Here is a 144,179-nt window from a genome sequence, read left to right on the forward strand (position 1 = left end):
GAATTTGTGAAGTTTGCTAGAGAAGAAAGGATTGTTGGAGAATCTACAAAGGTCGAACTCGAAGGCAAAAGGGCGGTTACGTAACGTTTAATTCAAAGGTTTTTCTTATCAAATAAAGCAGCCCATAATTATTTTTGAGTATTAAATTTCTAATTATTTATGGCTAGACTCTAGTTTAGCCATTTATCCCTACACCCCCCCTAAACGACGCCGTACCACTACCCCCACACATCCCAGTAACTTCCCTCTAAAACTGCCAGTAACTTCCCACAACCCCACCCATATATATATATATATAATTAAAAAAAAAAAAACTTTTCAAATAATCACATTTACTCTGCATTTTCTTTCTCATCCTCTTTCTCCAATTTCTCACTCAACCTCCATTTTCTCTCTCTACTCCATTTTCGTACATGCAATTAGCAAGTAAAATTGTCTAAAATGTCCGACATAAGAGACGAAATTGCACAATCTTGACAAATTTCAACAACAACAAACCAAAAATCTAATGAGTAAGTATGTTTTACATGTTTAGTGTAAAATTAATTGAAAATTGCGAAACAAAACCCTAATTTTTTGGTATTTTTTCTTTTTGATGATGCTTCAGGAAAAAAATTGAAAATACTGGAGTTCCAGAACAATCAAAGTAAGTATTACTATTTTTTTTGGAATTATAAGCATAAATTTATTTAAATTTGCTCATATTTAAACAAGTTACTGTTTAAATTCAAAATAAACATAATTTTCCTCTATTTCTGAGACGATAATAAAAATTTAAACAAGTTACTGTTAATATTGGAATGTATGCATAATTTTGATTAAATGATCAACCAAAAAAAATATTAAGTATAGTATTGTGAAATATAATGAACAAATACAAAACAGTATATGTTCAAATTGGATTGTGTGCATATATGTGTGCATATATATGTATACATATGTTCAAATTTGTATGTTATGTGTACAACATGCAATTTATGTTTGTTTCTAAATTGTTCATTTCTAAATTTATGTGTATACATTTACTGACATATTAATTGTTCATTTCTAAATTCCATTTTGTACAAATAGAAAACATATACCTTATTCATCTGTGTAGTAAAATGAACATTTAGAAAACACTATATTGTCAAAATTCATATTATGTTATATATATCCATATATGTGTATACAAATGTTCATTGCTACAACTATATTGATCATTTATATGAACTATTCTGTACATTTGTCTAACATAGAAACATCATGTCAATTTTTATGATTTACAATATTAATTTACATTGTAGTGATGTACCATTTAAAGTGATACACTTGATGCAATTTGACAATGGAATGTTCAATCCTTATCCTATAATTCATGAGAGAAATAAATGTTCTGAAATAGACAACAAATTGGATAGAAATGAAGTTATAAAAAAGTGGGAACCCTATTTATTAGGAGACAACCTACATCCCAAGTAAGTTGATATACTTACAAATATTCATATATGTAATATTTAATGTACAATCATTTACTTCAATACTTAATCTCATAATTGAAATAATTTGTAAAATTTTAGTGAACCAAAAAAGTTGAAAGTGAAATTTATAATGTCAAGATCAAGGCCAGAGAAAAATCAATCAATAAGGTATAAATACTTAATAAAAATTCAATAATTAATTTTTATACAGTTACATAATCATACTTTTATGTATTAACATTCGAAAAATTTCAGTGAACAAGAGAAGGAAACTTCAAAAATAGATGATGCATCAACAAATCAAGGGTATATTCTACCTCAATGTGTTTAATGTTCATTTATTTCTTAGTTGTCATACATAATCTAATGATTTGCATTCTCAGAAAAAAAAAACAACTGAAGAGGAAGCAAAAACTGATCACCTACAACAAGAAAAGGCTGGATCAGAATTAGTGAATACAGGGTATTTGATTCCCATAATGTTCATTTTCATATTACTTAATAAACATTTTTAATTATTTGAAATTAATTGATTTTCAGAAATCAATCACCTAAGAAAGACACAAGAGAGGTTGAACAACTACAACTAAAAAAGGATGCAGCAGGGTATTTTTAGAAATCAACTAATGTTCATTTTCATATTAGTTGATAAACATTTTTAATCATTTTCAATTTTTAATTTTCAGAAATGAATCAACTGAAGATGAGCCTCCAAAAGAGGCTACAGCAAAGGATCAGCCTACACAACAAGTGAAGGCTATAGCAGAGGATGAGCCTCCAGCAGAGGAAGAGCCTCCAAAAGAGGATGAGCCTCCAGCAGCAGTTGAAGAAACACATTCATACATAATGCAAAAGTATGAACATATATAACTTATTAAATGTTTCTATTCCACATTTACAATATTATTGATCATAAATTATCTGTTGCCAGGAAAAAAATAAAAGTGTCAACTTAAGGAATACTAAAAAAACTGACAAAAAACTGGAAAACTGCTCCTGTTAGCAAGGTCATTGCTGCTAAAAAGGCCCCTGCTACAACTGTGGATACTGCTGAAAAAGCCACTGCTGCTGAAATGGCCCCAACTACAACTACTGAAAAGTCCTCTGCTGCAGAAAAATCCCATGCAGCAAGTTCTGCCAATGCACAACAGAAGGCCCCTGCTGAAATTAAAAAAATCCTATTAGGTAATGTACATAATTGTTAAATTAAATATTAAATTTTTTTAATCAATAACACTTATACTGAAAATGTTCATTTACCAATTTGTAAATGATCTAAATGTATAGGTGGTGAAGAAATTGAGATTGAGGATGAAACAAAAGAAGAATTGGAAAGACAAAGACAAGAAGAATTGCAAAGGGATGAGGAGTTGACAAGAATATTGAGAGGTATAAAACCTGTTGAAGAGTTAAATTTGTCTCAAAAGAGTGAAGAATCTTCAAAAAATTCAAAGCAACCAAGAAGGAAAATGGTTGCAAGGAAAAATCAAAAGAAAAAAGAATTGGAAGAAAATCAGAAAAAACAGGAAGATGAACAATCACCAGCAGAAGAACAAGAAGTAAATCACGAGGTAAGTAAAATGTACAATTTCTAATATAAAAATGATCATATTAAATAAAATATTACAACTATATTAATATTTATATAACAATGTTTATTTGCAGATGTTAAGTTGCCTGGCATATCAGCTATAGCAACAGCTGCTGCAGCAATTGCTGAAAACTTACCAGCAGCAACAACACCCAAAAAACCTGGGCGTCCAAGGGCTGCAACTGCAGTTGCAGAGAAACCTGCTGAGAAAACAGGGCGTACAAGGGCTGCAGTTATTGGGAAAGCAGGACAAAAAGGTAAAAGAACATATCTAAAACAATAAATGTTCAATTACAATCTTACACTTTTAAAATGTTTATTTTACTTAATGTAATTGATCAAATAATTAGGTGGTCAGAAAAGACCTGCTGCATCAGCCAAAGGTCCTGCAAAAAAAAAAAAAAGTCATAGATCAAGTGCCTTATGATGAACCATCAGAGGATGAAGAACAAGAAGAAGTCCCTGCAACAAGTTCTGCTCCTGCAGAAAAGAAAATTCTTAAAAAAGTAGAACAAAAAGGTAATGTACATATTAATAAAGTTAAATGTTCAAATACAAACTAGCAATTTACACTTTCATATATATATGTTCATTTTACATATTATAATTGATCAAATGTTTAGGTGGCCAAAAGAGGCCTTCTGCATCAGCTAAAGGCCCTTTGAAGAAAACAAAAATCATTGAAGAACAATCAAAGGAGGAAAATGAAGAAGATGATAAAAGTAATACTGATAGTGGATCAGACAGTGAGGATCCAGCTTTTGATGCTGAAAAAGAAGAAGATGAAGAAAGTGAGGAGGTGGAAGTAGTTCAAGAAAAGAAAACAACATTGAAAAAACCAAAAGCTGAAGAAAAAAGAATGGTTCTGTATGAGAGGGAACCAATAAAAAAGATTGTGAAGAGGAAAACTGAATTTTCAGTGGCTAAAAAAAAGAAGAGGAGGAAGAAAAGAATGAAGAGGAAGTTGGAAGTTTGACAAGAGGAGGCCATGTCAAATTCATGCATTGGGTTAAGAAAATGAGTGATACACAGAAGAAATTAGTGCATGAAATAGGACTGGGGCCGTTGTTGGATATAGAACTTCCTCAGCTTGACAAACAATTCAGCCATTGGGTTTTAGATAGCTTTGAAGTCAGTAGTTGTAGTTTTGAGCTGCCTAAAGGTGAGAAAATTGAAATTGAGGTGGAGGATGTGAGAATTGTATATGGTTTGCCAATGGGAGACATTCCTATTGTTGAAGCCAAATCAGACAGAGCAAGTGAAGATTTTGGTGTATTTATAAAATATTGGAGGTCAAAATGGCAAGGCAAAACACCATCTGTAAACCAAATTATTGCTCAATATACAAGTGATAAATTCAAAAACCAAAGGCCAACAGAAGAAGATTTTCTCACCAACTTTTTGGTAGTTGCTGTGAATTGTTTGATGAAGTGTATTTCAAACAACCAATGCCATTTCAAGTTTCTGTTTTCTATGATGGACAAAGAAAAAATAAAAAACTTGAATTGGTGTCAGTACGTGTTTGACTCTCTCATCAGTTGCCATGTGACATGGAGAAAGAGTGGAGGAAAAGGATTCTACAATGGACCACTGCAATTTCTGATGGTAAGTTTACAACACACAATAGTAAATTATAAAATGTTCATTTTAGTAACAATGAATGTTCATTAACAAAATGTTAAATATCGATTTCGTCTAAAATTTTAATCTTTTATATTAATTGTTCATTTGTATTATATTATATGTTCATTTATAGTAATGGGTTTTGGTGCAGCTGTTCTACTTTGACAGAGTTCAAAGATTGAACAAAAAACAACCAAGAACAATTCCAATAATTTCTTGTTGGAAAAGGGATATGTCACTTGAAAGGATAAAAACAGAAAATGATTTGAACTATGGATATGGAAAAGTCCTTCCAAGAATAGAAGAAAAGCCTGAAGACAATCCTAAGGTACAAAATGATCATTTATAAATTATGAAATGTTCTATATCAAAACACATAATGTCTTATATGATTTTTTTTATATGTTCTATAAATGACAGGTCTTTATGAATGAATTTGCATCAATGGTACAAGAAGTTGGTGCATCTTTGGCAAGACTTTCTACCAAATTGGTTAAGGCAAAAGAGCTCTTCCCTGGGAATCAGTTGGTCAAGAAGGTAGATGAAGTGTTGGGAAAGATGGCAAGAGAACCATCAATTCTCAGCCAAGATGAAGAAATATTTGGATCAGAGGATTTTTTGAATGCCATAGCACAAATTGAGAAGGAACTGATGGAGGCAAGTGAAGTAGAAAAAAAAGAAAATAGGAAATGAGAAGGAATATGATATAAGGAAGGCATTCAGTTTGGGTTGCAACTTAACTCCCCCAACTCCAACAACTGGTAAATATGCTTAATTAAAAACTGTCATTAATTTGAATATCCTTACTTAAAGAGTATAATATAATTAAAGAATTAAAATTTAATTTATTTGAACACAGAAGCACATATTAATGTTGCAGCCACAACTTCAACAACAACTGATGCAAATGTTTCTTCTAAGCCAGAAGAGGGTAAAGCTTTAATATCTATGTACAATTATGAAAAGTATAATGTTCATTTATAAAATAATAAGTTTGTTTAGTCTAAATATTCAAAAAAGTATATATTCAGAATAACAAATGTTCATTTACATTAACAATTTCATATATTTTAAATCAACAGAAAGAGTTGGAGGTTCAAATTCTGAAGAACCACAAGATGGAGGAAATTCAAAAAAAGGTAAAAAGTTCACTTATATAGTATTAAATGAACATTTGTGATTGTAAAATATTCTTCTTTAATGATACTAAGTCTATATATGTGTGAATGCAAATTAATACAAAAATCATTAAACAAAGGTGAAGGTTCAAAATCTGAAGCATTAGAAGAAAATGTTGAAGGAAATTCAAAGAGTGGTACAATGTTCACATATTACAAATAAATGATCAAATTATTAAGTATAATGTTCATTTCTAGTTATATAAAATTACTTTCATGTATTTTGTTTGCAGCATCTGATTCAAAAGTTGGTGATCCCAAGACACCAACTGAAAATAGGGAAGCTGCTGGAGATATTTCTACAATCTTGAAATCTCCAGCATGTTCAAGTATGGAAGATATCCTTGATAAATCAAACAAGAAAGGAGGAAGCATGGGGTAAACATGGAAGACCTATCTTGTTAGAAAATATATAATTTTGAATGGACATGTAGAATAAATTTGGTTATAAAGAGTAATTATTTTGGACAGTTTTTGTTTATGAAGTTAGTAATGGATATGTATTATAAAATCAGAAGGGAATATTTTGCTTTAGGGTAGGAATGCACAATTTAAGATATGTAAATTATGTATTTTAATTTAAATGTCTTAGTAATATTTTAAGTGTTTATTGTTCAAAAAAGGAGAATAATGTTTTTTTTATAATAATTACTCTTCATTACTAACCATGATTAATATTTCAGAGAAGACAAGAAGAAACAGATATATGCTTCAAATGTGAAGGAAAGGTAAATGATTATTCCACATATACATGTTCTTTTTCATTAAACTGAATAATCATTTATACTATATTTATATTCAGTGAGACAAAAAAGGATTCAAAAGAAATTGAAACAAAGAAGATTCAAATTTCCAAAAACACAACAGGACAAAGGTAAATGGTCTTTACATGTGTATAGATTTATAATGTTCATTATCAATATACTAAATGATCATTCATAATTCAATATTTATTCAGTGACAGAGAGAAGACTTTGGAAAGAAAAAAATCAAGATAAGCTGAGAAGGCAAAAACTGAGATTGCAAAGGAAAAAGAGATAAGGTATTACTATTTGTTCTTTATATAAATTATTTGTTCATTATTAAAAAAAATTCATATTTGTATTAATATATGGTCACATTAACTAGGCCACAAAGGGAAATCCCAAATGCTCCTCTTGCTTTCCGATCTCCATACATGGTCAAGTACAAGGATTTGTTCAAAGATGAAGACACAATGAACAAACTTGTAACAGACTATGCTTATAGTGGAAAAGATCAAAGGTATACATCACTTACTTCATTAAAACTTTAACATTGTGTTTGTTGTAAACTCATAAAATTTAAAAAATTGATATTTTGTAGTGAGCTACTATACTATGATGGAGTGAATTCGATCAATAGGGCAGAGATGAAAACTCTTGAAGGGGATACATTAGTAGTTAACAATGTGATCGATTCATGGGCAGTACTTCTGAATCAAAAAAGGTCAAAGAACAAGTTATACTTTTCAACATTTCCACATGTAAGTCTTTATTGAAATTACACATGTATACATTGGTGTACTAAAATGATCAATTCACTTATACTAGATGATCATTATGAATATTAAAATGATCCTTGTGCATTATTTGCAGCAAATTATGTATGCAAATACAGTGTGTCCTGAAGGATCATCAATGGAGCTTAGAATTGCATACTTCAAAGAAAGAATAACAAATGAATTGAGGTTATACAAAATCAAGAGTGCAGTTGGATATCAACAGGTATTAATGAACAATATGGAATTATAATATGTTCATTTACATTAATGTGTATATATAATAATATTGTGTACTATGTACAGATTTTTTTCCAATGGCCATATATGCACATTTCTATCTTCTATGCATTGATCATATCAATGAGACAATGCATATAATTGACAACAGGAAACTGCCAAATTATCAAACAATTGCAACAAAGTATGAAAACCAACCCCAATTGGTGGTAAGTATATTGTTTAATAGATATATAAATAATCAATTTGTTTATACAAAATGATCAATATTGAAAATTAAAATGATCAATATTAATATGATCCTTTGAATTTTTTTTCTGTATATGTTGCAGTTAAAAGGATATGCAGAATATTTGAAAGGGTTGGGGTATGAAGATGCAGATTCTATTGAGAAATATAAGGTGGTTTTGCAAAAAATGAAGTGGAGGAGCAACGAAGATTACACCAACTGTGGAGTTTACATTATGAAACATATGGAAACTTTCACTGCTGATCCCAATGAAGAATGGGTTTGTGACCTAAAACCAAACAATGTAAGTAAATTTCAATAAAACAAAAAAATATACTTCATGATCACTTTATAATACATAATGATCATTTATATCCCATTAATGTTCATGTTTATAATAAATTATTTTCTTGGAACAGGTGAACCAAATCAGAAAGCTCAGAGTACAATACACTGCTGAACTAATGCTGAATGAAGGAAACAGGCAGTCACAGAACAATAGAAGAGCAGCAAGAAGATTTGCACAAGCTTAATACAATATGTTCATATATAGACATATATATGATCATACTTGCTTTCATTATTTGTATGGACATAAGTTTTTGTTGTTGTTCAAGTAAAGACAAAATTTATTATCTTTTTAATATTTACAAATAGTAAAGTGTTACATTATAATTGCCAGTTTTAAATCATCTAATATAATTATTCCAATTTAATAATGGTTCTTACTATTTAAAATAGTATATGATCACTTCCAAAAGCAAAAATAATCATTTATAGAACATTTAAGAATAGTTTGAAAAAAAAAGATTCAAATTACTTAATAAATCAAAATATAAAAAACTTAAAGCACTTGAATCTCTATAAAGTTGAGACAACTAAAAATGTTGATAGTTAAACACCAAAACATAATTGCATATTGATTTACTCTCTTATTTACCATTTGTAGCCAATCTCTTAGCCACACTAGTATCAAAAAACGCTAAAAACCTATCATATTTGGTTGAAATCTGTGGAGAACCTCCTTGAGTACTTCTTGAAACAGTAGGAGATCCTTGAACATTCATTGAAACACTAGGAGAAAGTAGAACATTCCTTGAAACACTAGGAGAAACTTGCACATTCCTTGAATTTCCTTGAGTACTTCTTGGAACATTAGGAACATCATGCACATTTCTTGATACTAGAATCAACTTGAACATTCCGAGAACAGCCTTGAGTACTTCTTGGAACATTAGAAGGAGCTTGAACTTTCTTCGGAACACTAGAACGAACTTGAACATTTCTTGGAGCTTTTGGAGGATTTTGAACAATGCTAGAAACTTTAGAAGGAGCTTGAGCATTGATTTGAGCATGCACAACTGTGGGAAATTGTACATTTCTTGGTTTCTTTGGTGGCAATTGAGAACTTGTTGGAAAATTATCAACATCATGAGCAATTGCAGCTGTTTTACCCTAATGATCAAAATTAAAATAATTAATGATCAAATTCAAAATTCATAATGACCTTATACAAAATTAAAAGGTAGATGATTAATATTTCACCTTAACAATAGAAGATATGTCTGGATCAACAGTAACGTTTGATTGCATAGAGCTATATCCATATTCCTATAATAAAATGAAAATTATAAAAACATTATAATCACAACTTAAACTACTAAAATGAACAACTACAATTACATACATAATCATTTACATAATACCTGTTCAAAGTCATTTGAAACACTATCATCTGAAGGGATATCTTCTACAATGGAAGTCTTTTTATTACAAACCTTGAAAAAAAATTAAAAGTAAAAATGTTTCATATTCTAAAGAATTTGATAAAAACAGATAAAAAAAAAAGAAAATAAGTTTTTACCTGAGCACTTGGATCTTCAATCACAATTAACTCATTAGGATCAGCCAAATAATTAGCATAAGATATAGGACACCCATTCTCGTCCAATTCCTAAGTCAAAACAAAAATGTTCAATTCTTGAACATAAATGATCAATAACAAAAACATAAATGTGCATTATTACCTGAACTACTGCTTGACCTTTAGATCTTTTATAAGGAGTGTATACTGACTTTTTCTTCAACCACTGACCCCTGGCTTTGTTATAAGCCTTCTCTAAATTACTCTTAGGCCTATAATTCCTCTCTCCAATAGGTCTTGATTTTGCCGGATTCTTAACTTCATGATCAACAATTTCAATACCTTCAACCGGTTCATTAAAATAAATAGTACCGGTAACACTCTCAATCTTTTCTTTTAAAAGATTGAAATAACATTCAACCTCTGCTCTAGCATTCAAAGAGTGTTGACAACTTGTTACCAACTTAACAAATTTCCTTAGTGTTTGTGTCCTCCAAACACTTGTAGATACTACATTGGTTTTCATTGTAGGTTCATCAAGGCCATGACTACACATAGCAGCCTTAGTCCACCTCTTACATATATATAGTCATCTAGAATCTTATGAACACAATTCATATGATAAATTCGAAGAGCATGACAACAAAGCAAACCCATTTCACTAAACAACATGCATGTACAACATATTGCATGTGTTTCTTTATTAAAAACAACCTCGTGCTTGATCATATCTTTCCCAGGTCTCCACAAATGATAATAATATTCAGGAAAATTCACACCAGCATCCTTATGATCACAAGCAGTACCCTTAATGAACTCTTCCTCAAAAAGCACATAAGCTTGAATAGTATACAATGATCTAGCATGAACAAGAATCCCAATGTATGCAAAGGCCAAATGACGATTACCTCTGATTGTATTATAATCTCTCCCTTTTTCTTTGCTTCTCCACTCTTGAACCACATCGAGAAACACTTGATAGAAATCACATAGACCTTGTGTCTTGTTAAGCCTTTGAGAAACTGATTTGTTAGTTGTCTCACTACGTTGAGATGAAAGCACACCTCCTGACCAAAATTTCTTTGAAAAAGCTGGACACCACATCTCTTTGATTTTATACAAATCATTCAACCAATCAACATTTGCACAGTCATATTTCAACAACATTCTGTAAATGAAACATGATCATTAAGCATAACAGTTATGATCATTATAAATAAACATTTATAAAAAACTAAATGTTCATTTCTGTAAAAATTATTTAAGAAGCTAAACAAGTATAAAGCAGAAGTACCTTTTCCAATAATGCTCAAATTCTGGTGGAGTTTCACAATACTTCAGTAAATAACCAAATAAATCAGTGAAACCATCCAAAGCTCTCAACGCCCCAATGTGTTTCTTAGAATTTTGTTCAATATGCCACACACATAATCTATGATGAACACCTTTGGGGAAAATATTTCTTATCCCAGCTGCAATTGCTTGAGCTTGATCAGTCATAATAGTAATAGGACTTCTCCTTCCCATAGAAGTTAGAAAAGTATCAAATAACCACTTAAATGATTCTGTTCTTTCATTAAGTATAAATCCCATGCCAAACATCACATTATTTGCATGATGATTCATACCCACAAATGGAGCACAAATCATACCATATTTGTTAGTCCTATAAGTAGTATCAAAAACTAACAAATCACCAAAGTAATGATAATCTCTCATCATCCTTCCATCTCTCCAAAAGAAATTAACCAATGCACCATTTTCATCTTGTTCAAAATCATAATAGAAATCTGCTTCATCAATTTGTCTCTTAGCAAAAAATTTGATTAGTTGATTGTTGTCACCTCCCCCAAGTTTAGCTCTCTTTTCAACAGAAATAGCATTATAAGCATCAGGAGCTGTAAAACAAAGGTTAGGAGACCCTCCAACCTCCTTCTTTAACGCTCTCAAAGAATCAGAAACTTTAACTCCACTCAATCTAAGTGTAGAAATGAAATTAATATGTTCCTTAGAAATATCCCTTTGAGACCTTATTAAATGTCTCTTGTCAACAGGAATCATTTCATGATTATGAACCATCTCATGTCTTGTACATGTATATACACCTGAACGGTCAATACTAAGCTGCACAAAAGCTAAGCAACCAGTCCTTATGTTAAGTCTCTCATACAGCCTATTATTCCTGCACTTATCATCTTTAAAACCCTCATTTGTACAAACAAATCTTTTCATATAGAATGAATCATCTCTTCGCCTCTTACTTTTTCCAATTCTAATTCCAAAGCCCTTTCTAAATGCATATTCATTAAACATTTCATAAGCCACATCTTCAGAAGGAAATTGTTTCCCATAAAATTCAGAACTAGCTGCTTCCTCAAATAAAATAGCATTCTTTTTTTCCATTGCAATATTAAAATGTAACAAATGAACACAAATAATAGCAATAATGTACAATAACCACATGTAAACTGTTAATGATCATTTATCATTACATAAATGAACATATATCAAAATGATAATAAAACATATAAATGAACATTTATGATTACATAGATAAATGTAAATTACAGTAATTACACCTATGTTAACGTAAATGTACATATAATCTAACATACATGAGCATTAATTGAATGTCAACTTTTATAAAACTATAGACAATCATTAAAATGCAGAAAACTGGAAAAAACATCAATCGAATAACAACATTACAAAGAAAAACAATAAAATCACAACAATACATCACAAACTATAAATTAAAATAATCATAAATAAAAATTAAATCAAATATTATAATCGACCATAATTTTTATTTTAATTCATACAATAAGCAAAACTACAAAACCAAAAATTATAATTGAGCATTATATAAACTATAGTTCATACAATTATCAAATTATGAAATCAAAATCGAACTATTACATGCAAAAACAGAGCATAATCAAAATCGAATGATTGAGGGAAAAATTACTCACATTGTTGCGAAAACGAGTCGACTAAACCAACTCCAACAGGAAAAATAGAATCACAATCACGATCTAAAGCAATTAAGCTAGAATCACAGTCACGATCAAACACAATTGAGCTAGAAATTTCCATGGAAGAAGAGAGAGAAAAATTGGGGGAAAAATAAAAAATGCAGGAGAGAGAAAATGAAATAAGTAAAAAAAGAGAGAAATAAAATAGAAATTAGGTTAAAAAAATCATTATATAGTTGCTTGAATAGAGAGTTAACAAAAATGAAAAAAGATGAAGAAAAAAAAAACAAAATAGCAGAATGATTATTTATGGCTTGAATATAAAACGATGTAGTAGCATGGGGGTGTAGGAGAAGCTAGCTACCCTAGAGTCTAGGCAAAAATTTGTATTAAATTTCGGGTTTGGTCCGGTCTGGGTTTTTTTCGGGTTTAGAACGGACCGAACCGAAACCCAAAAAGTTAACTTTTGAAACCCAAAGACCGAACCGATCACCATCACATGTTGAGAGTAATGTCTATATAGTCAAATGCAAAGCCTCACGTGTTGAGAATAGCGTTGAATATTTAAAGACAGAGACTCTATGATTAACTATCCAGACCCTATTCTAAGGTCATGTTTGAGCCAAGTCGTGTTCAGTTTCCATTTGAGAAATATAATAATAAAATAAAATTAACTTTTTCAAAGCCTCAAAACTACACTTTCTCTCATCTTCAATTTCCCTAACTTTCCAAGCTCCTTTTGTTTCCGCCACGTCATATATAATACCAATTATGAACAACACTTTGAGACAAGAGATAACATGGTTGTTGAGTGTTTATTATTGTTGTGGCCGATTTTAGTTTTATTTTGTTGGATGGGTTATTTGGCAGATTTTTCCGGCCCAAAATTAGGTTGGGTTTGGCCCAATTTTTAATTTTTTTTGGATGAGCTAAGAATGTGATTTATGCAATTTTAGTTGTTTTTTTTGCTCGGCCCAAAAAGCCCGTATGGCCCGGCTGGTTGGGCAGCTTTGGACACATAACGAAACTACCCTATCTTATCCAAACAACCATATGTTAATGAAACCATCCTATGTTATTGTATCCACCCTACATAATGGAATCCACCTTTTCTTATCCAAACCACCCTATCTTATCTAAACACCATATTTTAATGAAACCACCCTACTCTCAATCAATTAGACCCTACTTTCAATGCGACCCTACCGTCAATCAATTCAATCATTGAGACACTACCCTCAATCATAGAAACCCTGCTCTTATTGCTGAACCACCCTAGGTAATCTAAAGCACCCTAGAATACAAAAATCACTTTAGGTTAGCAAAACCACCTTAGGTTATCTTCACCACCCTAGGTTATATGATCCACCCTAGGTTAGAATTCGCAATATGTCCTAATATAAATACGGTTTAACCTAATACAATTACACAATCCTTACACTTGGATAATTAGCTAAAGGGGGATTAAAATTCCACCTTAGATACAAAGGAAATCCATAAATGAAATCAATGTATAAGTCATAAAAACATAAATGAAATCAAGGTGTAAACTTATCAAGGTTTATACCTATCTATTAGTTTATGCTGCCTTTCAGATTTATTTGATGTTTAGTACACTGGTTCGTTCTTCTTTTAGCTTCTGCCCCCATTGATGCCTCCTCTGCTTGTTTTTGCTTTTTTTTCCCACCTTTGCCTCCCCAACTTCTTGTCTCCCCAACTGCTTGTATCCGTTAGGAATCAGGCCAAACGTAACTCTAGCCGAACCTCGCACAAGTGTGTGTATACCTCAAAAAGGTCTTTTTAAGGGTTGTAACGTGGTTAGGCTAAAGGTGAAAGAAGAAGGGGATAAAGGATCAAGACCCTAGATAAGCCCCCAAGGTGTGCAACATTGCTTTTGTATTTTCATGCTCGAGTTTTTCTCATTTTTGAGCTCTCTTTCTTTTTTTTTTTTTGCTCTCTGTTTTTTTTGCTTTTGATTTTTTTTTTTTTGAATCTTTTTTGTAAGTGTGGGCAATCTCGATCATGCGGTCTATCACTCACTTGGCATTTATGTTTCTCAGGCGCGGTACCGAGCACTCGATAAGAGACGCAATCTGAGACGTGTTCTTATCAAAGATATTTTCATATCAAAGACATTGGAACACTTGCCCTTTTGTACACTTTTATAAATTTTCTTATTTTTATTTTATTCTTTTGAGATTACTCAAGCTTTCATATTTGGAACTTGCATAAGTTACACACCATCCCATCCCAAGGTTAGGTAGATGTGTGTTGAAGAAAGAAAGGTTTATCATTAGACGAGGCTCAAAGTGGTTCATCAAGAAAGGGATTATATGTTTAAAGGGTGAAGATGGTATGATATGGCTACAAGGGGTGCCTCTAATCATGGGTATACCTTGTGCTTAGTTCGACCTTAATTTATTTTTTATTTTTTATTTTTTTGCAATGCAATGATCATATGCAAGAAATTAAAATGCTCATTTTATTAAAAGGAAAAAAGAAAAAATATGGACCTAAGACATGTAGATGAAGAAATATGGAAGAATTAGGAATAGAATGGACCCCCAACTCAAATGACGGAAAGACGACTCATGCATGAACCTAAGACATGGTCATGATGACACATACAAAGTGTGGGCTAAGACTAGTGGATTTAGGTGACATGTTAAGAGTTGTTTCATGACCACGTGGCTAGACTATGTGACTAGACTCAAGCAAAGACTAAGTTAAGACTTCACGTATGTGCATAAAACTGGACAGGCTATGGTATGTTAGTCATAACTTTTGATCTGTGACACTGATTGGGATGAAAACAACGCCAAATTAAAGATAAAACTCGGGGCTACAGATCCATAGGCTATACGACTCGTGGTTCTTCCTAGAACTCCGGCTATGACCAAAACAAGTTGACGCATGTGCAGTATACGGAATAAAAATCCGGGTTGACTAAAAGGAATTATGACTTGATTTTAGGCTTATTTATTAGTTTAAATTAATTAATTAATTAATTAAACAAAGTCTTTTAGTCATTGGTTAGTTTATTAAAATTTATTTACAAACACAAGTCAAACAAAACGGTTAGTTTAGTTACATATATTAGCTATGCACAAGTAAAAGATGCACAAGTAGTCAAGTAGTCACAATATGATGCAATGAGTTTGCAACCTAACCATGACTCTAGTTCTCTAAAGTTCAAGGATATGGGTTAGTAAAAGAGGGTCCATGGTTATGAGTCCGGATGCATCGCGCTGAAGCCTAACCTTGAAGGGTTGGCGCGTATGGATGGGACCCCGCAAGTTAAAAAACTTGCTTCCATGGTTTGGTGGATTAACTAACTTGCATGTACCCGTCGTTGCCAGGAGCGTTCGATTGGGTAGATGAAGCGTGAACCCCCAGAGGGTTATGGCCATATGTAGAACCCATATGGGTTTCAGAAAAGTGAGAAAAACTCAATCAGGAAGTAGAATCGAGCCAACAGTACTAGAAATGGTCAAAACAAGAAGGCAGAGTTCTTTCTCGGTATTGGAAGAACTTGGCGCCAAACTATAGGAACTTTCGCCGCAAAAGAACCTTTGTCGCCAAGCGACATAAGCTCTTTACAGGCGATGGTCTCTGTTTTCTAGACGCTAGTTCCTACATGCCTCAGCAGGTATCTGTGTTCTTAGAATTTTCCAGATTTCGCAGTATTATTTCGATTCTAGTTGTGAAAGATATTTCTCAAATTTCCTACGTGTAAAATCCTATGTTTTTTACTCATTTCGGATGGTCTATCCAATGAGGACCTTTTTTATGCATATGACAATAATGTTAATCAAAATTACGCACATGAAATACTTAGAATTTTTCGAGTCTCATCCGCTCATTCTAAATCATTGCCAAAATAAATTTCAGGAATTAAATAGAAATCCTCCCCAGTGGAGTCACCAAAAAACTGTAGGGAATATTTCAAGCACTATGATCCCAAGCTCGAACCCCACTGTGATCATACATTAAAGTATGGTGGCTTTCCAAAGGGAATGAAAAGAGAGCAAAAGAGTTGCCAACAAGTTTTAGGAACTTGTAAACCCAAAACGATCCAGGAAATCGTCAACTCCATAAGGTCAGGAACCAAATAGGGTTCGGGGATGAGGGTACGAATCCAATCTATAAAAGAAAGGAACCGCCCTATAAAATAGGCCTCTACTTTGTTCTGCTCGTATTCATGTGCGCTTTCTGACTAACATGCAAACATTAGATTAACCATAAACCTGTTTATCTATGTTGGTTGAATATTAATGCACAAATAAATCTATTATTGGCGATCACTTGAATTAAAATCACATTAGCCTAAACCAAATTATTAATTATCTTATTAAGCGTAATTTCAAATACAAATTCCCTTTAAACATGCATAAAAGGCGTGATCAAGCAATAAATAATAATATAATATCAAGCAACATAATAATAATCATGATAATCATAGCATAATTATAATAAGGCATAATAGAGCTTAATAACAATAGCAAGATCCTAGGCATGATACTAACAAGATTAATAACAAATCCTAGCATGTCACTAAGCAATAAAGATCAAAGCTTTAAACCTAACATGGTACTAACATGATAACATGATATTAGAAATAATAAAAGGCACCCTAAACATGATTCTAGAAAGCATAAATAACATCCTAACATGATACTAGGAATTAATCAAATCTAAACATGTTTTCTATATTCGCGGAGTAAGCTAATCTACTTACTTTGAAGCCTTGTACCTCTTTCTAATAACAAAATACACAAGTTAGTAAACTTCAATGAAAATAATAAAGATTAAAGAATTAAATTAAATAATTGAAAGAAAGAGTTAAAAAGTTTAGACTGGATTTGGGACCAAACCCTCAGAAATTATCAACCTTGCACGTCTAGGGTGAAGACAACTTCGAATTTGGATAGATGTTTCAAGATCTTGTGTATGCGGAATTGTGTTTGATAAATAGCTAGTTAAGAAAGAGAGAGAGAATTAAGCTATATTGCTTGAAGAGAGTTGAATAGAGAGAATTGGGTGATTGTTGATGAGAGTTGGTCGATTGTTGATGAGAGTTGGTTGATTGAAAAAAGGGGAGATATGACCTCTATTTATAGGAAAAAAGAGGGTCAAAGAATTAAGAAAAGAATCCGAATTCGAATCGAAATAAAACTCGTAGACAGCAGTTTTTACAAATTTTGTTTTTATCATATCTTTTGATCCAGAAATCCAAATTAGGCATATAATATGTCGTTGAAAAGATCTTGAAGTACACTTCCCAACCCAATTAGAATCAGATTAAAATATTTTGTAGATAAAAAGATATAGCCGAAATAGTAGGACGGTGTCAGTTTTGGATAGAGTTTCGTATTCCTTTCATATCTTTTTCGTTATAGCTCGGAATTATTATTATAATATATCATTGGAAAGTTAATTTCAAAATCTATCCAACCATATAAAATTTGGATAAAAATATGAGGCACAAAAATAATATCTGACTGTCTTTGAACATGCTTAAATTCGAATAGAATTAGGACTTTAAAAAAGGAAAGTTTATATTTAAATCAAATTCCTTAATCTTATCTTTTCAAAAAAGGATAATTAAGATCTTTTAGAAATTTATAGAAGATTCTAATCAATCCTAATTAGTTTAGGAATAGGATAAAACCTTTGGACCCTCCTCATAATCATTGGGTCGTAGGTAAAATCCGGTTTGGGCCCAGTTTAGTATTTTGGCCATAACTTCCCCATTATTCATCGGAATTGGGCTTATAATATATCGTTGAAAAGGTCTTTTCAAACCCCATCCAACTACACCATTATTGGACCCTTATCATGGACCAAACTAAACTGGAATGGACATTTTCATAAAATAGAGTGGGTTTTCGAAAACAGAAAGAAATGATTTTTTAATAAAAACTAATCGCAACACTAGACTTTTCACACTTTCACTTCATTCGATGTTTAGTACACTGGTTCGTTCTTCTTTTAGCTTCTGCCCCCATTGATGCCTCCTCTGCTGGTTTCTGCTTTATTACCCCCTTTACCTTATCTTTCTTGTCTTCAGCTTTTTCAGCTTCTGCCTCCATTGTTGCCTTCTCCTCTTTCTTAGAACCATGCTTTTTTACCCCATCGTTCTTCTCTTCAGCTTTTACAGCATCTGCCTCCATTGTTACCTTCTCCGCTTTCTCATAACTTTTATTTTCACCAGCAGTAACAGGTGTAGTAACAACAGAACTAGAAGAATCATCGTTTTCATCAAGATTGACAGCGTGATGAAGAGAAACATTAACAACTTCAGTACCACACAATTTTTCAAGGAGATTCCAGATTGACCATCTACATATTATCCGCCTTCAAATCGGTTACTAAGAAATCAATGATCTTTTGAGCGAGGGTCGGGACCTATAAAGCACCCAAGTTCTACATGCTGAATTGCATGTAGAACTGACATTTGAAGGAGGGCATCTCTATGATTTAACACTAATAATAGTTAGGATGTTTTGTGTGTTTAATATTGCATATGCAACAAATTTGGACACACTACTTATTAATGAATAGTTTATCAATTATACTAGTTAGAGCACTGGCGGATCTACAGAGGAACAAGGGAAAAAGAAAAAGAAAAAAAAAACTCCTCAAAACTACAGTATTAAAATTATTTTTTGGCTACTTGATCAATATAGTCAACGTTGCTTTGTTGGTTCGTAATGTGTGAAGAAGTAGCCAACTATTTCAGGGGTCAAGGTTCGATTCCTCATCTAAACAATTTTTTTTCTCTATTCTATTTTTTTGGGCTTGAACTTTAAGAATGCCTAATGTAAGCTTTTCTAGCTCTTTAGTTTCATTCATTTACAATTTTACACACTTAAACTAGCTTTAATTTTGAAGTACTCCCTCTATTAACAAACATTATTATTTGAAATACTTTCTATTTTAATTGAAAAGCTTCCCAATATTTTATTTAATTTTTTTGAAATAGAAAATCTTCCATTATGAAGTAATATGTTTTCTAATGCTCAACTATGACAATTATTTAGTTTTATATAAGTAAACAAAATTTATTCAACATTAAAATGTACTATATAAAAATTCCTATGTGATAATCTTTTTTTCTTATATACAACACAAAATTTGATTGCATTATTTTGATGTATAGAATATAAATTATTTTTAAGAAATAAAATTCCATAATAATAATAATTATTTAAAATTTAATGATTAATAATCTCCGGCCTACTCAATATGATTGACACATATGCCAACATAAATTTTGACTAAGCTAATAATGTCAATAATGTAAACGTTGATAGATGAAAATCAAACTATACGTTGAGACAATTATACAAGCTAAATATCCGTATTTATATATTTAATCGTACTAGTAAAACACCAATATTAGTCAAAGTGATGCATGTGAGTAGTAAAAAAGTCAAAAACGCATTATATAAAAACCTAACTTAGTTTGTTCGACTAACTGTTCTTTTATTTTGGATCCAGTGCTACCCCTGATTTGAAATCCTGGATCCGCCACTAAGTTAGAGCATTTTGGTATTTCAGAATAGGAAGAAGTCCGTCTTTGCTATTTCTTAATTCGGGCCTCAAAATTTCGAAATTTTCAACTGAATTGCCTGCAGCACATCAATAGTGTGAGGACAAAAAAATAAAACAGTTGCACACAAAAACTACCAAGGGTTGTTTCACTTCAGATATATAACTCATGTAGATACCTACAAGCTTTCAATTTGTGAACACCAAAATCACACACACTCAACCCTTATCATCACCTCCTTAATTAACCATTCAAATACATTCACATTATAAGGGTAGGGAGGACAGAGATCACTCAAATCAGCATAAACAGATGGATCATTGAACTTATGCAATTTTCTCTATGTTGAGCCTTAACCAAATATAAAACATGTTAGGAGCTTAGAACAATTAAATTTATAGTTCGGAATGTAGATTTCAAGATGTATAAAACTAAGGCCCTATTAGCTTTTGTAGACTTTGTAGTAGTTGAGTTATTAGATGTTTATGAAATCAAACCATCCTATGTTATCGAAACCACTCTATCAAATCCAATTAACCCTATGTTAATGAAACCACACTATGTCATGTTAACCATCCTAAGTTATCAAATCCAACCTATGTTATCCAATTCGCCCTATATTAAAGAAACCACACTATCTTATCAAACTACCCTCAGTTCATGAAACCACCCTATGTTATAATATCCACCCTATATAATGATATAAACCCTATCCAAACCACCCTATCTAATCTAATTCATCCCATGTCAATGAAACCACACTTGCTATCAAACTATCCTCTGTTCATGAAACTACCCTATGTTATCATATCCAGCTTAACTTATCCAATTCATCATATGTTAATGAAACCATGCACACTATGTTATGTTAAACATCCTAAGTTATCAAATCCAACCTTGTTATCTAATTCGCCCTATATTAAAGAACCCACACTATGAAATCAAACTACCTTCTATCCATGAAACCACCCTATGTTATCATATCCACCCTATGTAATGATATACACCCTATCCAAACCACCCTATCCTATCTAATTCACCCTATGTCAATGAAACCGCACTAAGTTATCACATTACCCTCTGTTCATGAAACCACCCTATGTTATCATATCCAGCTTAACTTATCCAATTCACCCCATGTTAATGAAACCACATTATGTTATGAAACCATTCTATGAAATTCTACTTTTTAGATAATTATAAAGTAAAAGAAAATACACTCATTCTATGAAATTCTATGTTATAAAGTAACACACTATGTTACTACTTAGATATCGGTACTCCTATATTCACAAAACAAGAGCTGGGAGGACATAATTTTAATTTCAGTTCAAATATAAAATTGCTAAGAATTTTAATTTCAGATCCGATAGACCTTATGCTTTGAAAAATACCCTTAAAGATAGTGATAAAGCAAGTTTATAAACATAATTGATGATAACAACTAAGTGGCATCCAACACATTATTAAAACACATTAAGAATTCAATCGCAGCAATCATGAAAAATCTTCTTAGAGTGCAAAGGTAGGTAATTTGTATACCTCCAAAATAGGTGAACAACCTATAAAGCAAAAGTTGGTGGCGGTGACTTTCTTGGCTCATTTATGAATGTTGTTCAATATAGCTTAAGCCTAATTAGTTTTTTCGAAGTTTTGACCATACTTGTAGCCATAACTGTTTTCATTTTATTTTTACTTTAATACAACATTTAACCCTACTTCGTATGATATTTCATGTTCCATTTTAATAAATATTATAAATAAAAGAAAATAAATAGGAAAACACAATGATTTAATGCACACGAAGTTGAAACATGTGTGCAATCTCTACAAAGCCAAATTCCGATTTGTTATACATACAATTATTGCAATATAAGGATGATACATTTTTTACAATACTAATCGATCTTTTCTAACACTTAAAATTCTAAATACAGCTTAAACTATTATATTATTTAGCTTTTATTCTTTGTTTCTCTCTTTGTATTAAAACATATGCCCATAATATTGTCTTTTTAAAGTGATTTTTACATTATTTTTTATATCCTGTTTCATGTAATTTGTTAATTTTTGTTTTCATGTAAATTTTAAAGTGACTTGGGCAAGGTTAAGGGTTATTGTTATAAATTTTAGTGTAGGTTTGGGCAAGGTTAGAGGTTATTGTTGTAAATTTTAAAGTGGGATTGAGCAAACTTAGGGGTCAAGTTTCGATTCGGAGATCTCCTGCATCAACACAAGATTGAAGCCCATTCTGAAAATCCGAATCAAAACGTACCGCAAAATCATTGTGAGATTTTTACTTCCTATTTTTTTGTTCAAATTAGGGTTTATATATGATTAGGACTTCCTGTAAATTAGAGTTTATGATTAGGATTTACATTCAATTAGGCTTTATGATTTATGATTAGGGTTTATAGTAAATTAGAGTTTAGCAGTTAAGATTTATAGAAGATCAATATATGTGATAATTATGCTCAGATTTGAGACTTGCTGCATGAATATGATCATTTGTGATGAATTTGAATATGATTTAAGGTTTGTTTCCTTAATCATATTATAATTACTAGGTTAGACTCCCGTGTAATGCACGAATATTAAATAATTATAAAAACAATATAATTATGTAGTATACAAAAATATTAAATCAATCACTAGACACTAACTATTAATAAACATGAAATATATTAAAACATGTGAAAGAAAAAATTAAAATATGTTATAGTTATATATAATGTGCAAGTTGATATTTTAGCAAGTTTACTCTAAATCAATCAATTAACCTATACTAAAAGCGAACCTAAAGTGACACTTGTCACGATGTCATTAAAAATTTTCCCGCCTTTTTTTCTTTCTTTTTTTGTTTTTTTCTTTTCCAAATTTGAATGACTTTTATTTTATAACCCACACTAATACTTATTTTTATTGTGACAACACATTTACTCTAATTAAACTCAATTAATTTTTTTATTACTTTTTTATCATATATTTTATATACTAGGAATATAGTTACAAATATTCTAATATAGATTAAAATTAAGGTATTGAAATATATCATTATCCAAGATTATTATAATATTATCAATTTTTTTTTCGTCCAACTTAAAATTTATTTTAATTAAAAATAGATAAAAATTATTTTGGTAACATACTTTGTATAAATCTTAAAATTATACATAATGTTTATAGAACAACTTAACAAAATTATTTTATTATATTATACTCCTCCGTTTCTTATAAGTTATAGTTTGATTTGCACATTTGTCGAGACACAACTTTAACCATCAATATCTTTAATTAGAGACTATTATTTTGTTACAAATATTTTTTTTGGTTAAATTATTGTTGAATTAACACCATTCTTTATAATTATTGCTGTAAAGTTTAATTATGAACGTACATGACACGGGACTTAACCTAATTTTGTATAAAATAAAAGTCAAAAATTAGATTCAAACTTCATTGGTGGGAAATTTTTTGATAATATAGCGCCAAGTGTCCTTTTAGATTTGGTTTTAGTAATATGTAATAGAAGATTATGATTATTTGAGTTGAATGAAACCCCTTTAAAGAGATGTGTTGGGTTTCCTCTCAATTCAGTAATGTAGAGGTAGAGGACTTGTAAGGTTGTCAAATGTTGGAGTAATTGAATATGAGTGATTTTGGGATTGACGAGCTCTAGTGGCCGGGTTGAGGAATGCGCCTTTTTCAGCCAAATTTATGAGTATACCATAGTAATTGAATTGGAATAGCCTCTTTCATGGGCTGTGTACGTCCAATCCTTGTTCTACTATTCCTATCCAGTATTCCGTCCTTAATTAGTTTGATCATCTTTAGAGGTGCTTGATAGATGTTGCTGATTGATTTTAATGGAATTGTTTGGATGCAGATGTAATTAAAATTTTTGGAGTATGAGCTAGTTTAGTATTTTTGGTTTCGTGAACTTTTGACCTGAGTTTCTTTATCATTTTGTTATGTTTTGGACCATCAACTCTAGCACTAGGCCACTGATGATATGAATTTATAGTTGTTCACATGCTTAAGAAAATCATAATTGATCAAATGCCTATTTTAATCAGATTTGAGACTTGCTTAATATGAATATGTCTTGTTATGAGATGTACTCAAATTTGAGACTTGCTGCCTATTTCAATTGCCATCATCACCCTCTACCACTCAGATAGATCAGATGTTCTACGCTACAACTCTACCTCATTTAATTTGAAACTAAAATTGAAATCGAAACTTAAGAAATTCAAATCGAAAAATCAGTTTGATTTTCTAAAAAACGTACTCCGTATAAAATACAATATTACACATATATTGAAAAACCTAACAATAACAAGCTAAAATACAACAATATGAATAAATCAATTTAACTACAAAGTTCACTGATTAGAAGCTAAAAATAAAATTACTCAAATATAGCAAAATTAAGAACGAATAACTCACTTGAAATCTATTTGTTAATTGAAATTTTATTTAATTTGAATTCTGTTTCTTAATTAAATTTGTATTTGTATTTTGAAATCAAACTGTTATTTGAATTTGTCTTCGATTTGAATTCTGTTTGCTGATTGAATTTTTATTTGTTAAGTTGAAATCAATCTGATTTATGAATTTGAATTGTGATTTACGATGAATCTGTTTATTGAATATGTATATGTGATTCAATATGACTTAGTTTTTTGAATTTATGTTTTATGATAATACAATCTTTCCGATATGTGAAGGACTACCTCCAAAATCTTTGCTATCTTTTTTTTTTAACTACTTATGAATCCTTGCAACAAAAGAATTCGTTATCTCTCTAATAATACCTTTTGTTGCAACTAATAAGGACTACCAACAAATCGCCCCTGATTTTTTAAGCAATTAATTTTTTTAATTGATTGTAAATAATTGTATTATTTTCCCTTTTGAAGGCAATGGAAAACATGGCAAATTGGAGTGAAATTATTAGGAAAATCGCAATGGAGCATCTTGATAGTTTAGAAGATTTTGATGCTTTTGGGTTGGTCTGTTCAAGTTGGAGAAATTCAATAAAGGATGTCAACAACTTCTGTCCATGTAAAAATACCCAACTTCCTTGGTTGATGTTAGCGGACCCTCCCAATAATTCACACCGCAGACTTTACAGTCTCTCCACACGTTCCGTAATATCAATCTGTCTGAGCCTCATGATGACCGATGGATGTTTTTTGCTTCGAATGGGTGGCTTATTTCTACTAGTCTCAGTAATCATAACATCACCCTTTTTGATCCTTCCTCCAGTAAAGTGATCAAGCCACCGAGTATTCTTCCAAAGCTATTGGATTTTTATGAAGATGAATTATTGGATGAGGTTACATCTTTATTTGTCTTGGCCGTCTTGTAGTGATGATTTTGTTGTTGCAATGTTGTTCGACAAAACCCAAAGGTTGGCCTTTTGGAGACCTGGGCAGCACGAGTGGAGTATACCTGATGTGCAATTTAAGGTTCATCAAGTGTCCGATGTCTACTACTTTAAGGGAGAATTCTATGCCGTAGATATATGTGGACAGGTAATGGCATTTGGATGTGAGGTAATGAAACGACGTTCAAGAATTGTTGCCAACCTCGATGTTCCTAAACTTCCTGAACTTGGTGCTGAAGTCTTTCCATATTTGGTAGAGGTAGAAAACACTTTGTTGGTAATATTTAGGATAGTGTTCATGTATGGTTATGGACATGTGAATGAAGACAAGTATTGGACTGAATCATTTGAGATATTCGAGTTGAATGTGGATGATGGAAAATTCAAACAAGTCCAGGGTGTGGGTGAACATGCTATCTTCTTGGGCTCAAACTCTACTTTCTCCGTGCATGCATCATCGTATAAGCATGGTTGTAAAGCTAATTGCATATATTTTACCGACGTCTATAGAGAAGCATTTCTTACTGGGGATGTATACAAAGGAGGAAGTGATATGGGCATTTACAGCATGAAAGAAAGGAAAACCATTGAACGATTATATGAAGGTCCTTCCCAATTCTGTGATATTACTCCACCTATGTTGGTAGAGCGCCCTCATTTTTAAAAATTGCAACTTGTTAAGGTTACTCCCAGTATATTACTATAAGTTTATTGCGCCCACTTACTTGATTGTTCCTTATGACGAATTATGTTAGCCAACTCCAAATCATTTTGGGACTAAGTTTTTTTTGTTGTTAAATTGAATTACTTTTATAATTAAGATATCATTTCATTGAAGATTTGTAGTGTATGAAGTATATAATTTTCTTTTAAACATCAATCAACTCAAAGAAGCCTAAAGTCATAATTTTCTTTTGGTTATGACTTGATTTCTTCTGACTGATAGGATGACAAATCTTTTTCGTAATGAGTTGTTTTATATATATGCTTCCAGTTTCCTGATGATCGAAATGTTTGTGTGTTGCGTTTGGCAGGACTTTATACAAGTGTAGAGGTAAATTGGCTAGTGTAGCTTATTCTGGTAGCTTTTGAGTTAGCTTTAAGAGAATTTTGTCTGTTGAATTAGATCCCAAATTTGGGATGCAAAGCAAAAAAATTTATAGATCAATAGAATTTTGAATCTGTAGAGGAAGTGAAAGTCATACATACGATTGAAACCTAACTGTCAGTTATACATGCAGGACTTTTTTTTTTGTAGCTTAGAGTCATAGACTGATTTAGTTCTTTATTTTATTTTTTTTTAGGGAAAGTATAGACTGATTTAGTTGAACCAAGCTTAAATCTTCATCTTTATCCCTTGTTGGGTTCGCAGGATTACCTAAATGATTCTCTCTCCGGTGATTTGCAGAATTGTAAAGTTTTCGATTTCTTTCAGCGAAAAATTGAATCTGGGAGTGAAATATCGAGTGAGAAATAAGAAATGAGAGGGAAAAGGGGGAAGGTAGTATGTCAGGAAATGTGATGTTACTGATATAAATGCGATCAAGAGTTGGTGTACACAGATTTTTAAGGGGTTAGACCATTGTCACATACATGATCTCAAGATCCTTCATCGCAATCTTAACTGTTGTTTCGGGTGAAAACAATGGGATCTTGCCGAAGGTCCGCTGAAACGGAGAAGACTGGATTCGGTCCAAGTTATGTTGGGCCGAAGGTTTCCTGCACAGTAAACACACGTAAACTAGCCTCGGGGGTGTTGCCGAGGAAGGCCCCTCCGATGCTAAAGTCAGTACAATGTGTAGAAAGAGAACACTATGCAAGAGAGTTAGTTGCTTGAGGCTTTGCTTGAATATATGAGAATATATGAATCTATGAATGAATGAACCTGAATGTATGAATATTGATGGCTTTTATACCTCTTCATACATGGAGAGGTTGGGCCTTAGCCCAATTGGCTTGCTTTGAGGGCTGACCTTTGACTTTAGCACAATTGGAGAGTTGAACCTTGACCTTGGGCTTTTAATTGGATCATTTAATGCCTAGGCCCAATTGGACTAAATTGGACCCAAACAACTTGCCCCCCAGACCCGATTTGGAAGGATGACGGGTCGGGTTTGATTTAATTCAGAAAAGGAGGGAAGTAAATGATTTAATTAATCCAAAAATTTGAATTTAAACCGTAATTAATGAGATAACAACGGTTAAGGCGGATGATTGTGGAAGTTGGACGGATAATGGGTAGTTTAATCACAAGATCGTGTGTTTAACGGTTACTTAAGTGGGGTATTTAAGAGAAATTGAAACGCGGACTCCTCGTATCCCATTCCTGGAGATATAAACAGAGGCGCGTCATCTCTCCTCACTTATTCACCAACACAAACCCAGAATTCTCGAGAGAAACCAAGAACCCGCATCAAAACTTCGCAAATTCCCCGAGCATTAAGCTTAGAAACTGGGACTTGCCACTACGAACTCGTAAATCGGCAACTTTCGCTTCAGATTAAGGTAAATTCCTTTGATTTCAGTTTATTTTTCTTCGAATTCGAACTCCTTCCCTTTTTTTTTCGACTTTTTTCTACGAAATAATCAATGGCAAGAGGAGTTAGAGGTAGAGCCCGTGCTCCAAGAAGAGCAAGGCCAATTCCCGATCCTAGGAACAGGATTGGGACCTGGAATGGACAAAGGCCAGAGTCTGACCCTGCTGAAGGGATTAGGGCGACTCCAATTTCCTCGGCTCCTCCTCAGAGAACGGAGGGGCCGAGCGCTTCTGGACGGGACGATGAAGTTCCCGCTGTCCTTTGGGATATCCTCCCCGGGTTTTCAGAGTGGGAGAATGCCGAAGTAGCTTCGGCCATGATAAAGAACCGCCCCTACTCATGGTGGGTGGAGAATGCCGAACAATATCGGTTTGCCGAGCAAATTGAGTTGCATTACGGCATTTTTGAAGCCGATGGGTATTGGTGCCGAATGCCCGCGGCATCCGATAGAATCCATCGTCCACCCCCGGGGTATGTGGGGGTGTATACAAGACAGCTTCAGTACGGGCTGAGGTTCCCTTTGGACGTATTCGTCCGAGACTTGCTGATCCATTACAATATCTCCCTATGTCAGTTAACTCCCACCAGCATCTGAAGGGTGATGACATAATTATGGGTCTGCAAGTTCTTCAAGTATGTGCCGAACCTGCACTGCTTCAAAAAGCTTCATCGGCTAGTGCCAAATATTCAAAGTGGGCACGGAAGCCATGGTTCTGGGTGGTACCGGATTGAGTCTCGGCCCCAATACCTAACCATGTGGCTGAACGACTCTTCATACAAGGACTGGAGAGGTCAATGGATTTGGGTTAGGGCACCCACAGATCCGGGCCACCCTTGTGTCTTCAGCGCTCCCCGGTACCTTGCTGAGCCTGATCCCGACATGGGAAGTCTAGGTCCCCCCGCAGATAACGGGCCGGATCCGAACCTTGATCAACAACATATCTTCGGCAAGCTGCCGAACCGGGGGGGCAGCGGCCGAATGCAGCATATCCCGGAGACTTGGCTCCCCGATACGCATTATGTTTTCCAAGAGAACATGCTAGCAGCTGTTGGCCTCAGCCGAAAGTTTAAGGATGGTAAGCTTCTTCGGCTGGGGCCGAGGCTTTTTAATTATCTTTCTCTCGCTTCACTTTTTTATGCTGTGCCAACCTATCTGAACTGATCTTTCCCCTTTTCTTTTTCAGAGCGGGACGAGACCAACGTTGGCATTAACTACGCTCGTCTTGGTGTCAACCGAGAACGAGTTGTAACTGAACGGGCCCCGTCTATCACTGAACCGAGGCATAGGGAAGTTCATCTAGACTCTTCCCACTTCCAAATTGAGGTTGTTGCTCTGTATCAGAGGCAGAAGCCTTGGTGGAAGAAGAGAGACCCCTGGTTTCAGCTGCTGGACGAAGAAGCTGAAGCTGCCCGTACAGCCGAAGAGGTTGCACGGGTTCTCCAAGCTTGCGAAGGAGGAGAAGGGTCCTCCAGAGCTGCTGAAGAAGAAGCTGCAGCTAGGGCAGCTGAAGAAGACGAGGCTTTGCTGAAGACCTCGGTGAGCTTTCAGACTTAACTTTGTCTTTCTTCTTTTTTCTTCTTCTTTTTTTTTTTTACTCACATTCTTCCTCCCCCCTGTCTGTTACAGTCTGAAGAGAGTAACAGACACAGAGAAGGGAAAGCCCCTGTTCGTCCCGAAGACCAAATACAAGAAGAGTCTTCAGACTCAGATATGGACGAGCAGCCCCTTCAGAAAAGGCGCCGAAGGATGGCCATCATCGGGCCGCATGACTTTCAGCGGAGGCCGATGACCATCGGCGTTGAAATAAGGGAACCCGAGGAAGGCAATGGATCGCCGAGGGTTCCCCGGCCACAACCTCAATCACCTCTAAAGACCCCTCCGCCACCTTCTGAGATGGAGGTGGATCAAAAGACTCCCGAATCAAAGGGAGGGGTCCAAGAAGAAATTCAGGAGAGTGCTGCTGAGCACAAGAATAAGGATGCCGTGATGCCCAGTGCTGAGGGTTTCACGGCAGACATCGCAAGAGAGGTTGAGGCTTTCGTCCTCACCCCTGAAGAAGAGGAGGTCATAGTAATTGACTCCTCTGAGAAGGATGATGCTGATCCATCCAAAGCTAAACAAGCTCCATCGTCATCCTTTCCCTCCTTTCAGACTCTGCAATATGGAGAAATGGGTTTCTCGGCCCCCCGAATTCCAATCCCAGATCACATCTGGGACCTCATATGGGGTCGGAACCGAGAAGGAGCTGCACCCTACTTCGGCGATTTTGCTGGCATGTCCGAAGTAGATAGGGCAAGAATCTGGTCGCTGAAGGCCACTGCTGGGATGGGCGAATCCAGCAGATCAGTTCCTGACCCAGCCAGGTCTAACCAACTGCTAATGATGCAGGTGATTTTCCTTGCCTTTATTTCCTCTAAAATTCAGCTCTATTTTTATTATTATTTTTTTTTTATTTTTTAACTTGTCTTCCTGTTTTCAGTTCGTGCACAATCAGACTCTCACTGTAGAGCTGATAGATACCCTACAAGATAGGGTAGACGCTGCTGAGCACGACAAGAAGGTAGCTGAAGAGGAATTAAAGCTTGCTAAGCTGAAGCAAGCAGCAGCTGAAGAGAAGCAGCAGAAGGGTGAGGAGTACGAGAAAAAAGCTGCTGAAGCCCTCAAAACCTTCTGCGACGCTATGGAGAAAGAAGTTTTTCCCCCACTGATGGAAGGGGAAAAATTCCTCCAGGAGCACATGGGAGTGGACGTCTCCAAATTCAAGGCTGCCGTTGAGAGCCGTATTCAGGAAGGAGATGCTGCACAAGCTGAAGTGCAGCAACGACTAGAAGCTCTTGAAGCCAGCCGAATGGCTGCTGAAGAGCTGCTCCAGGCCAGGGACGTCCAACTCTCAGAGGCTGCTGCTGCTGCTGAAGCTCAGAGAGCTAAACTCCATGAGGCTGAGGATCAACTGATGGCCAAAAAAGATGAAGTGGCCCAGGCTCAGACAAAGGCTTCCCAAGTTCAGCAGGAGCTGAATGAGCTGAAAGGTTCCTCCTTCAAGCTCGCCGATGAGCTGAAGAAATCCAAGGAAGACTTGGAGGAGACCCAGAAGAAGCTAGCTGATGCTGAGGCTTTACTCAAAGTCCGTGTCTATACCCAGGAAGAATATGAAATGGGTTTCAGAAACGGGTTCAGAGTATGCCGAAGAGTCTGCCTTCATGCTGAGCCGAAGCTGGACTGGTCCAAATGTGCTGAATGGGTCCAGAATCCCGAAGACCCTCATATGAAGTATGCAACTCCAGTCAAAGCTGAAATTCTTAAGGCTGAGGAAGCCGAAGAGGAAGCTGAGAGAATGGAGTTGGAGGCTGAACAGAGGGAAAGGGAGGCTCGGCAGAGTGCAAAGCCTGCTTCTTCTGCTGCTGGGGTTGAGGCCACCATGGGGCTCAACAATGCTGATCAGTCTGATCCTCGGGCTGAAGCATAGGAACTCGGGCAGTCGTCTTCAGAATCTTGCGATTCATCATGCGCTTAACTTTAGACTTGCCGCTTTCTGAATTTTTTGCCTTGTTTTTTGCTTCAGCTTGCCTTGTCGTACAACAGTTTATTTTTTTGCTTATGTACGTATTTCGGCAGCTGTTATTTTCCGCTTGTGGGCGGCTGCCGATACAGTTTAATTGAACTTGTAGCTCAATTTCTGAGCATAAATTATTAATTTGATGCTCTTTTCTTCAGCTGCTTTGTTTTTGAATGCTTTACTGTTTCTTTTATTCTGCCGAACATAAACTTGCACTGATAGTGCTTCTTGCCCCCCCCAGAAATTGAAGTATGGCTTCAGCAGAATAAACAATTTCTTCACTTCTTTAAAATGGGTATCCGAAACACAGGGCCAACTGAAGGCAGTGCTTCTGGAATACAAGTCTTATTGAAGATTGACTTCTGGTGAAAATTGGATATCCGAAACACAGGGCCAACTGAGGGCAATGCTTCGGATATTAGCTTTCTGGGATACAAGGCTCAGTTAAGGCAATATCCCAGAATTGTCCATGGACTCATGACTTTGGAGAACAAATCTTACTGAATTTGGACTTCAGCTGAAAGACCTGTGTTCTTTAAAAAGATGCATATCCGAAACACAGGGCCAACTGAAGGCAATGTTTCGGATAATGGCTTTCTGGGATACAAGGCTCAGTTAAGGCAATATCCCAGAATTGTCCATGGACTCATGTCTTTGGAGAACAAGTCTTACTGAAGTTGGATTTCAGCTGAAAGACCAATGTTCTTTAAAAAGACGAGTTTTGTCAGCAATCTGAAACCCAGTTACCCGAAGGCGAAGGTTTCAGACGAGGCTGATTAAAAAATTTTCAACTGTTGCTGTTATCCTTGATTTTCTGTCTATCTTTGAAAAATGGATACCCGAAACACAGGGCCAACTTAAGGCAATGTTTCGGATAATGGCTCTCTGGGATACAAGGCTCAGTTAAGGCAATATCCCAGAATTGTCCATGGACTCATGTCTTTGGAGAACAAGTCTTACTGAAGTTTGATATCGGCTGAAAGACCAGTGTTCTTTAAAAAGACGAGTTTTGTCAGCAATCTGAAACCCAGTTACCCGAAGGCGAAGGTTTCAGACGAGGCTGAATAAAAAACCCTTAAAGAGTAGATAGAACAAAGAAAATTTTGAAAGGATAAAAGGTTGTAAACATTTATATAAATGGCGGCTCCAAGGCCTTTCATTAGTTCAAAATGTACTTACAAAGATTGTTCTGCCCCGAAGGGTTTACACATGATATTTTTTCAGTACATAAGCGTTCCAGTGATTTTTCAACTCAGTTCCATCCAACTGCCGAAGTCGGTATGTCCCCGGCTGAAGCTCATCATAGATTTCATAAGGTCCTTCCCATGCAGCTGAGAGTTTCCCATGGATTCGGCCTTTCTGAACTGCAGCAACATTCCGAAGGACAAGGTCTCCAATTTTGAGAGGCCTTGCATGGACCCTTCGGTTATAAAATTTGCTGATTCTCTGCTTATAGGCGGCCATTCTGTCTCGGGCTGAGTCTCTTACTTCGTCTAGGAAATCGAGAGATTCCCTCATCAGTCGCTCATTCTCAGCCGAGAAGTGGTGCACTCGAAGGCTCTCAGAGCCAATTTCCACTGGAAGGACGGCTTCGGCACCATACACCAGTTCAAAAGGTGAGTGGCCCGTTGCCTCTTTTTCAGATGTCCGAAGGGACCAAAGGGTTCCAGGGAGCTCCTCCAGCCACTTGGACTTTTGATCTTCCACCCTCTTCTTGAGGGCATTTAAGATCTGTTTATTTGCAGCTTCGGCTTGTCCGTTACTTTGCGGGTGGCATACCGCTGAATATGCTAGTTTGATGCCGAACTGATCTGTATACCGCTTCAGCGGTAAGTTATCAAATTGTCTCCCATGATCGAAGACAAATACACTCGGGATGCCAAAGCGAGTGATGATATTCTGCCAGATAAATTTTCTGACAATTTGCTCTGTAATGTTCGAGGCTGCTTCGGCCTCGATCCATTTACTGAAGTAGTCAACTCCAACTATCAGCCATTTTTTCTGGTACACAGCCTCTGGAAATGGTCCCATTATATCCAGTCCCCATTGGGCAAACGGGAGTGGATTAAGGATCGGCTGAAGATCCCTTGCTGGCTGATGGATAACTAGAGCGTATTTTTGACATTTTTCGCATTTCCGAACCAGCTCCTTAGCATCTGCGATCATGGTGGGCCAGTAATATCCAGCCCTCAATGCCTTGTGGGCTAAGGTTCTTCCCCCAATGTGGTTCCCACAGATGCCGAGATGAATCTCCCGTAGGATATAATCTGCATCTGTTGGTCCCACGCATTTCAGCAATGGGGCTAAAAAGGACTTTTTCAGAAGTTCCCCCCTGAAGACAATGAACCTAGAGCTGGTTCTCTTCATCTTGGAGGCCAAAGCTTTATCTTCGGGAGTTTCTCCCCGAAGCTTGAAAGCTAGGATGGGGTCCATCCAGCTAGGCTCTGGGTCAGCGCAGCACACTTCAGGTGCTTCGTCGACACTTCTCTCTCGACGCACTTCTACATATACAGATCTGTTCAGCTCGGTAAGAGATGAACTGGCAAGTTTGGAGAGTGCATCGGCTTGAGTATTCTGACCCCTTGGGATCAGCTGAACCTCAAAAGTTTTCAGCTCTGCAATGACTGATTTGATCTTGGCAAGATAAGCTATCATGGAGGGCTCTTTGGCCTCGTAGCTGCCACTGATCTGATATGCAACTAGCTGAGAGTCTGTTTTTAGGCAGACATGATCGGCTTCCAGGGAGATGCACAATTCTAGGCCGGCGATTGCTGCCTCATACTCGGCTTCATTGTTCGAGGCCTTAAAAGAAAACTTTAGTGCATACTCAAAGGATTTGCCTTCGGGAGAAGTTATCACTACTCCTGCCCCCGAACCGTTTTCGGTGGAAGATCCATCCGTAAACACGGTCCAGACTTTCTTTTCACTGTCTAGCGCTTTTTGGTATGAGCATTCGGCCAAGAAATCCGCTAGAGCTTGAGCCTTAATGGCAGCCCTCGGATGGTAGTTGATGCTGAATTCGGTGAGCTCAAAAGCCCACTTGGCTAGCCTACCAGATTTTTCAACCTTGCCGAGAACTTTTTCCAACGGCTGATCAGTTAAGACCACTATCTGATGGCAATCAAAATAGGGCCTCAGCTTCCGAGCAGCTACTACTACCGCGAAAGCAACTTTCTCGAGTAGAGGATAGCGAGTCTCGGCATTCGTCAGTGTATGACTGACGAAGTAGATCGGTTGCTGACTTTTACTTTCTTCCTTCAGCAATACTGCGCTGATGGTGGCTGGGCTAACGGCCACATATAGGTACAAAGTTTCTCCTTCAGCTGGGCTAGCCAGCGTTGGGAGTTGAGCCAGATGCTCCCGAAGCTGTTTAAAGGCGTCTTTTTGCTCTTCCTCCCAAACGAGCTCTTTTGTTTTTGGGAGTTTCAGGGCTTTGAAGAAAGGTAACCCCTTATCCGAAGCTCTGGAAATGAACCTCGAGAGGGCTGCCATTCTTCCGGTGAGCCGCTGAACATCCCGCTTCGTTTTCGGCTCAGGAAGGTCGAGCGCCGCTTTGACTTTGAAGGGATTGGCATCAATCCCCCTTTTGCTGACTATGAACCCAAGGAATTTCCCTGACTTCACGCCGAAGACACACTTCTTCGGATTCAGCTTCATTTGATGCTTTCTCAAGGTAGCGAAAGTCTCAGCCAGGTCCTTTACATGGTCTTCTGGTTTTTTGCTTTTGACGATCGAATCGTCAACATAGACTTCCATGTTTCGGCCCTTTTGATCGGCGAAAACTTGATCCACCAGCCTTTGATAGGTTGCCCCCGCATTTTTCAATCTGAAGGGCATCATTTTGTAATTGTACACCCCAGCGTTCGTGACGAATGTTGTCTTTGCTCGATCGTCGGGGTGCATAAAGATCTGATGATACCCCGAGAATGCGTCCATGAAACTAAGCAAGGCATGGCCACTTGTCGAATCGACTAGCTGATCGATCCTCGGCAAGGGATAGAAATCCTTTGGACAAGCCTTATTTAGGTCCGTGAAGTCAACGCACATCCTCCAGGTACCATTGGGCTTCTGAACCATCACCACATTTGCCAGCCATTCTGGATATATTGGCAAGGTTCGATGAATCCTGCCTCCAGCAATTTTTTGACCTCGGCTGCGATGTCTCGGTTCTTATTGGCGGAGTAATTCCGCTTCTTTTGCTTAACTGGTCGACACGTTGGGTCAACATTAAGCTTATGGGAGATGAGGTCTGAACTTATCCCGGGCATATCAGCTGCCGAGAAAGCAAACACATCTCTGTTGTCCCGAAGGAGCTGAATAAGTTCACAACGGGTGTTCGGATCAAGGTCCATCCCGATTGTTACACATTTCTCAACATCTCCTTCGGTCAACTCAACTGTTTCAGTCTATTGGTCCATGTCCATTGCTGATGGACTGAACTCTTCATAATCTGGCCTGCTGCCAATGTCAGCAGGTGTCCCAGTCTTTTTGTTCTTCGGCTGGCTCTCTGAGTCTTGCGGCTCAGCTGAAGAGCTAGCCTTTTCCCTTTCGGGCCCTTTACCTCTGGGTACAGATCCTTGGGCCGAAGCACTTAGGCCTTTCGGCTTTTTTGTGCTCGGCTCTCTTTCTTTTTCTTTCTCCTCCTCATCCTTGTCATCTGGGCGACTATTGGATGGTTTGAGGTAGTTTCACCTTCGGGCGTCCTTTTGGTTGCCCTGTATCCTTTCGGGGAAGCCGGCGTCTGAGACGTAAATCATCAGTTGATGATAAGTTGAGACGACCCCTTGGATCTCATGAATTATGGGTCTCCCCAAAATCACGTTGTACACTGAAGGAGCGTCGATGACCAAAAATTCAATCATGACGTTCCTGGCTGCCTCATCGCAACCGATGGTGACAGGAAGTGTCACCTTCCCATCTGGATAAGTTGAAGCCCCATTGAACCCGGATACCGGGTAGGGTACCGGCGTAAGGTGCTTGGGCTTCAGCTTGATTTGATTGTAGGCCTTTCGGAACAGAATGTTTGCTCCACTGCCACCGTCAACAAGGACCTTACTGACGTCGTGGTTGGCCACCGTGGCGATGATCACCAACGGATCCTCGTGAGGGAACATAATCCCCCGGCAGTCGGCGGCTGTGAACGTCATGTTCGGCACCGGCGACTGGGGAGATTGAATGTCAGCGTTGTTCACCTGGTGAGTCAAAGCTCTAAGGTGTCGCTTGTGCTCCCTCCGAGAGTATATTCCTCCCGAGATAACATTGATCGGAGGGAATTTCCCCTCCGACTTTTTACTGTTTTTCCGGGGGAAGTCGAGGTCTTGCCGAGAGTCCTTTGCTGACTTCTCGGATTCTTTTTTCTCGCGGTGATCCGCGATGTATTTTTTCAAGTATCCCTTCCGGACCATGTCCTCTATCTGGTCCTTCAGTTGGATACACTCCTCAGTGTTGTGTCCCGAAGACTCGTGGAACTCGCACCACTGATTTTTATTTTTTCGCTGATACCACTCTGGGAGTGGTCTTGGCTTTCGGTAACTCTGCTCCTCCTTCGTCACGCTGTAAATTTTGGCGCGTGGAAGAGAGAGCGGAGTGTAGGACTCGTATCTGCCTGTGTATGAGGCAGATCTTTCCTTCTTTGGGTCGCTGGCCAAAGATTGCTCCGAGGCCTTTGACTTTCCCTTTGCCTTATAGCCTTGGCCTTCAGACAAGGGTATTTGCCTTTGTTTCCCTCCCCCAAATTGAGGTTGGGTTTTCGCTTTGTTCCATTCTTCGGCTCGGATGAACTTCTCCGAGGCATTCAGAGCTTCCTCCAAGGTCTGCGGGGTATGCATGACCATGAAGTCTAGGAACTTTCCGGGCTGAAGGCCATTCTGCATTGCAAAAACGGCTAGCCCCTGGTCCAGCTGAGAGACGCTGGATGACTCGTTACTGAAACGGGTCAGATAGTCTCGGAGGCTTTCGGTTTCCCCCTGTTGTAGACTCATGAGCTCTGCAGTAGTCTTCTCTCGGCGGTTTGCCGTGGAAAACTTGCTCCTGAACTTGGAGGACAGATCATCCCACCCTGTTATGGAGCCTTGCCTTACTCCCTTGGAGATCCACGCTTGCGCGACCCCCTTGAGAGTGGTTGGGAAATATTTGCACCAAGTCGCTTCGGATCTGGGGCAAAGATGCATATGAGTCTCATACGAAGCCACGTGATCCTTCGGATCCGAGGTCCCGTCATATGTGATGTGCGACGGTATTTTAACCGTGGGTACGCGCTCTTCCAGTATCCATTGCTCGAATGGTGAACTGGCGGGTAGCATAACGGCCTTGCCCTTGTTCCTGGCCAAAGGGACCGCGCTCCGCCCTCTTAGAGAGGTAGGAGTGGTTTTCGTCCCTGGCTGGGAAGTCTGGGCCTCGGCTGCAGGGAACGAGAGGCGACTGCGCACGCTCGGTTCCTTGCCGCCGAGTCGGTCAAGGACGCTTCGGCGAACAGTCTCAGGTTCTCAGTGAGTAGATTCTGGCCGAGAAGCTGAGCTGCTGCTCTTATGCGCTTCTGGTCTTGAGGATGAGGATCCTTTTAAAAATTGAGGGTTCTTTTTCCTCTCTTTTTCGTTTTTCCAGGAATCCTCTTCCCACTCTTCCAGTTCCCGGAAGGAAGGAAGCTTCCCACCATCATGGTCTAACTTCCTCCGCTGATGCCGGGTATGCGGAGGAGTTCGATCACGAGGTGGTGGCATATTTTGTGCCCTCATCGCCTCCATGAGCACTGCCAGCGCTCTTGGCACCTCTTCTGAGCTGGGCCCCGTCAAAGGGGTCCTCGGCCGAGTATGGGAATGAGGGCGCGTAGCCGATGGTTGGCTTTGGGGCACTGAATGTGTCCTATGATCGGACTCACCCCTGCTAGACCGAGAGTGACTCGGCCTATAATGAGAGTCATGAATTACGGGAGAAAGGGAATCCTCCTTGTATGATCCTCCCCCCGAGCCGGCACCCTTGGGAGAGTTCCGGTCCGGCGAGGGTGATGGTGTAGGGGTTTTAGGCTTTTCGCCCGCTCCTTGACGGAGGCTTTTGCTCTTGCGGTTCTTAGCCATTGCTACTAAGATAGTTGCAAGATGATCTTGGTTAGAAATTTGGCCTAAAGATTTTTGAAAGTCCTCCCCACAGACGGCGCCAAATTGTTTCGGGTGAAAACAATGGGACCTTGTCGAAGGTCCGCTGAAACGGAGAAGACTGGATTCGGTCCAAGTTATGTTGGGCCGAAGGTTTCCTGCACAGTAAACACACGTAAACTAGCCTCGGGGGTGTTGCCGAGGAAGGCCCCTCCGATGCTAAAGTCAGTACAATGTGTAGAAAGAGAACACTATGCAAGAGAATTAGTTGCTTGAGGCTTTGCTTGAATATATGAGAATATACGAATCTATGAATGAATGAGAATGTATGAATATTGATGGCTTTTATACCTCTTCATACATGGAGAGGTTGAGCCTTAGCCCAATTGGCTTGCTTTGAGGGCTGACCTTTGACTTTAGCACAATTGGAGAGTTGAACCTTGACCTTGGGCTTTTAATTGGATCATTTAATGCCTAGGCCCAATTGGACTAAATTGGACCCAAACAGCTACTAAATTACTAATGTTTTTGCTGGAACTTAGAATTTTGAGATAGTGAGATTCAAATCTGTTGCAAATTCAGCTAAATAGTCTAAGATGACCTCTTTATAGTATAGTTAAGGAAGAGATTATGTTCTTTAAATTCTTCTCTTACTGTTAAACACAAATGCTAAGTAGTCAAGTTCTTTACCTTTTGTTTCATTTTGCTTCACAATATGTACAATTTATTCTCAGAGTGTGTAGGATAACTTTCTTATAGTTATTTCAATTGTCGAAGATATACAGAAGCTCGGGTATTCTATAATGCACTGTTATAGTCACAATGGCCGAAACCAACTCCCCAACCCCGATATCCCCCTCGACAATCCTCAAATTCTCAATCTCTTTTCCTTAAATGAAATCAGATTAATTCCTCAAATTTTCAAAGCTTTAGGGTGCAATTTTGCTCGGTTTTAGGGTTTGATTTCCCTTTGAGGGTTATTTTTGCTCGATTTTAGGGTTTCTTTTGTTCGATTGTTGAAGGGGCGTTTTTCGCCGGTAAGGAAGGGAACACCGGCGATGGGAGGAGAAAGAGGAGGGGGTCACTGGCGGTAGGAGGAGAATGTTCGGTCAGAGGAGAGAGAAGGTGGTCACCGACGGTGGTTTTGGCATTTGGAGTTTTGGGTTGGTGGTGGATTGGTGGTCTGGGTGGTATGAGCCGGTGTCTGAGTAGAGAAAAGGTTTGTGTTTTTTTTTTTTTTATAATTAATTATTAAAAAATACAAGATATTGACCATAGTTAGTGAATTTATATTAAAATACATATTCTCTTTGGTAATCCATAGTTAAGGTTTACCAAAGATATTAAGATTTTTTGCAATTCACCACTGAGAAATGTAAAAATTATAGTGTCACCAAAGAGAATTTTTGTAATTTGGGTTTGACTTTTTGTAGGGCCGTAAGGGAAGATAGAAAGGAGAAATTTTCCATTGAAGGGCCTTCTGGGTTTTCACTCTTCCATTGATAAAGCTTCTGAGGTTAACTTCTTTTTTTGAGACGCAGGTCAACTATCAAATTACATAAAATCAATTACAGAATACGAGTGTAATACCTTCTGGTTACTTCTATTTTTTGGGTTATATCTGCTTTATCACCAATTAAACAAGAAATTCTGTTCAAAAGGGGGCTCTTTGATGTAATGAAAGGATTCGTCTTTGAATTAAGTGGGTGATATCAAATTTCTTTAATCTATATCCTGTAACCTTATGATTTTTTTGCTTTGATTTTCAGCATTTTGATTCTTTTTTTATTGATCGGTTTGATATCTGAATTTTATCTTTGCTTGTTTATTTGATAGTATTGGATTATTGTTTTACTATAATCTATATCCTGCAAGTCTTTATCATATTTTAAGTATTCTTAAAGGACTCTATTATAATTTTACTCTGATTTTATGCATTTTGTTCCTATTTTAATGATTGGTTTGATTTCTGAATTTTATCTTTGCTTGTTTATTTGATCGAATTGGATCGCTATTTTACTTCAACCGATTGATTTATGCAACTACTATTGTGGTTTTCAATTCGGTATGTTAGAACCTAAATTGATGGGTTTCAATTATATTAGTGGTTATGGTTTTTGCCTATGAATAATTAGGCCCAAACATAAATTAAAGCTAAAAAAGAATGGTCCTAAATGGTGAGAATTTCTACTATATCATAGTATCTGATTTATATTGTAACTTTATGGTGTTGATTTATATGCATTTGACTGCAACCGAACTTATAATTACGAAGTCTACTGTTATTATTACAAGTAGACATCATATCTGATTAGTATTGTAAGTTTATGGTGTTGATTTTATGTAATTGGATTGCAATTTAAGTCAAAATGTGTTTTGATGTGATGTTATGGATTGATGCTTATTTGTGGCATAGGCGATATTGTATTCATATTTAATAATGCTATTTTGTTTTGTATTAATCAATGTTTATGCTGCTAATTCATATGTAAATTGGTTGCAATTTGAACCGTAATTGTGCCAGTATGATGTGCTGTATTGGCAAGTGGGTCACAAATTTCTATCATCTCTAAACAACCCGGATTGAATTCTTTAATGGAAGCAAGAGGGTTTTAATTCTTCTCCCTTTTCTATGATCTGGATTATTTTTTTTGGGTATAGGGCTTTAAAATTCTTTTTCTACACTTTTGCTTGGATAAATATCGATTAACTTTCCTGTTGAATTCTGTCACATCTTTAAAGAGTTGCTTATAACCTTAAAGATTGAAATTAAAATGCAATGTGAACCTCAGGAATAAGTAAAGTCTTTGCATCGAGACTTCCATGAGTGGCATTCTTTTATATTGTTAAGAGATATACTTTATACGCTGGTTCCTTGGTAATCAATAATGGTTTTGGGTCAGTAATAACTTGGAATGAATATTTATTATAGTTGCCCAAATAACTTAGTATTCAATCTGATTTACTCACTGCTTCTGTTGTTGACGCTTGATCTTTATCTTTGTCTAGGTTGATGCAATATTAGACAAGGACAACTTCACTTTGGAAGAGCTATTGGATGAAGAAGAAATAATCCAAGAATGCAAAGCTTTGAACAGCCGCTTGATTAACTTGTAAGTGATTCATTTCAAAGTGATGTTTGTCATTTCCTTTATTGTTTCCATCTACCTTTGTCATAATTGTTCAAATTTGTTCCCTGGTCAAGTTGCAGATATCCTATGTGTTTCTGTTTTTAAAAATCTTTTTGATTTGTAAAATTCCTCCAGCTTATGGGACAGAGCTGAGGTGGAGTAGCTTTTGTGCTATGTTGTAGAAGAACCTCCAGAGGATGCTGACAGCAAACGCACCTTCAAGTAAAACCCTTTTGACATCTTAACTGCAGTTTTTATATGCATTGATTGATAGCTATTTTATGAGGCACTATGTAGTTTAATTTATTGTGTGAATTTGACTACTTAATGACTTAATGTTCGAATTTAGCTGTTTCTCCTGTGATGCTTTGATCCTTTGAATTAATAGGTGAATAAATAATTCTATAGTCACTAACTTTGGAGGAGTAAAGGAAGTTATTGGTTTCTAAACTCATATTTCCTTTTCAAACGTTAATCTTGTTTGTTTGAACTAGTTGTTACTGTAGCTAATTTAGTGTTGTTGCCTTTAACTTCAATTGAAGCTCCTTCGATTTCTCCTTTTCTTGCCTTTTGACTTTTAAAGTTGTTCGATCAACTTTCTTGAGCTTCTGAAATTATATTATTGCCAGAAATGCAGCCCTGAATTGCAAGTGAAACTCTGTCCGTTTGATGGTAGTTTATTTGATGTCTAATTGTCTACCATTGTTGAGAGGAAGTGCTTTGAGGGTATGACCAACAGATTTTGGATGAATGTTGTGCAATGCTTGCTTGAAAAGTTTTAAAAGGCTAATTTGGGTAGCTGAGGTATAAGCTGATACTTGATAGTTATTTTAATGGAAGCTCTTTGGTTATTCTTTGAGCCTTTGACAATAGTTGTTTTTTGATGAATGATGTGCAATGCCAACTCTCATTGCATGGTTTGATCCTTAAAAATTCTATATTGTTGGTAATTTTGTAGGTTTAGATTTTTTTTGGTGGGAGCTCTATTGTTAGCGCTTATTGATCGTTACTCAGTGGCTCATGCTGGCCCTTGAAAGTCGAGGTCAGAAATTTCTATTTTTATCGTATATTCTTATATATTATTAATATTAGTAATCGTGTGTTTATCACTTTCCAATTTCTTTGTAATTGTATGATTTGAATTTTGGACTTTGTAATTCTAAAGATTATACTGGCAAATACTTGTTGGTTTGCTGTATATGTATCATGTATATGCTACTATGCTCTCAGGGCCTTTCGCCTTATGCAGAAGATACTAAGCTATGATTCTGGTGTCTGTGTAGGTGCATGCGGTGGGATTAAATCATGGGTAAGTGTAATTATTTCTACGGGGCTTTCATGTAGCAATGGGATGCGGCTCAGGGATATTGCTATAGCTACTTCAAAAGGTGAATGCTGATGCAAAGAATGGGTATAAGATAATTCTCCATGACTAGAAAAGAAAGAGCGTGAATCATATCATACAATTATATACCCTATTTGCTTAACCAAATTATTTGCTAGGTTTTAACCACTGAATTTGATAGGTTTGTAGTTTGTTATGAGAATGATCATACACCTTAATTTTGCTCTGCTTTGTAGAATTTCAGGGCAAAAGAGGAGATTGAGAAGAAGAAGATGGAGCTTTGTGAGTGAGTTCAAGCTCAACTCGGTCGAGTCAAGGAGGAGACTATAAATCATAATAGATACTGTAAGGTGAAGTAAAACTCTTCCATGGATTGAAGTATTAGACATATGTACTACTGTAGTCGTTGTAGATTGTTTAGTTTGTTTGGTTATGTGCCTTTGTAAATCAGAGAATTGAATTAAGCCTTGAGGTGACAACTAAATCTCTGCATGATAAGGTGATATTTGCATTGAGCACTTCCTTTCACATGCATAGTCTAGGATGTTTAAGAGGCCCATCATACATGGTTTTAAAATATACACTTTTCGATTTTATGATTTTTATTGATGGCTCCTACATGTTTTTCTCTTACCCATTTGTAGTCTAAAGAGTTGACTGGATTGTGCCTGTTGGTTGAGGAAAATACTGCCTATGTTCAAATTAATTAACCTTTTCTTGGGCTAACAAGGGACATAGCCTGCCTACATTTGGCCTAAGTATGACAAATCATGATAATTTCAAATAATTTGTTGCTGTAGTTTATGGGTAGCTATAGTAATCAAATTTGATCATGCTTCTTAATTTCAAACAATGTGTTGCTGTAGTTTATGTGTTGATGAGATTGCTTTTGTTCCATTAATGAACATCACTGAAGCTGGCATCTCAAGCATGGAGAGCTTTCAAAATCCACAAAATGCTGATGAGAATCCAGATGGTCACAATGGGTATGGGTTCATGGTCTCAGAGTTGCTTGGTAATGATGTCCCGAATTACTCTTTAGTTCAGCCTGATATAAATTTTATGCACAATGGCATGGGCCTTAATCATGGCGAGGTACAATCCTTGATTTTTTAAAATATTGTTTGATCTCATAATGTTATTTTATTCCGTAACTGTTACCTTTATATTTGGGGATGTCCCTTTTAATATGGGTGTTGGAGACTTGATGGTCATTGAGGAACAAAACAAAATAGGAGATTTATTGATTGTTGGGCTTCTAAGAAAGAGCTTATTAAAAAGATGGAGGTTACGGAAATGCGCATGTTAAGGTGGATGTGTGGAAACACTTAAAGAGATAGAATCATAAATGAGGTTATTCCCAGGGAGACCAAAAATGACTTGGTTGGAAGGAGTTAGGAAGGATATGAAGTGCATGGATTTACATGAGGATGAAGCTTTGGATCGTAAGGGATGGAGGAGAAAGATCTATGTTAATGACTACACGGAATAATCAAATTTGGTTCATGTTAGCCGACCCCACTTTTGGGATTAAGGCTTTGATTGATTGATTGATTGATTGATGACTATAATTTATTTCTACTTTGTTCTTAGATTTAATATTGTATGAAGCTATTTAGACACTTATATTTTAAGTTTGATGCAGTAAGTTGGATCTTTATAGTGGTTTACTCTATAACTTATTTCCTACCAGTTACTATACTTGTTGAAAATAAAATAAATATTAAGGAAATAACAGACATATTATGTGTAAGGGAAACCATGTATTTTGACAATGGTCTAGGAAAGCAAATGCTCTTAAATTTGTTCTAGATAGAATAATTACGTATAAAAACATAGAATATATCAAAAAGTGATAGGGGTATACACATGAAAAGTGAATAAAGTATAATGTCTAGAATTTGTCGTGTGTAATACACTACATTCAACAAACTTAGGTTTTTGTATCTTTGTGGAAGCTGAAAGTGAACTATAAACTTCATATGAAACTACAGTAGACAGTTGGAGGAGGATAAATGATGTAGGAGAAGCTGGACATTGTGTATTAAAGATGAAAAAATTATTTGCTTTTTCTATTCATCTCATAGATTGGAAGGTATCCCTCCCATCCCCCCCCCCCCCCCAAAAAAAAATAAAATAAAATAAAATTAAGAGAGAGAGAGAGAAATGTATTTGGTCCGTACCAATAGAAGCATGATAAGAGGTGGAGCTTAGCCTCAGTACCAATAGAAGAATGACATATTTGGTTTGTTTGTTTGGTTTCTGTGATTTTGAGTTTTCTAGAGAATTATTACCAGGTTTAGTCATGTATCTTATTGTTTTTTTTAGATCATTGAGTCATATAGTATCCAAAACTGTGTCCAAAATCTTCATTGGGTCGTCCTTAATCGTGGCTAGAACATGATTTTGGTGTATTTTAGCCAAGGATTGGTGTGCTTCATTGTTATTGATATTGCTCTTGAAGTTCATGATGTTTGTAGTTAATTGTCTAATTCGATGACTGCTGATTGCTGATTGTGATTTTATTTCGCGGTCGACCAGGCTCTCTTTTCCCTTTCAACGATTACGTCAAAGTGAAGAACGCTTCGTTGTAAGGTTGATTGTGTAATTTTGGGGCTGAATTTTGAGTTATTTATTGCTGAATTTTTATTTATTGTGATTTAATTAACTACAAGGTTTGGTGAAGAATTGGGAGAATTTAGGCGACTTTGCAAATTCTGATTCTGAGCAAATGGCTGGGCAGGTTTGGTTATTTAACTGTATACTGTTTGCTTGTTTGATTGAAGAAGCCTATCACCCTTTAGGCGACTCTGCAAACTATTTGGCTATTTGCCGAATCATTGGAGAAGCAGAAAGGTTCAGAATTGAATTATGGTTATGGGGTTTGTAGATTTTGCAGGTTTTTGATGAATTTTGTTTAATTGCAGAAGTGATGAGATTACGAGATAAGAGCTTCAATGACACTCAATTCAAATGCCCTTTTGGTGCTTCTCGAGGAGAACCATGAGTGCTCTTTCGATAACTCTCAGAACAATGTCAATTCAAACAACCTTTTCGTACTATCAGGTTTATTAAAGTTGGTATTTAATTTTTCATCTTTGCCTTTTTTTATTTATTTCTTTTTTATTATTTGTGTTAGACTATTAGTTATACATGTTTTTATCTAATTGATGCTTGTCTATGGTGCTTGCGGTGGGATAAAAACATGGGCTAATGTAATTTTTTCTACAGGGCTTTCACATATCTTATTTTCCGTTGGTCTAGGCTTCTAGCTGTTACCTTGTTCTTGGTGAAATTGGCTAAGCATCACTACATTTCGAGAGACGGTTGCAGTCAACTGACATTTGTATGGAGCGGAAAATTATTCTAGAAGCTTCTGATGGTCTACAAAAGGCTCAGGTACCCTCATCTTCTCTGTTTACAATGGCAGTGAGAGGCTATCAACAAGTTGATCGAAGAAGCCATACTTGAGGCAGAGGAAAAAGGGATCAATGTAGTGAGCTTAGGACTTTTGAATCAGGCAAGTTTACTTATGATTCTTTTATCTTCTGTTATATAAAACCAATGCGTATATAGCTAAGTACTTATCTTATGATCACTGTTATCTCAGGGGGAGCGTTTCACTAGAAATGGCGAAATCTACTTGGAAAGGCTCCCTAAGCTCAAAGTGAAAGTGTAGATGGTAGTAGCTTAGCTGTAGCAGCTTTGTAGTATCCCAGTGGGAACTTCTCAAGTTCTGTTTAGGGGTCGGCTTTCAAAGGTTTATTATTCAATTGTCTCCGCGCTTTGTCACAAGGGTATCCAGGTAATTACCACACTGATCTTACATGATAAATTTAGTGAAATTGTAACATATTACTGTATAACCTATGCTTTTCATTTCATACTCAGGTTACTACCATAAAAAAGGCTGAATATGAAAAACTTAAAAAATCCCTGACAACTGAAGCTGCAATAATCTGACCCTTTCAGCAAAAGGCTACAATCAGAAGGTAGTTACTTTTAGCTTATTCAGGAGCATATTAGATTGATTTAATTTTTTTCTTTATATTTTTCGTGATATAGCAAATACAACTTCTTAAGCAATTAGCTAGCCAATTGACATGGTTTAAAGCTCTTGTGTAATGGGCTAAAGGGGTTGAATTCTGTTTTACTTATTAAGGGACGAAGGGGGTGATATTTTGTTGAAAGCAAGTATGGTTAGTAGGAGAAGATTTGGCAGAAATCGAGCAGTCTAAGGCGTCGAAGGGAACTAGAGGGAAAATTTTTGAATAATATTTGCTTGGTTGTTGTCTACTGACTATATGTACAAAGGTGATATGCTGAATAGGTTTCGATACAATATAAGACGCTATATGATGAGGTTTTGGTTATGGGCTTTCTGATATGTTGTGTATGCGAAAGAATCAAAACGATATTCGACTCTAAATGTCGAGGTTTTTGTTAAGGGTTTTCTGGTTTGTAGTGGATTTGTCTGCATTCTTAACATTTTGTTTTTTGGTGAACCATGGTTAAATAGAAGGTAAAGGGTGGGGGTGGGGAGGGTTGTTTTACAATAAATAGGAAATGAGAAATGTCTTCTTTTTGCTTCAATTGGGTGGTTTTTGTTTGAATTAGAGGCTGTTAATGTAGTGAGTACCCCTGTTTTTGGTGTTTCCAAGTTCTGAAATATGCCCCACATTGTATCTTATTTACAGGCTTGTTGAGTTTGTGCTTTGATCACGAAGAGGTGAGAAAATCATGTCTCACTGCTCTGAAGAGGAGGATACTGACATTAGTGAATCTAAAATTGAAGAGTATGGAGACAAAACTTTTGAAGATCTTAAGTAAGGAAGTTCCAAGCTCAAAGTCTCAGAAGAAAAGTATACTTGGCCATATTGCCTGGGGAAAAGGAAGCGGGATTTTCTGTACAAAGAATTACTTCAGCATGCTTCGGGAATTGGAAATGCTAGCTCAAAAAAAAAAAGGAGCCAAGGGAGAAGGCAATCATCTTGGGCTAGCTTGATTTTTGGAAGATGAAGTGCGAAATCAAGCTAGCTCGTTGAAACAGGCTAATGGTGATGCTCATGTGGTTGATTGTGACCATGATGACAAGTTTGTATGGCCTTGGACAGGAGTAGTGGTTAACATTCCTACTTGGTACAGAGAGGGCCGGTTTGTGGGGGAAAGTGGTTCAAAGCTGAGGGATGAGTTGAGAGCTAGAGGGTTCAATCCCAAGAGAGTCCATCCCTTGTGGAACTTTAGAGGCCATTCCGGTACTGCTGTAGTGGAATTCAACAAAGATTGGCTTGGTTTGAACAATGCATTGGTATTTGAGAAAGAATATGAACTAAATCAGCATGGAAAACAGCATTGGCAACCAAAGGATACTGAAAAGTTTGGGCTGTATGCCTGGGTTGCTCGTGCTGATGATTATGATTCACCTGGGATTATTGGGGAGCATTTGCAGAATATTGGAGATGTGAAAACAGTGTCCGATCTTGAAGCAGAAATAGCTCGGAAGGCTGGCAAGCTTGTCTCAAACCTGACAACCGTGCTTGATCAGGCATATAATAATCCCTGCTTGGCTTAAGAAGAAGAGTTTTAAGGAAATAGAGACAAAATTTACTGAGACTTCCCATAACTTCAACAAGCTGGCATAAGAGAAAGACAAGCTTCATCAGGCATATAATAATCCCTTTCTCTCAATTACCTCCCAAGAAAACAAGGAAATACTGCTTCTATCTCAACACACCATCATTAGTTGCTCCTAAATCATTTGGAAATTTGCATTCTTGTGAGGTTTGTACACTGTTCACATTTCCTCCAATTACATTTGACATACCAATTGAAGTCCTTTTACTCAAAATTAGTCCATGTTTTTACTTGTGTAAGCAGAAGTGGCTGCCAAGAAGGGTGATTAGCGCGTGGCCGGGATAATCTAATTATAACTTTGCAAAGTACAAGTGTAATCTAATTATAACTTTGCAAAGTTCAAGTGTAATCTAACTTTGCAAAGTTCAAGTGTAATCCAATTATAACTTTGCAAAGTACAAGTGTGATACATAGTGAAAATATTTTTTTTTTATTTTTTTTTAAGGAAGAAAATACTTTTTCTTAAAGAATTATTGTATTTTTTTATGAAAGGATGGTCTATTACCCAAAAGTTGTTACGGAGTACTTTATTTTTCCCCCTTATATGAGAGGATGACCTATAAGTTTTGAATAAGGAAGAACCTATTAACCATCAATGCAAATTTATTTATAGGTGACACAATTGTGTATGATATTTAGGGGTAAGAAAATTATAACTCCCTTTGTTTTGTATTAATCGTAGCATAACACTAGGTGTTACATAATATTAAAGAACAATTGTAAGGGGACCAAAAAGCGAATTTTATAATATAAAGTATAGTTAGTGGGCTATATTTATTTGTTTGTAGGAGATAGAAATAATAAAAAATAAATTGTGTATAACACATACACAGTTTATATTGTTAGTCAAAAGATATTGTAGCTCATGTTGCTGTTCTGCATGACTAAAAGTGATTATTTGGTTAACCGAATTGCTTGTTGCAGGTTTTAGAGAAGATCGTGAATGGGGTATAAAGATTTGGGTTCCAAAGTAAAGGGTGGATTGAGTCTCCTTTAAATGGGGATGACGCTACCATATAGACGTGTGTTTATCATATATAAAGGCAACACACCACATATATTAGCCATTCGATCTCCTAGGCTTTCATGAAAGTATTAGGTACCACTGGAGGAGAAAAAATTTTCTGATGAAAAAACACAAAGTTTAGAGAATGCTTTAATGGTGCCGGCTATTATCAGTTTACTAGGGTAATTAGCTTGTTAGGACTTGTGTGGTTCACCTTATTTGTGCTAATCTGATCTAGTGTGATATGATCTGGTCTACTCTGGTCTGATCTGTGTGTCAAATTTGACCAAACTTTGACCTTAAATATAGGATAATTTATGCGGAAAAAATATATCAAGTGGGTTCTTGTTAGATTCGTAATAATGTGTATTTTATTAATATTTAATTTTCATAATTTTTTTTCATTACGAAATTAAAGATATTTAGCGATAAAAAAACTGCACATAAAATGATGATCTGAATTGAACTTATTTTTTCTGATCTGATCTGATCTGAACTAATTTTTTCTGAAATAAGTAAAAGTAAAAATAAGGCGAACTAAGGTCTTAACAAGGGTGATGTAGCCCTTTGTTATTCAGTTTTGTAATAATACCCATTTATGTGGTAATATGTTCTATCACTACCTATTTAGGGCTTGTTCTTATATACTGAGATGAACTGAACTGAAATGATTGGAGTTGAACTGAACTGAACTGAACTGATTGGAGCTGAACTGAACTAAATAAAGCTGAAATGAATATTTTATGAGAGAAGGAAATTAGGAGTTGAACTGAACTGATTGGAGCTAACTGAACTAAAATAAACTGATTGGAGATGAACTGATTGGAGCAAAATTGAATTGAACTGAACTGAAATTAAGCTGAAGTGAACAGGCCCTTAGACCAGCGTTCTCTAGAAAAATTTACATGAAAAAAATTCAAGTCAATAAATTTGCCTTATATTTTTTTTTACGAGAATAAATTTACCTAATTTTAGATAGTTATGTTTTCATTAATGCAATCAATTGGTAAGAAGGATAATGCTTTGCGATGAGTTTAACTTTTTAGCACTAGTAATAAGGTTTTTGCAATTAGTTTAGTTTTTAGAGTTTTTAACAATCGTTATTAATGGATACTTTAAAGTGTAATTTGATTTTCATCTTGTAAAGTCTAATTATATTATAAAGTGTAAGTGTAACTCACTGTGAAAATGTTTTTCCTTGAGAAATGGTTATGGTTTTTTGATGAAAGGGTAGCCTATCATTCAAAGTCATTTAAGGTAGCCTATAATTTGTATTTGATTTTTTAAGGGGGAGAGTGAATTATTTAGGAATGAGCAATTTATTTAGGGGTGAGGTAACTGTATATATAAGGGATGAGTTAATTTGCATATGGTTTTTAAGGGTAAACAATTTGCATATACTTTTTCTTATGCGTTTTGTTGTTTTTTTTTTTTTTTTTTTTTTTATTTGCATCAATTTCCTTTTTAAGGTACTTTTTTTTATTTGCATCACTTTCCTTTTTAAGGTACTTTCCTTTTTTTTTAAACGCCTAGAAAGGCAGAAACTAACCTCACCTGATTCAGACCTTACCTGAAAGCTCGAACCCGAATTAAAAAGAGTTCAAACCTCCCTCACCCAATTCAGACTGGGCAATGTCAAAAATTTCGTCGCGCGGTGTCGAAGAAAGGCGAGTTCAAGACGGGGGGAGGAGATGGGGTGGGAGAAAGTAGACCTGGCAATCCTGACCCAGACCCGTTGACCCAACCCGAATGACCCGACCCATGACCTGAAATTGACCCAAAAACATTGCCCCGAAAATGACACGACCCATACCTGACTCGAAAATGATGTTGACCCGATCTTGACCCGACACCCGAACTGTCCCGACCCAAAGTTGACCCAACCTGAAATTCACCCAAAGTGTTTGACCCGAATAGACCCGATACCCAAAAATGGCCCGAACATACCCGATAAAGACCCAAACAGACCTAATACCCCCCGAACTAAAATTACCTTATAATTGAACAAAAAATGTCTTGTGCCAAAAAATAACTAAAATTCTTCATTTTCAACCATAGCTAAGCTCATAAACTGAATACACTCTATAAAATTATTTATTTTAGCTTGATCCACAAATGAAACAACTCGAACGTAACCCAACTAGTTTTGACCTGACCCAAATATGAATCGAATATACTTGACCCAAAATTGACCTGACCCAAACATACCCGACCCAAAAATTGACCCGATCCGGACTCGACCCGATATCTGACCCGAAGTTAACACAAAACCCGACCCATACCCACCCAAATGTTAGCTGACCCGAAATAAACCGACCCAAATAACCCATTTGCTAGGTCTAAGAAAAAGGTTAAGGATAGATGTGGGGGCAGCTATTCCCAAGGATGCCAACTTTTGGGTGGTGGCTACCACCAGGTGGTTTTCATAAGGGGATGAATTCAGGTGGATTGCTAGGGTTAGGTGAGGAGGTCAGCTGGGGTGGAGAAAGCGAAGGCAAAAGGAATTTTGGGATTTAAAGGTGGTCAGGTTTGGGGATTGGGTGGGGGGGTCTGCTGGACCAAGCAGCGAGGTTGGCTGGTGAGGCGCGGTGGTGGGGGGGTTCTGTTGGATCAGTCGTGGTTGGGTCTGGTTATGAAGGGATATTGTACATAGTTCGTATTAAGAATAACCATCATCCGAAGAGCAATTATTAGAGTCGGTTTGCTTCATTATGTTAATATTGCATATTTGTCAAGTTTATCTTGTTAGGAGTTTTAGGCTAGGTCTTGTTTTGTATTCTGTATATGTATGTGGTTAATATCAATACGAAATGCTAAACCACTTTCTCTAATTGTTCTTAAGTTTAACATGGTATCACATCTCTCTAATTTTTATAGAAATTTTGAATTGATCCTGGTGTTTGTTCTTTAATTATTCCGCAAAAGTTGTTGATATATTTACGAGATTGCCATTAAATAATTGTTTATCTCAGAGATTAATGCGGGTGTCCGCCGTCCCATCCTTATCTCCACCTTCACCCACAGCGGCCTACGGCGCATCCTAAAAGTAACGATCGAACTTGCTGTAATCCCCCCTCTCCTCTATTTTCCTCTCAATTTATTCCTTCACTTTCCCTCTCCTTTTCTTCTCGCTCTCGTTCTCGCTCTCACTCTCTCTTCTTCTTCTTCCTCTATTTTCTTTCTTTAAGCTTCCATTAGAGACTCATGTCACTCTGCGTTTTGTGTCAAAAGAACTTTCCAACTCTCAAATCTTTCAAAGCTCACAACAAATCGAAGCATGATCACCTTAAATTTACATGCACCATTTGTTACGCTAAATTTCAATATTCCATTCAACTGCTCCAACACAGAGCCGATGATCATCATAATCATCAACATAATTGTAAGTTTTTTTTAAAAAAAATTATTTTTGATTTATTGTAACACTAAATTGCATCCAAAAAATTAACCTTGACAAGTTCAATTTAAAATTTACATGAAAACGAAAATTAACAAATTACATGAAATAGGAACATAAAAAATAATTTAAAAATCACTTTTAAAAGACAATATTTTGAGAATATGTTTTAATGAAAAGATAGAAATAAGAAATAAAAGCTAAATAATATAATAATTTAAGCTATATCTAATATTTTCCTTGAATCTTAGTGGTGATCCCTAAATTTGAAACTCTACGCCCTAAATCCCTAAAACCTAAATCCTAAAATCTTAATCAGCATTTTTAAAGAGATAATTGCTAATATGTACATCAATCGGAAATAGTTAAAGGAAAAAAATACAAAAACTCACAATTATCCCAAATGCAATACAATAAATAAAAAGTGTCATATACATATATACAAACAATACTAATTATTTAATAAGGGACGGAGGGAGTATTTATTCTATTTATTTCATCCATTAAATAAGATGTAATTTTCTTAAGTTGTTTATTTGAATTAATAATATGTCCTACACAATTAGACCATCATCACTCATGGTATAAAAATTTATATCATCCTTCTCTCTCTACCACTTTCTCACTCCTCCACATCATGTATACCACAATACAATATAATTTCTCCAAAATTCACCCCACCCATGGTATAAAAAAGCTCCTATAAGTATTAATTATACAATTAATTTAATTATAATTATATTTTATTTTATTATTGGAAATAAATAATTAATGTTTGTAAAGTTAATTAAATAATATAAGCAATTAAGGTAGTAAAAAAGCGAATTCCAAAAAATCTATAAAAGCTAGTATATCAATATGGGTGTCAATGTGTAGGTCTTGAAAAATTATGAACATGGTAATTTTTTCATAATTATTTACTTTATAATTTTTTCTTAAAATGCAATTGAAAAAAAATATATAAAAGATACATGATAACCAACCTACATGGCGTGACTTGGTTGGTTCATGTTACATGGGGATCAAAGCAAATGTTTACCATGAGATGGTATATACCCTTCCATGGTATACTTTTATACCACTATTGTAGTAAAAATTATCAGATTTTGGATGAATATATACATTGTGGTATAAAATTATACCACGAGTGTTGATGCTCTTATTACCATGATTATGGGAAGCCGTATATTTAATTACTTTCACATTCACTACATTTAGTTTAATCTGATAGAATATGAACCACTTCATATTCTGTAATTATTGTTTGTGTAATTATGTAGAGAGTATACTCTTAATTATGCTTGTACATTGGCTATTTATATTGAAGCAATGAGAATACATCTCTTAAGGAGATTTACACAATTCTACATGGTATCACAGCCAATTGGAAAATTTCTTTCTAAATTCCGCAACCCTAGGTCCTAGGACCTTTCATCAACCGTAGCCTCCTTCTGCTATCTAAACCGTCAGCCTCTCCAATGGCAGATGACGATACACCTCCTCCACTACCCCCTCCTCCTCCCTCTACCCCTCCCTTTCACCCAGCCTTTGCTATATCCAAATCGAAAATTTGATGCCTATCACTCTCGATCAGGAAGAAGGACAATATGCAACATGGGTGGTGATGTGGATTAAACCACGGAAAGGGATACTAGCAATTAGGGTAAACCTAATTCAATAAAGTTTGATCTTTTCGACTAAAACAAGAAGAAAAGCAACGTTTTGAAATTAGCTCACACGAATCAACCTCACAATTAATTTCCTTAAACTCAAAAACACATAAATTCTCATTAATGAAAACAAATATTTATAGGTATACAATCCCATGTCCAATAGGATAACGATAACTAAAAAGATAATATTAAATCCTAACAAACTCTAATAATATTAAACCAACTACTAACAGGATAAAATAAGGAAAAATAAATCCTAAACAAAATAAATCTAGACCAAGATCCTTGATCCGCATCAGGTGGAATTATTCCAAATTCATGCTTGTGCGTTCAATGTCTTGGACCACATAGATGCGGATGTTACTCGGCCAATTGATATTGACTCTGCGATTTGGAAGCGTTTAGATGTCATTATTAAGCAATGGATCTACGGTATTATCTCTAAAGACCTTGTCCATACTATCATGAAGCCCGGTGCAACTGCCCTCGAACTTTGGAACCGATTGGAGGAACTTTTTCATGACAATAAACATACCCGAGCCGTTTATCTTGAGGAGCAGTTCAATAACACTCGCCTGGAAAATTTTGCTAACATGTCAGAGTACACTAAGCAAATTAAACTCCTTGCGGATTAGTTAAGTAACGTGGGGAATCCTGTTTCTGAGAGCAAAATGGTGTTGCAAATGATCACATGTTTGCTGAAAGGGGAATATGATACGGTCGCTGCTATCATACAATAGTCTGACCCTCTTCCGAATTTCAATAAAGCCCGATCCCAATTTTTACTGAAGGAAACAAGAAAAACGAAACAAAAAGAACATGGTCATCAAGCCTTAGTAGCGCAAGGAACCACCGGCGACTCCTCTCTATCGCCGCAACCGACGTCTAATCAGCCACGTGGGGCTGGGGGTCGTGGCAGCAGCAACAGTAATCGCAGCCGTGGCCGCGGTGGCCAGCGCGGAGGCAAGGGTTGTGGTGCTGGTCGTGGAAAGCAGACCAACAACAACAGCAGCCACCAACCGCAACTGGGCCACGGTCAGCAGCCTGCCCAACGCTGGCCCAACCAGCAGCCTCAGCAAGCCCAGCAGCATTGGGCTGGTCCGATTTCAGGAGGGTAGGCCTCTCCTCCATGCCCTTTTCCTACCAACCCAGCAGGCTATTTTCAACAACCCCAACAATCCATTTTGGGCCCTCGCCCAAACCAACAGGCACAAGCTTATTTTGCTCTAGTCCAGCAACAAGGGTACGGCCCTCCTTATGACTCCGACCGAGTTGGGTCAAGCCTATAGCTCTATGAGTCTTTCGTCACCTAATGACGGGTGGTACATGGATACGAGCGCCACATCTCACCTCACTAATAATGCTGGAAACTTCCTTAAACTGTTTAGTTTGAGCACTCCTAAGTTTATTTTGGTTGGTGATGGCAAACGCATTTTAATTCATGGCTACGGACATACTTCCACACCTCTACCCGGCCTCTTCTTCCAACTGAAAAACGTCCTCTTTGTTCTAACATCATTAAGAACTTAGTTTCTGTTAGGAAATTTATTTGTGACAACTCTGTTTCTGTTAAGTTTGACCCTTTTGGTTTTTCTATGAAGGATCTTCATTTGGGGACGGTTCTAGCTCGGTGCAATAGTGTGGGGGATCTCTATCCTTTTTCTTCATTTTCTGCTGCAAATGATCTTCATCATCTAGCTCTCACCGCTATCTCTCCTTCAACTTGACATAGTAGACTTGGACATCCTGGAGCACAAGTTTTTAATTCTTTTAGAACAAACAGTTTGATCAATTGTAATAAAGGGAAAAATACCCCATTTTGCTATTCTTGTCCTTTGGGAAAGCACACTAGGCTTCCTTTTAACTCTTCTATGAGTATTTCTTTTTCCCCTTTTGATATAATTCATGCGGATTTATGGACTTCCCCTATTACTAGTAAATTGGGACATAAGTATTATTTGGTGTTTCTTGATGATTTTTCTCATTTTCTTTGGGTTTTTCCACTAAAATATAAGTCTCAAGTCTACTCTATTTTTCTTCAATTTAGAGCATACATTTCCACTCAATTTGAAAAACATGTGAAAACTTTTCAAAGTGATAACGGTCGTGAATTTGACAATGGTCCTTTTCACAAATTTTGTGATGATAATGGAATTTCTTTTCGATTCTCATGCCCTCATATCTCTTCTTAAAACGGTAAGGCCGAGAGAATTCTCCGTACTATCAACAACAAGGCACGTACTATGCTCTTCCATGCCTCTTTACCACCTTCCTTTTGGGTCTATGCCGTTCAAATGGTCGTCTATCTCACCAACATACTTCCGACCACTACTTTTGGTAACAAAACCCCCACTGAAGTCTTATATCGTAGGTCCCCTTCCTACGACCATCTTCGTACTTTTGGGTGTCTTGGCTACCCGAACCTCTCTTCTACGGCAAAGCACAAGCAAGTTGGAACCTCGATCCACCCCTTGTGTCTTCTTAGGCTACCCATCCAACCATCGAGGCTATCTATGCTATGATCTTAGCCAAATTTAGGGAAATGGACTATGATATTTTAGATGATTGTTCTCTCAACAATCTACTCCTTCAAGGCCCAATGCACACGACCCAACCAGCAGCCACTCCGGCCCACACACCTATAGCCCACCCTACCTCTCCTATTTCCACCACAGCTAGTAGTGGGCATAATAGTCCACGCATGGACCGTGGGCCAGTTCAATCTGCCACGGCCCACACGTGGGCTACCCCTACTGGCCCATCTTCTCCTCCATCCTCATCTACATCCCCTATGATGCAATTTTGATCATTCGATCCTAGCCCAATTCCCATACAAGCCACACCAATACCCTCCTCTAGCCCGCCTTGTCCATTGGTGCCCACACACCCCATGGAAACCCAAGCCCAATATGGCATTTTTAAACCTAAAGTCCCCTTTAATCTCATGACTCAATCTATTAGTCCTCTTCCCAAGAGTCCTAGACTTGCCATGTTAGACCTGAATTGGAATGCGGCCATGAAAGAGGAGTTTGATGCTCTTACTAAACAACATATTTGGGATCTTGTTCCAAGGCCTTCTGGTGTGAATATTATTCGTTGTATGTGGTTGTTCAAACATTAGTACAGGAAAAATGGTGACTTGGAGCGACACAAAGCTAGACTTGTTGTAAATGGCAAGTACCAACAGGTGGGGGTTGACTGTGATGAGACTTTCAGTCCATTTGTTAAACCGCCTACCATCCATACAGTTTTGAGTATTGCTTTGGAGAAGGATTGGCTGATACATCAATTGGACGTAAAAATGCCTTCTTGCACGGTGATCTTAAGGAAACTGTGTATATGCACCAACCCCCCGGTTTTGTCAACCCGGGGGCACCTACTCATGTTTGTCGGCTCTGTAAGTCTTTATATGGGCTTAAGCAAGCACCACGGGCGTTGTATTAACGGGTTGCCAATTATCTTCTAAGACTTGGGTTTGTGTGTAGCAAGAGTGATAACTCTCTTTTCATTTTGCACCGAGGTCGCCACTCGGCATACTTATTGCTCTATGTTGACGACATTGTCTTGACTGCATCTACCGAGGCTCTCAAATCAGAAATTATTGGGCTTCTTCAGGCCGAATTTGCCATGTCCGATCTTGGTAGCTTTCGGTATTTCTTGGGTATTTTGGTCACAAAGACCCCTGGCAGCATGTTCCTATGCCAACATAAATATTCTCAAGAAATTATTTCTCGTGCCAAGATGGAAGGTTGTAAACCCGTGGCCACCCCGGTTGACTCCAAGGCAAAATTAGGGGCTCTTGATGGCAAACCCGTGGCAGACCCCTCCCTCTATAGGAGTTTAGCTGGCGCCCTTCAATATTTGACTTTCACAAGACCGGATATCGCGTACTCGGTCCAACAGATTTGCTTGTTCATACACGACCCAGAGGAGCCGCCGACTTTAATGCGTTAAAACGCATCATCAGGAACATACAGGAGACCCTAGACCACAAGCTGCACCTCTATCGCTCCCCTCCAATTGCTCTTGTGTCCTATACGGACGCCGATTGGGGGGGTTGCCCCGACACCCGACGCTCTACATCGGGGTATTGCGTTTTCTTGGGCGACAATCTCATCTCGTGGTCTGCTGAGCGGCAAACTACCTTGTCTAGATCAAGCGCCGAAGTCGAGTATAGAGCCGTGGTAAATGTGGTTGCCGAAACTTGTTGGCTCCGCAACTTACTGCTGGAATTGCATTGCCCCATTCGCTGAGCTACTTTGGTATATTGTGATAACATTTTCGCCGTTTACTTGTCTAGCAACCCGGTTCAACATCATCGAACAAAACATGTTGAGTTGGACATCCACTTTGTAAGGGAAAAGATTGCCATGGGTCATGTACGGGTACTTCACGTGCCCTCTTCTTATCAATATGCGGACATCTTCACCAAAGGTCTTCTTCGGCAGCTCTTGGCGGACTTTCGTTCCAATCTTAGTGTTCGGCCACCTCACGCTTCAAGTGCGGGGGTGTGATAGAATATGAACCACTTCATATTCTATAACTATTGCTTGTGTAATTATGTAGAGAGTATACTCTTAATAATGCTTGTAATTATGCTTGTACATTGGCTATTTATATTGAAGCAATGAGAATACATCTCTCAAGGAGATTTACACAATTCTACACTATCCTAATCGGACAAACAAAAGGGAACAAATGGATTTAACACCATTGTTTGATTTGTTTCTACTTTCTAATACATACTTCGTATAAAATAAAATGATGATGTATATGCCATCTCAATTACATATAGCCCTCTCTAAAAGGTGGTGAATATTTTCATGATAATACTATTTCATTCTTAACTAGCATTGAGATAGATAAAAGTATTATATATTAAGTTAATATAGTGGTGTAATTCGTTTAATAGTAAGAAAATATATGAATTTTTCATCGTCCAAGCACATGTTATTGATGTTAACATGATTTGAATAAATGTATAAGGTATCAATGAGATCATGATAGATAAGTAGAGAACAAGATGGCAAATGACCCAATACGAGTACTATGTAGCTTGGTCATGAAAAAATGATTTTGACACTCCTTAGTTTGATTTGGGCACTCATCCTTGTGATTAGAGACAATGAGACTAGAGCACCAATGTCAATTTATATATGAAATGTCAAAATAAAGACAAATAAATATTCAACTCACCTAAAATTAGTTGTGTAGACTAATTTAGGGAAGAGGAAACTTCATACTCCGTATGTATTACATGCAAGTAATAATAATGCAACTAGAATAACGACATTATTAGACAGAAGTATCCAATTTTTTTTTATTTTTTTCACTTGAAAGAAGAATATATGTATGCTGGACGGCATATATACGTGTCTTTACTAAAATTTCATTCATGGAAGTGTTTAAGATATAAAGTGAGAGGACAAAGGAAGACTTACGAAGACTTTGGAGAGAGACATTTGTATTAAGCAACTAACCTTTGTTTCCACCTTTCAAGTCGATTGGGATCGGAGTATGTTTTAATTTATTTATTAGTTTAAATTGTACCGACCATTAGTGTCTTTAATTTTTTTCAAAAGAATTAAATAATTTATTTTTATTATTAAAAATTTAAAAATTTGATATTATAGAAATATATTTGTTTTTGTATAGACTAATCTAGTGCAGAGTAGTGAAGTTTTACATACTAGATAATAATATTAAATAAAGTCAAAGTTAATATGTAAAAAATACTCGTAGTACAAAATTTTTAAAATTTTTAAACTTATGCAACATTTTAATGTAAAATTTTTAAACTATATGTATAATACCCTTTTTGAAACTATGAAGTATATAGTTCCCTTAGATTATCATAGAGAAATTTTAATAGCTATCGTCAACGATAATTTGACCTTGTCAGGCCATTTTATATTGTCAAATTTAAGCTAATTTAGCTCCTATTTAACTTGTATTTGTTCAACCTATACTTTTTTACATCGAAATTATATAGAGTTGCACAAAATAGTGATGTAAATGAGAATCGTGACACTACCCAAAACCTTGCCAATCAATTAAATATTACAATGAAATTGCCGGTTACTAGTTGTTACAATTGCTTGCTCACTAGGATTACAATCAATTATTGTCTGCCATTATCTCTAAAATAATATTACAGCCCACTTAAACCCTTAAACTTTCATCATTTTTCTTATCAAAAATTATAAAATCTCTAGGTACGACATATAATTAATGTTTGGATTTGACTAAGGTATAACGTTCATCACAAGTTCTCAAATGTAATTATGATGATGCTTGAGTTTCATCAGCATGGTATCAGCCACTTAAACTATTCAATTCACTACAAAGTACGAGTTCAATTTTCCCAAACAACCAAGGAATACACTACTTCAAATTTAACTCTCGGGTTTTGTAAATGTAAGGACTCGTACTCAATTACCTAGTTTAAGCTAAGTAGTCATCCCATGAGATAGGAAAACTTTTCACTTTAAATTCAAATTTAAGTAAAAAAAAAAAAAAACATCGTTCAGATAGTATTTTAACACTGTGATTTGGAAGTTAAAATTTCTCTTAAAGTACGTAGAATTAAGGTCGCGTTTACGTGTATTAAGTGTGAAAGAATTTAAAATTTGTGAGCTGAACTGACGTGTGAAAGATACATACTTTGCATTTTCGTAGAACAATCATGCAAGTCAATTCATCAAGTCAAGGTTCAAAACATTGCTCTCAGCTCCACTAAGCAATTAATTCCAAAAGTCAAAAAGCAACCATATTGACTTAATCAACGTTACACAAAAGCTCTAAAAATAAAGGACAAAATAGATATTATATTAATTGATAAGAAAAAACATAAAATGATTGGTTATAAGAACAAAGAAGAGCAAAAAAAAATAACAAAAACAGAGGAAAATCAAAATAATAACAATAATAGTAAAGCATGAAATCTTCAAATGTAAAACTAAGATCAAATTTATGCAAATGTTATTGTTGCTTAAATCCTGTTAATAGTTTTCCAAATTCTTTTGATCATCAAAACTCAGCAAACGTTGATTCTTCAACTTTTCATTATGACTTTGCAACTGCAACTACATCATCTCTTTACCCAAATACACACTTCACTAACCCTGATTCAATCCCTACTTTACCGGAATCATTCCGGAGTTTCACAAGGTCATTCCCTCAGTACTTAACCACCGTTGAAGCCGATGAAATCCGCGCCAACGAGTACCGCCATTTATTCCTTTCATCTCAAGTTTGTCTTGATTATAGTGGTCATGCCCTCTTCTCTTCCTTACAACAACAACAACAAGGTGAGTTTGTTGCCTCTTCTTCCTCTTATACCGCGAAAATAACAAGTTTTGATATTTTGCATAAGGCTAATGGAGTGGTAATGTCATCAATGATTGAGAGTAAGATCAAGGAAAGAATTATGAGGTATTTGAATGTTACTGAGGATGATTACTCCTTGTTTTTTACTGCTAATCAAACATCCGCTTTCGGGGTTTTAGCTGAATCATACCCTTTCCAATCTAATAAGAATCTTATTACAGTATATGATCATGAAAATGAAGGTGTAGAAGCTATGATTAAGACCTCAAAAGGCAGGGGAGCTCGAGCTTCACAAGCCGAGTTTAAGTGGCCTAAGTTAAAGATTCATTGCAACAAATTAGAAGAAATTGTGGTAGGTAATGTTAAGAAGAATAATAAGAACAAGAAAATGAACAAAGGTTTGTTTGTTTTTCCTGTTCAATCAAGAGTAAGTGGAGCAAGATATTCTTATCAATGGATGAGTTTAGCAAGGGAAAATGGGTGGCATGTATTACTTGATGCAAGTGCCCTTAATCCTAAGGAAATGGACACTTTAGGGTTGTCCTTATTTCAACCTGATTTTATTATTTGCACATTTTATAAAGTCTTTGGTGAAGATCCCTCAGGGTTTGCCTGCCTACTAGTAAAGAAATCGATCTCTCCGACACTGGATGTTTCGAGTTTTACATCTTCCCCTGGAGTTGTGAGCATAACACATACAAAAGATGAACAAGATCACGAAGAGTGTGAAGTTGAGTGTAAGGGACTAGACCAAGCAGACATGTTAGGCCTAGTTGTAATTGGTAGTAGAATAAGATGTTTGATTAATTGGTTGATTAATGCATTATCAGCTCTTTATCATCCACATTCCGAAAGAGGGGTACAACTTGTACAAGTTTACGGTCCTAGAGTAAAATTCGACAGAGGCTCTTCCTTGGCCTTTAACATGTTTGATTGGAAAGGCGAAAGAGTTGAGCCAATGTTAGTCCAAAAACTCGCGGATAGGAATGATATTTCGCTTGGTTGTGGATTATTGAAGCATGTATGGTTCTCTGAGAGGTATGAAGTTGAGAAGGAAAGTGTTTTGATGAAGGGGACTAAAGAAAGCATTAGGAAAAAATTCAAAGGGAAGAAAAAGGAGAGTTGTGAAAGTGGTATATCAGTTGTAACAGTTAATATTAGTTTCTTATCCAATTTTGAAGATGTGTATAGTTTGTGGAAATTTGTTTCTAAGTTTTTGGATGCTGATTATGTTGAGAAAGAGAGGTGGAGATATACAGCACTTAATCAGAAATCTATTGAAGTTTAAATGAATTTAATTATGAAATTACAACTTGTATTTTGTAATTATGAGCTTTCAAAGTTATATCAACGAACATTGTTACTCATCATTTAGATATTAGATATTTTTTGGTGTGTTTATGTCTGTATGACCACTTGAATTTTGGGTTTCAATACGTTTATCTTTTGAAATGTGTGGATAAAACTAACTTAATCCTTCATTTTTTTTTTAATAATTGCAAGACTTGTAACACTTTGACTTTTACACTATTTATGTGTTTCACTTTGACGGTTTGTATTTAAGTAAAAATATAGTCATGTAACACTTTGACTTTTACACTATTTATGTGTTTCACTTTGACGGTTTGTATTTAAGTAAAAATATAGTCATGTAGGATTTTGTTAGATTCGTCTCGATTTATACCCAATTTTAATATCAACTGTTTATAATTTTTACATATTGGTAATTAAAGGTATTCACGATTGAAAACATACATCGGCAGGCGTAAAGAGAGAAAATAATATTTAGGACCAACTCTACTTGAATGAAAGTATAACTAACCTAGCTAAATTGTACAACTACATTATATACATAAAGTATCAATAAGGTCTTGTATTAGTGAATAATACTTAAGGGTATATCCCCCGCCCTTGTGGCTCTCTAAACACTAAATAAATTTAAAAAAAAGGGTTTATAGATATTATATCGCAGGTTCAAATCTCTCTTTCTATTTATAATTTGTATTACTGTATTACCCTTGGCTTGTGATTTATTTAGAACTTGAAGTATGTTTTTATACCTTAGTTGAGCATTTTAGGCCTTTATAAATTGTAAGGCCACGAGATCTTGGGCTTAGCCTGCACAAAGACAAACACATAATGTTGGAGTGTAAGCTACAAGACCCAAATAATTGTTAGAGATGTCTCTAACCATACGACTTGGGAAACAAACACATGGGCTAAGCTCCTAGTAAGAACACATGAGTCAAACACATGGGCCGAATAACTGGTATGACAAAAGGCAATAACAAATTAAGGGGACGTTTGGTTCACATAATTAAGGTATGAGGTATGAGTTTAGAATGGTTTAAACCCATACCTTATGTTTGTTTTATGATTTTAAGAGTTTCAAACCCATACCTCTAACCCCCAAAGTATGAGATTTAGAAACCTTGGAGGGTGGGTTTGGCTCATTCCCATACTTTTAGGTATAAAATAAAAGAAAAAAATTGCATTCCATAAGCATACCAAATATATGGTATTAAGAATCAAGTTCCAAACTCCATACCACTATGGTTTCATTCCTGATTCCAACCCCATACCAGTTTGCAAACCAAACTCCCCCTAATTACTCCATTCGCCTCAGAATATCTGAAACGTTGAACTTTTTTCGCTATTAGCTTTGATCATAATGTTTACTAACAAAACTAAAACATATTTCATCATAAAGTATGTTGTTCAATAGGTATTAATATAAAGTTTTACAATATAATTTTTAAAATAATTTTCATTAATATTTAATTACTCCCTCCGTTTTTAAATACTTGCTCCATTTCTATTTTTTGCACTATTCATTTATCCACTTTGACTAATGTTTGTGATTTATACATTAGAAAAAATATACTCTTGTGTGTACTTGTTGGAATCATCTCAATTAATAGATTATTAATTTTCAATTGTTAGAATTTATACTTATTGATAATTAAAGATATTAGTGATCAAAGATTAACATCGGCATGCGTGTCCAAGAGAAATGAATCAAGTATTTAAAAACGAAGGGAGTATATTTAAAGTCAAACTTTTGATTGACATGTGTATAAAGTTGAACAGCTTATTGTGTCAAATATTCTGGGACAGAGGAAGTATTCGATAAAAAAAATACTTCCTACATTTCCCTAATATTTATCATCTTTAAGAAGTTTCACAAATATAGCAACTAACAACCCCTATTTGCACATGTTTTATCTCTTTCTATGTATTAATATTAGAGGAACATATGAAGTAGAACATATGAACTCAGTTTTACAATAATTGCAACATTTTGACTTTGTGCATTATTTATCTAACTTTGACTACACTTTTTACATATGTATAAAGATTTTAAACAATTATATAAAATATATTGTTGGACCAATCTCAATGTATATTTTCAAAAAGTTTATTTCAAATTTTATTGTTAATTGTTGTGTACAGTTTTTAATGGTACAAGTGTTGTATTGTAAAGACAAATAGTCAAAAGTTAAACCGATGCATTTATCGTGAAAGGGAGGTAGTGCTCGTTGGTTTCACTTATTTTTCACTTTATTTTGGGTAGAGTAGTTAATTTAGATGATCTGGTTGGGTCTGATGATTTTTAAAGTAGTGTTATTAAATTATTGTGTTCATATGAGTTGAAATCTGAATCGAATGTTTTTCGGATCAATTTCAAATCATATCAGGCAGGGAATAGTTTTGATACCTCTAATTTTGAGTCTAATAAGTTCGTATGAGTTCAGTTAAGTTTGGATCAAATACTTTTAGTTAAATAAGATCAAATAAGTACATAAGTAAAATCTAATTGAACAAAACCGTAGACCGTGCGAGTGTATCAGTGTATATATAATGCCATGACCAAGTTAAATACTAACTCCGTTTCTTTTTAGTTGACACGTATTTCTTTTTAGGAAGTTTTTTTTTTTAGTTGACACGTTTTCTTTTGGAGTAAGTTTTTTTACCTTGCATTCACAAGCTACCACACTTGTTTTATCATTCTCTCTCACTCTCTCTCCTCTCCTTAATATATGTGCCTAAATCAAATGCGTCAACTATATAGAAATGGAGGAAGTATATATATATCAAGTCCAGCTTGGCCTAGTGGATAGGAGAGTACCTTCCAACCATGGATAGGAGAGTACCTTTAGTTCTCCTTACCAACCAAAAAAAAAGAAAAAAAAAAGCTATTAAACATTTTATATACTCCTCCACATGTCCTAATATCTCATAAATCTGACGTACAAATTCATTATGTGTCGTAAACGAATCCGGCAAACAATATGTAATCTTCTCCACATTATAGACTCCTAATCGAAATAATATTGCCCATATACACATACATTTAATTTCCTTAAATTAATAACATGCATAAGGACAGTTGGCATAATTATATAAAATTTTGTCAACGCAAAACTGTATCATTCTTAAAACAAATTGATCTCTTTGAATAAAGAATCATCTGTTTGTGATCTTTCATGATTCCTTTTTAATCTTAATACAGTAATATACTCTTCACATTTTTATTTGATCACAAAGATCGAAATCAATCTAAATTTTTTTATTTTAAAAAAAAAAAAAATCATAAATCAATGTAAAATTCTAAACATGCAATAATATACCCGAAAGAAAAGCAAAGGAATTATTTTGTTGATATATTAGATTTTATTCATGTGCAAGGTGCAACTCCTTTAGATATTGAATTTCTAATTCTTTTTTTTTTTTTGTATAGTACGGAGTATATAAATAAAACAAAGCCACAACGTGATGTAATGAATTAGGTGAAAGTGCCATATAATAAAACTATATTTTTCGTATAATTTTTGTATAACATCAAATTTTGAAGAGAAGAAAGCAGTTCACTTGTATGTAGTGCCCTCGAGGGGATCGTGGTATTTCATATCTCAATAGTATAATAATCAAATAATGTTGCAACTAACGTGGTTATTTTATGTCATATGTGAATTCTCACAACACGTGCACCACGAGGATGAAGATCATGCAACTTATTGCTTCTTCTTAACTTGCTTCCGCTTTATAAAACAACTTGAGCACCGGATAAAATAAAAATCAATACTTAAATTTGGGACAGGTATATATTAATAATGATTAAACTTATATATTAACAAGCATAACTCGATATATTGACGTTTAATTAATACTCGATTCGTTTTTCATGTATGTATAATTTTGACTTTTAATGCAATTTATTACGGAGTAATAATTCGTGAAAATAAATGCCATTAATTTTATTGTTGTTGCATTAATTTTAATCTCTAATTCAAAATATCTTTATTTAAGGGAAATAGTACAATTTTTCCTCAAAATAACTTTTCAATTGTAGAGTGTTACAAGTATTGTGATATTTACATTTTTATCATTGCTATCGAGACCCTAATTTCTGAGCGTGACTGGAAAATCATGATAAGTCATTGCTATCGAGACCCTAATTTCTGAGCATGACTGGAAAGTCATGATATGATAAGTCATTGCTATCGAGAGGCCAATTGTGTAGCAGATTGACTAGCCAACTTTGGAGTGACTTCGACTCAAAATTAGTCATCTTTGAGACGGTATTGGAGGATTTTCGTTCCGTTTTATTAAAGGACTCGGTGGCATCACGAGACCTAGAATTATTTCGGATGCTGCATCTTAGCTCTAGTGACTAGTTCGGTTTTTTGTTTTTGTTGTTTTGTCTTTTGTTTTTCTTTCGTTTTTCTTTCTGTTGGTTTTCTTTTCTTTCTAGTTCCTAGCTTTGTAATTCCCTTGTGCTCACCAAAAAAAAAAAGAAAAAAGAAAAAAAAAAAGCATTTTTGTGAAGCGTTGCAAATATTAAAAAATAGAGGAAGTAATTAATACTCTGTAAAAGTATTAATCTATTATTGACTAATAAGCCATGAGGCCCATGATTTTATTAGCAAATTAAATGCAATAAATAAAACTAACACTAGATAACACTCCCAAGTCGTCTAAGGAAAGCACATTTTATTTATGAATTTGCAACCACTGTCCGCCAGGAAGAAACCCTTCAAGCACAATCAAAATTTTTAATGCACAACTCTCATGAGGTGGCCAATATATGCTTGTAGGATAATTATAGGATTATTTTATGAGAAAGTCCTTATCGAAAATTACTCGTATCATTAATAGCAATAAAAAGTTTCTATTGCGGAATAGTATTTTAAAATCTTATGTTGAATTGATAGAGCATTTATAGTATCAAAATATATATCATGTGTCAAAAAACACGCATATTTACATTGGTAGTATATTTACGTCGGTAGTGTAATTATAATAGTACTACTATCGTACTCTAATAAAATAACTTCATTGGGGTAATTACAAGATGTCAATTCAATATAATAAACTCAAGGCATAAGAGTCCAATTCAAATTATTCCTGTATTCAATTAGCTTGGAAGCAATAGGTAGGGAAATCCTTAGAGCCTTTGACGCATAAAATAAATTATGGAGGAAGCAAGTATCAATCGATTACTCTTCACCGAAAAAAAAAAAAAAAAAAAAGAGTATCAATTGATTACTTAATTAACAAAATTATTATGGATTGAAGAAATCTTTAGGGATCATTGATCATGAAGTTAATTAGCTTAGAAACTCATATTTTAATAATGCACACCAAGATAAAATATAAAACAAGATTATGAACTGACTTGTGATTGGAGCAATCTGGTGATGAATAATCAGATATTTGTGGAATTCGACAAAGAAGATCTCAGTCTCTATATCTTTAATTTTGTATAAATCATAAGGTGTGTCAGAGTCATTAGATCAAGAGTGAGGGATATCTCTAGTGGTTAGAGCTCTCCCTCCTGATTTCAATTGATCAAGAGATTAATTCTCCTCACCTATCATTGTTGCTCTCTAAATACACAAAAAAAAGAAGAAAAAAAAGAGAGTAAATAATTCGAATTTTCATAAAAGGAATATTATAAATAGATAGATCCTTGTGAAAGTGATAATAAAAGGAGCTATTTAAAAATACAAAATAAAATAAAATAATTTTTTTTTTACAAAAGAACAAACTATGGGAAGAATTACAAGAATGGACAAAAGAAAAGAAGGAACAACGAACTCTATTCAACAAGAGGGTGCAATTTGTAATACAAGTAAATATTGAGGGTGGATTTATTTGGGAGATATGAGGGTGAGTTCTCAAATCATTCCATCGTAAACATCCGTTATAACAGAATTAAAGCTGTGTATATTATTGACATTTGTAACTTTCTCTATACACATAAATTATATAATAATAAAAAAAAGAAAAAAATAAATATAAATAAAAAAAAACAGAGCTTTTTTGGTGCAGCAGGCCACACCGTGCGGCCTGCTGCCAAATCAGTAAAAATAACGGATTACGCAGTATAACGGGGTTACTATTCACTCGCATAACGGGGTTACTGGTTTTGTCAGGGTTACTTGTATTTTTTTTTTCAGGGGTACTTGTATTTTTTTTTTCAAGACTTGTATTTTTTTTCAGGGGTTACTTGTATTTTTTTCTTTTAGGGGTTACTTGTATTTTTTTTTTCAGGGGTTACTTGTATTTTTTATTTCAGGGGTTACTTGTATGGATTACTTATTCAAGGGTTACTTGTATTTTTTTTTCAGGGGTTACTTGTATTTTTTTTTCAGATGTTACTTGTATGGATTACTTATTCAGGGGTTACTTGTATTTTTTTTTCAGGGGTTACTTGTATTTTTTTTTTCAAGGGTTACTTGTATGGATTACTTATTCAGGGGTTACTTGTATTTTTTTTCAAGAGTTACTTCTATTTTTTTTTCAGGGGTTACTTGTATTTTTTTTTTTCAAGATTTAGTTGTATTTTTTTTTCAAGGGTTACTTGTATTATTATTTTTTTCAGGGGTTACTTGTATGGGTTAATTCAAGGATTACTTGTTTGAGTTATTTATTCAAGGGTTACTTGAATGAATTACTTATTCAGGGGTTACTTATATGAGTTACTTCAAAGGTTACTTGTGTGAATTACTTATTTAAAGGTTACTTGTTACTTATTCAACGGTTACTTGTAAGCCCCATACCAAACCAGTAACACCCTACAAGTAACCCTTGAGCAAAACTAATAACACTCTACAAGCAATCGCTAACCAAACCAGTAACACCCTACAAGTAACTCTTGAGCAAAATTAGTAACACCCTACAAGTAACCCCTAACCAAACCAGTAACACCCTACTAGTAACTCCTGACCAAAACCAGTAACACCCTACAAGTAACCTGACCAAACTAGTAACACCCTCACCAAACCAGTAACACCCTACAAGTAACCCCTGACCAAACCAGTAACACCTACAAGTAGCATAACCAAACTAGTAACACCCTACAATTTTTGACGTAGAATGTTTGATCTAAGATTCCACGAAGAAAACGAGCTCACATTTCTTTGGTTCTCATCAATTTCACTACTTCAAATGTTGTTGATGATTTTAAGAATAATTAATCACAATTTTTCACAGCAATTTAACACCCATTTTCTACAATTTCGGGCTTTAATTGCAGCAATTTGGCAAAGAGGAGAGAAAAAATGGGTGGAGTAGAGATATGGTTGTTGGTGATGTGTAGTTTGGCTTAAAGAAGCTAAGAAAAGAGGAGAGAGGAAATGAGTATAGTAGAGATATAGTTGTTGGTGATATATGGTTTGGAGAAGAAGATAAGAAAAGAAGTGAGAAAAGAGTTGTGGTATTTTTTTCCAAAAAAAATTAATAAAAATTGTGACTGGCCACACTGTGTGGCCAGCCACATACAAAAATTTGTGATAAAAAAATAAGAAAGATCAATATGGGATCTAATACTAAGGACTTAATTCAAATATTCAATACTAAATGAATCAAGTTGCTGACGATGATGTAAAAGAAAGCTACCAATATATTTTCCGACGACAATGCATGCTATGTCTTCAAAGTTAGATATATGCCTATACGATTGCATCACTAATTCAAATTCGCTGCACAAGACTCAAAATAACTGTACTAATGAGCTCCCTAATATTGAATTACGACAACAAAAGAATCTACTTGTAATAAGATTAAACTATGATGGTATGGATTTTGTGTATGATTGACTCATTAAGATTTAATAATTCTACTTTTTCTATAAATAAATAAAGAAAGTTAATAATTGTGAAAAGTCTTCCTCCAAAACATACACGCAATCTGTTTATTATACAAATCAATGGACCATCTAAATACACAAAAAGACTTGCGTGGACCTGGTCCACAATAATATTATTGTGGACCCGAGGTCTATACACACGCAACTGGCATTATATTGAACATAGTGACCATTATTTTTAACATAATAACCTTATTTTTAACCTAGTAACCTTTATTAAAACTACTACAACGTTTAATAATATTGTGAACTTGAAATATGACGCTATTACCCTAATTTTAACATAGTGGCCTTTATTATTCATATTGATCAGTATATAAAATATTTCATTACAAAAATAACCACTTAGGCATATATATTACCAAAATAAATTTTTATTTCAATATAGTGACTTTTTTTTTAATTATAGTAACCCTGTTTTTTATTAATAAAACAACCCTACTTTCTCTAATGTTAGTGGTCCACAATAAATTAGTGTGAACCAGGTCCATTTAAGAATTTGTACTAAATACATGCATTTTTCTTTACTACGAGTATATAAATTTCCATTACCACTAAATACTATTCAATTTCAAAATACTCTTTTAAGGGTGTGGGGACTAGTGAGAGCTTGTAGTTTCTGTAGCATTTTTCCTTACTTATAAAGTGTTTTATCTGTAATTACTAAAATACTAACCGAAGGGGAAAAATCCAAAAGGGTTTGAGCTCTATAGTTGAAAAAAAAAAAAACACTCAATAGGCAATACTATTATATGATAGACGATGATATATTAGTTATGACGTTAAGTAAGAAAAATTTGTTGGTTACAACGTTATTGACAATTTTGACATTCTTGCAAAATTCCATACTCCCTCCGTTTTTGAAAAATATGTCCATTATCTATTATAATATACTGGCCTTTTATAATATGGAGTACATAGTTAAAGAAATTAACAATTTAACATCTAAGAGCACTCTCACCAATGGGGAGAAAAATGCCCATGGGTAATTTTTGGGGTTTAATAAAAAAAAAATAACTCCCCATCAATGGTCTAAATTAAAAATGCCCATGGGCAAATCAATTTTTGATCAAAGTTTGGACAAAATTAAAAAACTGACCAGGAAGAAGTGGGCCCCACGTGCAAGCTGCATTTAAATTTTTTTTTGCTAAGCATACCTCAAAACGCGGCGCTTTGAAGAAGCTTATGTTTTGCTTCACCTCAAAACGCTGCGTTTTGAGGGTAGGAAAAGCAAAAAAAAATGATTTTGGCAGCCCTGACAGGCGCGTCAGCACGCCCAATCAGGCGCTGACACGCGTCCTGTCAGGTGAGTTGGACCAATCAGGAAATTCCTGATAATTGCAACGGTAACAATTTTGTAACGGGTATTTTGTGCTTATAAAATTAAAAAAAAAATATACCAACGGCTAGAAAAAAAAATTCTCTACAAATAGAGACCCATTTTGCCTATATTTTCATATTTTCAAAATTCACATAAATTTGTTGTATTTACATTTTCTCTCAATTTCTCCCTCATAATTAGTCATCCTTTTAATATTAGTATTATTATTATTATTATTATTATTATTATTAAAATAAATATTATTATTATTATTAAAATAAATATTATTATTATTATTATTATTATTGGAAGTATAATTATTATTGTTATTATTTCAGCTTATTAATATTATTATTGTTGTTCGTTATTATTTTTGTTATTAATATTATTATTATTATTATTATTATTATTATTATAGTTATTATTATTATTGTTATTATTGTGTTAGTTTTTGAAATTAATAAAAAAAAATAGATATGGATCCCAATAACCCCTTTTACTCAATACTTTCTCAAAATTGTAATGATTTTGATGAGAATTTCATGAATCCCAATAACCCCTTTTATTTGGTTTGTATGATTGGTGTACGATCATTATGTTCCAATGTTGTAATCGTTAATGTTGTACTAATGAAAAATGAAATTTCGCATAAAATAATGACACAAATAATTAATATTGTACTCATAAATAATTTAATCAATAAAAAAATTTAGTTAAGAATAAATATTATTATTTTATTAAAAATCACATTTTGCAAAAATTAATATTAAAAATAATTAATATTGTACTACTCATAAATAATTTAATCAATACAAAATTTTGTTAACAATAAAATTAAGAAATACTAAATTACAAATTTAATGATGTGTAGGAGAGATAAATATTGGTGGGGTATAGGGTTAAAAATAGGAGAGAGAATGGTGGGGATTATAATTTTTGACCATTGGTATAGAATAAAAATGACCAAGAAAATGTCCATGGGGAGGAGGAGTGAGAAAGTGGTTAGAGAGAGATTGAACAACCAAAAAAATGCCCATTAGTGGCAATGCTCTAAAACAGTGTATTGGAGAGTGTAAAAATAAATAAACAAAACCAAACATCAATCAAAAACTTCAAAAGAGAACAAAGGGTACATCAGTACATCTATTCTCATAAATGTTGTTATCACCTCTTATTAGCATCAATCAACCAAGACATATATAACATCAATTACATATGTTTCTTAACTTCCTTCTCTTTTTATTTAGTTTATTGTAGCAGACGTATGTTGAAATTTAGTTGAAGTTTATTCTAGCCGAATAGCATACAGATGTTGAAATTAATTAATTGATGTCTGCGTAAAGTATTTCTTACCCAGTTAAATAAATAAAAAAAAAAAAAAAAAAAAAGAAGAAGAAGTTGTACTACAGTAGTTTTCAAAAAAAAAAAAAGTATAAGTTGTACTACGTATATGGTATATAAATATTGAAAAAAAAAAACCCAAAAAAATTACCAATCATGGACAATACATGTTTTAAGCCTACAATTTCTCTTAATTTAGTTTTCTACCACCATCAATATTCAATAAGCCGATATTTTAAGTCTTACCTTAAATTTTGTTACTTTGTTAGTATTATGGATCTTATCTACTTCCTCCGTTCTTTTAATATACAAACTTTTAAAAAAATCGGATGTATGATAAAATATTGTACATCCGTTATAAAGTTATCCTAAAATGAGCAAAAGTTACCCCTAAAATGAATAAAAGTTACCCAAATATGTATAAAAGTAACTTAGGGCATGTTCATATTTACTGAACTGAACTAAACTGATTGGAGCTGAACTGAACTGATTGGAGCTGAACTGAACTGAAAAATTAAAATGTATAAAAATATATGAAAATTAATGATAATATATATAGTGGATTGTGAAAAATATAAAAGTATTTTAAAAATAACTCTGTATTTTAAATTATTATATTTTAAATTATTAAATGTATTATATTTTAAATATATATATATAAATAAAAAGTATTCTTCAATATTTTACTGTAGTCAATCGTTGCTTGTTGTACTCTACACAATTTTGTTCGTTTATATGAACTAGGGATTCCATTCACGCACCAAGTTGAAGTCATGGGACCAACAGAAGATCATACTATGTACGATGATAACAGAAAAGCAGCTATGGATATTGTATGAAACCAAATAGCTGATCAGATATGGGAGTCAATTCAGAGGAATGCCGAGGTAATGGAGCAACTTAATGAAGAAGAAAAAGACGAAGAACTAACCGATTATGAAAGCTAGTAACTGTTATGTAGTACTCTCATTTTGTCAATGAGTTCAACTATTAAAAAAACATGTGACCATTTTGAATGACGAATATAATTTAAAATAATAATAATAATAATTATTATTATTATTTATTATTATTATTATTATTATTATTATTATTGTCGTTGTTGTAATATGCTAAAACATCTAAAACAAAAAAAATTAACAACTAAGCTGAACTGAACTGAACTGATTAGAGCTGAACTGAACTGAACTGATTGGAGCTGAACTGAACTGAACTGAACTGAAAATAAGTAAATATGAACATGCCCTTAATACAAATTAAAATTATCTACGTTTTATTAGTAAAGAATCACATTTTAAATGACTAAAAATCAATCATTAGTGATTAAACGTAATTATATTACCTTTATAAAAAATTTTCTTGTTGTCTATTTATATAAAAATTGTATTATGTTTAAAGTTACTAAAAAAAGGGCAAAAAGTTACCCTAAAATTAGCTAAAAGTTACCCTTATATTGCTCGATTTACACTATTATTAGTGTAAACCGTGTGTATACAAAAGTAATTACTTTTAATATTGCATCACTTACGTTTTAAAGAATTTTTACAAATATTGCACCATTTTTATTTTAAGACAAAAAATATCTTTGTTCATAATGCAAATACCTAACATACCTTTACTTTTTCACACTTATTGTTTTGTTTATGTTTACATCACATAGATGTTTTTGTATTTTTACCTTTCTCTCTCTTTCTTTTCCCCACCATCAATATTATTGTGCCCAACTTATAAAGTGCAATAATAAAAAACGAAGGAAGTATTACTCAATTACTCCCTCGGTTTTCCTTTAAATACATCTATTTGACCGGTACGTTTGTCCACACGTATCTTTGACCATATTATATAATAAAAATTATTTATTTCATAATAGCAAAAAAAATTAAGTCATCAAACATGACATGTAAATAGTGCAAAAGTCACACTGATGCGTTAAAAAAAAAATTGGAGTGAGTAACTATTACTAAAATAGGTCATATTGAAAATTTTTAAATAAAGAAAAATGACTATGGCGTATCTAATTCGTGCAACTCATGAGACTATTCAGGTTTCGTCCACTTCACCTTATTTTGCTGAATTGAAATTATTTTTACTGAGCAAAAATTATTTTTTGCTGAACTGAAATTATTTTTGCTGAATTGACATTATTTTTACTGATTATTTTTAATTATATTTCTTCTTTAAAGTTACTGAATTTTACTTAACTAAACTTATTTTTGTTGAATTGAAATTATTTTTAATTAACTGAACTTATTATTAATGAGTTGAAATTATTTTTACTAAATAATATTTTTTTTAACTTGAAGTGAACAGGAACATGATACATTCTTATTTAAAGCAAAAGATCACGTAATGTACTCTTTACATTTTTCAAACTCGTATTATTTTACTCTATTCACCTTTTTAACAATTAGGCTTCATTCACTTCACCTTATTTTTGTTGAATTGAAATTATTTTTGCTAAAATTATATTATTTTAACTGAATTGAAATTAATTTTACTAAACTGAAATTATTTTTGCTGAACTGAAATTATTTCTATTGATTTTATGTTATATTTCCTCTTTAAAGTTACTGATTTTTATTGGCTTGAAATTATTTTTACTAAAGTGAACTTAACTTATTTTTACTAAACTTAACTTATTTTAGTTGAACTTAAATTATTTTACTGGATTGAAATTTTTTTTACTGAATTTATTTTTTAAAGTAAAGTGAATAGGGCCTTACCTCGTGATGTAGCATGAACTAATTTTGCTGAATCATTTTTAATTAATTGAGTAATAATGCACAAACCTAACCCAAAAGGAAGGGGGTTTGACCGGTATTCAGAAATTTAAAACTCAAGTGATTAGAAATAAAATAAACTAGGATACTTTGTGTAAAACCTGACTCGAATCAAATTACTATAGAAATTACACAAGATTATGCAAATTTTTGGGACACGAGTTGTTAAGTTTAACATGGTTTAAGACATCATTCGTATGGTTGTATTTGGCTCCATTTGTTATGGGCTAAAGTATATTCTGTTTATTTAGCAAATTTATTTTGGTATTTGAGAAGTGGTGGTTTTGGAACACTACATTACAAAATCCTTTAATTCTCTAGGTCAATCCAAAATCAAAAGTTTTTAGTCCCAAATAAACTTTGTTGGCCCAAAAGATGAAATGAAGACTTACAAATAACCTAAATCTGCAGGTCTTTAATCTCAACCATCTAATACACACTAGTAACAAACGGTAAAACAAGTCCAATTTAGAACTACGTAATAATATTTAGTCCAGGTCGTATTAGTGTCGAGTTAAGACTAATTCCCTATAAAGGATAAAATAAATCTTGAAAAATCTACCTGGAATTTTCTTGTTAGTAGTAGTAGGTGTCATGGACTAATAACATACATGAAGACATGATGATTCATTGATACATCTAGTCTATATAAGGCACAAAATTAAGGCACCCAAAATTCACTTCTCAAATACAAAAAACCTCTCTTGCTAACTTCCCTGTTTTTGTTCCTTTGCCAATCTTTCCGGACCCTCCGATCTTCTCTCTCCTTTCTCTCAACTGTCGTTGTAATCGAGGAAGAGACTTGCAGAAAACTTGAGAGAAGAAATTTTCATCTGTAAAAATAATGGCTTCTTCTGTAAAGAATGTAGGAATTCTTGCCATGGAAATCTACTTCCCTCCTACTTGTGTTCAACAGGTAAATCAATCTTATATTCCCTATTCTCACATAAATATCAATTAATTTAATTTTTTTTTTTTATTTTTTTTTATTTTTTTGTAATGGGGTTTATGATTTATTTATGACTGTACAATCAAATTGGTTTTTCCATGATTTTGGGATTTTCCCAGAAGCTATTTTAGTTTCATCTGTGAATGGAAATGTGCTGGAGAAATTTGATTGCCATGTGGGATTTGCTTGATTACCAGGAAAATATAAACAAATAAAACCCAAAAATAAATAAAATGGATATTTGTTATTTTATTTCATTTTATTTTTTTTGGGTGTTATAACATTGATTTTTCATGTTTTTTCTGAACTGTGAGAGATATGACAAATCAATTTGAATGAACAATAATTATTTATCAGCCTTTTTACTGATTAAATTAATCATTTTGTAATTTGGCCTAAAAAAAAGCTTCAGAAAGTGAGATACTTTGGCTTAAGTTGGTAGGTTAATGAGATCATGATGGGTCCTTAACTTGGGAATTAAATACCCAATTGAGAATTTGCCCAATCTAATTAGTTTTAAGCTTTTGATTAAGATATTTATGTTTCATTGTGAAGTCAACTCTTTGGAAATCAGAGAAACTCTTGCTAAAATAGTTTCTAAATTTCCTTGAATGTTGGAAATTTCATCTTGTAGTGATTTTCTGTATTTGAAGTTAAGGATCATGACTTTAAGATGTTATAGTTGCTGATTTAAATGTCATATGAGTAACTCATAAGTTAAATTTGTTTTTTGGGAGTTTCTTGTTTGTTATGTCATCATAAATTTTTGATGGTGTGTGTCAAACAGGAAGCATTGGAGGTTCATGATGGGGCTAGCAAAGGAAAGTACACCATTGGACTTGGACAAGATTGTATGGCATTCTGTACTGATGTGGAAGACATTATATCGATGAGGTTTGATACCTACGTTCGAACTTACCTCTATAGTCTGATCAATTGTTGCATCAATATATCTAAAATTTACTCTTTACTTAGTTTTCAAGCTCAATAAATCAGCTAGTGAATGTGTTTTTTTGTATTAGTCATCGTTTGTTTTTGAATGATTTAAATCTCTAAGCAAGATGGTTAAATTGGCATTTCTATGTGACATTTTTTGTTCGAACTTGTATGAAATTATGCACGTATTTCTGAAACATCTTGTTTTCTCTAGGAAGTCTTTTTTGCATATGAAATTGTTTAAAACAAGTTGAATAAAAGAGAACATTACTTGATTCTCTTGCTTTTGAAAATGTTTGCTTAGAAATTATGGTTAGTTTTTTTTATTTTCCAGAAAGTTGGGAAATCTTGTGGAAAATTGAGAAATGATGTGTCTAATCTCTATAGATATCATCTCTTGATACTTAGAAGGTGTGGATAGCTGAGTAGTCTATTATGTTGTTTGGAGGGATTATTGAATTGTCCGTTACAATTTTAAGTACTTGAAGGTGGAGCATTTATCAACCTTTGTTGTAACATAACTTTATAGTTATGAGATGGGTACCTCTCTGATAATCTCTGTACTTGTAGTTTGACAGCAGTGAACAATCTCCTAGAGAAATATCATGTTGATCCCAAGCAAATTGGTCGGCTGGAAGTAGGCAGCGAGACTGTCTTGGACAAGAGCAAATCTATCAAGACATTCTTGATGCAAATTTTTGAGGTACTATTTGAAACAAGTGCATAGTCATCTTTGTTTCATATTTATTCTTCTATCTGGTTTTTTGTGGGTATAGCTAGTATCCCTCATGTCTGAACATAACTTGATGTTCTTTTGTTAAAAAATGATTAGGAACATGGAAACACAGACATTGAAGGTGTGGACTCAACCAATGCATGCTATGGTGGAACTGCTGCATTATTTAATTGTGTAAACTGGGTGGAGAGCAGTTCATGGGATGGACGCTATGGCCTTGTTGTATGCACAGACAGTGCGGTATGCTCAAATTATCTCTCTTTTCAAATTACATATTTTAATAACCTTATCATAGCAACTTCATGTGGAATACAAGCTAATTTGCACTTCATTTGGTATGAACTTTCAATCTTATTGATTTTGTGAATATTCCTTTACCAGGTCTATGCCGAGGGAGCAGCTAGACCCACTGGAGGGGCAGCTACTGTTGCAATGCTTGTGGGCCCAGATGCCCCCATCGCTTTTGAAAGCAAGTTGAGGGGCAGCCATATGGCTCATGTTTATGATTTTTACAAGCCCAACCTAGCCAGTGAATATCCTGTAAGTCTTAGGCTCTGCACAACTTAGATGGGATAGAAAATGGTGCCAATGTCAAGCATATGGTATTTGGAGAATAAATATTACTCAAGTGTTTGCTAAATAACTCAAGCTTACATATATCTCATGTTTATTGGTTGATGCTCTCTGGAGATGTGCTATAGATTTTTCGTTTTCGTGGATTTGTTATGTCTCATTCATTCAGTAAAACTGATCTATTGACGTGTTCTGCCGTAGGTTGTTGATGGGAAGTTGTCACAAACTTGTTATCTCATGGCGGTTGATGCTTGCTACAAACATTTCTGCAGCAAGTGAGTCATTAATAGAATCTTTAACTGCCCTTAAGAATACATTGTGTCCATCACTTTACCTTTAAGCTTGTGAAGCTAAACTATTCTCCCAACTGTAGGTATGAGAAGTTTGAAGGCAAGAAATTCTCTATTGATGACGCCGAATATGTTGTATTCCATTCTCCATACAACAAGGTATACCTCTGATGTAATTATGTTTGAAATAATTGATGTTCAAAACAAGTGTGCTTGCAAATTTGACAATCTTAAAATAATGCCCCTCTCTTATTTTCACAGCTAGTGCAAAAGAGCTTTGCCCGATTGGTGTACAATGATTTCTTGAGAAATGCTAGGTATTGTCCTCTTCTTACTATAATGTAGTTCCTATTGTTATTGGGATTATGTCAATTTGTCTAATGAAGGGCTATTAACTTATCACCATTGTGCTCTTTTACCAATATTTGCTTCATTGATTGGCAGCTCCATCAATGAAGACGCTGGGGAGAAGCTTTCCCCATTCTCCAATCTGTCTATTGATGAAAGCTATCAAAGCAGGGATCTTGAAAAGGTGTGTTATCGCTGATATAACAAACTTAATTGAGAAATATAAGTCAGTAAAAAATATTTATGTTAGTAAATTTTCTCACTTATAGGTAGCTCAGCAAGTTGCGAAGCCCTTATATGACAAGAAGGTTCAACCGACCACCTTGATACCAAAGCAAATTGGGAATACATACACAGCATCCCTATATTCAGCATTTGCTTCCCTTATTCACAATAAACACAGTGAATTGGTGAGTACTTCAGGCATATTTATATGATTTGGTCTTTTTACGTTGTTAACTTGGTTTAGTATTCATGCCTTTGGCTATTAATATATTACAGGCAGGCAAGAGGATCATAATGTTCTCTTATGGAAGTGGTTTGACAGCTACAATGTTCTCATTCTGGCTAAATGAAGGGCAGAAGCCCTTCAGCTTGTCCAACATTGCAGCAGTCATGAATGTTGCTGACAAGTTGAAGTCGAGGCATGAGGTAATTTCTCTTTAGCATCCCTTTATCTGGTTTGGGAAAGAGGGTTTTAGGTGGAGTAATAACAATAAATTAGTCGTATAAATTTGATCATGGCTTAATATCTGACTTGTATGATTCGTCTGCAGTTCCCACCTGAGAAATTTGTCGAAACCTTGAAGCTAATGGAGCACAGGTACGGGGCAAAGGAATTTGTGACGAGTAAGGATACCACCCTTTTGGCTCCGGGTACTTACTACTTAACCGAGGTAGACTCTATGTATCGAAGATTCTATGCCAAGAAACCCGCAAATGATTCTAATGGCACACAAGAAAATGGTTCAGTTACCAATGGTCACTGATGCTTGAGGGTAGTTATCCGCCCGTAATTGCTGCAACTCTGAAGAGTGATAGTCTTTTTGGATGTTTGCAGCATTGGGTGGATACTATGCTGTTATAAAATCAGCTGAAATGGTTAGAAATATTGTTTGATCATGCAAAATGTTGCATCCTTTTCTTACATTTTAATATTATTCATTCTGGTAGTGTGAACTTGTATTGTGCTTCTTTATTCAAGCTAATTTATTTAGAGTTAATATTGTTTCAAACTAGAAATGTATTGTATGTTTGGTAATTAATAGACAGTTTAAGAAAATAAAATAGTTGAGAAGCTGTCATTATTCATTTATTGGATCTTTTAGGTTTTCTTGTTATTTAATTTATTTGTTTTTATTAGAAAGTGACATTGTCACACACATGGCCGCTGCCACAGGACCAGATCATTAGATGCCTTAGCCTGAGGAGATTGATACCACAAAATGATTGTTTTTAAAAGTTGTACAAAAGTGTGAGGTTAAATGACTACTTGTACTTTTAATCTTTTGCTAGCCAAAGGGTAGTGAAATTATGAGTAGAATAAGGTTAGCTAAGTAGTTTCACCAAAGTTACAACTCTTGTAGTTCCATATTGGTAAGTTGTTAGCTACAACTATTTAAAAATTGGATACAAAGACTTATTTTATACCATTGTAGATGCTCTTAAGTCATAACTTCGTCCTCTTTACGGTTGCTAACGTAGAATGCGAGTCCCCTTAAGACGACAATCCAAAAGGGTTAGGGGGCGTTTGGTTCGCAACCTCAAAAGGGTTAGGGGGCGTTTGGTTCGCAAACTAGTATGGTTATGAATGAAACTATAGTGGTATGAGTTTGAAACTTTATTTCTAATACCATATGTTTGGTATGCTTATGGAATGAATTTTTTTTCTTTTATTTGATACATAAAAGTATGGGAATGAGCCAAACGCACTCCCCCCCCCCCCCCCTCCAAAATTTCTGAACCCCATACCTTGGGGGTTTGAGGTATGGGTTTGAAACTCTTAAAATCATAAAACAAACATAAGGTATGGGTTTAAACCATTCTAAACCCATACCTTATACCTTAATTATGTGAATCAAATGCTCCCTTCAGGATTTAAAAAGGGTTTTGAAGATAAACAATTGAAAGTTAAGATTTTAGATTTTAGATTCATGTAGGTATTAGATACCCACGTGAAAAGCCAATGGATTTTGGTCATGCGTCCCGCTAGTTGTCGAATATAATAATTGGGGATTCATAATTTACATGTTTAAAGTGGGGTTGGTTGGTCAAGTTTATCAAATCTGGTAAGTGTGAATAATGTGTGACACTGACCCAATGAGTAGACTCCATTATCTCCAGACTTCAGTGAAGTTTATAGAGTAGGTGCTAAGATGAACATATATGTTTCCATGAAAGAAAACAACCCAAAGTGAGAGCCCTAGCCAATTCTTCAAGCAGAAAAGCCACATACATGTACTAATAGACTTACCCTTTGCCTAGCCAAAGGGTAAGTCTATTGGTACATGTGTGTGGCACGTAGGTACGAAGAAAATATTTGATCCCCCTATCAATGGTCCTCTCATAACATCCTCCGGAAAAGTTATCTAGTGTAATTTGTAACTGTCTAAGTTACAATGTGTGTCAATGTCGTATTAAGCCCTTGAACTGATTAGTCTAGTTAGTAGCATCTAGTCTATAGACTGTAATTGTTTTCTAACCTTCTTTACTACTTTGCACAAAAAAAAAAAAAAAAAAAAAAAAAAAAAAAAAAAAAACAATAAAAAAAAAAAAAAAAAAACATTATACTTGTACTCATGATAAAATGCTTGTTTAGATAGTTGTTTGGCTAACACAAAAAAATTATTACAAAGAAAGTGAAAGTTCAAGATAAGTTAGCAAACTTCAACTTGGCCAATCAAAATTTATGGGAAGTCTAGTGTCTAGATTAATACTACTTTGTATGTGTCAACCAAATAGGTGAAAAAAATTCCTAAAATATCTAATGTCAATGTAACATCTCATTGTTCCATGTAAACTGAACAAGCACTAAATTAGCCAAGAGAAAAATGAGTAGCAAAAAGTTAGGAGTCAGCAATGGATGATAATGAGCTTTATAGCTTGGGATTGATCACATAATAGGAAGAATTGAATCCTTTAGGTTCAGTATAATAGCTAGTAATCTAAGTTGAGAATCTCATAAATATCAATATCATTCAAATTTTGATTATCAATTTTAGTTCAATTATCACCCTTAGCTTTACTAAAGCCTTAGGAAAAGTTGGTGACAAGACTACATCAAGGCTTAAGTAGGCTAGGCCTTCCTAAAAGGCCGAACTGGACCATAAAAATAGGCTAATTCTGTACAAAAAAGTTTAAATTTTTATATTAGGCCCATTTGGTTTAATGTAAAACATTTTCAAGGATGCTCGGACATGACATGAGCCGGTTAAATTTCTTCTCTGTTAGTATAGATGAAAGCCTGTACCAATCTCCCCGTAATAGCTTGCATATATGCTGCAATGATGACATGCAGCTCAAGGCTCTGCATCAGTTCAGGTTTTTCTAGCATGGACTTCGGTGTAACCTCCATTCTCCAACTTCGCAAAGTTGTGATCTGTAGCCATACGCAAGCAGACCTTCGCTTCTGCTGGTGAAAAAGGCTTTAGTTTGATATTCAAACCTGCTGATATGATGGACTTGATATTCAGCACCAGTGTATGCCTTTGGTTCCAAGTGAGAGTATTCGTTTAATAAGTACTGCGGTTTATAAGCAAAAGCCTCTGCAAAGGTTGGACAATAGTATAAAGTCGTAGCACGCTGTGGCAGGGGCAGACATGAAGATTACATCTGGCTATGGTGTTCATTCTACAGAATCAAATCTCGTGTTTAATTTCATAGTGGTAATATAACTTCAACTTCGCTACTTTCTTCAACCAGGATTGGTAGGATTAGGTATTATCTCTAATTGCTCTGAGTACTCTTAACATTTTAAGCACTGTCTCAGTGCCTCTCCAATCTTTTGGTGTACAAGAAACAAACTGGATTTGTAAATACTGCCTTCTTCCAGTCACTATGTTCAATCTTTAATCGGACTAACTCGGCATCTCCTTGGTTTTACTACAGTTCACACTAGGAATTCAATTGTTAACTTTCATGGTTTCAACACAGATGGTGCATGGAAAGGTGTAACCTTGGATATAATAGTATTCATGAAGCTAACGAAAGATTGGTTTTTGGAAAATTTCTCTGCAAAGAGATCTACATCTGTCTATTTTCGTGCAAGACAGTTTGCTGTAAAAAGAACAAAATCCTCTGAACTTTCTAATGGAAAACGCATCTGGGCTTCATAAACTGGTAGACGAAGCAATATTAGGCTAAGCCCTTGATCTTGGAAGCTTGAGCACGAATAAGAATTCAACAATGAAAGGGCTTCCTTTCAACTAGATGGTTTCATCTTAAACACAAGGGATTATTTTCGCTACTTGAGCTTTTGTTAACGATGTGTTCCGACAATATGGAATAACTTACTTACCTAGTTACCTAAGCCTTTACCAAAAGGTACAAAACCATAGATTAGATTTAATCAAGCAGAACATGGGATAAGTTGAAAAAACAATCATTATATATTGAAATGTAATTATGGCACAAATATCAGCCTCAACTAATTTATTCAAAATCCAATTGTTACAAATACAAAACATCACTCCTTTCTTTTTGTGCTTAAGAAGAAAGAATACAAATAGACATAGTACATAATGGCAACAATTACTCGTAATTTTCAATAATAATGATGCCTAAATTGAAGTAAGTATGCAAAACCCAATTCAACTCGGTCCAAATAATAGAAATTTAGAGAGTTGAAGTAAAAGTTCTGACCTAGACAGACTATCATCAAGCTGCAACTTCAGCTGTTTTCTTGTTTGGCTCGAACACATACTTTATGAGAGACTCCTTAATGGGTAGAAGCTCAGGAAATTCTGTCTTCAGTTTGGTGGTCTCAAGCTCATTGTTGCTTCTTGGAGCAACGATCACCTTAGCCTGCTCCTCAAGGGTAAAGTTTTTCCATGTGAATTTGGGGTCAATGTAATCCCTGTACATCTCTAAAATTTCGTTGTGGCTAACAACACCAGGGTTTGTGAAGTTGTAGATTCCTGTGAGGTTTCTTTTTGCCATCTCAATGGAGATGGGAAGCAGCTCATCCAAGATTGTCATTGAGTTGGGAATGTTGACCACCTTCTCATACCTGGCAATCTTGGTAATGAAGTTGCGGGAGTTGGATAAATCAGAGGAGATTGGCATGCGCACCCTCAATGTGCATACATTCTCGTAATTCTGAAGTAAATCCTCAACCTACACATTCCATAACAAGTGCACTTGCATCAGTAAAGGGTTAAATGTTAGGTGATAACTGAAGAGTAGTCTGAACACAAGACAGTATATGTGAATAATGACAAACATACGACCATTCAGCTTATCAGAACAGGCTCAATAGACCTCAACACAGACATTCAGGACACTTTAAAAACCAATAACAAACAAAGATCCTCCCTTTTATCTTAATTCGGGGTTATTTTTAAGGTTAAAATTCCACCCTGAGTCTGTCATAAACTCATAATATAATGATAAAAACTTAATTTTTTGTAACAAAAAAAAGAGTATACTTTTAGTACAGATCCAATTGCATAGCTTACAAAAATATCCAAATAGATGAAATTCATGGTCAATCTTCAACGTCAAATAAGAGAGGGGGTGTTTGGGAGGGGGGGGGGGGGAGAGAAAGGGATATAACAACTACTGTACAACACAAGTATGAGAGGATAGAAAATGATTAATGAGTTCATCAAAAAATTTGTGTCCCATGTTTATGTATCTCTGACTATTGTACTTTCTTTTTGCTTACTTTAGCATTTAGATCCTTATCATAGGCAGTCCTTATCATTTGTCTCTTGGGATGCAACTTTGGTATAACCTTTTACCATACTTGATAAAAGATTGGCTATATGGCGCCTAAACCTCTTATGTGCCCAGCTATTTTCTTAATATTCTCCTAACGACACGCAACTTATAGTCTACACATAGCATCGGTGAACAAAAAATTTGTCATTATATACTATGAACAAAAACATGTACATGAATTTTGATTGAGAATGTGGGGACATTTGCAGAGTTTTCTGTATATGGCACTAAATATGAATGGAGACTATGAAACCCAAAAAGGCCAAAACATGAACATTACAGGACAAATTTGTCATGGTATGACAAAAGGATACTGCAAGACTGAATCCTAGGATACTATATAAAGTAAGCAACCATCACAAAGACTCAGTTAAGTCTAGATTCTATGCTAATACTAGATAAGATACTTAATATAGAAAGTCGTCGCCACAAACGCTCTATAGATATAATAGTGGTTACCATCCCTAGCTTGAAACCCAACAATAACTTAAACATCAGACATATATCCTCACATTCTACATCACATCTACGACTAAACAAAGTTAAGAATGACACCAAAAACACCAGATCCAATAAACAATTCATCATCTCCTTGACTATGTGGAGTGATCTAGATCTTGTTCAAAAAACCACATTGATATCTCATTATGATATAAGTAAATCAAGACGTGGAGCTAACCCGAGTGATGTTTCATATCATCAGATGCACAAACAACCAGAAAAAGGATCCATAGCACACAAAGTTTATATTTTTAGCAGTTGATCATACTTCTTGTAATGTGGGATCAATGACTCATACAAAAACTCAACACAAGATCCATAAAAATACTTATTTCAACTTCCATCTCAATCTCCATGACACAAAATACAAAAAATGTGCATCCGATCTCAATTGTGATCCTCATTATTAGATCAGTAATCTGACATCCAAGTACAATTCAAATCAACAATGAAGCACATTATTCAAATGTCAATCCAGAATCAATGTAACACAAATTACACAATGTAACGCCTACATCCAATCAATACCCATATGACATCATTTGTCCAAGTGTCAGAATCAACTACAAAATGAAATGTACACACCCATGTCCGAATGTTGAGAATCCAACACGGGTACTTGAGGTAAAAAAGGTAAAATGAAGAGTCCAAGTAACATAGATTAAACGGACCGACACGCAAAACATCAAAGATCCATCATCAATAACATAAGATCTCAAATCCAAAACAACACCAAATCACATTACAACAAACACAACTTATTCAATTCTCAATCATATAATTCAAATCAAATTAAACAATAACCAATCAAACAAATATGAAGAAAATCAAATGAAAAAGAAACATACCATAGCTTTGGTCTTAGAATAAAAAGACCCAATAAAATTAGGAGTATCCTCTTCCTTAAACCCAATCCCAGAATCAATAGGATGTTTATCATCATACTCAAAAATACACCCAGTAGCATAATTGATCAAAACGAGGCCGTTTTGACGACAAACATCAGCCAAAGTAAGAGTCCCAACAACGTTGGCACGAATAGTCTCAACTTTATGGGACTCACACCAGTCAACGTTAGGACGACCGGTAACTCCGGCAGCGTTGAACACGTGGGTGGGTTTGACAGCCGCCACGTCAGCCTCCAAGGAAGACCGGTTTTCCAACCGGCCAGAACCGTAAGTGTAGGAGATACCTTGGGAATCGCAGAGTTTGCCGAGTAAACCACCGATCCAACCGGTTCGACCGTAGATGAGGAAGTTAAAGGATTTGGGGTCGGATGAACCGTTTCCTTGGAGACCCATTTTTAGAGAGAGAAAATTAGGTAAGAAGAGAGAGAAATGAAATGGGGTTGTCTGAAATTATGGGTTGAATCTAGAATGGTGTGTCTCTTTTAAAATGGAAGGGAAGAGAAAGAGATGATGAGAGGTGAGATTTGGGGAGTGTTGTAATAAGGACAGTGACGGTCTTTTCCATGTGGAGGGCTGATTCACTAAGCTTTGTTTCCACCGTGGTGGGTTTGTGCATTACGCGTAAATTAAACGCGCGTTGTTCTTTTTTTAATCCTAATGTTTGAAATTTTACAATATTTTAAATTTTTTACATATTTATTTTAAATTTTTTTCTAAAGGTAAGGAGAAAGATCTTACCTCAACTTTTACCCTTTTTTTTTATTCAATATTTGTGGGTAGGACATTTTGATTGTGAGGGAAGAAAGGGTAATAGATTTCCACCCTTAAAGTGTCTCTTATGAAGATTAAATTTCCCATCCTCAATATTGGAACAATCTTTTAGATCAAGACATCAAGTTTAGCTTAGTACAAGATTTTTTTTAATTGTTGTGGACCTCCTATGCTATCAAAATTATACGTACACGAAATACATGTATGAGATATTATTGGATTAGTCTTAGTATTGCTTTCATATCATCAAATCTTTTTGCTGATAACAATGGTTGTTGGGTATCTCTTGAAGCATGTTCGAAGGAAATTAGGGCTTGTTCTCTTCAACTTATTTTCAGTTCATTTCAGATCCGTTCAATTTAGTTCAGTTTCAATAATTTCAGTTCAGTTCATTTCTTATCTTAATTTCCTTCTCTCATAAAATATTCAGTTCAATTCAGCTCAATTCGGTCAATCAAAATAGGCCCTTACTTGGATTTTCAAACTAATTGTTTCTTACAAAGACGATGTTATATAGATGCATTTGTAATGTTTGTATCATTGAAGCTAGTAAAGCTTCTTTGGGTAGTTTACCGAATTTACTCCATATTGTCTACTTCTTAAAGTTAATTAAGCATATGAAAAAAAAAAATGTTATACTTGTATAATTTAATATTTCTCCTTCTTATACTACAATCAAATTAAACATTCATTCAACCAATCATTCTTCATTATTAATTAACATCATCACAACTTTGTCACTCACCCTATTCTCCCTTCCGACCTTCCCTTTTAGATAGAACATTAGTATATTAGTTCATGTAGATCATTTCCAATTCTAGTAAATGCAATTTGAGTCAAATTTAGAGATGAGTCAATTTGATTTAGGCTAATTTACTTTGAAGAATATTCAGTAGCCAATCTACAATCACTTTCAAGTAGTTTCTTTTAAAAAGTAGTAAATTTTGGCTCTAATTTAATCATTTTCAAGTCTGGTTAATAAAAAAAAGAGTTCTACTTAAATCAAGAGGTTAATACTACATCCTCCATTTCATATACACACTTTATCCACACTCCTATAATTTAATGAGTCCCATCAATAAATAAGTTTTTCTTGTGAGCTAAGCTTGATATTTTAGGACCCGGATATTTAAATCATCTTAAAAAATAATGAGTTTTAAAGTCATCAATAACATCCTCTTCTTTTTATGTGGGATAAATTTTTTGCCCCTTCACCATTGAAGACAACTTACAAGTGTTACAACATTTTATACAATAGGGTTATGTGTATAGACTAATAAAACTATAGAGAACACTTTTGAAGTTCTGATTAACAATATGCATAGATTTTAAACATATTTCCAATACATCTATCCCATTCTTAGATCATATTTTAAACGTCTATTCATCTAATAAATTCAAGAATATTGTTGAATAGAAAAAGTAATAAATTAATGAAAACTCGTTTGCTAAAATTATAGAAGTAAATAAAAATAATTGATAGTAGTTTAATTTAAAATATTGGTGATGGAAAATGAGTTGGGTTCATGTATGATTTATGGTAGATCTTGATCCCATCTCAATAAGTCCTCTTCCATTTGCATGCATGTCTAACCTCTAACATCCAATTAAAAGAGTTTTAAACTCAAAACATATCAAACAACTTTATTTTATAAATTGATCAATGACAATAAATTAAAGAATTATGATCTGTTAATCATGGGGGACTAGTAATCTCCCATTTACTACCTTCTCTTAATTAAAAAAAATAAAAGAAAATTGACTTATGAGATTGAGTATTTATAAAAGACAAAGTATTTTGTTACATCAACCAATGAATGTAAACCTTGAACGTAGATGATTGGGCCCACGTGCACGTAATGACATTGAAGTTTTTGGTCGTCTAATTGAGTAACTTAAGATTCAGATCTATATCCATTAATTATTATATTACAGTAATTAATTTATCTATTATTATGTGATTGATTTGGCGTGTGGGGTGTGTAGCCTACAAGTATTAATATTAATATGTACTCGTACTTTTGATTACTTTCTACACTATAAATTCAACATTTTCTGCAACTTACTTCGTATCATTTTACTTGGAAATTGCTATAGCAGGGTAGGGGATCTGATAATATAATTGACATTATGCACGACGTTACATGGGTATATCTAGAGGTATCACTTTGGGTGTTTAGGTCGAATTCGGTGAGGTTGTGTTGGATCAGGTTGAATCTATTTTAATTTTGAATCATGCTATATTAATTTGCCCATACAAATTAAATCGAAATCTAAATTTGGTTTTTTTTTATGTCGGTTTTAGATCGGGTTGGTTGGGTTATTTTTTGACACTTCTATACATGTGATCTTGTTTGAGACTACATAAAGAAGATATGAGCTTTTATTGAGCTTATATGATCTTATATGAAATAAACTATTGTATAAATAGTGCTACATTAAAGTCCCAAGTTATATACTAATATACAACGGTGAAGGACTAAATTTAAGCAAATATATTAAGTTAACATAACAAAAATGAAAAGCTATTGAACCTATCTTAGCTAGTACAGTCGTTCACTCATACATACATAGTTGTAGAGTTTGTGAAGTGAAGTGATCACTCCGCAGCGGATCGGAGCAATCACCCTTCACCACACCTTCAAGTCCTCCAAGTCCTTTCTTACAGCCTACCCATTTATCTTTGACTTGATATGATCATTGCTATTTTGATGATGGTTATTCTTATTCATACTCACTATGTACATAGGTGTGCTCGTATGTTGATATATATATATGTCTTACGACTTAGAAACAATATTATGGAGTAACATTTTAAAACATTTTTAGATGTATTTACACGAGACACGATTGTAGTTTAGATAGATCGTATCCCTACATGTTTCTTATAAAACTTCTACAATAAACATAAACTTACTCGTCTTTTTGAAAGATAATAAGAGAGACAAATAATTACGAGAAGTAATACAAAAAGGAGAGGTGGTCGACATCTCGCCTGAAAAGGACGGCAAAGACCTTTGGCTTTTCATGTTAACATACAAAAATACAAAATGAAGATGTGCATACGTACATATGAAGTAACAATTAGTATTAGTGTTAGTTGTTGCGTGAGTGAGATGCTGTGGCCTTGTGGATGTGAGCATATCATGTTTTGTACGATTAATTAAGGAAAATGCATGTTAGATGTTACCACTAAAAGGTCATAATTATAAGTCACTACATCACCGTCAATTTAACATCTTACATATTTTGTTTTAAAAATATAATTTAGGTATTTTTCATCAAGGTAATATGGAGTGTAAATTAAATTAAAATTTAAGGTATGTTACTTCAACGTAAGACAGAGATATAGTCAAAATGAGCTTATGCTTGCAAAATTCTTGTATGAGGCACATATTCACTTATTGTAAATCTATAAGTTCATGAACGTAAAGGGTAGTTTAGTCAGCAAAAAAAATTTAATCCGTATTAGTTACATGGTAACTTATTTTAAATGTCGTCTCATGATAATTTTGTTAGTATCACTTGCTCTTGTACTTGTATACACTGTATTTACTACATTGTTGTTAAAAATTGATTAATGGGAAAGTACATAATAGCATTCCCAAAAATTAAAAAAAAAAAAAGGAAAAAAAAAAAACAGTAAAGAATTCAAATCATTCACATCCTATTAAATCAAATAGGAGAGCGTCTTAAAAAAAAAAAAAAATAGGAGAGCAACATTGCCAATAGTAAAACGATTATCTCCGGCACAATTCAAATTTAGTTTCATCTAATTGGTTTTTTTCCGCTATTAATCAGCACACCTGAGATTCCAGCTTGACGTCAACAACGATGACACAGAAATGCAAAGCCATGGATTTACCTGATGATAAGCAGTATTAATCAAGGGTTGATGCAGAATATGCAAGTTATAAACAAGTTTCCTATTACATTACATAAACCAGGGAGCTAATATGCTCTACCAACAAACAAATTAATATGAACACACACCCAAAGTTCTGTTCGTCACCCAATAACAACCAGCAGCATGGAAATGGCAAATTTATACTTTTATTATCAACAGAAACTTGCTAAATTCAAAATTAAATGTACCCAGTGATATTCCATGCTTGGGACTTGCATCAGAGGCATCTTTAACTTCATTTTCAGCCATCCCACCGCCTTACATTCAGAGACAGATTCTTGATCTTCCCAGAGAGTTTTCCCTTGATCCAGTATACACTCCTCCCCTTCATAACCGAATGTCCTTTTCTTGGCGTTGCAATCCTGAATTAGAAACCAATTTTTAAACCATAAGCCCTAAATTGAAACCCAGGACCCTAATTCCCCAAATCCAGAACCCTAAACCTAACCCGAAACCCTTAATTACAATAAATCAAAAATAATTAAAAAAAAAAAGAAAAAAAAAAATTACAATTACGTTGATGATTATGATGATCATCGGCTTTGTGTTGGAGCAGTTGACTGGAATATTGAAATTTCGCGGAACTGTAGATACCCATTTGTGTCTCCCCAAAATCAAACCCAGTGAAGGCAGTGATGAATACCTTTCATGCCATTTGATTATCGAACAAAGCGAAAGTGTGAAAAGTCTAGTGATGAGGATGTTTTTATTAAAATATCTCTTCTTTATGTTTTTGAAAATATTTCTTTTCTTACCTTATTTATAAAAAAAAACGTGCATTCCAGTTTAGTTTGATCCATGGTAAGAGTCCAATAAAAGTGTAGTTGGATAGGGCTTGAAAAGACCTTTCCAACGATATATTATAAGCCCAATTTCAATGAATAATGAGGAAGTTATGACCGAAATACTAAACTAGGCCTGATTTGATTTTTATATGCGACACAATAATCTAGAGGATGACCTATTATTAATTATCATTCCTAAAGCTATTAGGATTGATTATAGTCTTCTAGAACACTCTAAAATGTTCTTTTAAATCCTAATGGAGTTAGGATTGATAATTATGTTTCAAAGAGTTTGAAATTGAATAAAACTACTCCTTTTTAGAATCCTTGTTTTGTATGAAGTGGAATATATTCAGATTTTATATTTGTGCCTCATAATCTTGATCCAAATTTTATATGGTTGGATAGATCTTGAAATTATATTTCCAATGATATATTATAATATTAAACCCGAGCTATAACGAAAAAGATATGAATGTTATATGAAACTCTATCCAAAACTGACACTCTTCCACTATTTCGGTCAGATCTTTTTATCTACAAAATATTTTAATTTGATTCTAATTGGGTTGAAAATTAGACTTCAAGATCTTTCCAACGACATATTATATGACTTATTTGGACTTCTGTATCAAAAGATATGATAAAAACAAAATCCGCAAAAACTGTTTTGCAGCGCCGGGCGCCAAGCCTAGCGTCTGGCGCTAGATTTAGCGTTTGGTGCTACACTCCAGCGTTTGGCGATACACGCGTTTTTTACACTGCGGTCGTGTTTTATTCTTTTCGAAACTCTGATTCGTTTTTTATCACATCCGGCTGATTTTCGCTATAAATAGCCTCCTAAGACCTCCGTTTTCATTCATCAATTCTCAATTCTTCTCATCAATTCTTATTCTTTTTATCACCAAATCTCATCAAGAATCTCTTGATTACTCTCTCTCTCTTCTCTAAACTAGCCTTTTGCATACAAAATTCCGCATTCACAAGATCTAGAAACACCTAGCCAAGTTCGAAGTTGCCTTCGCCCTAGACGTGAAAGGTTTTGAATTCTCAGGGTTTGGTCCCAAATCTAGGCTAAAATTTCTTAATTCTTTATTTCAATTATTTAATTTAATTGTTTGATTATTATTTTCCTTGAAGTTACTAACGCGTGTATTTTGTTATTAGAAAGAGGTACGAGGCATCCAGTAAGTGCTTTAATTGATTAATTGATACTATGATATAGAAATCATGTTTAGGATATTATTTTGATTCCTCGTATCATGTTAGGATGATCTTCTTAGTATGATATTTAGGGTGATTTGCTTATATCAATTATGATTCCTGTGATGCTTCTTATTTTCTTTCCTAATATCATGTTAGGGTTAAATATTTGATCTTTGATGTTCAGTGACATGCTAGGTTTTGTTATTAATCTTGTTAGTATCATGCCTAGGATCTTGCTATTAATATTAGGATGATTTTACAGTAGTCGTTTGAAAAATGACTACCATATTATTTTAATAGTATATAATATGATTGGTTTATTTTTTTCACCTTATAAAATGGTCACAATTCGCATATTCTTAGGTACACACTCATGCACCTAGAAATAGGTGTAACAACAACATAATATGAACATTAGTTTTTCAGAAAGTAAACATAGGCATAAAAAATATGAATATTAGCTTTCAAAAAGTAAACATAGGCATAAAAATGTGTGATTTTCGATTTCTTATGTGTTGACTTTGTAATTAACTTCGATTGATTAGGTTATACTACCTCCGTTAACATTTAGTTGCAACTTCGGGGTATTATTTGAGAGACATAATATATACCAAAGTTGCAACTAAATGTTAACGGAGGTAGTGTATGATTTTCTTAATTCTAATGATTTGAATTTTATCTGATTTTCCGCATTTATTTTTTTTATCAATGAACATAATCATGCAAAATATGAATATATGCATAGGTTCCCTTAAATGTGAACATTAGCTTTTCAGAAAGTAAACATAGGCATAAAAAAATATGAACTTATGCATTTCAGAAAGTGAACATAACATTTCAAAATATGAACGTAAGTATTGGTTTTCTTAAAATAGCATTTAAAAGGGGAAAATATACGTAAAAAAAATATGAACATAAACATTTAAGAAAGGCAACATATGCATAAATAGATTCCCTCAAAAAAAAAACAAAAAAAAAACTTATGCATAAACAAATTTAATTAATATTTCATGAACAACGCTAAATATTTACATTATGAATATTTGAAATTATATATGAACATATAAAATATTATTATGAATATAATGCATTTAATTATGAACATAAAAATTTGAAGAAATAAAAAATAATATGATTATGAAACATATGCATTATAAGTGTTAAATGTTCATTTTTTTACGTGTTTATTTTCTGTTATTAATTGTTCATTTTTTCATGTTAATATTTTTTTACTAAATGTTTATATTTGTTTACTAAATGTTCATTTTGTAGAGCGTAGTATTGATTTTTTTTTTACGTTGTTACACCTATCTAAAGTGCACAAAGGTGCACCTTAGACTAATTGGTCACAATTAGCCTTATTATATCTAATATGCATACATATTTATTGAAAATTTTAATCCAATATATAATAAATTTTTTTTTAGAGAAACTATAAAATAAGAATAAAAATTACATAAATGTTACTAAAAATTTGATAAATCAAAAAAAATGTTGATAATACTATTTTATACCTAAAATTAAGTAAAATAATTAATTATCTGGAAAAAAAAATGTATCAATTATAAACTTTATAATCATGAAAACATTATGGTAGTCATATTTTATATTTCAAATGACTATGATAATATGATTATGATTATTGTTGTGTCGAATTATATACTTTAACGTAATTTGTTAATTTACGAATTATTTCATGTTATTTGTTAATTAACGGATAACTTATATATAATTTGTCCTTCTTCTCTTTTCCCTCTCACTCTCTCTCACTCACTATCTCTCTGTTCTTCTTTTTCCTCTGTTTTCTCTCTCTAAGCTTTCATTAGAGACTCATGTCATTCTACGTTTTGTGTAAAAAAGAGTTTCCAATTCCTAATTCTATCATCGCTCACAACAAATCGAAGCATGATAAGCTTAGGTTTACTTGCACCAGTTGTCCTTTTTACACAAAACGTAGAATAACATAAGTCTCTAATGGAAGATTAGAGAGAGAAAACAGAGGAAGAAGAAGAAGAGAGAGATAGTGAGTGAGAGAGAGAGTGAGAGCGAGAAGAAGGAGAAAGAAAGTGAAGGAATAAATTGAGAGGAAAATAGAGGAGAGGGGGGATTACAACAAGTTCGATCGTTACTTTTAGGGTACGACGCCCGCATTAATCTTCGAGATAAACCAAATTTGTTTATCTAATGACAATCTCGTAAATATACTACCTCCGTTACATATTATTTGCAACGATTTGACATAAAGTAGAGAGGAAAAATGTCTAATTGTTGTACATAATATGTAACAGAGGTAGTATCAACAACTTTTGCGAAATAATTAAAGAACAAACACTAGGATAAATTAAAAATTTCTATAAAATTAGAGGGATGTGATACCATGTTAAACTCAAGAACAATTGGAGAAAACGGTTTAGCATTTGGCATTGATATTAACTTTTTTTTTTGATGGACGTATTGATATTAACTACATACATATATATAATACAAAACAAGACCTAGCCTAAAACTCCTAACAAGATAAACTTGACAAATATACAATATTAACATAATTAAACAAACCGACTCTAATAATTGTTATTTGGATGATGGTTATTCTTAATACGCACTATGTACAAATGTACTCGTATGTTGATATATTTGTGTAAAAGACTTAAAAACAATATTATGGAGTAACATTTTAAACATTTTTAGCTGTATTTACACAAGACAAGATTGTAGTTTAAGATGGATCGTGTCTCTACATGTATTGGATATTTTTCGGATCGGATCAGATGTGCTTTTGACACCTCTATTCATATCAATTTTGTATGACATCACCATCATTTTAACATCTTACATATTTCGTTTTTACAAAAGTTATTAAAGCTAAGGTATCTTCAGTGTATAATAGAGATATGGTCAAAATGAGCATATGCTTGTAAAATTCTTGTGTGAGGCACATATTCACTTATTGTAAGATCCATGAGTTCATGAACATAAAGACTAATTTAGTTAGCAAAGAAAATTTAATCTGTATTAATTACATGGTAACTTATTTTAAATGTCTCAAGATAATTTTGTTAGGCTCATCCGCACTTTTTTTTTTTTTTTTTTTTTTTTTTTTTTTTTTTATGCGAAGGAGGACAAAGTCCAAAGAAAAAATACAAACAAGACTTACACCACCATCCGTGGCAAAGCCACCCCAGCCAAGTCCTCCCAGAGAAGGTTGTTTATTTCGATTGGAGGGTCATCGAAATAAACCACCCTTTCTTGAAGTCCTACCCCAACATTAACAAGTCTATCTGCTACCCTATTACCTTCCCAAAAACAATGAAAAATAACAAAGGACTCAAAGGAACTACTAAGACGAATACAATTATTGATAATGTGGACAAACTCTCCAGCTTGATAACTCGCGCTTTTAATTGCTTCAACACAGACCTGGTTATCCATTTGCACCATTAGCTTAGGTATGCCTTGTTGCTTGGCCAAGAGCAGCCCCTGCTCTAAAGCTAGATATTCAGCTCTAGTAGCATTTCAGACTCCATAATTAGCAGCAAAAGCCTGAACAAATTTCCCATCAGTTTCTCTAATAATGCCACCCCCACCAGCCAAACCCGGAGCACCTTTGGCAGCCCCATCAGTGTTAAGTGCACACCATCCAACAGGTGGGTTTTTCCACGAAATGAACACCTCCTTCTTCATACTAGCAGAGCAGGTACCAGACATTTCTTTGTTTGGTGAGGAGAACACATTCCATGTTACATCAGCTTGTGTTCTAATAAACGTACCTATGTCTAAGGGAATTTCATTACTACGCCCATAAGTACAATGAGAGTCATTAGCAATGTTCCTTTTTACCTTGTTTGCATTACAAAGCACTCTATCATAAAAGAAGCCACAAAAAGGTTCTAACTCTTTGCTAAACTTGTGTACTCCACGCAAGTTCCCACTTTGGATCTTTGGGGAGAGTATCTTCCCGCATCAATTTAAATGCTTGCTTTACAGAAAAACCACCATTTTTTGCTCCCTTCCAGAAACGAATGTCTTCCACATCAGGATCTTCAATCAGCTTATGAGCGGAAATAAGTTTTAGCTCATGATTAGGAAGCAAGTGAGCAAATACATCCCACCTCCATCCTTCCCCAATTTCCCACATTTCCTCAACTGTTGCCCCCTCAATTGAACTTGGGATAGCAGTAGTAACACACTCACGAAGAGGCTGGTCAGATGCCCAACAATGGTCTCAAAAAAGGGTCCGTTTCCATTCCCAACAGCTACCTTCGAACCTTTCTTGAGCCAAGAAGCATTATCCGTTATCCCCCGCCAAACATTAGACATATTCGAGGTAGGAATAAACATATCGATGTCACAGCGTCCCTTACAATACTTGTGACGAAGAACTCGTGACCAAAGCGCCTCTGGTTCCGATAGAACTCTCCACCCAAGCTTTGTAAGGAAAACCGAGTTAGCTTGTCTTGTTGATCTGAGCCCCACACCCCCTTTATTTTTAGGATGTTGCAGCGTGTCCCATGAGAGTAGGTGGATTTTCTTTCCATCCTCCGAGCCTCCCCAAACAAACCTTCTTGCTTTTTTATCAATTTCATCACAAACCGAGCGAGGGATTTTTGCCGTTTGCATCGAATAATTAGCAAGAGTAGTGATCGTGGACTTAGAAAGGGTAATTCTTCCTGCCAAAGAAAGGAATTTGGTTTTCCAACCCGTGAGTCGCCTGTCAATTTTCTCACAAATGTGAGCAAAAGTTTCACGAGTCACCCTATGCGTCAATGTTGGCATACCAAGATAAAATCCTAGATCTTCTGTCACTTCCATATCAAGAGCTGTACTAATTACCTCTTGCTCTGTCACTGCCACATTTCGAGAGAAGTAAACCCTTGACTTTGCAAGGCTAACTTTCTGCCCCGACGCACTACAAAACCGGTCAAGACAATTCCTGATGACAACCGCTTGTTCAACCGAGGCCTCTGCGAATAATATTAAATCATCCGCGAAGAAAAGATTGGATAAAAGAGGTCCACCCCTACTAGCATAAATCGGTTTCCACAAGCCATTAATTATTGCTTCCTCTATCACCTGATTAAGTCTCTCCATACAAAGGGGATCATCTTGGCAAATTCCTCATGAAGGAAAAAAAACATCGGTTTTTTCTCCATTCCAAAGAACTCTCATTGAAGAAGATGTCACACATTCCATGATCACATTCACCATAATTAATGGAAAGTGCATCTCCATTTAAGTGTCCCGGATGAAGTCCCACTTGAGTCTATCATAGGCTTTTTCAAAGTCTATTTTGATTGTCATATACCCCTTGCCTCCTTGCTTCCGCTTCATTGTATGAAGAACTTCTTGAACAATTACAATATTATCTATGATTTGTCTACCCGGGACAAAGCTTGCTTGAGAGCTTGCAATTATCTTCGGAAGAATCGGTTTGATGCGGTTTACTATTGCCTTTGTAATTATTTTGTAAGCCACATTACAAAGGCCGATGGGACGAAATTGGGAAGGTAACTTCGGATTATCATTTTTTGGTAAAAGTACCAAGAATGTTTCATTCAAAGACACAGGGAGACCTTTTCCTTCTAAGGCTGCCAACACCATAGCATATACATTGGGTGCCACAAGTTCCCAATTTTTTTTTGGTAAAAGAGGGCTTGAAAGCCATCGGGCCCTGGGGCCTTAAGGGAGCCCATGCTATGAATAACAAAATCAATGTCACTTGGAGTTTCAATCGAATTTCCTCTAGCCCAAGTATGGGATGGTCCCGAGAACTCAACTTCGATAAGTTGATGATCATGCACCCAATGATTGAACTTTCTGCTTCTCCTCGAAGTCTCTGAACAACTAGAGCTTCTTTCCCAATCAAACCTCGTCTCATTAAAATCTCCAGCGAGAAGCCAAGGTTTATTATTACGCCTGGCAAAATCAGAAAGATCACGCCATAATTATTGTCTATTCGAAGGGTCTGGGCTAGCATACACCATAGAGAAGTACCATGGCTCTTCCCCTCTTCTAGTAATGAGCATTGTAATGTATTGGTTCGATTGTTCAATTGGATCAACTGTGACCAAATCACGCTTCCAATAAACCCAAATACCTCCGCTAAACCCTTGAGCATCTACTCTAGTATGATCAAAATAACCCAAAATATTAGAAATTTGTACCGCTCGGTCCCCCCCCCCCCCCCATATGAGTTTCTACCAAAGCAAGTATAATGGGTTTGTTGATACGAACTACCTCTCTCAGAACAGAGACAAAGTCACGACTTCCAGCACCCTGTACGTTCCACACCATACAAGTTATGGGGGAGGAACCAACAATCACATTATGATCACTATTCATGAGACCATTAGACTTTGGGACAATGGACATATAAGCATTCGAAAGAGAACGCAGAGCATTATTAAGCTTCCATGGCACCTTCAATGTCACCATCAAGGCATCAATTCCGGCATCATTTGCCTCGATGCCGCCCATAAGTGTATCTCCACCTCCAATTGATGAATCAGGGGGTCTAGCATGTACAGGTATGGTCCATCGTTGGTTCGCTGGCATAAAGGATTTTCTCCGGAGGGATCCTAAGAATGATCGGGGTTGGGAGTGGCAGAGACATGAGTGATTGGTTGGGAAATTTGTGTGCTTTGTGATGGCTTCGAGATGGTCTCAATAGAATTGCAATTGATGGCTTCAGTGTTGGCTTCGAGGGCTATACTGGAATTTTCTTTGCCAGCTACAAAGGGGGGATTTGGAATATTTTGGTTTTTTGGGATAGAAATATTGGTCGTATCTTTTGGGATTCGCTTGGGAAGATTTTCCAACTGAAAAGGAGGACTTGCCATGATTATCTTTTTGTGAAATATCTCCCAAATTTAACGTCTTGAATTGCGAAGAATTTGGGTCAATATCTTGGTCATTCAAATTTCCAGCATTATCTCCTAAATTAACAACCTCAGTTTCCTCATTCTGCACCCCAAGAATCGAGAATCTAGACCCATTGAGATTGCTCTGCTTTCCCCTGACTTCCTTGGTTTGACCAGGGTTCGAACCCTTGGCTAGCCCCCCTGGCTCTGTCACAATCGGACCCTTATCTACCTTAGGAGCTCTTCTACGTGGAGGGGGTTTTTTGACCATCATCCACGAACCATAGTCTTCCCTCTCCATCGTCTCGATGACCTTGACAGGGCTATTGTCATTAGCCCCCTTAGCAGCTTCTTCCACATGATCCTCTATCCCCAAAGCAAGGCTATCATTAGCAGGACAATTATCACCTTGATGCCCAATAATTTTTCCACAGTTGAAGCATATCATACGAAGTCCTTCGTATTGTATCTTCCAAGTACGACCCTTAAGCCAAAATTTAGATAATAATGGCTTAGATAAGTCCAACTCCACACTTAATCTAGTAAATTGACCACGCTGAGCTTGTTCAGTGTTGTGATCAATTCTGATTACTTTACCAATCAGTCCACCAATCTTATGAAGGAATTCCTTATCGAAGTACTCCACGGACAGGTTTGGAATTCGCACCCACGCAGTGAGAAACCTCATAGGAGCATTATCTGGGATGAAATTAGGCACCCATTTGCGAATCGTTAAGTAGTTATCATCTAGCATCCACGGACCTTGGGTCAACACATGATTATAATCATCCACACTCGAGAATCGAGCAATGAAAAATTCATGGCCAATGTCTGTTAGCACTAATCCCCCTTTCAATTCCCATTTTCTCTTCAAACGTTTCATAAGGGACATGTACCCAATCTTGCTATCAAACATTTTGATAATAAGAGTGTGTTTCCAAGGTTGTCGAAGCCTTCGCTTTTCTTCCTTGGTTAACAAAATCACAGGGCACTTTGGATCCCCAATGACATCTGCTGGAGCTTCATCATCATCCGAAACATCGTCATCCTCCTCAGCGTTTTGGAAATGAAGATTTCTTTCTTTGCTCAATTCATTGTTTACCATATCTTTGAAAGATATAGCGTTTTGGACAGGACTATGAACCCGAACTGGAGAATTTCCACCCCTTGGAGGAGAAGATTCATTCCCAAAGATGATGTGATTGATTTTTCTCTTCGATTTCTTGATAGAACGATGTATTAAGTCCCTTTCCTCAGTTGAGTGTTCAGTGTCTGGAGGTTTTGGAGGATGATTTCCAACATACGTAAGCTTATCTTGAGAGGGATTTTCCCTTACAAGGATAGGTTTCGCAGAGAGCATTTCAGAGAGCAGTAAATCAATGTCTTAATACACTTTATAACTTTATTCACCACATTGTTGTTTAAAATTGATTAATGGGGAAGTACATAACAATCAATAAACAAAGTCATAATAGCATTCCAAAAAAATTAATAAAAAAAGGAAAAATAATATAATAACCTTAGGTCAAGCAAATACATGGCAAACTAAGCCCAACCCAAAAGAGCCACAATTTATCATCACTTATTCATTCAACTTAAGCAAAGCTTACAAAATTCTCAATTAACTACAATTATCAAGTAAATCATGGGTATAATCAACCACCTAAATAACATTGTTTCAAAAAATTAGTGTTATGGTCAATGATCAAATTGTAAGATTTTCTTGAATACCAGAGAAGGTTCCCATGACTTTCCCACCTAAATCAGGAAATGTTTCATAACCAGGAAGTGGGCTAACAATTCCTGATTTATCAACTTGCAAAGGATACTTGAGAAGGTGCCCTTTCATCTCTGTTACCTCATCTGCAGCAAACTGTCTCCAGTTCTGCTCACCCATTGATCTTACTCGTCTCACACACTCGATACTCTCTGGCTCTGCATAGCAGTCTTCTACCTTTCCTAGGTGCTCGGTCCATAGTGACATCCTGTATCCATATATCTGCAATCATTGATGAAGTTTGTACATTTAGCTTATCAGAAGTGAATCACGCGTTTAACTTAAGATTAAACGCGTGCTATTAAAATTCATCCATATGCATATATACCTGTCCGCGTGGACTAGAATGTCTATTAGCCCAAGTATAGTTTGGCTGATATGCACCCATTGCGATTTCAGTGTCTCTAGTGCCTTCCATAGATCTCTGGTTGATGTTTGCAGAACCTAGGATCACATACTCATCGTCCACTATCATGCCTTTTGAGTGAACATAGATCATGAATCGTCGATTCTTGGTTGAAAGAGCCTATTATTGAAGGAAATATTGGTTTATAATGTGCTAAGACCAAACCACTTTTAAAGAGCTACATACAAATGAAGCTAGAAAATGAGATAATTACCTGAGGAGTAGTTCCATTTGGAGTACTACCAGGATCTCTAGCACGGTCATCTAGAACCTCACGGTTTCCTAGGCAAAAGAAATTCAAGAAGTCTTGAGGCTCATACATGCTGTCCATTCCTGTTTCTTCCAAAGCTTTGTAGATCATCTCATACATCATTTGCATTGTCTTGTACTGCAGTTCAAAAAGGGAAAAGCCGAGGAAATTTGGTTAATTGAAACTCAAATGTTGTAGAAAACTAGCAATTAGTAGCAAGTTCATGTCTATGATTGTGGCATAGTCAAGAAGCCTACAACTATACGATCTGCATTATACCTGCCAAAAAAGAATACGCTGCATGGCAAGACTTTTAGGGTCACCCTCTGGCCACATAGGAATGATAATGTATGCAGCAAACCTCTCATTTGCTTTTATTTTACTGACAATCTTAAGAGCAATTTCTACTGGTATCAAATTGTTTGCACCTGCTCAGAATAAGGAAAATACAGGGTCATGCAAGTTATCGGTCAAAAGAGTCATCCATTAACTATTACACAACAAGAAACTGAAGATTAATTTACATCCAAATAGCATTAGACATTGCCCCTCCCTCATACACCACATAAAAAAAGGAAAGGGAGCATATCCGATGATCTAAAATGGAGAAAATGCGTATATGTAATCCCCACATTGTTGAGAGTTATGATAGCTTGATTATATTAGAAACTATTGGTACACGATGGGATGGTCAAGTTCTATTATTTGCAACTCCAAGCTTAGTTTGCTAGTGAGTTAGGCTTAGCCAGTTAGCAAGATCGCCTTAGAGAATTCTAACACTAAAAAGAATTTCCTACTGCATAACACTTTGTATCTGTCATTGAGCTGATACGAAAGAAATTCAGAACTCTATTATCGTGCAATATTAAATGAGAATATCGAACACAGGATCGTGATAAATTACCTAAGTCTTTGTAAGAATCCCAATTATATGAGGAGCCAAGAAAGTATTGGTTCTCAACATAAATGTAATGCTGGGCAGAACGGATGGCATGTATATAAGCTGCTTGTATACTCATGTCTATGAGTACATTCTTTCCACACATAAGGTTCTGGTCCAACATACAGAAAAACCAAATGTTCGTTAACAGTCTATACTAAGAAGGGTTGTATATCCACATAAGTTAAGAGGAAGTCAAGATGCTAACCCATCGTATCCCATCTCTAGGATCCTTTGGAAATCCTTTCACAGAATTGGAGTCTATTGAGCGGAAAATCTGAGATAGTTTAGTTAATTAGTCAGTCAAACGTAACAGCTTTAAAAAAAATCTGGATATTTAAAAGAAAGTTTAAGAACCAACTGAAATAGATTAAGTTACCTGCACATGCCATGATTCCCTATCATCATGATTGTGTCTGATTACATCTTCTAGTTTGAGAATATCAGGAATCCTGTCTACTTGAAGTAGATGATCATCGTAAGATTTTGACATTTTTTGTAGCCCCCGAGGTTTTGAAGCCTTTAACCAACGCTCCTGGAAGTTGGCCAGGATATCATATGCAGCTGGACCGTCAATTTGACAGTGCAAATCATGCCAAGGTTCTCTAGGGCATCCATCAGTTGGACCCTGTAGAATAGAGGATCAATATATTTGCATGAAAATGCATCTACACACCTCAGTAACTATATGTTAAAGGCATCTCCATATTTTGACATCAATCTAGTGTATTAGACAGTAAAAGAGGAATTGAGAAGTATGATTTACAGTGAAGTTTGGCTGATGAAAGTCATCCTTGTGTACAGTCTGCAATGTTCTAAAAAGAGAATGCTCTGGTGTATCATATCGCCCTGAGCAGAGGTCAAGCCCGCCAACAAAAGCAATGATCTTTCTCCAGTTGTTGCCTGCATCAGCATCTACAATTACAGTTTTCTGATGATGGGTATAGATTGCTCCAGCTTCCTGATCATAGTATAATCAAAGGGACACATCGGATCAAATACAAAACTAATACAACTGTCCAGGTAAAATTACAAATACAGAATTGTACACTTATGAAGCAAAGAGAGACAATGATTTGATTCAGACAAAGTAGCATGTGAAATACCTGCTGCTTGATGATACTATGTCCTTTTCCTCCAGATCGTGGGCAAAGTATGACATGCACTGAGGAGTTCTTGAAGAATTGGAAAGTTACTTCATCATCTGTTGCTAAGATGCCTTGCTACACATCAGATGCACAAATCAGTAAAAAAAAACCTTTTTTACAGGACATGTATAAGAATCTAAAGATGGAAAATTAGGAAAACTGGTAAGGCCGAAGCAAATGATCCATAATAAGTAGAAACTAGGAGGGCAGCAATTCACAATTTGGCATTCTCATTGTGACAGAAAAAATGCATTTTCATATCCACTGCTCGACAATTGTCTATTCTAATAACCACTTCAGAAAAGTAAAAAAGGAAAAAAAAAATGGACATCAATCAAGCAGAAAAGTGGAAAGTGGAAAGTGCAATGTACACTTCTAATAAGATTCCTCAAGTATTAGATACTAAGATTGAAAGAAAGTAATCTGGTCACAAGCAATACTCGCGAACAATAACAGTGAGAGTAGGCAGGAAAATCCACTTACAGTAGTAAAGTTCAGAATATTCTGAGAAGTAGGGTCATCCCACAAAAGGAGCAGCACCCTTACACCCTCCTGTGCTTTAGCCTTGAGAAGAGCTCCTAAAGTGATCCCCGAGCCATCTCTAGCATCACGAACAAGTTTGACAAGGTGGGTTACAGACCACCCAGTAAGGTACACCAATCGACGAGCATGAGAAATAGCATTCAAGATATCCCTCCAGCATTTCCCATGCACATAATGCATATCATTGTCAAGCCTAAAATCAGGAAGCATACCATCCTCAACATGTGCATCTTGGTAAAGTGTTAATCTATTCCCTTGTCTAAGTGGAAAATAAGTCCTAGGAACACCATAATAAGTAGGACCAGGACCAACACCCAAATGATAAAGATTCATTCTATGCACCGGTATATACTGAATCGAAACACTCAGGACTGCTCCTGTCTCCCAATTCTGTCCATTCGCCTTAACAACAGGAAAGTACCCCTCAATCCTTTCACCTGAGTATAACTGTTGTGCTGGTATACCAACAGCACCCATAATCTGAGCACCTACAACATCATCATCTTTGACTACAAATTGTAATTCTGCAGCAGTATGTGCAACAGGCACAAAGAAATGCTGCATCCATACTGGGTTATCATCATTCCTCATCACAAAAGTTCTGGCAATAATAGCACCAGCAACAGATACAATGACATAAGGATCACTTGTTAACCTCTTCGAGGATCCCATAATTGATAAACCCCCTAGTAAATTAGTCAAGGTTTTATGAAACATGTCCATATTAGGAAGGTTCCTAGCCTCCTTAACCCAAATGTCTAAATGCCCATGTAACAGCATAACTTTTAGAGACCCTTGAGAGGTCTGAAATGGCAAGTACTCAGTTCCTTGACCATGTTGTGAGCCATTAAAGGAAGGTGAATGAACTTGACTAAAATGTGCCATATTTTTTTTTTACACAATCTTCAAAAATCAATCTTTTTTTAGAAATACTGCTAATTAAGCAATCAAAACCCAACAAAAAGTTCCTAATTCTGTTTCTTTCTGATTAAATTTGATTGCAGAATGATTAAAGCTGTCAAATTAACCAAAGAATGAACAATATAATCTACAAAATAGTCTGAAAAGCTGATAAATCTGTCAAATTTACCTGATTTATGAGCTGTATAAATGTGGGTGTGTGCCAAGATTACAAAAATCACGCTTACAAGTAGAAAAATCTTGATTAAAAGAGCCCTAATGAACTGGGAAGTTGAAGAATTGAAAGAATCAATAAAAAAGATTGAATTTTGAATGATTGGAAGAGAGTGGGAAGCCAGAAATAAGTTGTTGGGCACATTAATTTGAATAAGATCTTGCATTGACAAAAGTCAACAAGATAGACTAGGCTGCTGTTTGATTATTAAATGATTCAAAATTGTTCAATATTTGCAAATTGGTAGAAAATTAAATTAGATTAATTATAGAGAGATGGGTTAAGGAAACTTCTAAGTAAAAGAGTTGATGTCAAATTGGTTGATCAATAGTTGCGACTTTCTAGTTTGGCTGCACCTTAAAGCTACAAATAGTTTGCTGCAATCTGTTTTTACAGTTGAAGTCCTGTGCTGTTCCCGTGCTTGTTTTTAAGGTTTTTTTTTTGAAGATAGAAAATTGGACGAACTATTGATAAACTTGAGGACTCTATGAAAGTCTACTATGTTTACCAAATTTTTAGTTATTTCATGAAAAAAATGCTCAAGATAAATAAACCTAGATCAGATAAATTTGAGAAGAATAAAAAAATAAAGAGAAATTTGATAAGAGTCATCTATGTTCAATTGAATGCCTATAAAAACATAAATAAAAAAATAAAAAAGTTCAATTGGTCGATGGTGTCTCTAAGCAAAAGTAACTTTTTCATTTTCGCTTCAAAGTCAATTTTTCAACTAGTTGAGATATTTATTTACGAAACAAATTTTATTATATGACTAATGAGATTTCAAAAGTTAATAAAAAATCATTGACCAAACAGGCTTTTAAACATACTCTCTTCGTTTCTGAATAGTTGAAACAATTTTAATTTTCTTGTTTAAACATCCATGTAATCTTATTTCTTGTTGTTTGGTTTTCAAAGAGTTATTGAAAGTTTCACTAATCCGCGAAAATTTAATAAAATAATTATTTGTAACTTTTTTTCCTTCTTATACTACTCTAAAAAAGCTAAACTTTCTTTTTTTTCAAAAAATAAAAATAAATACTCGTAGAAAAAATTCGATAATTTTGTCAACCAAGCAACTTCACTCTTTCATTTTCAAGCAAGAAAGCACTAGATCGAAAAACACAACAAAGACGGTACAAAATCCTCGTTTTCATCTATTCAATGATAGGCGTGTTTCCGTAACAATCATACGATGAATGGAATTGAATCGTTCCAAGTATAAAATGGGACACACTACATGAGGGAGACGAATAGAGGATCCTCTTGTGAGTTGTGACAACCTTCATCACAACTTCACAATCAACCATTTTGCATTGACTTGGTTTATAGTTTTCATATATGCCAAATACTACTAACAATTATAGGTCATTAGACTATTATGATATTATGATATATCCATCTTTCACTATGATATAATGAAACTCCAACATCATTTCAATGTAATATATCCATCTATATATTGTACGGCGCTAACTTTGCCAAGTGATGGTCAACAACATTCACATCCCTCTCTCCCTCTAATTATAGATGAAATGTTCTTCACATTTTGACTCTACACGTTTGTCAATGCATTACTTAATTTTTTTTTAAAGGGATTATCAATGCATTACTTGACCATAAAAGACATAATTGCATATTAGTAAGAAATGAAGTATAGCTATTGAAATATTGAACATTAATAAACTACTTATTGATACGGATTAAATAAGACTTAACATGACTATGTTATGTTTGATATATTGATAGTAACATAAAAATTCTCTCAATTTATATGTAGTGCAAAGATTCCAAATAAGAAAAACAAAAAGGACCAAAGGAAGCACTCCGTATTATATATTTTTGGATTGGAAAACTTTTCTAAGTTGCTTAATTAAACTGCCCTTTGTCTAGTAGACAATATGCTTTGCCATACTCATCAGCTATATAGCCTTGAACTTGGGCTAAATCAACCCTCAAAGTCGAAAATGGAAATGATGATAACTATGCTAGTCCTTTAACAATGATGAGAAGGGAAATAGATTCAACGAACCCAAGATCATAACATCACATGTGCCTTGGCAATAGTCTCAAACAAAAGAAATCATGAGTGAAAGTAACTTTCAACCATAGGAGGACTAAGTATATTGAAAAGATCAGATCATAATAATAGGATATATGAAGAAGTAGTATATTACATCATTACTAAGAATCCAAAAGACCTAATCTGATCCCCTCTATGCATTATCATTTTTCTTTACACCAGACTGTTGAGCGAAGTCGCATATCCTGCATCCTAACAGTAATTCCATGATTGAATTTCAGTATATATATCACAAAAGTAACAGTGGTTTTGGTTAGATTGATATCAACCTGCACGAGAAGTTACATACAAACTGATGGAAACGCGATACAAAAACGTATATTTGCATATGATCTTCTGGTCTGATCTGTATGTCATTCTGCAGGAATGAATCAGGTGGGATGGCCTGTTTACCGCTTGCGCTTGGATTTGAGAGTATTTGCAGACTGAGAGTTGTTATGCCAGTTGCGCTTCCTTTGGTTGATAAACCAGTTGTTAATCTGCTTGAGTTGTAACCCTGTTTCCTCAACTAGTTTCGCCTTGTCATCTTCCTGTAATCATAAAAAGCAGGCATTACAGGTTGCTGTCAACAAAAAATATAAATCTGATGAAAGTTACAAACCATGAAGGGATATATATGCAGATTGAGTAGTGTATCTTACAGTAGGATAAGGCCACTTCGAATGCTGTTGCCACCATGCCTTAAGAACAGAAGTGGTATCCCCTGGTAGTTTCCCAGCTCGCCTTTTGCGCAGAATTTCCTCTCTGACATCTTCGATTCTGGACTTGAACCCCTGCAAAGACATTGTTCTTCAATCATTAAACAACAAAAGCAATCTCTATATATAGAAAAAATCTGGACTCTTTGGATGACTTATACTCCTGTTGAACAGTGTGCAGATTCAATTACCTGCTTCAACTCGATCTTGAGTTCATGACGCACTCTTTCCATGAGAGACCTCTCAGATTCAGTAGGAAGTAAAGGCCCGAATCCCATCATGTCATGTGCATCTCCCCCAGATGACTGATCCATAGAGTATTCCAACTGCAAATCATCCTCATCATCGGACATTGTTGCACCTGTTCCTTCTCCTAGAGTCGCGCCTACAATTGTCAAATAGAAAATGCTCGTTACAGCGTAACATCTAACAAGGAATGTAACAGCAAATCAGTAGATAGAATAGCATGCAATTATGCAAATCATAAGCAGAAAGAATAACACAAGTTAATATATGTTACTAACACAAAATATTAGCAAACTGATTTCGAAAATGCCTATGCATTAGCTGCCCTTCAGAATTAGAAAATTCGGATAATATGACTGCTATACATCAGTTTTAGCTATCTTTTTTATGTTTAGTGTTCATCCATCTTGATCAGTGGAAAAAAAGGAGTTTGAGAAAGAACACATATACATACTATATAAGTAATAAATTTGATATTGTGACTAATTGGTGCTCCTACTTTATCTTTATGTTATGAAATTGGCATATAACCCAAGTTTTAAGTGCAATATTTCCGTCATACCACTTACATGCACATATATTACACTCAGTTAGTTGGCTCTAAAGCTCAAAATATAAAGTTGTCACACTTAATCCACTCAAATATTGGTTCTGTATGCATGCTTTGATGCACAATACATGCAAGTATAAGCACATGCTTAGAAATCTTCTTTGTGAGCAAAAGTTATGGTGGATGACCACATCTTTTATGTAAGCGCCAAAATAGATCATCTCATTTTTATGTAAAAAAAATGAAATGATGCTTATTTTTATTGGTAAATGTTACTCCATAAGTGAATGGTCCACCACTTTTGTATTTAATTTAGAAATAAATAGAGAAATGTAAACCAATAAAAACAAAGATCATTCATATCGGCACACAAAGTAATATGACATGCTCATATCTTTTTTACATTTGATAGAGACCAAACCCTCCTCACAAGTTCCATTATTCTCAGCTCCCCATTTTATATAATACTCCAATTAAATATGCTATTTTCTTTAAAAAAAAAAAAAAATTACTCTCCTCCTAGAGATTCCTTACTCATCAAGTAACAAATTCTTAATTTCTTAATTAATCAATGAATGTTGAATTGGCCAATCTCCCTAAGTTCTTTAAAATTGGACAATGACAAGTAAACAGTTGATTAATTATATAATAAGATTCTAAAACACGCATTCTCTTACATCAACATTGACAATGGCTTTTAAAAAAAAAAAAAAAAAAAACTATTAAACTGTCACTAATTTTTCAACATGAATAATTAAGGAATAATACCTAAGTTTTCTAGCTAACAAGCACAACTTGACAAATAATGTGTTAGCGAGAATTTCACAATTTCAACCACTAATTAATTACTTTATACGAGTACATACTAGCTAAATTAGACCTCAAAGTATCACATATGAAGTAAGTATGTAATACTTTCTTCACAATTGATACCAAAAAAAAAAAAAAAAAAAAAAAAAAAAAACTAATCTAGAGTGAAAATGTTCAAGTTGTGTCAAATTTATTTGTTATGAATTTCAATTATACCATTATAATGTAACAAAGTAATCACAAATAAGATAAGCAAATCTAGTGGTTATGATTGCATTGTTACAATGGATTTAACATTGACAATCATTGTAAATAAATCCCAACCGGCCATTACCAAATCAATCACCATGCATGTTAGATTAAACAAAAAGTGAAAGTCATATCAATCTAATTTATAAATCAATGTGCTCAAACAACCCCACTTCAATATCTTTGGAAAAACAAAGGAAAATATCTTTTTACTGTTAATCTAGATTGACATGACATAATGAGATATCAAATTATGTTTTTGTATTTTTCTATTAAAAAAAGTACTCCTTAATTAATTTTAAAGTCATAACATTATTATACTAGCACTATTCACATAGTTCATTGTAATCATCTATTATTTGTATTATACTTGTACGGAGTATATGCAAGGAAATTACATTATTATTATTATTATTATAAGGTTTTGTTAGATTCATCTTTACATGTGATATACTTTATATCGTCTAAACATTAATTATTTTTCCTCGGACACTAATTGTCTATTTTTATTTTATTTTTTAATTTTTTTACAAACATGAAAAGATAAAGTGTACTCGAAAAAAGACCTAAAATGCTACTCTGTACCAAAATATCTTACCTAATAGTAACAACTACTCATAACAAATGAATGCTTGACCACATCATATTGTTAAGTAAATAGTAATCTTCATTAATCAACTAATCAATCATTCAATACTTTCTAGATAACACCAACAATAATATTCGATTATTGGGTGTACCTTTCGATTTGTGATTGGTTGGGGTTGAAGCTAAGACATAATAATATATGTATAGTATACATCTTGCTTAATTTGTTAACCCTTCTTCTTCTTCTTCTTCCCTCCCTTCCTCACCAACTAACTATCTTCTCCTAACTATAAATTAAAATTTCCTTTTCAATGGGACCCACTTCCACCCACCCTTTTGTTTGTCAACACAAGCAATTGCAAAAACCTCCAATTTTGTCATGGATAATTTTTATTTATTTATTATATATATATTTATTTGTTGCCCACCAAACTAATCAATCATCAGAATAGTGAAACATAGGAAACCCAAATGTATGCAAACTTCATTAATCAAGCAAAATGGATAGAATATTATTATATCATATGTTTTGTTTATAATATACAATATCATATGTATGTTTCTTGAATTTTATACATGTATTGTTATATTTTTTCTAATGGTCTTTTTCACCGCACCATATAATAATAATAATAATAATAATAATAATAATAATAATAATAATAATAATAATAATACTTGTATATGACACATACATTGATTTATACAGTCATACATAGATCTAATAAAATATGTACTCTCTATTCGAAATACGAAGTAAATTATTACTGTTACTATCACCGTATAATTTAAACTAGTAATTCGACAACTAAATTCAGATAAAGGCAATATCGAGGACATACCAGTAAGATTTTGCAAATTTTGTTCGATTTCACGGCATGCCATGACAGCTTCAACAGCATGGACTCTAACATGATTTTGTAGCTGCTCTTTGAATGAACACAGCACCAACAAATATTGTGCCTAAAAAAAAAAACACCCCAAATCATTAATTTAACTTTTCAAATCACAAACTATATATTATAATAAAAAATAGATGATTATTATTAGAATTATTACCAAAAAGTTGTCAAGGTCTTGGCGTTCATGAGGAGAGAGAGAGTGATTATGTTGAGAATTAGTAGCATAAGAACGAAATAAATTATGAGATTGATTATATTGAGCTTCAATTAAAGGCAACTGATCAATTGGTGTTGCAACTCTCAAACAAGCTACATGAGCCGCTAACAGCTGTTCATACAGCGGATGTGTCGCAATTTCAGCTTTTAGCTGTCTATATTGATCGGAAAACGCCATTTCTCCGGCCATCAATCCGCTAAAACCACCACCACTTCCGCCTCCGCTTCCGCCTCCCATCATCCCTAACCCCTGTTCCTGCATTTTTCTTTAAAAACCCTAAAAATTGAAAACTAGATTTTGATGGAATCAATCAAAACCTTCAAAAGGGTACTTGAATTAGGTGATTATATGAAATGGGTATGAAGAAAAAATGAGAAAAAATTAGGAGAGAGAAAGTTTAAGGTAGAGAGAGAAAGAGGGGAAAAAAGAGGGAAGAAGGAGTAATAATAATATAGGGAGAGGACCACAAATATAGGGTGAGAAAAAATGAAGGAAAGAGAGAGAGAGAGATTGCTTTAAACTTACTGCTAAATCAGTAAATCAGATAGTGAACACTGAACTGTAATATAAAAACCTAGAGAGAGAAAGACAGATTATATTTTATGATATGATAAATTTATTGGGATCTGAGACAAACAGTATGTAAGCTTTTTATAAATTTGTTTTTCTAGCTGAAAAATGAAGTTAATATTATAAAGTTTTTTTGATTCTTATATATAATGAATCCAGAAGATGCTGATCATATGAAAGTATAACAGAGGAGAGAGATTTTGAAGAGAGAGAAAGAGAGGTTGGTTGGTTTAGAGAGAGAGAGAGAAGGAAGAAAGAGATCATTAGTATGAAAGGGAAGGGAGAGAGAGAAAGATGATCAAGATTATTAAAAAAAGCTGTTTGGCTGTGTCTGTGATCCTGACATCTTGGCTGCTTTTTTCTCTGATTTTTTTTTTTTTTTTTTTTTTTTTTTAAGTTTTAGCTTTTTAGTTTAACCTCTTTTGTGGTATCTAATCTCTATCAAAAACTAAAGTGTTACTTGGGATCAAATCAAAAGATGAGTATTATTGTGTAGGAGGAGTATAATGGACCACTATTTTATTTCTTACAACTTTATTGGTTTTGCGTCTTAGGAGAGTTACAAATGACAAATAATGAAAATGAAATAATGAATTAGGATTTTAAGTCTTAAAAATGTGTGTAATACTGCAAAATTTTAACCAACTAAACTAGTTATTCTGCGGTATCTGTGCTTTGTTGGTGAATGATGATACATTGAGGCATTTAATTTCTACATGTTTGGAAAATAATAAACTTGTAATTAATTATTTTAAAATTTTGTTAGAAAGTTGTTGGGTTGATTGAGTTATGTTTATGGAGTATTTGATTTGAGTTCTTAGAATGAATTTAGGGGGTCATACGTACAGAATATAAATATGATTTGTCGACTTTAGCTTTTCTTGGGAGGGGCCTAAATGGAGGGGTGGATCACATAGTTATCATATTGTGATCCACCCTTTTCTTCACAACTTTTATTTATAGGGGGGTTATATCTTATCATGCTATCGAAGAAAACTAGATGTATATCTAATCATGTAAAGTAACGATAAGTTATTATTCATTACACACATGTTATCTCTACTTATAATGGTTGTAGTAAAGCGAAATGTAGAGAATTGATTGACAGATATTACCACAGATAGTAAGATAGACGATGGTGTTATCATAAGCGACAAAATAACATAATGTTGTTGAGATGAGTCTTGAAACCAATACATGTGTTATAATGTAGTCTCACAAATACTGCATTAAAAACAATCATCAATAAGATCCTCAAATTGATCTCACCACCATAAAATGAATTCACAAGAACAAATTATATGAACATAGATAACACGTGATGGAAATAGAAATGATAGACATTTGGTTAATAAATATGTGGCAGTTGTATGCTTCTTTATATAACCAATCAAGCATTTTCATGCATGAATGAAGGGGTTTTTTTTTTTTTTGACAACAATGAATGAAGGGTTATAAATTAGAAAGGGGTATGAAATTGTAACGTAACTTTAACTTGAGAGTTTAAATAAAAGAAAAGATGAATATGCCAGACAAATGGGGCTCCTTTGTCTTCAGCCAGTGTCTGATTTACACTACCTTTATCAATTTTGTCATCTTCTTCACCCTTTTTTTTATTTAAGTCAAACATTGTTTACATGAAAGCCTTTTCTATTTTATTTTTTTAATTAAGGGTACATGATAGCTTTTATTTCAAATGATTTGACAAAAGAAATTGCTGCCATTGTGTTCACCGTTCACCCATATGTGATATAGTACCAGTAAAATTATGTGATGATTAAGTTCCTAATGTTGGGGTGCCATAAGAAAAAAAAAAGGAACAGTTGTATAATTTGTACTCCGTATAAGAGTATATCTGTGTGTTTTTATTCGTATGTGATTTTTGTAAAAAGGTGTTTAAAAACAAATTTATGCAAGGTAAGTTAAAGTGAATAATATCATACTAATGTAAAATCAAGGTGAGCATATAACTTAATATATTGGACAGTGAAGAAGTCTTAACAATTGGTATTAGAGCCGAAGGCTTGGGAGCTGGACCTTAGTAGTGGGCAGAAGCCTTAGACGACACCAAACTAATGTGAAATCAAGACGAGAATCAGATGAATAGATGCAACATCCACTATATATCGACATACATCTAAATGAGTTTTTAAAAAGAATATACTGTAAGTAATACAAATACAAATACAAAATGAAAGTGATATATCATGTGTGATTATTAACCAAAAACAAATACATGGGTGGAAGTATACGGAAAAAAATATTCGTGAGTATTTCCTCAGTTCATTTTTACTTGACCTGTTTTTTTTATCACGCTTATCAATGCAAAATTTTAACGATCAATTACTTAATTCCTCCATAAGTAAAAGTTTTAAGAGTTATATATTATGATAGTACTTATTGAAACGAATCCAAAAAAATCATACATGAATATATTTTTTCTTACATATTATTCACAAAAGACGGTCAAGGTGATGATTAGTGTAAAAGTCAAAGTGGGTCAAGTAATAAAGAACGGAGGAAGTTTTATTTTTATCATCTAAATGCATAGAAGATTCTCCCATTCAATACAGTACAATGGTGATTAATACATACTACTATACGAGTAGTACATTTATCTTTAAGAGTATGTAATCCTTGTTCATTAATATGAGTAACTTCAATTTTTTTTTTTTTTTTAAACGGATGAGTAACCTCAATTATTCCTAAGAAATTAAGGAAAACCTTAATTACTTTACCAATTAGTAACTTTATTTTATTACTCCCTCTGTCCCTAAATTACATTCCTCTTTCTAGCATTTATTCCTCACATAATAGAGAGAAAGAGGAATGTAATTTAGGGACGGAGGGAGTATATACGAAATATATGAGTATGTACCGTCAATTTATACTTAGTATTTAAAAAAGCAAACCAAAAAAGACATATGTCATCATTCTATATTACACTTCTCTATCTTCTTCTTCAACTCAATGTGCCACATGTCGTTTTATATTTTTTATTTTTAATTATACAATTTTTCTTAACTCTTTCATTAAACACTTCATCTTCATCTCCCCTCTTTAAATTCTCTCTTTGATTTTAGTCCCTCGATCTTCTTTTTATTAAGTCTCATTTCAAATTAAAGTCCCAAAATTTTTATTTCTTTAATTATGTTTTCATTTACATATTACACTTATAATTATTTATTGGCATTTCCTCACTCATCTCTCGATGCAATTTTTTATGAACAAGTCGTGCATTGCACGAGCCAAAAGGCTAGTTAATTCAAAACATATAACCTCACTTGTTCATTTAATTTGAGTTTTTTTTTTTTTTTTTTGAAACACATTTAATTTGAGAAGTTCTTTATTTGTTTTAACTAATAAAAAGACAATTTCACTTATTTATAAGGATAAACCCATTATTTCTTTGGGGTAACCATATACCCCTCCTTTGTCATGGTAACCTCATTTGATTTGTTATATATAACCCTCGGCTTATTTGCTCAATTAATTGCATATGTGAAATGGTCACACCATCAACTAATGGCGTAGTTAACTATATACAAGAATTTGTGATGATAAAATATGTGAACAATTTTAAAGTCAACAAAGAGTGAGGAATTACATATTTTATTATTACCTCTATTTTTCCACAGATACAATGTACTCCGTATGATTAAAAAAAAAATAATAAAAATAAAAATAAAAATAAAATAAAGTCGTATATATTAGTATGTCTCAATTAATTAAAAAATAATCATTTAATACCTATTTTCTATGACATTGCATGTAACTCTTGATAATTAAGATATCATCTAATAACTCAATACTAACATAATTCTAAAATCATTTCCCATTAAAATTGAATAAATTAAATTAAAACAGAAGGAATACCAATAATAAACATACAAATATCCATAAGTAGTTGCTATATTCTCCTAGATGATGATATAATACACGAGAGAAACAACCAACCAACGGTTGCTGAGCCAATGTAGCCGACGTTGCAAACTATGAAATTAGAATAAACCAATTAAAGGGCTTTATATATCATCCAACAAAAGGTCACCAAATCAACCAAATATGTTTCAAGTCTCTATTAATTTATCAGAAATTTCGGCAGAGAGGAGATTAATCTTTAAATATTGTTGTTTCTTCACGTTTATACTCTTTGTTTGTTATGGCTTGAAAGATCGTCCATCGTACCAAACGTAGATTCAGCTATCGTGGCATTTAAGAATTCGTTTTTTTTTTTGTTACATTTCTTTTTTTCAAGGATGTCTATTTCAACATATGTGCCATAAAGATGTGAAGCCGTTTTCAACTAGTTTTCATCCCGTGTAATGTACATAATGTAATCTTACATAATGAACAATTATAGATGAGAAAATAAGTGTAATGTGATTATAATTAGAGGGTAACTTTAGTTTGCGTAAAATAACAGTTAAGAGTGTTAAGCCCAAGAATATGTTTTATACTCTATCACACTTCACGCCCCCTCGTATAAGAGCCCTTTGAAAGTGGAAGGTGGATGAGATTTAGACCTGTGGCTTTTGTGTCATGCTGGCTCCGATACTAGTTAGTGGACCAACTCAACCAAAAATTCAACCTTATATACTCTACCAAAGAATTTGATAAATAAAAATGGTTAAGTGAATAAGAGAATCCCTCGGGTAAATTGAGACTTATCTTACATCAAAGAAAACTGTAAATAAGAAAAGAATATACTTAATTGTTTGATTTTTTTTTTCTTTTTCTTTTTTCGAAAGAAAGGTTGCATTTATAAACCATTTTAAGGTTAGTTACAAAGATGGAGGTTGATTTCGCACAAAAGTCCGTGTTGACGTGGTTACTCTATATATTTTCAACTGATTTTTATTTTCTTTTTGACGAACTATTCTCTTTTGATTTTTATTTTAGAAGGAAAAATAAAATCTAATAATCCCACCTTTAGTTGGTCTTCCATAAACGACCCCATCTTTAGAAATTCTAAAAACAATTCCACCTTTGACCCCATCTTCCATTAAGACTCCCTTTTTATTTTATTTCTTCTTTCTAAATCTCTCTTTGGACCACCATAACACCACCTGAATTGCAACCCTTCCATGGCCACCCTCACCCCCACCCAGCACAACCTCAAAAACTCAAACCCAACCCACAAAAAAACCACCCCAAGCCCTGAAAAAACATCACCCAGCCCCAAAAACACCACTTAGCCCCGATACTCCACCCCCAACCCCGAATACTTCCATCCCCAGCCTGTAAAACCCCACCTAGCCCTGAACTCAGCCCCAAAAAACTCCACCCTATCCTCGAAAAACCCCACCTAGTCGGCTAGCCCTGAAAACTCCAACCACACTCCTGAAATAACCCTAACCACCCCTAAGAACTCCTCCCTCGTCACCATTTCTCTGTTGATGGTGGTATTTGATTTCCCCCTTTTTCTAAGGTTTGATTTAGATCTATTGTTGTTGATTTGTTGTTTGATTAATTGGATTGTATTTGGGTGGTTGCAGCGAGGGAGGAGATGGCGGATGCCGGAGCCATCGTGGAAGGGGAAAGCGAGCGGCTATGGGGCTGCTGGGGAGGGAAAGCAGGGTAGATTTTAATTAAAATTTTTAATAATAAAAAATAAGATAGACCTATTAAAATTTGCCACATGGCAGATAACCTAATAAATCCGGTTACCAACTTAAGAATACCGGTCAAGGATTGTTAATGAAGATCCATGTAAAAGGTGAGATTATTTCTAGAATTTCAAAAGGTGGGACTGTTTATAAAAGACCGACTAAAGGTGGGATTATTAGATTCCATTTTTTTTTTTTTTAGAATTGATCATCACTAAACTTACTACCTCCGTTAATTATTACTTGCAACTTTGGGGGTGGACACGGTTTCCAAGTCAAAATTTCATAATTGTAAGGGTATGTGATCAAGTATGAGAGAGAAAAAATTAAAAATGATTAAATAACCACCCAAGCCACCCACCAGTCCACCACCACTGACTCACTCCTAAACCAAGACCTGCCGTCGCCACCACCACCACCACCCTTCGCTGACATCCCCTATACCCAGATCGGCACGACGACACCCTCACAAACCCAAACCCACCATCGTCGAACCCCAGATCGAAGCTCACCATCGCCGAGACCCCCAAAAACCCAAACCTACCACTGCCGACATCCCCTAATTCCAACCTCACCACCACCGCACCCCCTAAACAAAAACCACCTACTCAACCCGAAACCAAAAACCCCCAAACAACCCGAAACCACCCCCTGAACTCGAAAACCACCGGAAATCAAACCCCCACTCAACCAAAACCACCAAAAATTAAACCACCGTACCCATCCTAGAACCACAATAGCCCTAGCCCATTTTGAAACCTCCCCTAAACCCCCCACTCATCTCGAAACCAGAAATCCCCACTCAACCCGAAATCATCGGAAATCAAACCACCCAGCTCTCAAACCATTAGATCTAAACAACAGGTGGATGAGGCGACGTTGTAGCGGTGTTTAAAGGCGGCGATGTTGTAGGTGGTGGTTAGAATGGCGGCGGCGACATCGATATTGAAGGTGGTGTTCGAATGAGTTATTGGAAGATGAATATGATGGTGGAATGATTTGTTGGGTTGGATTTTTTATTGAATTAGTATGGGTAAATTGGAATTGGGTGAGAATAGTTATGTTAAATAAGTGAAATTATTAATTTAATGAGTTGTAATTAAATTATCTAAGTGTGTTTCTAACATTATTGTTAAGGGTATTTTTGTACTCTTATTTAAAAAAATTACCAAAAAAGGAAAGAAATTGGAAAGTTGCAAGTAATTGGAAGCATCCTAAAATGGCAAAAGTTGCAAGTAATAATTAACGGAGGTAGTATATTTTACTTGAACCCTTGTCCGACATGGAATAAGTTTAGCCCAATATATAGGCCTTGTTTGGTAGTTAGCTTATTGGGGGTATATTAGCTTATTTGACTAACTTTAGCTGATTGACTAGTCAAACAAGTTAATACAAGTGTTTGGTACTAAGCTTATTGAAAAAGCTTATTCCACTAAATAATCTCTTTTTGAAAAAGCTCATTTTAGGAGCTTTTTCAATTAGCTTATTCATTAATTATTGTGAAATTACACTTATAACCTCATTTAATTTAAAATCCTATCTAAACTACCTACCCCACAATTAGCTTATTGGTCATTTTACATACTCAATCACCTTTAAGCTATCAGCTATTTACCAAACACTTTTATATAATCAGTTAATACAATGGCCCTGTTTGGTAGTTAGCTTATTGGGGGTATATTAGCTTATTTGACTAACTTTAGCTGATTGACTAGTCAAACAAGCTAATACAAGTGTTTGGTACTAAGCTTATTGAAAAAGCTTATTCCACTAAATAAGCTCTTTTTGAAAAAGCTCATTTTAGGAGCTTTTTCAATTAGCTTATTCATTAATTATTGTGAAATTACACTTATAACCTCATTTAATTTAAAATCCTATCTAAACTACCTACCCCGCAATTAGCTTATTGGTAATTTTACATACTCATTCACCTTTAAGCTATCAGCTATTTACCAAACACTTTTATATAATCAGTTAATACAATAAGTTAGTCAAATCAGTTAATAAAATCAGGTAGTCAAAATCAGCTAACTCAATCAGCTTCAGCTTTCAGCTTTCTCCCAAACAGGGCCAATAAGTTAGTCAAATCAGTTAATTAAATCAGGTAGTCAAAATCAGCTAACTCAATCAGCTTCAGCTTTCAGCTTTCTCCCAAACAGGGCCAATAAGTTAGTCAAATCAGTTAATTAAATCAGCTAGTCAAAATCAGTTAACTCAATTAGCTTCAGCTTTCAGCTTTCTCCCAAACAGGGCCATAGGCTCTGTTTGGTAGTTAGCTTATTGGGGGTATATTAGCTTATTTGACTAACTTTAGTTGATTGACTAGTCAAACAAGCTAATACAAGTGTTTGGTAGTAAGTTTATTGAAAGAGCTTATTCCACTTAATAAGCTCTTTTTGAAAAAGCTCATTTTAGGAGCTTTTTCAATTAGCTTATTCATTAATTATTGTGAAATGACACTTATAACCTCATTTAATTTAAAATCCTATCTAAACTACCTACCTCACAATTAGCTTATTGGTCATTTCACATACTCAATCACCTTTAAGCTATCAGCTATTTGCCAAACATTTTTATATAATCAGTTAATACAATAAGTTAGTTAAATCAGTTAATAAAATCAGCTAGTCAAAATCAACTAACTCAATCAGCTTTCAGCTTTCTCCCAAACAGGGCCATAATCATTAATAACGTATGTAAAATGTTAAAAACTAATCTAACTAAAATAACCCGACTTAATTCGGAATGGCAAAGTGATCCAATCTAAAATTTGATTTATGTCAACACAAAAACTTAACATGGCTCCAAAATGATCAACCCCAAAAAAAAAAGAAAAAAAAAAAAAAAAAACCCAATTAAAGTGACCTTTATTGAGCCCATAAACAACCCACATATGAGCATTCTCTTGTCCTACACTAAAAAACTAAAGGTACAGTGTAGTGTAGACCTGATCAATGGGCGGGCTGGAGCCTAGCTTCGGGCCAAAATTTTCATGCCCAAACCCGCCCAAAATGGACGGGCCGTGCGGGCTTTTCGGGCCGGGCCAAAAAATTGAACTACAAATAGCTTAAAAATGCATTCCTAAGCCCGCCCAAAAAATTAAAAAATCGGGCCGGCCAGACCCGACCCGATTTCGGGCCGGAAAATGCTGCCCAAAACCTGGCCAAAATCAGGTCGGGTCGGGCCAGCAGGCCGGGCTTGTTTTGATCAGCTCTAGTGTAGTGGTAATGAAATCCTACATTGAAAGAATTCAAGTGTTACCATCACTATATAAGGCTAAGGGGCTACTCCCCTTATTGTCATTTGGTTTTAAGGTGAAACCTCCTTGGACTTGTGAAGTGGTGGTCTGGTGGACTTGCACTCTCCCGTGACGGGTGTGGCCCAGACTTGTATTTGACACACTTATACTTGTTAGGAGTGTAATTTAGTGGGTCATGTGCTTTAAATAAGGGAAATGGTATAGTTTTTTCCTAAAGTAACTTTTCTTTTATAGTGTGTTGCAAGTATTGTGACATTTCCTTTTTAGGGAAGTGTTGCAAGTAAAAGAAAACGGAGGAAGTAGTCCATAGTATCCATTAAAGCTTTTTTTTTTTTTTTTTAAATGAGCCAAAATTTAGTTATATATTGAAAACTGACTACCTAAACTAAAATCAATTTTAATTGAATCATTTTGGAATCTAAAGTGGGTGGGTCCTTTCAATTTCGAATCTGGTATCAGGTTTGGGTACTTGACTTTTTTTTTCTTTAAAGAAAGCAAACCATGGTAATACGATATGACAGTAACGACGGTAAAACAAAAAGGAAGGAACATTTGTACAAGTATATATATAACTGATTTATTAAGCGATTAAGACATATTATCGTCCATAGTACTGACATAGTGACATTTAACAAATTTGGACTATGCCTTTAATTAAGATCATTTCAACGGTGTATTTTAACTCCTACTCATATATAACATATTGCTGCTGGAATCTTCATGGCCACATTCTCATCTCTTTTTCACCTTTTTAATTTTCTACTTCAACAACATGCTATGTAGATCATAGCATTAAAAAAAAAAAAAAAAAAAAAAAAAAACATACTATGTAGATCAAAAGAAAGCATAATTTATACGCTCCATATGCAAACCAATTACGAGTACTTAACGAAATACTTCCTCTATTTTTTAAATAAATTTTATTGTCTTTTACACTATTTATATAGTAATCTTTTTGTTCAGATACATTCTTTTTTGTTAGAGTGATCTCCATGGAAATTGCTAAAAAAAATAATCAAATTTTCACAATTATGCTACTTTTTATTAAAATTCCCTACATTTATCTCCATACCCAATATCTACTTATTATAGAACGGTATGAGTAATAAATAATTAAGATACTTATTTACTCATTTTCTATTAAAAATATTCCCAAAAAAAAAAAAAAAGATTATTAAAGAAAGAACTCACTATCAAAAGTACCAAATAGTAACACACTATAACACTAGGTTGTAATTCAACTATTCATATATGAAAAAAAAAATGTAATGCAACCATTCATACTGGTACAAAAAGTTGCATATCCTTTTTTTTGTTTTTTTATGTATCATACATAGTGGTTTTGAAATTTATTAGCTATCCACATCACTTAGATGGTAAGTATCATATGTTTATTTGACAAGGTTAGAAGACTTTGAACTTTAAAACTGTTGCGAGTCTTGTGAGCAATAAAAAAAAAAATCATGGACCACCCGGAAATTAAATTAAATTTCTGAGATGATAACAAGTGTAAGAAATAATCAAGTGCCAAGAGAAGCAGACAAAACAAAAGTCATGGACTCATCACTCATAGAAGATGCAGCCACAACAACGAGCTCATACATATTGCTGCGAAATCATTCAAAGAAAACATAAACCAAAGTAGCTATAATTCTACATTTAACCAATATCTCGTCTGTAAGCCAAAACATAAACCAAAGTAGCAATGAATCCTACACTTAGCCACACCTGCACCATTCCGATGAATCGGATGACAGCATGACCAAGATAAGGCTCAAGCCATAGTCGCCAAGTGACAGTCTATTTCACGTGGTTTATTCCTGAAGGATACAACAAGAAGATAATATCCCGTGTATATACACAAATTTTTCCCCAACATTTATAAAAAGTAGTAGTAATAGGTCACTAAGACTGTCAAAAAAAACATAGATACACATAAATCTCAATAGAAACTTGAATGATGGTATTAAATTTTACAGACAGGGGTAGCAGAAAAAGGGAAAAAAATACATATAATAGTGATAAAGAAAAAATTTCCTAAATAAATCAACTACTTACACCTATAACAATTACAATACAACATGAATATAATAATAATTAAAAAAAATATCAAAAAATAAAAAAAAAATATCAAAAAAAAAAAAGAAAAAAAAAAAGAACTTATGAACGAAATCCATCAATTTATAGCATAACTTGAACAACGGAACCTGCAAGAGAAAAAGAGAGGAAAACAAAAAGGAGGAATTCGCATTGCAAGGCCTATGGCATTATTATACCATCATTATTTACAGCCCAAAAGCATAAAAATCAAGATGCAAAACCAATCTAGAGGGGATTTTGAATGGATACATCACATGTACTGCTATAAAACAAGTTAGAAACACAAAATTTACACTTACAATTTGACAAATTCCCCACCAAAAAATGTCACATAATTTTACAATTGGATTTATCTTTTGATTTTTGATCTTGCCTCGGGGTAGATGATGACGATGTTGCTTTTGCACTACTTCGGGGAACCTAGAACACCATCATAATTCACTTGGTCATACACTAAAACAAACTACTAAAACATAACACAAATTACATAAATAATAATAATAAAAAAAAATTAAAAAAAATAGATATAAATGTTAAAAATTTACAATAATCAAATGGTTATAAGCTTTTAAATCAATAATAACAAGTAAATTCATCTTAATAATGATAAAACATATAATCTTTAATGTGTTTTAGTAAACCTGAATGGACAAAATACCAACATTAATTATGATTCTATTCCACAAATTGGAAGCTCCAATTTCTATGTCATCAAATTACAAAATCAAAGAACTTCAAACAACACATAAAAGGGTTTTTTCTTTTCTTCTTTTGGACAAAAATAAGTCAAGACAATTTACATTCAAAATTCTCTCTATTCAAGAAAAATCCAAAATTTCAAAGCAAAATAAATCCTAATATGAATCTCAATGATATACTTCCTCTATTCCACTTTAGTTAACATGTTTTTTTTCATCTTTGCAAAAGTAAAAGTTAAATGATTAATATCTCTAATTATTTATAAGTAAAAATTATAAAAAGTTCGATATTATAAAAGTATGCTATGAGACAATACTAACAAGATCCCACATAACTAGGTTTTATCAGAACTACAAATAACAAAGCGGGTCAAAATATTATATATGTCACTATAAATGTAAGTTGATAACAAAACATCTTTCCACATTAGATGGGGAGACCATGTATCCTTTGATAATATTATGTAACCAAAACACACTTCATTATATTTGTCTGGAACGAGAACCCTCAACAGATTACATATACAAATACTCCTACACTAAAGACTAACAACTCCAATAAATAGGGAGACAATCATACAATTACAAAAACATCTTAATTAATAAATATTCTAAGATCAATTTTAGTCACTAATATATGTGATAATCAATGAATAAAAGTTATACTAATTTGATAACATAAAAGTATAAATTGAGGTAAATCTAACCAGAGCCACATGACTAATTTTCATAAACCATAAATCACAAAAAATAGTCAGAGTAGAGTATGTGAATAGTGCAAAATGTATTGCTAAAAAGAAACGGAGAAGAAAAAACAATCTCATGCAATGATATTTCATATATGAAATAGTGTAAATTGTCAAAAGGTGTCAATTAAAAAAGAACAAAGGAAGTATATGTCACTATAAATGTAAGTTGATAACAAAACATCTTTCCACATTAGATGGGGAGACCGTGTATCCTTTGATATAAATATTATGTAACCAAAACACACTTCATTATATTTGTCTGGAACGAGAACCCTCAACAGATTACATATACAAATACTCCTACACTAAAGACTAACAACTCCAATAAATAGGGAGACAATCATACAATTACAAAAACATCTTAATTAATAAATATTCTAAGATCAATTTTAGTCACTAATATATGTGATAATCAATGAATAAAAGTTATACTAATTTGATAACATAAAAGTATAAATTGAGGTAAATCTAACCAGAGCCACATGACTAATTTTCATAAACCATAAATCACAAAAAATAGTCAGAGTAGAGTATGTGAATAGTGCAAAATGTATTGCTAAACAGAAACAGAGAAGAAAAAACAATCTCATGCAATGATAATTCATAAATTACAAAATTTCATAAATTACAGTAATTTTGTAATTTTATAAATTGAGCATTCACTAAAGATTATGACTTGAGAAGCACTTGAATTAGATGATGGAATGAATAGGGTAGGTGTTGAGTCTTGAGTGTCATGATAGCTTTGAACACTTTCCTTTAATAAACCAAATGAACATAACTATAAGGGTTAGGTTGTGTCCGTACGGCTATTTTAAATGAATGATTCAATTAGCACATTCAGTGACATAAATTTTTGTCATACCTAATAGTCCAAATAGCTAGTAACTATGTTCATTTAAAAATTCTTTTTCACTACTTCAAAATCTCATGCCAAGTTTATTTTACCAAGCCACCACAAGAAGTTGCATATCTTGTACGGCAGGCTGTGGGGGCAATGGTACCCAACAAATTACACACTTTTGTTAGTCTATTGAGCATTAATATCAAAGATTAAACAGAGCAATCAGCTTCTTATTTTTCATCGTTATTGAATTTCCCTCTCACCTGGGAACCTGTTATAAGCCTAGAACTGCCAGCACTAGAAGCTTGTTGTGGAGGATTCCGCTGCTGCTGCTGCTGCTCAAACTCCTGTTGTTGCAAAGCGATTGCCAATTGTAGATCGGAACTGTCAAGATGCACAGAAAAAAATTATTAACCCCAAATGAAAAATAAAAAGAAAATGTTTGACTAAAGCAACCAAACTATACCTAGCAGAACAAACAATACAGTACAGAACAGAATGACTTATCAAATCATAGAGCACAAAAGGCTATAGGAGAAACAAAAAGTTATTATTTAGTTAGAATAATTACTTCATATTTGAGTCATTCGTTGTTGAGTTATCAATGCTGGCCAGATAGTCCTGAGAAAAAGAAAGAATTAGCAACAGAAATCACAAAATGACAAGTCCTGCTCTTCAGGGAGAATTAAATCAAACATAAATGCATTCAAGCAAAGCTAGTTGAATCGAATGAAAGAGAACTACATTAATATATATATATATATATATATATATATATATATATATACACACACACACACGTGCACTTTACCCTCATTCCATTACCCCCTCCCCCACACACAAAAAAAAAGGTAAAAAAAAAAAAAAAGAACAGTAAAGAATTCAAATCATTCACATATTAAATCAAATAGGAGAGCAACATTGCCAATAGTAAGACGATTATCTCCAACACCATTCAAATTTAGTTTCATCTAATTGGTCTTTTACATGTATGTCCACAAGCTAGTAAAGGCTAACACTAATAGCAGGTAGCCAGATATAAGCATATATACTTCAGGTAATAATGTATAGTTCAGTTGTACACATGAGCACAGCACGACCAAGAGAAGAAAACATAGAGATGGAAAATTCAAAGATAAAGGGACATACAGCAGTATTAGCTACAGCATTCTGTTGATCCCATGTACCATTTGAACTGCTTTCCAGCCTAAATTCCTTGAAATTACTAGTCATGAACAGTGTATCTCCATTGACCTGCAGAGATTTGTTGACATGAACATAAGTTACACTATTAGGGTTAAAAAAGAGAGAAATGAGGATGGGAGGAAGAGAGAGAGCAAGCAAAAGAAGCCATGTATAGATTGACAATGAAAAGAAATGAACAATTATTTCCTACTGCATAGTAGGATTTGCCTGCATTTGAATTATAATTCATCACCTCTTGGCTTTTGGTAATCAAAGTCTCAAAGATATGTAAATACATTCAGCAAACATATTAAACACATTATAATTTAAAAAATATTTGAGCATCTCAGCCAGATATATAACAAAAAAAAAAAGAAAAAGAAAAAAGGATGTCTCAAACATAGTTCCTATCACACATCATCTTTGCAACAAGATACTCTGTCATGCAGACATAGGGCCAACAGCTCATCACTGCAACAAGACAGTTTGTCATGCATACATGATACCAACAGCATTTGCCATTTTATCTTTCAAATCTTTCATATAATTGGAAATCCAGGGGATTGCATTGGTTGACTGTAAAGGCAGGGGATTCCTTTGCAGATCAAATACCTAATATAACTTAGTTTTCCTCTGCTACTTATTAAATAGCTGTAAAATAAATAGTAGCAACTCATTGCCCTTAACATCTAATAAGTATTGCTTTGGCAGAAACAGCATTACAGCAGTAAGCAATTTCATGGGTCAGGGGCTTCATATGGCTGGCACATTCAAACCCCCAACACACAACTCACAGCCTTAAGCACTTTATAATCAGCATACTATGATTGCAAAGCTTGCGCCTCACAAGGGTCTTCTCCCCTACTAATCATACCAAGGGGAATAATATTGCTGAAATAGAACTAAAATTTTGGGCAAACAAATAGTGTTGCAAATTGTGTTTTATTGATGACCACAACTAAATATAATTCCTTTTTTCTTTTATTTATTATTATTGCATCATTATGTGTTTAACTTTACATTTGACAATGCACAACTTATACCAATAATATCTTAAAATAAAGGTTAAGATTATGAAAAAATATATATCAAACTTTACAATTATATCAGAAAAGATGGTTAAGGAGGAGTGTGTGAATAGAGTAAGAGTCCAAGTGAAACAACAGAAACAAAGGAGGCAATAAGAAAAATAAAATTAAAAATCAAAGACAAACAGATAATCCTCAGAATAGAAAACAATTTGTTACCTCATTCAACTTTTCCCAAACTAAGTCAGGCTGATTCATGTATCCTTGATCTGTGGCTAAAAGATAGAGTTCACCATCCAGCTGCAACAAGCAAGAGAATAATGAAATTATCTGACAATGAAAAGCCAAGGACAAATAAGCAAAATTCACACTATGTGAAGATATACATATACACAAACCTTAAACATTGTGCTGAAATGATTATTTCGAAAAAAAACACAAAGCTTATGGTCATCGAGACCAGCTTGCAAGCAAAATAAGCTGTACAAAAAAACAAAACAAACTGGAATAAGGGAAAAAGTAACTTCACTCTCAAAAGAACAGGAGCAAATCAACAACAAAAACATGCATTATACCCATAAAAAGTCAACTGGTTGGCATTGCTTTTCAAAAAGTTGTCAATAAGTTCCCCTGAAATGGAGAGGAAACATAATTACAACTTTACAAGTGGAAGAAAAATAGCCTTATGTATAGTACTAGCATGGAAATTGAAAATTAAAATTATAATCAGAAATCACTAAATTCAAAATTAAATGTACCCTGTCTAAGTGATATTCCATGCTTGGGACTCACATCAGAGGCATCTTTAACTCCATTGTCAGCCTGTTCAGCCAAAACCACCTCACCTTCATAGACAGGTTCTCGATCTTCACAGAGTGTTTTTACTGGATCCAGGATACACTCCTCCCCTTCATATATAGGTTCACTTCCATCAAGACTCGACGTAAAAGATTCAACTGCTTCAATGCTGGGCATTGAGCCACTAGATGGCTCATAATCAGCATGACCTGCAATCTGACTAGAAGTTTGTTCTAAAGATAGTTTATGCAACCCCTCACTGACATCAATTACAGGAGTAGACAAGCTTTCAGCTTCTTGATCATTTACTGCATCTTTTGCTGGAGTAGTGTCACTAAGAATCGCTGTGTCAAGCTTGCATTCTGCCAAATCATTTGACAAGGAAACTTCTCCAAGCAATGTAGGAAATAATTGGTCATCATCTTTTTCAGATGAAACTAATTTTCTATCAAAATGGTCATGCACTTCATCATTGCCTGATACAGAAGGCTCTACATCTAATGGTCCATTGGTGCTATGTCCTTCACATACATGAGCAGAATTAACAAGTGACTTCGACACATGCACATTCTCATCAAAAGATATCACTACATCTCCTGCAGGGACTGCTTCTATATTAGAAGGTAGATCGACCTTCGATAATTTCAACACTTCTAACAATTGTGCCTCTTCCTCAGCATCTCTTTTTCCAAATATTTGTTGATCAGAAGCAGAACGTGGAGACTCGTCAAAAGACTTAGCCCTTGAAAGACTAGGTGAAGGAACACCCAAGGCTGCAGTAGTTGCAGCCGCAAAATCAATGCAGTCTTCATCAGATTTATCCTTTCCCACATTCTCCATTTTCCATGTTTCCAAGGCAACAAGATCCCCCATAAGAGTATTATAAGATTTTGATCCAATTGCTTCAGCAGTCTCATGATCCTAGCACCCATAGATACACAGACATTATGCCAAAGGGAACAAGGAAGAAGTAACAACAACAAAAACAAAAATCATATTTGAATCTCGAATCTCATAAAGCATCATATAGCAACTATCATATCATCAAATGTATATACTACACATTCCCTTAAGAAATATAAACAATAGTCTTTAAAGAGTAACATTAAAGCATAATTTATAGTGTTAGACCCAAAAAAAACATAGGTATGACTTGAGAGTTTCTTGATAAAAATAAAAATAAAAATAAAATAAAGATCCATACAATTAAAAGATAGGCTTGTCAAGAAGTGGCAGCATTGCCTTATCTGCCTGAAAGGACATTATCTACATACAAGTTACAATAATATATGTGGCCACTAGTTGATAAGGGAAAGAGAACTAAGTGCAGTCTATGTTTCATAAAATTTCCATTCCCTTGTTCCAATTTTTCCCCCTTCTAGATGGGGTTTGGGGTCCCATCACTTTGGATTTTCTTGAAAAAAAAAAAAAACATAAAGCACCAAAGTTCAGAACTAAACTTATACCCATGATAAAGCACCAATAGAGGTGGCCAAAGAAATTTGGCCAACAGAGAGTTCCAAAAATTGCCCTTCTCACTGATCAGCACTCTGATTGTAATTTGAGATCAAACATAACCATTTCTAGTTAATTCTTAAACACCCCTGTGTTGTTTGCGAGACCACTATAGCCACTTACACAGTACAAGCATCTCCATGCAGCCATGCTCGTATGAAAAATTTGTTAAAAACAGTTCTAATGAGCTTAAATACATGACCATCAGCTAGAAAACTGGCTTTAAACCAAATATTTGTGAGTTGAATCCCAATTGTACCAGAACCTATCTGAAAATTCTTGGTTATAAAAGAAAGAGGGGGTGGCAGGGAGTAAAATCTGACTCAAACCAGCCCAACCAACCCATATGGTTACTATCAAGGCTTCCATGTAAACCAATCTGAGCACGGATAGTGGGATAAGAAATTGGGGTGGAAAGTAGTGAAATTGGCAACCTCAACAGTCTTCACCCAAGAATAGAAATTGATTAAACATCCATGGCCAATTGTCCAGCCCCTCTAGCCTGTTCACAAAGCAATCATTGTGGATGAAGCAAATGGCCTTTAGGAGAGCCAATAGCAAATGAGGTAGAGTTGTAGTGTAGAACATCTCAGGGGTAGAGGTTGATGAAGGCAATTGGGGAATAGAAACAATAGCAGCCTATTGAGAAGGTGTTAAGTGGCAAGGAACAAACTTAATGAGAAGGCGGCAAGTGGCAAGGAACAAGCCTAATGAGTAAATTAGAACCTAAACTCTTTATTTAATAGCTTACATGACTTTGTATCTTGATTACCCTAAAATTCTTCTCTTTCTCTGGTTTGAACAAATAACTCCTTAGATTAACACATTCATCACAAGTCATATTCATAGAAGCACCACAACAAAAGCAAAACAGCATATATAAGTCATTGCCAGTATTAGACTAACACTATGCCCTTAAAAATCATACATGCATAAAATATCCACAATAAAAGAAGCATACCTGAGGATCAACTAACCAACCATGATACAATGGGATACCCAGAAGATCAAATATTGCACACTCTGGAGTAAACTCAAAAGCATCAATCCTGTGAAATGCAGGCCAATTAAATTAATGAAAAATAAGAGAAGACCAATGCATAAGAAAACCAAAGGATAATAATTACCATGATAAACTTGAAAAAAGAATAAAAATCAGACCTATCAAATTTGACATTTACATCAATGCCAGTCGTAAGCCGTGGCAGCAAGTTTATCGCATCAGAAATATTTTGTTGTTGGTTTTCAACATAACCTGCATCTTTATTCTGCAATCCATTGAGTTAGTTATAACTACCAACAAACACGAAATGCAAAAGTGATTTTGAAATCATACAGACAAGATATTTACATTGTTATTGTTGTCTGAATCAAGCAATCTCTCAGCAACTAATGAAAGTAGCTTCTCCTGTGAAACTTCACTTACATCAGCACTCAAATTCAATTCATTCCTCAACAGCAGTACATTACCTACATAAGCCCAAAACACCTTATCAGTAAAATCAGGGCTCTTCTTCCTACCCACAGCATAAAAATGCCATATACCAACATCTCCTCCTCAAAGATTACAGTGGCAGTTATATATCCCCATTATTTTCCATAAATTTCAATAAGTAACATAATTATTTCAATAGAATACATTAATTAACATAATTCTCATTCAAGAAACTCAATTATAAACTAAATTTTTTCCTATTATAAACATTGACATAATCACCAGTATTTTCCACATTAGAAAAACTCTATCCACATCAATACTCCAATGCTCAACCAAAAGGCGCCACAAACGTAAGCGAATCCTAATTTTGCAAATTCTTCAATCAAATTACTTTGCCAGTTTTCTAAGAAACATCAAGATTCTCACTCGACATCCGAAAACAAGCAATTCATACATTCAGGTCCTTCACCACACAAAATCAAAGAAAACGTCCTTATTACACAACTCAATCAACCACGAAAATTCCTTAATCCTAACCAAAACAACAACAAAACCTAATCAGAAACACAGAAATCAACAATTGAAAACAACAAACAACTTCCAAAACAAGCATTTCAGATCAGAAAACAAAATTAGGTTTCCGGCGAAAAATCACACAAGTCTTGAACCAAATCAATTCAACAAATCCAATCAATCAACAAACACAATCAAGAAAAACACGAAACCCTAGAAATGGAGGAGAGAGATTACAGATAGCGATGAGAGGACAAGGTCCATTGTCGTTTTGAAGAATAATAGGAGTAGAACGACCGAAGAAATTGATTGTCTTGGTTTTGTGAAGAACACTTTCAGAAGCAGTTTCATCTGAAGATTGTTGTTGTTCTTGAGGTTGTTTTTGTTGATGTTGTTCATCCGAAGAAGAAGCCATGGCCGACCTCTGTGGTGTTAGCTTAGGAGGAGAGAGAAAAAAGAGAGAAAAAATAGTTTTAAATTTTGATGTTTATTTATGTTAGTAGTGGATTTTGAAAGAAAGGAAAGAAGATTGAATTGAAATGTTCAAGTTTAAAGTGTTTTTCCGTGATTAAAGTTTGGCTCTAAAATAAAACGAGTTTGTAGTACGTGCGGGTTTGTGAGAGAGTCTCGGGTAACAATTAGTTTTGGACTTTTGGTACCTCTTTTAAGGCCCTGTTTGGTGGTAATGGTTAGCGTTTTGACCAGTCAAAATAATACTAGAAAAAATTTGGGAGTGTTTGGCAAGATAGCGATTTTAGTAACGGTTAGCGATAGAGGTAGCGTTTAAGTAGCTTTTGTCAAATGTTAAAAATAGTAACGTTTAGAAGTAGCAGATAGCGTTTGATAAATTTTTATTAATTTTAAAACAATGTTTTTATGAATTTTGATATATTTTGGTGTTGCAATCACTACTTTTGTCAAACACTCATACTATCAACCATTACTTTGACAGCTAACCTCTACCCACTACTAATTGATTGTTACTCGCTATCTTAACAGCTACCCGCTATTCGACCGCTAAAAACTACCCATTACCGCTACTTTTACCAAACAGGACGTAAGTGTGTGACCGATTATGAAATGGAAAAATGTGCAAAATGAATAAAATTATAATTTTGTAATATTGTAAATATCGATGCATTTAAATTAAAGACTAATTAAAAATTTGTTTAATTACTATGTAGACAATTTTGTAAAAGTATAATAGACTGCTTGAAAATCATACTCAACCAAAGAAATAAGGCACAAACTTTGTGGTCTACATATAGAAAACTTGAATGGAAGGAAATTCATTTGTTTTTGGAAAGTCTTTATGTTGAAGTATGACAAGTTTATTGAAAGTTATGTTATGTCATTATACTCTTATTCTAATATCGATCAATCCTTCCTTAGCAATTAAGCATTGACTATTAGGTTTGGTAGTTGTATTAAGATAATTGTATCATTCTCAACTTGCCATTATCATTTCATAAGTAGGGGTTAAAGTCTTGGTTGATATTAAGAAATGAGACTAAATTTTGTTTGTAGCTCTCTCTACACCATAAAATTATACTTGAGAAAATTGAAGGTGTTGAAATATAAGAGGTTACTTAATACAAAATATTAATCAAAGAGGGGAAACATTAAATAAACAAATATAAAAATATAGATGAAGTATTATTTCAGTATTGTATTTTTTTTCTTCATAGTAGCAATTAATTTTTAAAAATGCGAGTTTTTTAACAAGATGTCACTTAACTATGTTTACTTTTTTCTTTGTGGAAAACTTATTTTTACCTTTTCCTATGTTCTCAAGTGTTGATTAGTGTAACTGAGAAATTGTAAACACGGCCAATCATGCAAGTGTGAATATGTGATGATATACTCTCAGTTTGTTAAGCAAGGGTGCAAGAGTGATTGTGCCATCGCCCATCGGGCTGTCCAATACGGAGGTACAATTATTGGGCAATACAAGCTTAGCTCCGTATGGAGTATTAGAGACCCAATTTTGGTAGCTAAAAAAACTAAGCGAATTATGGGCTACATTTGTCAACTGGATGTGATGGGCCTTTGAATGTGCTTCATGTCCTCAATCAATCATGAAGGTCACAGTTTCTACGCCTGAAACTAGACGGCCTTGACCCAATAACATATTCCTCTTCTAAAAAAAAAAACTAAATGAGTAAATTGAAATAGATAGTCTATTTTTCAATGTTGATTTATAATCATACTTTAGGGCATGTTCACATTTATTTAATTTCAATTCAGTTCTATTCAGTTTAGTTCTATTCAGCTCCAATCAATTCAGTTCAGTTCAGTTCAGTTCAGCTCCTAATTTCCCTCTCTTATAAAATATTCATTTCAGTTCAATTCAGTTCGGTTCAACTTCTAATTTCCCTCTCTCATAAAATATTCAGTTCAGCTCCAATCAGCTCAGTTCAATTTAGTTCAGTAAATGTGAACAGACCCTTAATGTCTTTTAGGTTGCATTTGGTTATCTAGAATTCATTTGATACTGTTGAATCCAATACTAGAATTTTAAAGTCTAGATTTCAATTCCAATTTCTATGTTTAGGAAATTTGAGAATTTTAAATTTGGAATTTCAATTTCCAAAAAAAACTGTTTAGGAAAACATAAAATTCAAAAATTAGGGAAAAGGAAACGAGTCCCTTATGCTTTCAAAAATATAAAAAACGAGCCCCTTATGAGGATTTTAAATGACATCAAATGGCACTTGTAATTCATTAAACTTGACTTAAACCATTAAATGCTTGGATTTGGCCCAAATACAGATCCAAATTGTTGCATTATCCAAACAAGAAATTTGGCCCAAATTAGCATTACAAATGAGATTCACATTTCTAAAGAGGCCATCAAGGTATTAGGTGAGGTCATTTTCTCATTTACTCTAATTTTTAATTTTTCATACTGTATTACAGAGTAGTTTGTATGTAGAGCACTAAGAAGCATTTGACTTTCGACCTTTACAATAGTAAATTCTTCACTCGTTAACTAGGGAGCAATATGAATTAACTATTACCACTCTTGTATACTTGTATCTAACTATGAAATTAGGAGTTTTTGTTGTAGAAATGATATACGAAGTAAACAAGAGTAGAAATGATATACTTGAATAATCGGAGTATCTATGTACTTTAGATATTCACATAATATGAACTTTGTAGAATGAGAAATGAAAAAAAGCACTCATTAAAGGCACTATGAGGCTTGCATATACAGTACACACTCCAAAATTTCTTTGTGTTTTCAACAACGTTAACAATGAACGTCTCAACTTTTCTGGCAGCGTGAAAGCTAAAATAATACTTCGTAGATTTGTAGGTGTAATGTAGAGCTCGCTGATTTGATTCCTTTGTAATATGAACGGCCTTATCCTTTTGCAACTCTCTTACAACTCTTCCACTTTTCTAACTTTTGCTCCAAGATCATCATCATGACCATCATTTTCCTTTAATGTGTATGTTAGAGGATCAACGTAACCAAAAGTTTAATCTGATGGTTGAGCTCCAGAAATATGTTTTATACTCTACCAGTGGAGTTTACTTATAGTACTTAACTATTGCATTGGTATCTTCTTTCCCGTAATGAATCAAATAGATAATTAATTGATATATCCCATCTCTTGATACTTCTTCCACTTATATCATCTGGTTTTCAAGCTAGGCTCTTCTTCCTCTTTTATTCTCTATCTTTACAATTTTTAGAGCATAAAGTTTATGTGACTCTAACCTTTTACACTAAAATTAATCCCTGGTTTGTATAGGCGAATGTACACATCTGTTCCAAAAAATAAAAGGAAAGAACTTTTATAGAAATGTAATGAACATGTAGCCAAAATAAAAATAACATAATGGTTAAATGTAAAGAAAACATGCATCTTTTGATAAACTATTTTAAATGTTCATGTTCTTTTGATTGTAAATGTAATATACTTTTATTGTCACATAATGTTCATGACTGAACTTATTGTGAAATGTTTTATGATTTTTGTTTTTGGATCATGGTGGGTAAATATAATTGCTCATTATAAAATAGTATCATCTTCTTTATAATATTACGGATGTTCTTTAGTTTTAAAAATTAAACATCATCAATAGAAAGGAGATCCCAAAATGATATTGTCATCAACTACAAAATAATATTCAATTGATAAATATTTAGTTATTAAATGATAATCAATGTTGAAGAAAATGTAGAATTAATAAATAATATTTATTTTTAATAATATAATGATTAAAAATGATGTTAAAACTAATTAAAGAATATACTCCCTATTAAGGATGTTCATCGATCCAAGACCGGGCCGACCCGAACCAGGCTGAAGACCGAAATTTTTAATTTATGGAAACAAAAACCGGACTGATTAAGCTACAACCCAGTCCGGACCAGACCGCGCACTTTGGGTCTTTTTTAGAATATTATTTAAAAAAAGCTAAATTTTTAATAATACTATGGAATACTCGAAAAAGTATAGGAAAAACCCCACTTTAGTTTTTTTTTTGGTATGTTAAGTACAAAAAAGCTCATATAATTAAAGTATTCAAAGGTTATTACTCCGTAAGAATGATCTTCGTTTTTAAATACTTGTTCCACTTTTCATTTCCGGCCGTTTTTAAATACTTGCTCCATTTCTTAATTATTTAAAAATCTTTTACTATATTTAATTAATTTCTCTCAACTAGTAGACCCATCATAAATCATACTACCTCCGTTTTTTTTAGTTGACACGTTTCCTTTTGGGGTAAATTTTTTTACCTTGTATTTACAAGTTACCCCACTTGCTTTTTCATTCTCTCTCACTCTCTCTCCTCTCCTTAATATATGTGCCTAAATCAAACGCGTCAACTAAATAGAAACGGATCGGAGGAAGTATTTTATTAATTTCATATTCTCTCTCCTCCAATTCTCCCCACTTCTTTTTTGCTTTTTACAATTTTTTATTCTTCACTTATCCCACTATCTCCATATTATACTAATTTCTCCTAAAACTCCGCGCATGGAGAAATAGAGCAAGTATTGAGCGGGTATCAAAGATTTTATGTATAGATTAAAGGAAAAATTCAGTCAGGCCCAAGACCAGTTTTTATGGGGTTTTGGACCGGGCCGGGTCAAAAAAATTCTAAACCCAGAGACCGGACCAGTTAATTTGGTCTGGTCTAAGGTTGGTTCGGTCTGGTCCATGTCATTTTTTCCAGCTGCCGATTTTTGAACACCCCTACTCCCCATCCTTTTTATTAAGAGTCTTATTCCATTTTTGGTAACCACAATTTAGAATTTATTTCTACTTAAAGGTTGTACTTTTTGACAATATTATTGTCTTTTCTTTTGATATCAATTCTCAATACTATCTCTCACCCTCTCATTAACAACTTCCAACCACTTTTATTTCCATCTATCTCTCTCTAACCCCGCATGCATATTTGTACTCTCAATCATTAATTTTAATCTACAAATTTCTTAATTTCAGTGAAAACCTCTAAACAAGCTGTTATTAAAAAGGACGACGAGAGTATGTTTAAACAAAAAGCATGTGTCGTCCCTCAATACCTTAAAGAAAATAATAGCGAAATTTAAAGAACATTAGAGCTAAATTCAAATAATATCATCAATTAAACACATACAAAATTAACAAAAATTTAGAAAAAACAACATAAGTGATAAAACAAAAAAGCATAAGGGATATAACAAAAGAACATAAGAAATGTACGAAAAAAAAACATAAGTAATATTTCATTAGAAGATGTAAAATAACATAAGAGATTACTTATTATGTGTATTATTTTCATTCTATTAAAATTGTATATCTATTAACATATAATTACAAATATTTTCAATCAAATTTGTGTATATATATGTATGTCAGTCAAAGTGTTGCAATTGTTATGAAAGAAGGGGGTAAGACATACTCCCTCTGTTTTAAAATACTTAGCTTGCTCTAAGTTATTTCTTTATGTGTGGAGTTTTAGTAGAAATTAGAAAAAAGTAATAAAATATGAAGGATTATAGATAGTGGGGTAGGTAAAAGAATAAAAAATTATTTCTTGGTCAACGAGTCAACCTGGCCATTCCGACTTGACTTATTTTTAACTCGAACCTGACTCTGCTAATTACTCACCGAAAAGCTCAATTTGGCGTCATCGTAGACCGGATTGCGAGGTGCTCAATTTCTTTCTACTCGATCTTGAACTTTCTCGTACACGTAGTAGAATGAACTTAAGAGAGGCAATGTGCATTTTCAGACTATAAGATGTTCATTTTAAAAAAATCAATGTTCACTTTCTCTTTCAATTAACATAAATTTATGTTTTTGCTTAGTTGCGTAAAATGTTCATTTATATGTTAAAGAATGTTCAATAAAAAGTGCACATGTTATTTTGTACACTTTCGTGTTAGTAAATATTCATTTAATATTTGTATGTATTATGTTTAATGTAATTAGGTACATTGCCAAAATATGTTCAACCATGAAATGTTCATTTTTATCAGTTTAAAAAAAAAAAAAAAGAGTTCATTATTCAAATGAACTAGCCTTGGCTAGTCATGAGACTAGCAAAAAATGTTCATTATTTTTCTAGTAAATATTCAATTTTTTTTTTCTAGTAAATGTTCATTTTTGTTGGAATGGACCAGCCATAGTAAGAAAATGTTCATTTTGTTACAATAAAACTACGTAAGTAAGGAGTATAAGAATAGTATACTACTCAGATATACATACTCCGTACTCATTAGTTGAATGACTTGGATCCACCTCCTATTCTCCTAAAGCTGAAGGACAAGACCTTTATCTAGCCCACTTCATTTTTTCCAACTTAAAATTCGAAGTTAAAAAAAAAAAGTGTAAATCTGGAAAAGCTGAAAAAGCCATCACAGACCAAGTGACACAAGGAGTAGCCACGTGACAAGTGTAAGAAATAGATGTGGTGGCACCCTCTGATTGGACAAAATCTGATAAAATCGTACGGACAAAATGGCCCACAATGTACGGACTATCCAATGAGAGTGAAGGATAAAAATATATTGGGTTTAACCTGATTACTGATTCGTATATATTCTGATGGTAAATTTCGTGCAACACATTAAAATGCCAATCCGAAACCGGCAACCGACAGAACTGTCTCCTGTTTACATCCCAACTTTTCTCTTTCTCTCACCTCTTCACCTGCTTCAATAGGTTGTCAGTAATACAACTCTTTGACTCACTCAAACTTTCATTAACACCATCCCTTTTCATCCCACTGTAAATTACCATTGCAAATGACTTTTTTCAGTACCTTCTTTTTATTTTAAAATTTGGATTTAGATTGTATACCCCATTACCCCTCTCCTATATATTAGGGAACTTTGCCTTTTTTCGTTTTTTAAATACGAGTAATTGGTAAGTATTGTAGTGTTTATCACTTTATTGGTAGGTGTAGAATAGTACTCTCTCCGTTTTTAAATACTTGCTCCAATTCTATTTTTTGCTCTATTCATTTGTCCTACTTTGATTAATGTTTGTGATTTCCGCATAAGAAAAAAATATAGTCTTGTGGGTACTTGTTGGAATCATCACAATGAATAGATTATTAATTTTCAATTATTAGAATTTATACTTATTGATAATTAAAGATATTAGTGATCAAAGATTAGCATCGGCTGCGTGTCCAAGAGAAATGAAGCAAGTATTTATAAATGGAGGGAGTATGACCGAATTAATTTCATTTGAATGCTACATCACCAATCTCTAACTTACTACCTCCGTTACATTATTTGCAACGATTTGACATAAAGTAGAGAGAAAAAATGTCTAATCGTTACAAATAATATGTAACGGAGGTAGTATTTGTTTGTACTAAACGAGTAATGATACTACTTAAAAATGAGATATTACCTTCGATTTTTTTTAGTTGTAGTTTTAGAATATTTTACATCTTACAAATAATACCCCAAAGTTACAACTTAAAAAAAAAAATCAGAGGTAGTATTTGATTACATTTTACCAAAAATAATTGAGCATTGATCATGTTAAGAATATATAATTTAGGTCGTATTATTTCCCACAAACTATTGAGAATAAGGGCTTGTTCACATTTATTTAACTGAGGTGAACTCAACTGAAATGATTTGAGCTAAATTGAACTGAAATGAACTGAACTGAATAGAGCTGAAATGAATATTTTATGAGAGAAGGAAATTAGGAGTAGAACTGAATTGAACTGATTGGAGCTGAACTGAATTAAACTGAACTGAAACTAAGCTGAATTAAGAGACTCTAACTATTTTTGTAAAGCTAATTTCATTGTATATATCCCCCTTTTTTTTTTGGTTCAGGGGGATGGAATAATTGAAATACAATGAGTGATATGCATCATTTTCCAAACATTTGTTTTTGAGGTTATGTTGTACTTTGCATTTGTTTAATTAGCTAGTGTTGTTGAAAATGCTTTCCTAAGTACTTTGTATTTAAGTACAGTAGTATCCAACATACTACCTCCGTTACATATTATTTGCAACGATTTGACATAAAGTAGAGATGAAAAATGTCTAATCGTTGCAAATAATATGTAACGGAGGTAGTAATAGACAAAGTACAAATTAAGTAAAATATTTGCCATTTCCAAATCAAATATAGCCCAATTAGAAGAGTGGTTGGAAAAATTAATTCCATTCTTATTTTGCGGCTATGCTCGTTTAAGAACTTATCCTTAACAATATCACTCAAAAAAAAAAAAAAAAAAAAACAACAACAACAAAAAAATCTTATTTTGTGGCTATGTTCGTTTAAAAACAACTCCTTAACATTATAACTCAATTTTATTTATTTATTTATTTATTTTTATTTTAAAAAAACAATAATTTTTTTCTTTTGAGGGAAAAAAAAAACAACATTGTATAGTTTTATACAGAGTAGATAAAACATGTCAACATAAGTAAATTATTTACACCTTTTGTTTTATTTGAAATTACGGAGTAGTTTAATTATTGAACCCGCCTTGAGTCTCATAGGCTAATATAGCTTAGCCACATTATATTTACTTTGTACAACCACTGTCCCCGAAAGAACGACTCATTTGGCTTATTTGTAGTCCCAAAAAGAATAACCCATTTACATTAAAACACCCACCAATTTGCAACAATATTTGTGCAAAATTAGCTTCCCCATATAAAAATTTGATTTTCCATGTAATTTTATTACTTTCTCTCTCTATTTCCTTACAAACCCCATGTAAATTTATCTTTTCAATATACTTTTACTTTTTTTTATTTAATTCTCTTAATACCCGCATAATCATCCCAAATACGTTGTTCTTTCGGAGACGGAGGGAGTAGCTTTTTTTTTTTCTTACTTAAGTCGAAATTAAACTTGCAACACTAATTAGTACTATTACTTTAATTTGTATGTAAGAAAATAATCATGAAGAGCAATACTTAATGAATAGTACTTAGGGGCACAAAATTTAATATGGAGTATCATTTATTTTTAAATGTATTTTCTCTTGTTCTGTGATCTGATCTTTTTATTTTGACTAATCAACTACCGAGTATGAAGTAATTAAACAAAAATAAAAAAACTAATTAAATAAAAAAACATTTTTGCACTTTTGCCTCTACAATGATGACAAATCATGCACCAACGATGAACGATATGATCATTTAGAAATGCCAGTAGAACATTTAACTTCCTAGATTTGTATCAAGATCATATACCAGTAGTTTGT

General features: G+C 34.3%; 11 protein-coding genes, 1 long non-coding RNA gene and 1 pseudogene across 31 annotated transcripts; 8 read left to right on the forward strand and 5 right to left on the reverse strand.

Moving 5' to 3' along the window:
• The first annotated feature begins 2,056 nt into the window (after window positions 1–2,056).
• Window positions 2,057–4,027, forward strand: LOC110702295 (fibrous sheath CABYR-binding protein-like). The gene is made up of 7 exons (XM_021879998.1): window positions 2,057–2,088; window positions 2,147–2,314; window positions 2,464–2,645; window positions 2,748–3,035; window positions 3,126–3,308; window positions 3,490–3,570; window positions 3,795–4,027. Exons 1-7 carry the CDS (start codon window positions 2,057–2,059, stop codon window positions 4,025–4,027), a joined length of 1,167 nt encoding a protein of 388 aa, XP_021735690.1.
• Window positions 4,028–4,348: 321 nt separating this feature from the next.
• On the forward strand, window positions 4,349–5,842 carry LOC110702516. 2 transcript variants are annotated; one of them, XR_002507471.1, is made up of 3 exons: window positions 4,349–5,002; window positions 5,095–5,435; window positions 5,534–5,842. XR_002507471.1 is itself a non-coding variant. In XM_021880237.1 (2 exons), the coding sequence occupies exons 1-2, from the start codon at window positions 4,907–4,909 to the stop codon at window positions 5,365–5,367; spliced, it is 369 nt and encodes a 122-aa protein (XP_021735929.1). In that variant the 5' UTR covers window positions 4,349–4,906; the 3' UTR covers window positions 5,368–5,522. The 2 variants fall into 2 exon arrangements, 1 of the variants encoding a protein (XP_021735929.1); XM_021880237.1 differs by lacking the exon at window positions 5,534–5,842 and having other exon boundaries at window positions 5,095–5,522.
• Window positions 5,843–9,806: 3,964 nt separating this feature from the next.
• Window positions 9,807–12,800, reverse strand: LOC110702296 (protein FAR1-RELATED SEQUENCE 5-like). The gene is made up of 3 exons (XM_021879999.1): window positions 12,677–12,800; window positions 10,999–12,172; window positions 9,807–10,872 (listed from the first exon to the last, which is right to left on the reverse strand). The coding sequence occupies exons 1-3, from the start codon at window positions 12,798–12,800 to the stop codon at window positions 10,227–10,229; spliced, it is 1,944 nt and encodes a 647-aa protein (XP_021735691.1). The 3' UTR covers window positions 9,807–10,226.
• A 12,758-nt stretch (window positions 12,801–25,558) lies between these two features.
• Window positions 25,559–27,103, forward strand: LOC110702297 (putative F-box protein At5g55150). Its single transcript, XM_021880000.1, has 3 exons — window positions 25,559–26,269; window positions 26,621–26,680; window positions 26,999–27,103. Exons 1-3 carry the CDS (start codon window positions 25,559–25,561, stop codon window positions 27,101–27,103), a joined length of 876 nt encoding a protein of 291 aa, XP_021735692.1.
• Window positions 27,104–39,419: 12,316 nt separating this feature from the next.
• Window positions 39,420–46,805, forward strand: LOC110702518. Of its 18 annotated transcripts, none has more exons than XR_002507488.1 (11): window positions 39,422–40,030; window positions 40,245–40,513; window positions 41,821–41,924; window positions 42,078–42,164; window positions 42,901–42,984; window positions 43,226–43,330; window positions 43,524–43,637; window positions 44,204–44,382; window positions 45,829–45,882; window positions 45,963–46,353; window positions 46,519–46,805. It is a non-coding gene; the product is annotated as an uncharacterized LOC110702518 (long non-coding RNA). The 18 variants fall into 18 exon arrangements; XR_002507489.1 differs by having other exon boundaries at window positions 45,829–45,877; XR_002507481.1 differs by having other exon boundaries at window positions 39,420–40,030; window positions 44,204–46,143; window positions 46,215–46,353.
• Window positions 46,806–48,117: 1,312 nt separating this feature from the next.
• LOC110702517 lies at window positions 48,118–49,517 on the forward strand (annotated as a pseudogene).
• An 8,424-nt stretch (window positions 49,518–57,941) lies between these two features.
• Window positions 57,942–58,951, forward strand: LOC110702298 (uncharacterized mitochondrial protein AtMg00810-like). The gene is made up of 3 exons (XM_021880001.1): window positions 57,942–58,102; window positions 58,246–58,332; window positions 58,483–58,951. The coding sequence occupies exons 1-3, from the start codon at window positions 57,942–57,944 to the stop codon at window positions 58,949–58,951; spliced, it is 717 nt and encodes a 238-aa protein (XP_021735693.1).
• A 2,727-nt stretch (window positions 58,952–61,678) lies between these two features.
• LOC110702520 (molybdenum cofactor sulfurase-like) lies at window positions 61,679–63,747 on the forward strand. The gene has a single exon (XM_021880239.1). It carries the CDS (start codon window positions 61,935–61,937, stop codon window positions 63,612–63,614), a length of 1,680 nt encoding a protein of 559 aa, XP_021735931.1. The 5' UTR covers window positions 61,679–61,934; the 3' UTR covers window positions 63,615–63,747.
• Window positions 63,748–77,526: 13,779 nt separating this feature from the next.
• LOC110702521 (hydroxymethylglutaryl-CoA synthase-like) lies at window positions 77,527–82,062 on the forward strand. The gene is made up of 12 exons (XM_021880240.1): window positions 77,527–77,838; window positions 78,659–78,765; window positions 79,378–79,510; window positions 79,640–79,783; window positions 79,925–80,083; window positions 80,318–80,391; window positions 80,490–80,565; window positions 80,668–80,723; window positions 80,851–80,938; window positions 81,024–81,164; window positions 81,256–81,405; window positions 81,531–82,062. Exons 1-12 carry the CDS (start codon window positions 77,767–77,769, stop codon window positions 81,741–81,743), a joined length of 1,413 nt encoding a protein of 470 aa, XP_021735932.1. The 5' UTR covers window positions 77,527–77,766; the 3' UTR covers window positions 81,744–82,062.
• A 3,302-nt stretch (window positions 82,063–85,364) lies between these two features.
• LOC110702522 (bifunctional dTDP-4-dehydrorhamnose 3,5-epimerase/dTDP-4-dehydrorhamnose reductase) lies at window positions 85,365–88,658 on the reverse strand. The gene is made up of 2 exons (XM_021880241.1): window positions 88,044–88,658; window positions 85,365–86,088 (listed from the first exon to the last, which is right to left on the reverse strand). The coding sequence occupies exons 1-2, from the start codon at window positions 88,494–88,496 to the stop codon at window positions 85,630–85,632; spliced, it is 912 nt and encodes a 303-aa protein (XP_021735933.1). The 5' UTR covers window positions 88,497–88,658; the 3' UTR covers window positions 85,365–85,629.
• A 14,535-nt stretch (window positions 88,659–103,193) lies between these two features.
• On the reverse strand, window positions 103,194–108,189 carry LOC110702524 (phospholipase D gamma 1-like). 2 transcript variants are annotated; one of them, XM_021880242.1, is made up of 10 exons: window positions 106,637–108,163; window positions 106,112–106,228; window positions 105,772–105,966; window positions 105,385–105,633; window positions 105,214–105,282; window positions 104,970–105,117; window positions 104,345–104,493; window positions 104,030–104,203; window positions 103,738–103,935; window positions 103,194–103,631 (listed from the first exon to the last, which is right to left on the reverse strand). In XM_021880242.1, the coding sequence occupies exons 1-10, from the start codon at window positions 107,579–107,581 to the stop codon at window positions 103,338–103,340; spliced, it is 2,538 nt and encodes an 845-aa protein (XP_021735934.1). In that variant the 5' UTR covers window positions 107,582–108,163; the 3' UTR covers window positions 103,194–103,337. The 2 variants fall into 2 exon arrangements, with proteins under 2 accessions (XP_021735934.1, XP_021735935.1); XM_021880243.1 differs by lacking the exon at window positions 103,738–103,935 and having other exon boundaries at window positions 106,637–108,189.
• Window positions 108,190–109,921: 1,732 nt separating this feature from the next.
• Window positions 109,922–114,998, reverse strand: LOC110702525 (homeobox protein HD1-like). Its single transcript, XM_021880244.1, has 5 exons — window positions 114,115–114,998; window positions 113,898–114,018; window positions 110,804–110,997; window positions 110,556–110,687; window positions 109,922–110,444 (listed from the first exon to the last, which is right to left on the reverse strand). The coding sequence occupies exons 1-5, from the start codon at window positions 114,433–114,435 to the stop codon at window positions 110,304–110,306; spliced, it is 909 nt and encodes a 302-aa protein (XP_021735936.1). The 5' UTR covers window positions 114,436–114,998; the 3' UTR covers window positions 109,922–110,303.
• Window positions 114,999–125,833: 10,835 nt separating this feature from the next.
• LOC110702526 (ubiquitin carboxyl-terminal hydrolase MINDY-1-like) lies at window positions 125,834–135,046 on the reverse strand. Its single transcript, XM_021880246.1, has 12 exons — window positions 134,718–135,046; window positions 133,881–133,999; window positions 133,691–133,797; window positions 133,491–133,578; window positions 130,975–131,935; window positions 130,792–130,846; window positions 130,615–130,696; window positions 130,436–130,516; window positions 129,153–129,257; window positions 128,575–128,624; window positions 128,267–128,387; window positions 125,834–126,132 (listed from the first exon to the last, which is right to left on the reverse strand). The coding sequence occupies exons 1-12, from the start codon at window positions 134,893–134,895 to the stop codon at window positions 126,040–126,042; spliced, it is 2,040 nt and encodes a 679-aa protein (XP_021735938.1). The 5' UTR covers window positions 134,896–135,046; the 3' UTR covers window positions 125,834–126,039.
• Window positions 135,047–144,179: the final 9,133 nt, after the last annotated feature.

The sequence above is a fragment of the Chenopodium quinoa genome, unplaced genomic scaffold (assembly GCF_001683475.1).
Source record: "Chenopodium quinoa cultivar QQ74 unplaced genomic scaffold, ASM168347v1, whole genome shotgun sequence".
NCBI lineage: Eukaryota > Viridiplantae > Streptophyta > Magnoliopsida > Caryophyllales > Amaranthaceae > Chenopodium > Chenopodium quinoa.

What these genes read in the sequence shown, in the direction of transcription:
- LOC110702516 (XM_021880237.1), top strand. Translation starts at nt 4,907, where the DNA reads ATGTCACTTGAAAGGATAAAAACAGAAAATGATTTGAACTATGGATAT. An exon ending in AGCCTGAAGACAATCCTAAG is followed by an intron (nt 5,003 to 5,094) that starts GTACAAAATGAT and finishes TATAAATGACAG; the next exon opens with GTCTTTATGAATGAATTTGC.
- LOC110702522 (XM_021880241.1), bottom strand. Translation starts at nt 88,496, where the DNA reads ATGGGTCTCCAAGGAAACGGTTCATCCGACCCCAAATCCTTTAACTTC. An exon ending in ATTCTAAGACCAAAGCTATG is followed by an intron (nt 86,089 to 88,043) that starts GTATGTTTCTTT and finishes TGGAATGTGTAG; the next exon opens with GTTGAGGATTTACTTCAGAA.
- LOC110702296 (XM_021879999.1), bottom strand. Translation starts at nt 12,800, where the DNA reads ATGGAAATTTCTAGCTCAATTGTGTTTGATCGTGACTGTGATTCTAGC. An exon ending in CGACTCGTTTTCGCAACAAT is followed by an intron (nt 12,173 to 12,676) that starts GTGAGTAATTTT and finishes GATCATTAACAG; the next exon opens with TTTACATGTGGTTATTGTAC. An exon ending in TTTGAGCATTATTGGAAAAG is followed by an intron (nt 10,873 to 10,998) that starts GTACTTCTGCTT and finishes TTTCATTTACAG; the next exon opens with AATGTTGTTGAAATATGACT.
- LOC110702298 (XM_021880001.1), top strand. Translation starts at nt 57,942, where the DNA reads ATGACTCAATCTATTAGTCCTCTTCCCAAGAGTCCTAGACTTGCCATG. An exon ending in AATATTATTCGTTGTATGTG is followed by an intron (nt 58,103 to 58,245) that starts GTTGTTCAAACA and finishes CCATCCATACAG; the next exon opens with TTTTGAGTATTGCTTTGGAG. An exon ending in GGTGATCTTAAGGAAACTGT is followed by an intron (nt 58,333 to 58,482) that starts GTATATGCACCA and finishes GTTTGTGTGTAG; the next exon opens with CAAGAGTGATAACTCTCTTT.
- LOC110702524 (XM_021880242.1), bottom strand. Translation starts at nt 107,581, where the DNA reads ATGGCACATTTTAGTCAAGTTCATTCACCTTCCTTTAATGGCTCACAA. An exon ending in ATAGTATCATCAAGCAGCAG is followed by an intron (nt 105,967 to 106,111) that starts GTATTTCACATG and finishes TACTATGATCAG; the next exon opens with GAAGCTGGAGCAATCTATAC. An exon ending in CTAGAGATGGGATACGATGG is followed by an intron (nt 105,118 to 105,213) that starts GTTAGCATCTTG and finishes ATGTTGGACCAG; the next exon opens with AACCTTATGTGTGGAAAGAA.
- LOC110702297 (XM_021880000.1), top strand. Translation starts at nt 25,559, where the DNA reads ATGAATTATTGGATGAGGTTACATCTTTATTTGTCTTGGCCGTCTTGT. An exon ending in ATATTACTCCACCTATGTTG is followed by an intron (nt 26,270 to 26,620) that starts GTAGAGCGCCCT and finishes ATATGCTTCCAG; the next exon opens with TTTCCTGATGATCGAAATGT. An exon ending in GACTTTATACAAGTGTAGAG is followed by an intron (nt 26,681 to 26,998) that starts GTAAATTGGCTA and finishes TTGGGTTCGCAG; the next exon opens with GATTACCTAAATGATTCTCT.
- LOC110702520 (XM_021880239.1), top strand. Translation starts at nt 61,935, where the DNA reads ATGAAATCTTCAAATGTAAAACTAAGATCAAATTTATGCAAATGTTAT.
- LOC110702525 (XM_021880244.1), bottom strand. Translation starts at nt 114,435, where the DNA reads ATGCAGGAACAGGGGTTAGGGATGATGGGAGGCGGAAGCGGAGGCGGA. An exon ending in AAGACCTTGACAACTTTTTG is followed by an intron (nt 114,019 to 114,114) that starts GTAATAATTCTA and finishes TTTTTTTTTTAG; the next exon opens with GCACAATATTTGTTGGTGCT. An exon ending in TCAAGATCGAGTTGAAGCAG is followed by an intron (nt 110,688 to 110,803) that starts GTAATTGAATCT and finishes ATGTCTTTGCAG; the next exon opens with GGGTTCAAGTCCAGAATCGA.
- LOC110702521 (XM_021880240.1), top strand. Translation starts at nt 77,767, where the DNA reads ATGGCTTCTTCTGTAAAGAATGTAGGAATTCTTGCCATGGAAATCTAC. An exon ending in CTCCTACTTGTGTTCAACAG is followed by an intron (nt 77,839 to 78,658) that starts GTAAATCAATCT and finishes TGTGTCAAACAG; the next exon opens with GAAGCATTGGAGGTTCATGA. An exon ending in TCCATTCTCCATACAACAAG is followed by an intron (nt 80,566 to 80,667) that starts GTATACCTCTGA and finishes TTATTTTCACAG; the next exon opens with CTAGTGCAAAAGAGCTTTGC.
- LOC110702526 (XM_021880246.1), bottom strand. Translation starts at nt 134,895, where the DNA reads ATGGCTTCTTCTTCGGATGAACAACATCAACAAAAACAACCTCAAGAA. An exon ending in GTTGGTTAGTTGATCCTCAG is followed by an intron (nt 131,936 to 133,490) that starts GTATGCTTCTTT and finishes TATGGGTGCTAG; the next exon opens with GATCATGAGACTGCTGAAGC. An exon ending in AACCAGTTGACTTTTTATGG is followed by an intron (nt 130,697 to 130,791) that starts GTATAATGCATG and finishes TTTTTTGTACAG; the next exon opens with CTTATTTTGCTTGCAAGCTG.
- LOC110702295 (XM_021879998.1), top strand. Translation starts at nt 2,057, where the DNA reads ATGCAGCAGGGTATTTTTAGAAATCAACTAAT. An exon ending in ATTTTTAGAAATCAACTAAT is followed by an intron (nt 2,089 to 2,146) that starts GTTCATTTTCAT and finishes TTTAATTTTCAG; the next exon opens with AAATGAATCAACTGAAGATG. An exon ending in TGGGAAAGCAGGACAAAAAG is followed by an intron (nt 3,309 to 3,489) that starts GTAAAAGAACAT and finishes ATGAACCATCAG; the next exon opens with AGGATGAAGAACAAGAAGAA.